We start from the raw sequence: 144179 nt of genomic DNA, 5'->3' as shown, positions 1-144179 counted from the left end.
CCTTTTTGGTATCTCTGAACTTGATCCTGTACTGTTCAGTGGTTAAGCCATAACCATCCAGGAGTGCATTCTTAAGAACTTGGAAATTGTTAGCATCATTTTCTTTTACAGTAAGGAGCCTATCCCTACCTTTTCCAGTAAATGATAGCCATAGGATAGCAGCCCACTGCCTTTGAGGGACATCCTGTACAGCACAGGCCCTCTCAAGTGCAGCAAACCACTTGTTAATGTCATCCCCCTCCTTGTAAGGGGGAACTATCTTATGCAGATTCCTGGAATCATGCTCTTTTGCAGGATGACTATGGGGAATACTGCTGCTGCCACCATGGGTATCTAAACCCATTTTCTGTCTTTCCCTCTCTATTTCTAAAGACTGTCTATCCAAATCCAGCTGTTGCTTCTTGAGCTTCAGTCTGGTTTGCTCCACTCTCAATCTATTGAGCTCCCTTTCCAACAATCTGTCATCAGGGTGGGTGGGAGGGACATTTCTAGATACAGAGGTATGATGGGAATGAACAGAAGGAGACCTGTCCCTTACAGAGGGCACCCTAACAGCTTGGCTACCAGTATAATGTGAGAGCACATCATCAGTATGATGTGATTCAACCTCTGTACCAACTATGCTAGACTGTCTAGTAATGGGCAGGCTGAGAAGTTTCTTTCCTGAACCTTTTCCTGGGGGAGTCCCTGGATCAGATTGAGAACCATTAGCTACTTTTTCTACAGATTGGGCACTTATGGCCTTATCCTGTACTCTAAGCATATTAATTAACAGTTCTAAAGAAGGATTCTTCCCTACACTCAAACCTCTCTCTATGCAGAGACTCCTTGCTCCTTTCCAGCTAAGGTGATCATATGCAAGTTTGGACAGTTCAACTTTTTGGCCTGTGCCAGACATTTTTTAGAGAGAGTTAAAGTGATAGACAAAGAGAAAAAAGTTTTCAGAACTTTTTGGAAAGACAGAAAAAAAAACTTTTTAAACTTTTAAGAACTTTTTGAAAGTTTAGAAGTACTTTTCAGCACTTAGAAAAGAGTGAAAAGAGGAAATGCAAAACTTTTTGGCTATGTGTATATACACTGACCTTGTTTTGTATATTTTTCTCTTATGAAAAGTACAATGACAAGAGTGGTAAGTAGTCTCAAAGCACTTATCCCACCACTGCACAACCAATGTAGGAGGCTGGACTGGCTTGTAGTGAGTACCAAGGGGTACTTGCACCTTGCACCAGGCCCAGTTATCCCTTATTAGTGTATAGGGTGTCTAGCAGCTTAGGCTGATAGATAATGGTAGCTTAGCAAAGCAGCTCAGGCTGAACTAGGAGACGTGTGAAGCTACTACAGTACCACTTAGTGTCATATGCACAATATCATAAGAAAACACAATACACAGTTATACTAAAAATAAAGGTACTTTATTTTTATGACAATATGCCAAAGTATCTTAGAGTGTACCCTCAGTGAGAGGATAGGAAATATACACAAGATATATATACACAATAGCAAAAATATGCAGTATAGTCTTAGAAAACAGTGCAAACAATGTATAATTACAATAGGATGCAATGGGGAAACATAGGGATAGGGGCAACACAAACCATATACTCCAAAAGTGGAATGTGAACCACGAATGGACCCCAAACCTATGTGACCTTGTAGAGGGTCGCTGGGACTATTAGAAAATAGTGAGAGTTAGAAAAATAACCCTCCCCAAGACCCTGAAAAGTGAGTGCAAAGTGCACCAAAGTTCCCCTAAGGACAAAATAGTCGTGTTAGAGGGAGAATGCAAGGAAAACACAAATCAGCAATGCAACAACGATGGATTCCTGTCTGAAGGTACCTGTGGAACAAGGGGACCAAGTCCAAAAGTCACAAGCAGCTCGGAGATGGGCAGATGCCCAAGAAATGCCAGCGGTTGGTGCAACGAAGCTCTTACTAGGCTGAAGAACTATGAATACTGCAAGAACGACAAGGGCTAGAGACTTCCCCTTTGGAGGATGGATCCCCCACGCCTTGGAGAGCCGTGCAGAAGTGTTTTCCCGCCGGATGGACGCCAACAAGCCTTGCTACACGCAAATCGTGCGTTTGGCGTTTTTGGACGCTGCTGGGGCCCAGGAGGGACCAGGAGGTCGCAAATTGGACCTGCAGAGAGAGGGGACGTCGAGCAAGACAAGGAGCCCTCACTGAAGCAGGTAGCACCCGGAGAAGTGCCAGAAACAGGCACTACGAGGATGCGTGAAACGGTGCTCGCCGAAGTTGCACAAAGGAGTCCCACGTCGCCGGAGACCAACTTAGAAAGTCGTGCAATGCAGGTTAGAGTGCCGTGGACCCAGGCTTGGCTGTGCACGAAGGATTTCTGCCGGAAGTGCACAGGGGCCGGAGAAGCTTGCAAAGTCGCGGTTCCCAGCAATGCAGCCCAGCGAGGTGAGGCAAGGACTTACCTCCACCAAACTTGGGCTGAAGAGTCACTGGACTGTGGGGGTCACTTGGACGGTGTCGCTGGATTCGAGGGACCTCGCTCGTCGTGCTGAGAGGAGACCCAAGGGACCGGAGATGCAGCTTTTTGGTGCCTGCGGTTGCAGGGGGAAGATTCCGTCGACCCACGGGAGATTTCTTCGGAGCTTCTGGTGCAGAGAGGAGGCAGGCTACCCCCACAGCATGCACAAGCAGGAAAACAGTCGAGAAGGCGGCAGGATCAGCGTTACAGAGTTGCAGTAGTCGTCTTTGCTACTATGTTGCAGGTTTGCAGGCTTCCAGCGCGGTCAGCGGTCGATTCCTTATCAGAAGGTGAAGAGGGAGATGCAGAGGAACTCGGCTGAGCTCATGCATTCGTTATCTAAAGTTTCCCCAGAGACAGAGACCCTAAATAGCCAGAAAAGAGGGTTTGGCTACCTAGGAGAGAGGAAAGGCTACTAACACCTGAAGGAGCCTATCACAAGGAGTCTCTGACGTCACCTGGTGGCACTGGCCACTCAGAGCAGTCCAGTGTGCCAGCAGCACCTCTGTTTCCAAGATGGCAGAGGTCTGGAGCACACTGGAGGAGCTCTGGACACCTCCCAGGGGAGGTGCAGGTCAGGGGAGTGGTCACTCCCCTTTCCTTTGTCCAGTTTCGCGCCAGAGCAGGGGCTAAGGGGTCCCTGAACCGGTGTAGACTGGCTTATGCAGAATTGGGCACCTCTGTGCCCAACAAAGCATTTCCAGAGGCTGGGGGAGGCTACTCCTCCCCTGCCTTCACACCATTTTCCAAAGGGAGAGGGTGTTACACCCTCTCTCAGAGGAAGTTCTTTGTTCTGCCATCCTGGGCCAGGCCTGGCTGGACCCCAGGAGGGCAGATGCCTGTCTGAGGGGTTGGCAGCAGCAGCAGCTGCAGAGAAACCCCAGGAAGGGCAGTTTGGCAGTACCAGGGTCTGTGCTACAGACCACTGGGATCATGGAATTGTACCAACAATGCCAGGATGGCATAGAGGGGGCAATTCCATGATCATAGACATGTTACATGGCCATATTCGGAGTTACCATGGTGAAGCTACATATAGGTAGTGACCTATATGTAGTGCACGCGTGTAATGGTGTCCCCGCACTCACAAAGTTCAGTGAATTGGCTCTGAACAATGTGGGGGCACCTTGGCTAGTGCCAGGGTGCCCTCACACTAAGTAACTTTGCACCTAACCTTTACCAGGTAAAGGTTAGACATATAGGTGACTTATAAGTTACTTAAGTGCAGTGTAAAATGGCTGTGAAATAACGTGGACGTTATTTCACTCAGGCTGCAGTGGCAGGCCTGTGTAAGAATTGTCAGAGCTCCCTATGGGTGGCAAAAGAAATGCTGCAGCCCATAGGGATCTCCTGGAACCCCAATACCCTGGGTACCTCAGTACCATATACTAGGGGATTATAAGGGTGTTCCAGTAAGCCAATGTGAATTGGTAAAAATGGTCACTAGCCTGTCAGTGACAATTTGGAAAGAAATGAGAGAGCATAACCACTGAGGTTCTGATCAGCAGAGCCTCAGTGAGACAGTTAGTCACTACACAGGTAACACATACAGGCACACTTATGAGCACTGGGGCCCTGGGTTACCAGGGTCCCAGTGACACATACAACTAAAACAACATATATACAGTGAAAAATGGGGGTAACATGCCAGGCAAGATGGTACTTTCCTACAAATAGCACCATGGTTTCTTTTCTTTGTTTTGATTTGAAGAGGATTTGGGCCCACCACCCCCACCAGAGTGTTTTTGTGGGCCTGATGAAGACTCATTTTTAGATTTGTCCCCACCCTTGTCAGAAGACTTACCATCCTTCTTCTTGTTGCCATCTTTGTCACCCCCTGTATGAACTTTTCTGTTCACCCTTGTTCTGACCTATTTGTCTGCCTTCTTTCCCAATTCTTGGGGAGAGGTCAGATCAGAGTCCACCAAGTACTGGTGCAACAAATCAGACACACAATTATTAAGAATATGCTCTCTCAGGATCAAGTTATACAGGCTGTCATAATCAGTAACTTTACTGCCATGTAACCACCCCTCTAAGGCCTTCACTGAATGGTCAATGAAATCAACCCAGTCTTGTGAAGACTCCTTTTTGGTCTCTCTGAACTTTATCCTGTATTGTTCAGTGGTTAAGCCATAACCATCCAGGATTGCATTCTTAAGAACTGTAAAATTATTGGCATCACTTTCTTTCACAGTAAGAAGCCTATCCCTACCCTTTCCACTAAATGATAGCCATAGGATAGCAGCCCACTGCCTTTGAGGTACATCCTGTACAACACAGGCCCTCTCAAGTGCAGCAAACCACTTGTTAATTTCATCCCCCTCCTTATAAGGGGGAACTATCTTGTGCAGATTCCTAGAATCATGCTCTTTTGCAGGATGACTATTGGGAATACTGCTGCTGCCACCATGGGTTTCTAAACCCAGTTTCTGTCTCTCCTTCTCTACTTCTAAGGACTGTCTATCCAAATCCAGCTGTTGCTTCTTGAGCTTCAGTCTGGTTTGTTCCACTCTCAATCTATTGAGCTCCCTTTCTAACAATCTGTCATCAGGGTGGGTGGGAGGGACATGTCTTGAAACAGAAGTATGGTGAGAATGGACAGAAGGAGACCTGTCCCTTACAGAGGGCACCCTAACAGCTTGGTTAACAGAAACATCAGTTCTACTGTGGTGAGAATGAATGCTCTTGCTATGATGTGAGACAACACTATCTGTATGGTGTGACTCAACATCAGTAACAACTATGCTAGACTGTCTAGTAATGGGCAGGCTAGGAAGTTTCTTTCCTGAATCTTTTTCTAGGGGGGTCCCTGGATCAGATTGGGAACCATTAGCTGCTTTTTCAACAGATGGGGCCCTTGTGGCCTTATCTTGTTCTCTAAGCATGTTAAGCAATAATTCCAAGGAAGGATTCTTCCCTACACTCAAACCTCTTTCTACACAGAGACTCCTTGCTCCTTTCCAGCTAAGGTGGTCATATGCAAGTTTGAACAGATCAACATTTTGGCCTGTGCCAGACATTTTAGAAAGAGTTTAAGTGACAGAAAAAGTGAGAAAAAGTTTTTAGAGCTTTTTAGAAAGACAGAAAAAAAACTTTTACAACTTTTTAAGAACTTTTTGAAAGTTTAGAAGTACTTTTCAGCACTTTAGAAAAGAGTGAAAAGAGGAAATGCAAAACTTTATGGTTATGTGTACATACACTGAACTTGTTTTGTATATTTTTCTCTTATGAAAAGTACAATGACAAGAGTGGTAAGTAGTCTCAAAGCACTTATCCCACCACTGCACAACCAATGTAGGAGGCTGGACTGGCTTGTAGTGAGTACCTAGGGGTACTTGCACCTTGCACCAGGCCCAGTTATCCCTTATTAGTGTATAGGGTGTCTAGCAGCATAGGCTGATAGATAATGGTAGCTTAGCAGAGCAGCTTAGGCTGAACTAGGAGACGAGTGAAGCTCCTACAGTACCACTTAGTGTCATATGCACAATATCATAAGAAAACACAATACACAGTTATACTAAAAATTAAGGTACTTTATTTTTATGACAATATGCCAAAAGTATCTCAGTGAGTACCCTCAGTATGAGGATAGCAAATATACACAAGATATATGTACACAATACCAAAATATGCAGTAATAGTATTAGAAAACAGTGCAAACAATGTATAGTCACAATAGGATGCAATGGAGACACATAGGGATAGGGCAACACAAACCATATACTCCAAAAGTGGAATGCGAACCACGAATGGACCCCAAACCTATGTGACCTTGTAGAGGGTCGCTGGGACTATTAGAAAATAGTAAGGGTTAGAAAAATAGCCCACCCCAAGACCCTGAAAAGTGAGTGCAAAGTGCACTAAAGTTCCCCAAAGGACATAGAAGTCGTGATAGGGGAATTCTGCAGGAAAGACACAAACCAACAATGCAACAACGATGGATTTCCAGTCGAGGGTACCTGTGGAACAAGGGGACCAAGTCCAAAAGTCACAAGCAAGTCGGAGATGGGCAGATGCCCAGGAAATGCCAGCTGTGTGTGCAAAGATGCTGCTACTGGATAGTAGAAGCGTAGGTTTCTGCAAGAACGACAAGGGCTAGAGACTTCCCCTTTGGAGGACGGATCCCTCACGCCGTGGAGAGTCGTGCAGAAGTGTTTTCCCGCCGAAAGACCGCCAACAAGCCTTGCTAGCTGCAAATCGTGCGGTTGGTGTTTTTGGATGCTGCTGTGGCCCAGGAGGGACCAGGATGTCGCAAATTGCGTCAGGGGACGGAGGAGACGTCGAGCAAGACAAGGAGTCCTCTCAGCAGCAGGTAGCACCCGGAGAAGTGCCAGAAACAGGCACTACGAGGATGCGTGAAACGGTGCTCATCCGAAGTCGCACAAAGGAGTCCCACGTCGCCGGAGAACAACTTAGGAGGTCGTGCAATGCAGGTTAGAGTGCCGTGGACCCAGGCTGGACTGTGCACAAAGGATTTCCGCCGGAAGTGCACGGAGGCCAGAGTAGCTGCAAAAGTCACGGTTCCCAACAATGCAGTCTGGCGTGGGGAGGCAAGGACTTACCTCCACCAAACTTGGACTGAAGAGTCACTGGACTGTGGGAGTCACTTGGACAGAGTTGCTGGATTCAAGGGACCTCGTTCGTCGTGCTGAGAGGAGACCCAAGGTACCGGTGATGCAGTTCTTTGGTGCCTGCGGTTGCAGGGGGACGATTCCGTTGACCCACGGGAGATTTCTTCAGGGCTTCTAGTGCAGAGAGGAGGCAGACTACCCCCACAGCATGCACCACCAGGAAAACAGTCGAGAAGGCGGCAGGATCAGCGTTACAGAGTTGCAGTAGTCGTCTTTGCTACTATGTTGCAGTTTTGAAGGCTTCCAGCGCGGTCAGCAGTCGATTCCTTGGCAGAAGGTGAAGAGAAAGATGCAGAGGAACTCGGATGAGCTCTTGCATTCGTTATCTAAGGAATCCCGAGAGACAGAGACCCTAAATAGCCAGAAAAGAGGGTTTGGCTACCTAGGAGAGAGGATAGGCTAGCAACACCTGAAGGAGCCTATCAGGAGGAGTCCCTGACGTCACCTGATGGCACTGGCCACTCAGAGCAGTCCAGTGTGCCAGCAGCACCTCTGTTTCCCAGATGGCAGAGGTCTGGAGCACACTGGAGGAGCTCTGGGCACCTCCCAGGGGAGGTACAGGTCAGGGGAGTGGTCACTCCCCTTTCCTTTGTCCAGTTTCGCGCCAGAGCAGGGCTAAGGGGTCCCTGAAACGGTGTAGACTGGCTTATGCAGAAATGGGCACCAAATGTGCCCATGAAAGCATTTCCAGAGGCTGGGGGAGGCTACTCCTCCCCTGCCTTCACACCATTTTCCAAAGGGAGAGGGTGCAACACACTCTCTCAGAGGAAGTCCTTTGTTCTGCCATCCTGGGCCAGGCCTAGCTGGACCCCAGGAGGGCAGATGCCTGTCTGAGGGGTTGGCAGCAGCAGCAGCTGCAGTGAAACCCCGGGAAAGGCAGTTTGGCAGTACCAGGGTCTGTGCTACAGACCACTGGGATCATGGGATTGTGCCAACTATGCCAGGATGGTATAGAGGGGGCAATTCCATGATCATAGACATATTACATGGCCATATTCGGAGTTACCATTGTGAAGCTACATATAGGTAGTGACCTATATGTAGTGCACGCGTGTAATGGTGTCCCCGCACTCACAAAGTCCGGGGAATTGGCCCTGAACAATGTGGGGGCACCTTGGCTAGTGCCAAGGTGCCCTCACACTAAGTAACTTAGCACCCAACCTTTACCAGGTAAAGGTTAGACATATAGGTGACTTATAAGTTACTTTAAGTGCAGTGTAAAATGGCTGTGAAATAACGTGGACGTTATTTCACTCAGGCTGCAGTGGCAGGCCTGTGTAAGAATTGTCAGAGCTCCCTATGGGTGGCAAAAGAAATGCTGCAGTCCATAGGGATCTCCTGGAACCCCAATACCCTGGGTACCTCAGTACAATATACTAGGGAATTATAAGGGTGTTCCAGTAAGCCAATGTAAATTGGTAAAATTGGTCACTAGCCTGTTAGTGACAATTTGGAAACAAATGAGAGAGCATAACCACTGAGGTTCTGGTTAGCAGAGCCTCAGTGAGACAGTTAGGCATCACACAGGGAACACATACCTATAGGTCACAAACTTATGAGCACTGGGGTCCTGACTAGCAGGGTCCCAGTGACACATAACAAACATACTGAAAACATAGGGTTTTCACTATGAGCACTGGGCCCTGGCTAGCAGGATCCCAGTGAGACAGTGAAAACACCCTTACATACACTCACAAACAGGCCAAAAGTGGGGGTAACAAGGCTAGAAAGAGGCTACTTTCTCACATATAGGCAGCCTGACCATGTCAGGGACTGCATAAAGCAAGAGGTGCAGAAAATGTTAGAACTGGGAGTGGTTGAGCACTCTGAAAGTCCATGGGCCTCTCCTGTGGTACTTGTACCAAAACCTCATTCCAAGGATGGAAAGAAGGAAATGCGGTTTTGTGTAGATTATAGAGGTCTCAACCAGGTAACCAAAACTGATGCTCACCCTATACCCAGAGCAGATGAGCTCATAGATACACTGGCATCTGCCAAGTATCTAAGCACTTTTGATTTGACTGCAGGGTATTGGCAGATCAAATTATCAGAAGATTCTAAACCTAAAACTGCATTTTCAACCATTGGAGGCCATTACCAATTCACAGTAATGCCTTTTGGATTGAAAAATGCACCTGCCACTTTTCAGAGGTTGGTGAACACAGTCCTGCAAGGGCTGGAAGCTTTTAGTGCAGCATATTTGGACGATATAGCTGTCTTTAGCTCCAGTTGGGATGATCACCTGGTCCACCTATGGAAAGTTTTAGAGGCCCTGCAAAAGGCAGGCCTCACTATCAAGGCTTCAAAGTGCCAGATAGGGCAGGGGAAGGTGGTTTATCTGGGACACCTTGTTGGTGGGGAACAGATTGCACCACTACAGGGGAAAATCCAAACTATTATAGATTGGGTTCCCCCTACTACTCAGACTCAGGTGAGAGCCTTCCTAGGCCTCACTGGGTATTACAGGAGGTTCATTAAGAACTATGGCTCCATTGCAGCCCCTCTTAATGACCTCACATCCAAAAAGATGCCTAAAAAGGTATTGTGGACAGCTAGCTGTCTGAAAGCTTTTGAGGAGCTGAAGCAGGCCATGTGCTCTGCACCTGTCCTGAAAAGCCCTTGTTACTCTAAAAAATTCTATGTCCAAACTGATGCATCTGAATTAGGAGTAGGGGCAGTCCTATCACAACTTAATTCTGAGGGCCAGGATCAACCTGTTGCTTTTATTAGTAGGAGGTTGACCCCTAGAGAAAAGCTTTGGTCTGCCATTGAGAGGGAGGCCTTTGCTGTTGTCTGGGCACTGAAGAAGTTGAGGCCATACCTGTTTGGCACTCACTTCATTGTTCAGACAGACCACAAACCTCTACTTTGGCTAAAACAAATGAAAGGTGAAAATCCTAAATTATTGAGGTGGTCCATATCCCTACAGGGAATGGACTATACAGTGGAACATAGACCTGGGAGTAGCCACTCCAATGCAGATGGAATCTCCAGATATTTCCACTTAGACAATGAAGACTCATCAGGTCATGGCTAGTCTTATTGTCCTTCGTTTGGGGGGGGGGTTGTGTAGGAAAGTACCATCTTGCCTGGCATGTTACCCCCATTTTTCACTGTATATATGTTGTTTTAGTTGTATGTGTCACTGGGACCCTGCTAGTCAGGGCCCCAGTGCTCATAAGTGTGCCTGAATGTGTTACCTGTGTTATGACTAACTGTCTCACTGAGGCTCTGCTAATCAGAACCTCAGTGGTTATGCTCTCTCATTTCTTTCAAATTGTCACTAAAAGGCTAGTGACCAATTTTACCAATTTACATTGACTTACTGGAACACCCTTATAATTCCCTAGTATATGGTACTGAGGTACCCAGGGTATTGGGGTTCCAGGAGATCCCTATGGGCTGCAGCATTTCTTTTGCCACCCATAGGGAGCTCTGACAATTCTTACACAGGCCTGCCACTGCAGCCTGAGTGAAATAACATCCATGTTATTTCACAGCCATTTTACACTGCACTTAAGTAACTTATAAGTCACCTATATGTCTAACCTTTACCTAGTAAAGGTTGGGTGCGAAGTTACTTAGTGTGTGGGCACCCTGGCACTAGCCAAGGTGCCCCCACATTGTTCAGGGCCAATTCCCCGGACTTTGTGAGTGCGGGGACACCATTACACGCGTGCACTACATATGGGTCACTACCTGTATGTAGCTTCACAATGGTAACTCCGAATATGGCCATGTAATATGTCTATGATCATGGAATTGCCCCCTCTATACCATCCTGGCATAGTTGGCACAATCCCATGATCCCAGTGGTCTGTAGCACAGACCCTGGTACTGCCAAACTGCCTTTCCCGGGGTTTCACTGCAGCTGCTGCTGCTGCCAACCCCTCAGACAGGCATCTGCCCTCCTGGGGTCCAGCCAGTCCTGGCCCAGGATGGCAGAACAAAGGACTTCCTCTGAGAGAGGGTGTTACACCCTCTCCCTTTGGAAAATGGTGTGAAGGCAGGGGAGGAGTAGCCTCCCCCAGCCTCTGGAAATGCTTTCATGGGCACATTTGGTGCCCATTTCTGCATAAGCCAGTCTACACCGGTTCAGGGACCCCTTAGCCCTGCTCTGGCGCGAAACTGGACAAAGGAAAGGGGAGTGACCACTCCCCTGACCTGTACCTCCCCTGGGAGGTGCCCAGAGCTCCTCCAGTGTGCTCCAGACCTCTGCCATCTTGGAAACAGAGGTGCTGCTGGCACACTGGACTGCTCTGAGTGGCCAGTGCCATCAGGTGACGTCAGAGACTCCTCCTGATAGGCTCCTTCAGGTGTTGCTAGCCTATCCTCTCTCCTAGGTAGCCAAACCCTCTTTTCTGGCTATTTAGGGTCTCTGTCTCTTGGGATTCCTTAGATAACGCATGCAAGAGCTCATCCGAGTTCCTCTGCATCTCTCTCTTCACCTTCTGCCAAGGAATCGACTGCTGACCGCGCTGGAAGCCTGCAAAACTGCAACATAGTAGCAAAGACGACTACTGCAACTCTGTAACGCTGATCCTGCCGCCTTCTCAACTGTTTTCCTGGTGGTGCATGCTGTGGGGGTAGTCTGCCTCCTCTCTGCACTAGAAGCTCCGAAGAAATCTCCCGTGGGTCGACGGAATCGTCCCCCTGCAACCGCAGGCACCAAAGAACTGCATCACCGGTACCTTGGGTCTCCTCTCAGCACGACGAGCGAGGTCCCTTGAATCCAGCAACTCTGTCCAAGTGACTCCCACAGTCCAGTGACTCTTCAGTCCAAGTTTGGTGGAGGTAAGTCCTTGCCTCCCCACGCCAGACTGCATTGTTGGGAACCGCAACTTTTGCAGCTACTCCGGCCTCCGTGCACTTCCGGTGGAAATCCTTTGTGCACAGTCCAGTCTGGGTCCACGGCACTCTAACCTGCATTGCACGACCTCCTAAGTTGTTCTCCGGCGACGTGGGACTCCTTTGTGCGACTTCGGGTGAGCACCGTTTCACGCATCCTCGTAGTGCCTGTTTCTGGCACTTCTGTGGGTGCTGCCTGCTGCTGAGAGGGCTCCTTGTCTTGCTCGACGTCCCCTCTGTCCCCTGACGCAATTTGCGACATCCTGGTCCCTCCTGGGCCACAGCAGCATCCAAAAATACCAATTGCACGATTTGCAGCTAGCAAGGCTTGTTGGCGGTCTTTCAGCGGGAAAACACTTCTGCACGACTCTCCACAGTGTGAGGGATCCGTCCTCCAAAGGGGAAGTCTCTAGCCCTTGTCGTTCTTGCAGAAACCTACGCTTCTACTATCCAGTAGCAGCATCTTTGCACACACAGCTGGCATTTCCTGGGCATTTGCCCATCTCCGACTTGCTTGTGACTTTTGGACTTGGTCCCCTTGTTCCACAGGTACCCTCGACTGGAAATCCATCGTTGTTGCATTGTTGGTTTGTGTCTTTCCTGCAGAATTCCCCTATCACGACTTCTATGTCCTTTGGGGAACTTTAGTGCACTTTGCACTCACTTTTCAGGGTCTTGGGGTGGGCTATTTTTCTAACCCTTACTATTTTCTAATAGTCCCAGCGACCCTCTACAAGGTCACATAGGTTTGGGGTCCATTCGTGGTTCGCATTCTACTTTTGAAGTATATGGTTTGTGTTGCCCCTATCCCTATGTGTCTCCATTGCATCCTATTGTAACTATACATTGTTTGCACTGTTTTCTAATACTATTACTGCATATTTTGGTATTGTGTACATATATCTTGTGTATATTTGCTATCCTCATACTGAGGGTACTCACTGAGATACTTTTGGCATATTGTCATAAAAATAAAGTACCTTTATTTTTAGTATATCTGTGTATTGTGTTTTCTTATGATATTGTGCATATGACACTAAGTGGTACTGTAGGAGCTTCACTCGTCTCCTAGTTCAGCCTAAGCTGCTCTGCTAAGCTACCATTATCTATCAGCCTATGCTGCTAGACACCCTATACACTAATAAGGGATAACTGGGCCTGGTGCAAGGTGCAAGTACCCCTAGGTACTCACTACAAGCCAGTCCAGCCTCCTACAGTATCTCAGTGAGTACCCTCAGTATGAGGATGCCAAATATACACAAGATATATGTACACAATACCAAAAATATGCAGTAATAGCAAAAGGAAGTAATGCAAGCAATGTAAAGTCACAGTAGATTGCAATAGGAGCACATAGGTATGGGGGCAACACAAACCATATACTCCAAAAGTGGAATGCGAACCACGAATGGACCCCAAACCTATGTGAGCTTGTAGACGGTCGCTGGGACTGTAAGAAAACAGTGAGGGTTAGAAAAATAGCCCACCCCAAGACCCTGAAAAGTAGATGTAAAGTGCACCTATATTCCCCAGAGAGCACAGAAGTCGTGATAGGGGAATTCTGCAAGGAAGACCAACACCAGCAATGCAACCAAATTGGATTTCCGGATGAGAGTACCTGTGGAACAAGGGGACCAAGTCCAAGAGTTGCAACAAAGTCGAGATTGGGCAGATGCCCAAGAAATGCCAGCTGAGGGTGCAAAGAAGCTGCCACTGGATGGTAGAAGCTGTAGATTGTGCAAGAACGAAGAGGACCAGGAACTACCCCTTTGAAGGATGGATGCCCCACGTCGTGAAGAAGCTTGCAGAGGTGTTCCCACGCAGAAAGACTGCAAACAAGCCTTGCTAGCTGCAAGGGTCGCGGTTAGGGTTTTTGGATGCTGCTGTGGCCCAGGATGAACCAGGATGTCGCCACTTGGATGAGGAGACAGAGGGGGTGCCCAACAAGTCAGGGAGCCCTCACAGAAGCAGGCAGCACCAGCAGAAGTACCAGAACAGGCACTTAGAAGGGGAGTGAACCGGAGTCCACCCGAAGTCACAAAAGGGAGTCCCACGACGCCGGAGGACAACTCAGAAGGTTGTGCACTGCAGGTTAGAGTGTCGGGGACCCAGGCTTGGCTGTGCACGAAGGAAATCCTGGAAGAGTGCACAGGAGCCGGAGCAGCTGCAAATCACGCAGTACCCAGCAATGCAGTCTAGCGTGGGGAGGCAAGGACATACCTCCACCAAACTTGGACTGAAGAGTCACTGGACTGTGGGAGTCACTTGGACAGAGTTGCTGAGTTCCAGGGACCACGCTCGTCATGCTAAGAGGGGACCCAGAGGAGCGGTGATGCAGTCTTTTGTTGCCTGCAGTTGCAGGGGGAAGATTCCGTCGACCCACGGGAGATTTCTTCAGAGCTCCTGGTGCAAGAAGGAGGCAGGCTACCCCCAGAGCATGCACCACCAGGAAACAGGCAAGAAAGCCAGCAGGATGAAGAGATACAATGTTGCAGTAGTTGTCTTTGCTACTTTGTTGCGGTTTTGCAGGCGTCCTGAGCAGTCAGCGGTCGATCCTTTGGCAGAAGGTGAAGAGGGAGATGCAGAGGAACTCTGGTGAGCTCTTGCATTCAGTATCTGAAGAAGTCCCCAAAGCAGAGACCCTAAATAGCCAGAAAAGGAGGTTTGGCTACCTAGGAAGGAGGATAGGCTAGTAAGACAGGTAAGAGCCTATCAGAAGGAGTCTCTGATGTCACCTGCTGGCCCTGGCCACTCAGAGTAGTCCAGTGTGCCAGCACACCTCTGAATCCAAGATGGCAGAGGTCTGGGGCACGCTGGAGGAGCTCTGGGCACCTCCCCTGGGAGGTGCAGGTCAGGGGAGTGGTTACTCCCCTTTCCTTTGCCCAGTTTCGTGCCAGAGCAGGGCTGGGGGATCCCTGAACCGGTGTAGACTGGCTTATGCAGAGATGGGCACCATCTGTGCCCATCAAAGCATTTCCAGAGGCTGGGGGAGGCTACACCTTTTCTCTGAGGAAGTCCTTTCTTCTGCCTTCCTGGGCCAGGCCTGGCTGGACCCCAGGAGGGCAGAAACCTGTCTGAGGGGTTGGCAGCAGCTGCAGTGAAACCCCGGGAAAGGCAGTTTGGCAGTACCCGGGTTCTGTGCTAGAGACCCGGGGATCATGGAATTGTCCCCCCAATGCCAGAATGGCACTGGGGTGACAATTCCATGATCTTAGACATGTTACATGGCCATGTTCGGAGTTACCATTGTGACGCTATACATAGGTAGTGACCTAAGTATAGTGCACGCGTGAAATGGTGTCCACGCACTCTCAAAGTCCGGGGAATTTGCCCTGAACAATGTGGGGGCACCTTGGCTAGTGCCAGGGTGCCAACACACTAAGGGGGTCATTTTGACCTCGGCGGGCGGCGGTCGCCGCCCGCCTGGAGGGAACCGCCATATGGCCGCTCCGCGGTCGAAAGACCGCGGAGGCCATTCTGGCTTTCCCGCTGGGCTGGCGGGCGACCGCCAGAAGGCCGCCCGCCAGCCCAGCGGGAAACCCCTCCCCACGAGGAAGCCGGCTCCGAATGGAGCCGGCGGAGTGGGCATGTGCGACGGGTGCAGTTTGCACCCGTCGCGTATTTCAGTGTCTGCTAGGCAGACACTGAAATACACAGTGGCGCCCTCTTACGGGGGCCCCTGCCGTGCCCATGCCATTGGCATGGGCACGGCAGGGGCCCCCAGGGGCCCCGCGGCACCCCCTACCGCCATCCTGTTCCTGGCGGGCGAACCGCCAGGAACAGGATGGCGGTAGGGGGTGTCAGAATCCCCCATGGCGGCGCAGCAAGCTGCGCCGCCATGGGGGATTCCAAGGGCAGCGGTAAACCGGCGGGAGACCGCCGGTTTACCCTTTCTGGCCGCGGCAGAACCGCCGCGGTCAGAATGCCCTTTGGAGCACCGCCGGTCTGTCGGCGGTGCTCCCGTGGCCGGTGACCCTGGCGGTCACCGGCCGCCAGGGTCTGACTCAGGCCCTAAGTAACTTTGCACCCAACCTTCACCAGGTGAAGGTTAGACATATAGGTGACTTATAAGTTACTTAAGTGCAGTGGTAAATGGCTGTGAAATAACGTGGACGTTATTTCACTCAGGCTGCACTGGCAGGCCTGTGTAAGAATAGTCAGATCTCCCTATGGGTGGCAAAAGAAATGCTGCAGCCCATAGGGATCTCCTGGAACCCCCATATTTCACTGTATATATGTTGTTTTAGTGTATGTGTCACTGGGACCCTGCCCGCCAGGGTCCCAGTGCTCATAAGTGTGCCCTGTATGTGTTCCCTGTGTGATGACTAACTGTCTCACTGAGGCTCTGCTAATCAGAACCTCAGTGGTTATGCTCTCTCTGCTTTCCAAATTGTCACTAACAGGCTAGTGACCAATTTCACCAATTCGCATTGGCATACTGGAACACCCTTATAATTCCCTAGTATATGGTACTGAGGTACCCAGCGTATTGGGGTTCCAGGAGATCCCTATGGGCTGCAACATTTCTTTTGCCACCCATAGGGAGCTCTGACAATTCTTACACAGGCCTGCCACTGCAGCCTGAGTGAAATAACGTCCACGTTATTTCACAGCCATTTACCACTGCACTTAAGTAACTTATAAGTCACCTATATGTCTAACCTTTACCTAGTAAAGGGTGGGTGCTAAGTTACTTAGTGTGTGGACACCCTGACACTAGCCAAGGTGCCCCCACATTACTCAGGGCAAATTCCCCGGACTTTGTGAGTGCGGGGACACCATTACACGCGTGCACTATACATAGGTCACTACCTATGTACAGCGTCACAATGGTAACTCCGAACATGGCCATGTAACATGTCTAAGATCATGGATTTGTCACCCCAATGCAATTCTGGCATTGGGGAGCCAATTCCATGATCCCCCGAGTCTCTAGCACAGACCCGGGTACTGCCAAACTACCTTTCCCGGGGTTTCACTGCTGCTGCTGCTGCTGCTGCTGCCAACCCCTCAGACAGGTTTCTGCCCTCCTGGGGTCCAGCCAGGCTTGGCCCAGGAAGGCAGAACAAAGGACTTCCTCAGAGAGAGGGTGTTACACCCTCTCCCTTTGGAAAAAGGTGTCAGGGCTGGGTAGGAGTAGTCTCCCCCAGCCTCTGGAAATGCTTTGATGGGCACAGATGGTGCCCATCTCTGCATAAGCCAGTCTACACCGGTTCAGGGATCCCCCAGCCCTGCTCTGGTGTGAAACTGGACAAAGGAAAGGGGAGTGACCACTCCCCTGACCTGCACCTCCCAGGGGAGGTGCCCAGAGCTCCTCCAGTGTGCTCCAGACCTATGCCATCTTGGAAACAGAGGTGCTGCTGGCACACTGGACTGCTCTGAGTGGCCAGTGCCAGCAGGTGATGTCAGAGACTCCTTCTGATAGGCTCTTACCTGTGTTGCTAGCCTATCCTCCTTCCTAGGTTGCCAAACCTCCTTTTCTGAATATTTAGGGTCTCTCATTTGGGGAATTATTTAGATAACGAATGCAAGAGCTCATCAGAGTTCCTCTGCATCTCTCTCTTCACCTTCTGCCAAAGAATCGACCACTGACTGCTCAGAACGCCAGAAAAACCGCAACAAAGTAGCAAAGATGACTACTGCAACCTTGCTTCGCTGATCCTGCCGCCTTCTCGACTGTTTTCCTGGTGGTGCATTCTCTGGGGGTAGCCTGCCTCCTTCTTGCACCAGGAGTTCTGAAGAAATCTCCCGTGGGTAGACGGAATCTTCCCCCTGCAATCGTAGGCAACAAATAACTGCATCACCGCTCCTTTGGGTCCCCTCTCAGCACGACGAGCGTGGTCCCTGGAACTCAGCAACTCTGTGCAAGTGACTCCCACAGTCTAGTGACTCTTCAGTCCAAGTTTGGTGGAGGTAAGTCCTTGCCTCCCCACGCTAGACTGCATTTCTGGGTACCGTGTGATTTGCAGCTGCTCCGGCTCCTGTGCACTCTTCTAGGATTTCCTTTGTGCACAGACAAGCCTGGGTCCCCGACACTCTAACCTGCAGTGCACAACCTTCTGATTTGTCCTCTGGCGTCGTGGGACCTCCTTTTGTGACTTCGGGTGAGCTCCGGTTCACTCTTCTTCGTAGTGCCTGTTCCGGCACTTCTGCAGGTGCTGCTTGCTTCTGAGTGGGCTCCTTGTCTTGCTGGATGCCCCCTCTGTCTCCTCGCGCAATTGGCGACATCCTGGTCCCTCCTGGGCCACAGCAGCATCCAAAAACCCTAACCGCAACCCTTGCAGCTAGCAAGGCTTATTTGTGGTCTTTCTGCGTGGGAACACCTCTGCAAGCTTCTTCACGATGTGGGACATCCATCCTCCAAAGGGGAAGTTCCTAGTCCTCTTCGTTCTTGCAGAATCCACAGCTTCTACTATCCGGTGGCAGCTTCTTTGCAACCTCAGCTGGCATTTCTTGGGCATCTGACCACTCCCGACTTGAGTGTGACTCTTGGACTTGGTCCCCTTGTTCCACAGGTACTCTCGTCTGGAAATCCATTGTTGTTGCATTGCTGGTGTTGGTCTTCCTTGCAGAATTCCCCTATCACGACTTCTGTGCTCTCTGGGGAACTTAGGTGCACTTTACACCTACTTTTCAGGGTCTTGGGGTGGGCTATTTTTCTAACCCTCACTGTTTTCTTACAGTCCCAGCGACCCTCTACAAGCTCACATAGGTTTGGGGTCCATTCGTGGTTCGCATTCCACTTCTAGAGTATATGGTTTGTGTCGCCCCTATACCTATGTGCTCTCATTGCAATCTATTGTGACTGTACATTGCTTGCATTGCTTTCTATTGCTATTACTGCATATTTTTGGTATTGTGTACATATATCTTGTGTATATTTGCTATCCTCATACTGAGGGTACTCACTGAGATACTTTTGGCATATTGTCATAAAAATAAAGTACCTTTATTTTTAGTATATCTGTGTATTGTGTTTTCTTATGATACTGTGCATATGACACTAGTGGTATAGTGGGAGCTTTGCATGTCTCCTAGTTCAGCCTAAGTTGCTCTGCTAAGCTACTTTTTCTATCAGCCTAAGCTGCTAGACACCTCTTCTACACTAATAAGGGATAACAGGACCTGGTGCAGAGTGTAAGTACCACTTGGTACCACTACAAACCAGGCCAGCCTCCTACACTAGGGGAGGGGGGCACATCCCTATTCCTATTGGGGGAATCCTCCAAAACGAAGATGGAGTATTTCTTAAGGCAGGGGTCACCTCAGCTCAGGACACCTTAGGGGCTGTCCTGACTGGTGGGTGACTCCTTGTTTTTCTCATTATCTCCTCGGGACTTGCCGCCAAAAGTGGGGGCTGTGTTCAGGGGGATGGGCATCTCCACTAGCTGGAGTGCCCTGGGGCATTGTAACACGAATCCTGAGCCTTTGAGGCTCACTGCTAGGTGTTACAGTTCCTGCAGGGGGGAGGTGTGAAGCACCTCCACCCAGTGCAGGCTTTGTTTCTGGCCTCAGAGAGCACAAAGGCTCTCACCCCATGGGGTCAGAAACTCGTCTCAGTGGCAGACTGGCACAGACCAGTCAGTCCTGCACTGAAGGATTGAGTAAAATACAGGGGGCATCTCTAAGATTCCCTCTGTGTGCATTTTTTTATAAATCCAGCAATGGTATCAGTGTGGGTTTATTATTCTGAGAAGTTTGATACCACACTTTCCAGTATTCAGTGTAGCCATTATGGAGCTGTGGAGTTTGTTTTGACAAACTCCCAGACCATATACTTAATATGGCCACACTGTACTTACAATGTCTAAGAATAGGCTTAGACACTGTAGGGGCATATTGCTCATGCAGCTATGCCCTCACCTGTGGTGTAGTGCACCCTGCCTTAGGGCTGTAAGGCCTGCTAGAGGGGTTGACTTACCTATGCCAGAGGCTGTATTTTGTGTGCATGGCATCCTGAGGGGGATGCCATGTCGACTTTGCCTTTTTCTCCCCACCAACACACACAATCTGCAATGGCAGTGTGCATGTGTTAGGTGAGGGGTCCCTTAGGGTGGCACAACACATGCTGCAGCCCTTAGGGACCTTCCCTGGTCACAGGGTCCTTGGTACCACTGGTACCTTTTACAAGGGACTTATCTGTGTGCCAGGGGTGTGCCAATTGTGGAAACAATGGTACATTTTTAGCAAATGAACACTGGTGTTGGGGCCTGGTTAGCAGGGTCCCAGCACACTTGTCAGTCAAGTCAGCATCAATATCAGGCAAAAAGTAGGGGGGTATCTGCAACAGGGAGCCACTTTCCTACAGTAGGCATTCCCACATTAAAATCCATGCAGAACTGATGCAGTGAAATTTACAACTTTTCACTGCATCACTCCGCAACTTGACTGCATCAAAATCCTTACGCATACTCGGACCATGCGTAAGGATTGAGGCAGGACTTTTAACACAGGACTCTCGTCTGTGTTCCTACACATTGCTGGAATTGCGTCGAGAATGTCATCCAGGGGGCGCATATATAGATTAAATAAAGTGGGGCTCAAAGAGGAGCCCTGAGGCACCCCCTCCTGAAACAGGAGGACCTGGGATTGAAAGGGTTTTGTCAGCACCTGAAAGGATCGGTCCTGCAGGAAGGAGGCTAACCACTGCAAAGCCTTGTTCCTGACGCCACACTTCCACAGTTGTTCAAGCAGAAGGTTGTGTGACGCGGTGTTGAAGGCAGCACTGAGATCTAACATCAGCACCACCGCTGTATTGCCTCTATCTGTAATTTGACAAAGACGGGGACTCTGTACTGTAGGGGTGCGAAAACCCAACTGAGTCTTGTAGAGAAGCGCTTTTATCTCTTTGAAAAAAGACAATTACTGATTTACCCATTTTCCAGCCACCTGAAAGGCGAATGGGAGCAGCTAAATTGTTCATAGTAGAGTAGCATACACTGGAGTAACGCATAATGGAGTGGTGTAGACTGGAGTGGCATACACTGCAGACACATGACTTGAGCCCTCAGCGAGTATACTGGTGTTAATCTATATATATCTTGTGAGATCAGCCATTCAAAGTGTTTGCTGAATAAAACATATCACCTTCTTTTGGGAATACTGCAATTGAGAATGTCTTTTTTTTTTTAAATACCTATCTACAATAAACTGATTTATTTCCATTCCCTACGCTATATCCAGGAATGTTCTCCAGGTGTTTTCTCTTATAATGATCACGATTGATACTACAACAAAATAATTCCTGACAATAAATTGATAAGCCTTTCTTCTCAGTCTACTTTCTCTATGGCTAGTACATGTATTTCACATTTGGAGTACTGAGAGGGCTTTCTCATTCATTGTTCGGTGTTTTGCCTGGAGGTGCAAGGCCTTTTCTTCAGGTCCCATGAAGAGAGTAGTAAGTGGGCAGTCCCCCCAGCGTCCTGAATGTGGCGGGTAGAAGTGGGCAGTAGAGGTGATTGACATGGTCATTTGTCCATATTACTGCTGGGTCCTTAGTGGTTTGGCTAACAGTGGTTAGTAAAGGATCCTTTTTAGCCCTTGACTCTTTAATATTGGTGGCTGAGGACGAGCAGCCAAGTCTGACTGTAGAAATGGAGTAAAGAAAGACGAGCAGTGTGTCCTTCTCACTTAGCCTCCATCTCTCGTGTCTCTTTACAGCGTCACGCTGGAGTCAAGATCAACGGGTACTTGCTTCCCCACTGCTTCTGCCAAGCTGGTTCCTTTGGCTGCGCTTTGGCTACGTTATAGATAGTAACAGTGGGAATAACTCTTTCATCAAATCTAGTGCGTGACAAATTATTAATAATAATAAAATATTTTATTGTTTGATTCATTAACATTCTTTGAATAAAGACCAATTCCAGATCAGAAGCAATAGTGGATCATAAAATAGAAATGACTATTCCTTAATTACAAACCTGTAGATCATCAGCTAATTGGACACATTAACAATAAAAAGACCAACCGTGTCAATACAGAAATAAAAGCAGCTAATCACGGTGCTAGGACTGCTAAGAAACATAAAGTCACATACATTGTTGACGTTCCCGTAAGGTCAAAAGGACAAACTCAGCAGCTCTTCTACAAAGCATATTTTTTGGTTCCTCAACACATAACTACAAGACACATTACATTGTGTATAATATTTTCAAGGAAAACAAGTTTGAGTATTGGCTTTGATTCCAGCACCAGGTCTTGACAACTGCACAATACTTGAGCTAGAGGTTAACTTTTCTCATTACAGAGCCCACAGTTATTTATATACTTTCTGTCCATTATTCTATTTCCATACAACTCTCGAGACAGTAGTTAGCACAAAAGGAATCTTCTTGGTATGTAACCTCCGGGGTCTCATTAATTACCTTTACGAGGCAGGTGTAATGTAACCGCCACTCGGATATTCAGCTAACCTCGCATTATGAGCAGGCCTCGCTCAGCCTGAATGAGTTCATAATTACCACGCGCTGCACCTGTACTTTGAGTGGAATATGAGGGTTGGGGAGAGTGTTGACATCCCCTAAAACACACCTGACAGTGGGTGAAAAAAAACCTTACATCCACATGTTGGAAACCTGCACTGACTGCAGCTCCAGCCAGAAAAGGTGCTTTCAATTGTTCAGATCTGCTTGTTAGTCCACATTCTAAAGTTTGCATTGTTTAACCGACTGGAACAGGTAGAAAATGTTCCTCCATGCACTGGAAAACACAATGTCATTTCTAGTAGTAAGAAGTGCTCTGGTTGCAAAAGAGAGGAACACAATCATCAGATTTAGTTTACCACGGCATATTTTTTTACGTTTTATAGATTGCCACATCTGAGTTTTATATAATTTGAGGAAAGCGTAACTAGGGGGAATATTATGTCGTTGAGATACGAAGCGATCATGTTACGGATGAGGACAACTGCATCACTGGGGACACATAAGAGTTAGTATGTATGAAAGATGAAGTTTGCAGAAAACACTTGAATGTAAAAGAAAATCAAGAACCAAAACGACCACAGAGAGTTTTGGTTAAATTGTCTGTCAAATCATTCAGCTTGTTAAACTCTTCTAGTTGATCTTACTCACAAGACCTATCAAAACGTACATTAACCTTCTTATGTCTTTGTCCCTTCACCTACAGAGAGAATGTGCAACTTTTTTGAGAGTCTGTTGGACAAATCAGAAGAATAGAGGCCGAAACAGGGAGCAAGGATACTTCACTGCTTTGCACCACAAATAGAATAATATGTTTGGTCAGTCGATTACTAAGCCCTACTCGTACCCGTATCCAGGTGCCAATATGGTGATCTGTACGAAGAATTAACAATGGACGAGTATTATCTCAGCTATGTAGTTTCTGTCAAAGCTCAACTCAAGCACCTTTTTTAATACAGCAGTACAGTCTTTGGAGCATGTATAAAGTTTGTCATCCTTAACGAGGTTTTTGTACTTACATTGCAGCATTGCAAAAGTCAATATATAGTCAGTGGTGGGGTAAGTTACTGCGAAAAGGGGGGAAATCCCAGTGACTTCAACCATTCTTTAGACTCATTCAATTTTAGAAAATATTTCAGCATCACTACCAAGTCGGGTCACAAGGCCATAGTTTTTCATCTCTTTTTGATCTTCCTTTTTAAATATCGATGTATCAAAGAGTCACACCAAGCATCTAGAATACGTTCTGAAGAGAAAGTATTTTTAAGGAACATAATTAAAATGTTGTCTAAAACCTTGGGGCAAGCTTGAAACCGATCTACCGGACGGCTAGTAAGGGCAGGAGCAGTTCTAACTTCAGCAGTATCTATGTGCGCATGTGCAAGAGTTTCTACATCCAGCGCATGTACACCAGTTCCGTGAAGGGAAATTAACATCTAAACAATGCAAATTGAAAACTCTGGTCAAATAGTTTACCCAGGTATTTGGTAGTACATTAAAGGTTTTTATAGCATCCAGCCATTTCCATTCATTCCATATGGTGCCTAATGACTTACAAGATGGGCAGATTGGCACTGAATTTGAAAATGTAGATTGGCATTTGAAAAGTTCAGCAGGCTCACAGCACCTATTGTTCTAGGTGCTTATCTGAGACCTCATGCTTTTAACCACAGTATAGTTTTGGTTTTCATGTAAATAGCACTTCAACATACTAACACATAATTCACTCACACCGCACCGTTATACATGAGCACCTTCACTTTAAATTGTGGAATTTGTGGAATTTAACTTTCTAATAAATGTGATATATTATTCACAAACTTCACTGGTACAGAAAATTCTTTATGGTACAACCACTGCACTACATACAATTGACATGTATGTAACAGTTGATGTAGGCAGCATGTTTTACGTTGTGTTGTATGAAGCCTAAGCCTTGATTCTGATAGGCCACAGAGGAATCTTGTTCCCTGTTTTTGTCCAAAGAGGAATTATCATGAAATAGATTTAGATTCAGGTTACCAGTATTATTTTGTGACACCACCTACATAACAATAAATTAAGCTCAATCATGACGCTGTTGAAGAGTTTCCTACTTTGAATGGACACAGAAGATAAATAAATTATTTAAATTAGTAAATGGTTATTTCTATGTTGCATTCAAAGGCAGCCTAAGTAGGAACTGAAAGTATCACATTTGATGCACTTTTTCTCTCTACAGTTGAAGTTGTTACACTCGTTCTCAGGAGAGCTGCAATGCTTCCCCTCGCTCTGCCATATGGACTTGACAAAGCTTTTCTATTAAGATATACAAATGCAGAAAGCTTTATCAGCCACACACCGTGTATCCTGGATGCAATTTCACGACTCTGAACCAACTTAACATCTTTCACATCAAATCTGTTCTTCAAACAGGCGCTATTTAGAGAGGGCCCAAGTTCTTTATAAAGAATGACAACGCATCCTCAAGGGGGAAAGGGCCGGACCCTCTGCTCAGTATAACCTGCCAACGCAGTGCGCATCCTGTTCCAGTTTTTAAGATTAGACTCATCTAATAAACCTATAAACTTTGAATTTTCATTTATGGTGCGAGTTGCTTTTTAACCTGTTGTACAGCACATTTTTAAGGCATCTATTTGCTCATCAGTAATGGAGCTAGTGCTGTTAGCATCTCTCACTGGAGAGAATGTTTCCATTTCATTCTCACGTCTGAAACGTGAAGAATGATCAGAGTTGAGTTAAAGGGTAGGGAAATCAGTGCTGGCCAGAAAACCAATATCGATCCACCATTGCAGAAAGGTCTGCATTTCTTGGACAATGACGGAAACTTAATTCCTCCATTTACTGGAGAAATGTTTCTTTTATCAGAGAAATAACTAAATTCAAATGCTTCAGTAGCCTTAAATTTAACTTCACACATCCAGGTTAGCATTTTTAAATGGCAAATCATATATTTTCATAGTTCAAAATATCTGGCCGACCCACTGATAAGAACCATGGGATGATATGAGTTACTAGGCTAAAAACACATCATAATGCAGTTTGAAATCAGGGTGTTTGATCTGATAAATCAATCTAAGCCAAATCCCATGGTCTTAAACAAGCCTAAAGAATTCCTATGTGAATAAAAAGTTGTATCAATATTGAACGGTATATCAGTGACAGCATCAGGGCAGCTTATTTAGCTGATTTTCTAACAATCAAAGTGACATGATCAGTAAATGTACATAGGTTGATGTTTTGTTTTGCCCACCACGTCACCTCAGACTAGACCCACGGATATGCAAATCAGGCTTGGTCCTACTCCAAGAGGACCACATCCACCCCAAACGTTTTTTGTATTCCTCAGTTCAACGCTGAAAGTGTGACAGGTATGTCCAGATGTGGAGCCTGTGCTCACTTTGCCCACTGGAATCAAACTTTACCTCACTGATGAGACCTAAGAAGGTTAAAACTTATTTTCCGTCCACTGAAGTTGTAATTAGCCCCATAGTCTGTTTTGTGGGTTTATCTTTATCAGCAGAGATTGCAATGTCCTGTTACTGTACCATGTTTGTTTCCTGTACTTTGGAAGCAGCAGGGTTCTTGTATCTGTTTTGTAAGCTGATCCCGCTATGTTTACAGAGTTTCTTAGGTTCATCTGTACTGCCTCCTGTATATTATTATTCAACCATGGCCACCTGCTGTTCCACAAATAGGTGGGAGACAGTCAAGCACCCCATACAGCAGAAGATGTCTTTATTTCATGTTGCAATCTTTCCATCCATCAAGTCAATCATTCTCTGCGTGAGCAGCTGCCCTAGGATGGCATTATTAATCTCATGGCTTTGGGAATAAAATCTCTGTGTACCTCTTGTGTTTAGTCCTGATAAGCACTGTCTTTCTGTGAGTTTTTACTATTTTCCATGACAGTTTTGTGCTTTGCCCTTGTATACTTTTCCTATAGTCCAGATACTTGAATGTGTTTATAATCTGTTTTCCTGCTTCTGTTCCTTCTTTTATCTCCACTTATTGCTGGACTGTCTATCACGCAATCCATTTTGCAAAAAGCTTTGCAGGTGCAATGAAAGAAGCAGGTAGGCCTGAAGTATTTAGGCCTCTGTTTATCACACTACATCTTCTCTTTATTCTGATATGATGATGTTACCAGAGTATTTGCAATGGTCCTAGGAGGGTGGGTAGGTTGGTGTTCCCAGAGACCCAGGCTACTCCGAATATTCAAGTGTATGGGTCATTCATTGGCATTCAGTGATCTTACGTTTGACGTCCCTAATAATATTGCTGATCTGTGATAATTCTGTGGTTACAAAACTGAAGGACAGATCAGGAATCCCAAGCTGTCCCGCCTATAGTTATAGTGTTTTAAGCTGCACTCCGGCCTTACTTTCATTCATCAGTAGACTTCCTTCCACCTTTTCCTCTGGTTGCTTTCTGTGTAGGCACTGGATCTTTGTCTTTCCAAAAGTATTTGTGCACACCCACAATACCCTTTTAATATTGTCCATTTTCATGCATAGGTAAAGATGAGTCTTTTTTTGGCTTTTGACATATGCTGGCCATTCACAGTTTTCAAGTCATCAAACAGCATAAGTGATATTATGAGTTAATTATAACCATATCCAAGGCCACACACAGGGCTGTTTAATGGGTTAAATGTTTATTAAATGACAATTGAGAGATATTCACAGATAATCTCAGAGGTCAATGTTCAGACATGCCCTCAGTTTTTGAATGCTGCCACAAACCCTGTAATGTAGTTGTGCGTCCTCAGCTTATTTGATGAGGGAGATGTCTTGTTTTGCAAGATGTACCCATGATGGTTTAATTTAAAAGTTGAAGAATATGGAGCTTTTGGAAATGGGTAAACACTGGTGATTATTTCTTCTGCTACAATGGAGTTTAGAAGATTGGTTTTCATTCTGCAAAGGAGGGAAATAACCTCAATTCCACACCATGCTTGTACAATGTTCTACAATCTATGAAGCAGAACACTACAAACGTTTCATTTTCATATCTGTAGTCCGCAGATGTTATCACAACGGCTTGGTGCCCAGCTGGCACTCTGGAATGGTGCTAGCCGGCGCTATACTTTTTTACGCAAACCTGTGCTTACGCAGGTTTGCATCAAAAAGTATAAATCAGGGCCTGAGTCTTGCAGCCACAGTGAAACACAGGGTAAAACATGACCACTAAGCACACTAAGCGAGCAACTGGGAGTGCAGGGAGGAAAGGGCACTGAGTGATGAGTGGTGGGGAGGCAGTGAAAGCTGCTTGTCTTCTTTCTTGCATGAGGTTAAAACTGATGCTGGCACTTGTGTAGTACTAAGGGTATATGGGAACATGCATTATACTAGCCAACATCATATTTGATAATAGTCTCATTCTTTCTTTCAAGCTGTGAAGATCCCAGAAGGAGGCTCCGGCAGGGGTTGACAATATTGCAGATTTAACCCCTGCATACAGGGAAATCCAAACAAGAATTTTTACAACCCTCAATGTATATTGATGTATTTTGAAACATCTATTTGGCATATCTAGAGCATAACTTTAACTCTCTCATGTTGAGTCAGATTCATTTTAAAGCTGATGTTTATCTGCCATTCAGAAAAAAGGTGATGTTTCCCTTGCATGAGTTCTCTCATGTACAGTGATACTGGATTTATGAATGAAACATTTCTGATATTCCAAGCACGGATAAAGGCTTTAGCTCCAGTGTGGGTTCTCTCATGTGCAGTGAGATGCCTTTTGTAACTAAAACTTATCTGGCATTCAGGACATGGGTAAACTTTTTCTCCATTGTGGGTTCACTTCTGTTGAGTAAGATTACTGCTGCATCTGGAGCTTTTCGGACATTCGGAGCATGAATAAGGTTTTTGTCAAGTGTGTATTTTGTGATGTTTAATAAGACTATTTTTGTACCTGAAGGACTTGTGACATTCAGAGCACTGATAAGGTGTTTGCCCAGTGTGGGCTCTCTCGTGTCTTTTGAGATTGCCTTTCTGATTGAAGCTCTTCTAGCATTCAGGGCACTGATAAGGGTTTTCCCCAGTGTGAGTTCTTTCATGTGAATTGAGATTGTATTTAATACTGAATGTTTTCTGGCATTCAGAGCACTGATAAGGTTTTTGCCCAGTGTGAGCTTTCTCGTGTCTTTTGAGATTGCCTTTCTGATTGAAGCTCTTCTGGCATTCAGAGCACTGATAAGGTTTCTCCCCAGTGTGGGTTCTTTCATGTGAATTGAGATTGCACTTATTACTGAATGTTTTAGGGCATTCAGAGCACTGATAAGGTTTTTCCCCAGTGTGGATTTGCTTATGTTGAACAAGACCAATTTTCTGTCTGAAGATTTTCTGACATTCAGAGCACTGATAAGGTTTATCCCCAGTGTGGGTTCTCTCATGTAAAGTGAGATTGGATTTATGGCGGAATGTTTTTTGGCATTCAGAGCACTGATAAGGGGTTTCCCCAGTGTGGGTTCTCTCATGAAGTTTGAGAAAAACTTTCTGTCTGAAGATTTTCTGACATTCCGAGCTCTCATAAGGTTTTTCCCCAGTGTGGGTTCTCTCACGTGCAGTGAGATTACTTTTGCAACGGAAGCTTTTCTGGCTCTCAGAACAATTATAAGGTTTTTCCCCAGTGTGTGTTCTCTCATGCACAGTGAGATGACTTTTGCAACGGAAGCTTTTCCGGCACTCAGAGCAGTAATATGGCTTTTGTCCTGAGTGGGCTCTCTCATGTGCAGTGAGATAACTTTTGTAAGTGAACCTTTTCTGGCATTCGGGACATGAATAAGGTTTTTCTTCGGTGTGGGTTCGCTCATGTTGAGTAAGATGACTGTTGCATCTGAAGCTTTTCTTACATTTCGAGCATGAATAAGTTTTTTGCCCAGTGTGCATTTTGTGATGTTGAATAAAAGTGTTTTTAAGCCGGAAGTGTTTTTGGCATTCAGAGCACTGATAAGGTTTCTCTCCAGTGTGGGTTCTTGTATGTAAACTGAGATTGAATTTATCGCAGAATGTTTTCTGGCATTCAGAGCACTGATAAGGTTTCTCTCCAGTGTGGGTTCTTGTATGTAAATTAAGATTGAATTTATGGCAGAATTTTTTCTGGCATTCAGAGCACTGATAAGGTTTTTGCCCAGTGTGGCTTCTCTCGTGTAATTTGAGATTGCCTTTCTGACTGAAGCTTTTCTGGCATGCCGAGCACTGATAAGGTTTATGTCCAGTGTGTGTTCTTTCATGATGAGTGAGCTTGGTTTTATGAGTGAAGCTTTTATGGCATTCAGAGCACTGATGAGGTTTTTCACCTGTGTGGGTTCTTTCATGCTGAATGAGACCAACCTTCTGACTGAAGATTTTCTGACATTCAGTGCACTGATAAGGTTTTTCCCCAGTGTGGGTTCTCTCATGCAAAGCGAAACTGGATTTTTGACAGAATGTTTTCTGGCATTCGGAGCACTGATAAGGTTCCTGCCCAGGGTATGTTCTCTCATGTTGAATGAGATTGCTTTTCTGACTGAAGCTTTTTTGGCATTCAGAACACTTATAAGGTTTTTTCCCAGTATGGGCCCTGTGATGTTTAATGAGAGTAGTTTTGCAACTGAAGCTTTTCTGGCATACATAACATTGATAAGGTTTTTGCTGAGTGTGGGTTCGCTTGTGTAGAGAAAAATTGGATTCATGACTGAAGCTTTTCTGACATTCAGGGCACTGATACGGTTTTGCCCCAGTGTGTGTTCTTTCATGCTGAGTAAGATTACACTTATAACTGACACTTTTCTGACCTTCAGAGCACTGATACAGCTTTGGTCCAGTATGTGTTATTTCATGTTGAATGGAATTGACTTTCAGATTCAAGCATTTCTGGCACTCTAAGCTCTTATAAGGTGGTTTCCCAGTGTGTGTTTTCTGATGTTGAGTGAGATATGACTGATAAGTAACCTTTTCTTCACACTGAGTGCACTTATGAAATTTCATTCTGGATTTAATTGGGGTTTATCCTGGATACTTCCCATGGTATAACCGAACTGAATTCCACAGTCAGGACATGTTTACATAATGTTCATCACTACCCTCAAAACACTTGTATTGAACCATGATCACTTTTGTTTGGAGTTCATTAGGTGTCACATCTGTAGGATGCCTTTCTAAGTAATCCCGTAAACCTTCTCTGACCATTCCCTTGCACCTATGATATTTGGTTTTGTGGCGAAGCTTTTACTTACAAGGGGTTTATGCAGCACTGATACGTTCTTTGCCGGGGTGAGTGATTACAAGTTAGATACAATTTTACATGCCTGGATTGTCAGGAAGTAGTCCCTGTTAAGATATTATTATGTACCATTAGTAGCAGAACACAGGTTAATTTTTTCATTTACACACTGCCCACACCAGGGATGTCACTGAATCTGAAGGTTCTGACCAGTTACAAATAACCAGGATTATCTCCAGGGATGGAGATGGTGGTAAGAATAGTTAGTCACTGGATATGATGTTCCAATGTTTTTGCTTTCCTAAGATTAAAGAAAGATCTTTAACTATTACTTTCTTTTGTATCATGCGTGTTCTATGATCCTGATTCAGATAAGACATATGAGTAAAATCTGTTCTCTCATGTTGAAGTAGATAGTCTTTCTGACAAAGATTTCACAGTTTAGGCACTGCTATAGTTTTTTCTCAGCATTACTTCTCTATCGCATTCCTCATTTGCCACAAGACTGAATTTATAATAGAGGTTTGGTAATTCTCTAATGCCAGATTTTCTTCTGTTTTCGGTGCTGCTTTTCTGCAATTTGCATTGCTGTGTAAATCATAAGTTGTATAGAGTAACATGAAATATTCTTTCAATTAGTATGTATTTTGGGCTCCAATATGCATATGTATATTTTTTACACTTTAAAGGCTGTTCTAGCTCGAATTCTCACACTACCATTTATGTCTTCTGTATTTTAGATGTCTGATTATGTATAATAAAATTTGTGGAATGCGACAAATCATTTGCGGTTTCGGTAGTTTCCTTTAATGTTAGTTCCTCACCAATCCTGAGGTCTAGGCAGAAGTTAATTTTTGGAGCTCTGGGCATCTTCTACAAAAAAGTGTTTATTTCCATTCATATTTTTAAATAACTGGTCTGCTTTTTTGCCAAGGTTGCATTCACCTGTAGGATTAAAAATAGAGATGTTACTAAGTGTAAACCGGTACAATAAAAGAACCACTTTAATGTTAAATGGTAGCACATTATCAGAAGGCAGCCAATTCAAGTACAATTTGTATTTGTATTTTTTTTATAGTTTAGCTGTTTTACTGCGACCAGTTGATGTCCACCACAATCTAAAGGAAATTTGGCAGGAATGCTAGCAGGAAAAGGATTTTCTTTCAAAAAGCAAAGTCTGAACATGAGACAAAAGCTTCCATCACGTCCTGAGTTCATTTTTTTTGTTTGCTGTAGCACCTTGATACATTCCTTATGGCTTCCTGGAGTCGCAGGATTTGGTTTCTCACACCCTGGCACTAAAGATACAGTTAACCTTCCAATCCAAACCAGACAGCCAAGAACTCCATATTGTTCTGCCTGGATAAAGTTGTGGTTAAACATACAGTCCATGAGCTGCCTGTGAAGGCCACCAGTACAAGCAAACTTTGAATAAAGTTGGTGCTGAAGTCATGCCACTTTTGTCTGATATCAGTGGTGTGAAATACTCCTCTTACCCTTTAACCAGAGGACTTGTTGAAAAATGTTAGAACAAACAATAAACAAGATTCAGCCAGAAAGCTTGTTGAACACTTAAAATAAACATTAAGTAAGGTTTTGCCTCATGACAAGAGCTTGTTGAACATTTGTAAAGTGAACAATAAGCATGAAGTGGCAAACAGACCTTGCGGCTACTGCTGGATTGAGTGGAACTATTCTTTTATGAAAGACAAGAAGGATTGAGGCACGCAGGCACTAATCTTCTGGAAGCACACAAGAGGAATGTTATACTATCAGGAATGAATTTGCATGAGCTTAATTATCACCATTTGTTGACACATTTGTAAAACAGAAGAACATTGTAGGTGTTGTTGGTATCCAGCTGGTGAGGAGAGATAACAATGTTTACACATACTGGTGACCACAGATGGCCAATGTGAAAATAGACCTGAGGCTGCTACAAATCCAAAATAAGTTATAAATACTGATAAAAACAAAACGTGACTGGAAAGAAAAACTACACAAATTAGTTTAAAAGTTAACCACAGGTCTCTAAAATTGGCTCATAGAAACGTAAATCTTTGTACAAATAGAGCATTTTAAACACAGCAACTTACAAAAAACAAATTATAGAACCCAATATGTTCCACTTTATCAGGTCACATACCATCAAAAGAGCAGCTACACATTATACAATCTAAAACCACAATATTGTTAAAATCTGCTGTATTCGGGAAACGTTGACTAGTGTTTAAATGGAAGATGCATTGACTAATATAGTGCATTACAGTAAGGGTTACTACTCAACTACTCATGGTATCTTTTATCACCAGAGACTCTATAGCTAACATCACAGGGTTCTCCCAGTTCCTGTAACGAGAAAGCAGAGAGGGACCAGTTTATCACCAGGGATCGGCTGCTCCCACAACAGCAGGTGTGCTTTGTCCTGAGCTCTTCTGCGCCTGGTGGCCGCTGTCTACGGTACAAGCTACATACTGCATACTGGAAATATGAAAAATACTGTATATATAGAGATATACCGAAGTGGAGTCACATATTTGTTATTTACAGTAGAGTTGTATGTTCTATTTCTCTTAAACACATTTTAAACACACTCTCTCTCTCTCTTTCTATATATAAGGTTAAAGTGACATCATAAGTAGGTAAGGCAATAATAGTTAACTTTACGTTAAAAACAACCCTATAAATTAACTGCAATAACAAAGGTTAAAGTGATGTTGTTCTAATTAGGTAATGTCAGTCGTAACAATGTGTTTTAAATCCAAAAACACACTGACATTCACCAGTAATATTTGACTGAGCCAACTATAAGTTGAGCCCCTTCCATGCACATCACATATTACTTCACTCATGTCATGTTTAATCACACCACTGATGACATCACTGATTAAAGCTCAAGTGGCATCATTGATGACATCACTGATGACATCATTCAATGAATGTGACAGTTTAGTATATGCCTAACATATCAAAGGTATTCAGCAAGGTACATCTAGACCTAATTTTCCATAGCCTCTTTTTCGTTAATGTGGGTGTAAGCTTTTGCCACAAGCTTGGCCTCCCAATGGGTTGTGGGTGTATGAAGGGAGTGAGCTCGCCACGAGTGGTTGTGCAAACACGGTGCGCAGCAGAGACTTGCTGACTAAATTCAACAAGTTTATTTCCAGGTCTCACCCCATGAAACGTACAAGCAAATATATAGGTCTGTTCTATGGACACATACAACACAGTGCAAGCAAATATATACATCTGTACTACAGACACATATAATACAATACAATACAATGAAGAGCATAAAACAGTAAAATGCATGATTCCAGAACAAAAAAGCATTAAAATTTCACATTTAGGTGCTTGGTCTCCTGGTTTTACACAAAATGTCAAGAAAACAGTTATAGAAGATTTTAAAAAAATCTCATTCAGTGCAAAAAGTCACTGAGAAAAAATTGCTTCACGTATTCTAAAGATGAAGTGCATGATTACAAACAGCAATGGACTGGACTAATGGGCTCAAATACTGAGCTTCCATAATTCAAATCGGCTTAGTGTCGTATCGTACTCAAATAGCAAAAAACACTCCATTGTTCAGTGATCATAGCAGTAATCCCTGCTTCTTCCAAACCGCATATAAGCAGCGACTAAATGCAAAGACTACTAGGGGGCTGGTATCCATCTTAAAAATCAGAAGAGCTATTCTATATTGTCTTACACCTAGCACTTGGCATAGAGGCCCTATCCATGCCCATCTTGTCTATAATATGACTGGAATGTGTTCAACATCCTGTCAAATCTGTTCAAAGTGAACAATGAGCAGAATTTCTATTGTCGGACTTCCAGTTTTTGGTAAATGTATTAGCTAACAAAATGAAGAACCAAAATTTACTATACAGTGCTTCGGCTTGGCTGGGTGCAATTACCACCAGGTAGAGCTCTAGGGAAGGGATGTATTTATTAGCCAGAAACTCCTCCGTAAGTCCTCCAATTTTAGAATCACTGTGATAGGACTGGATCTTGAAGCCTTTTCTACCAAAGCATTAGTGCCTGGGTAATGGATGTGGGATCACTCCAACAACTAGCCATCCCTATATTACCCAAAAGCGTTGTATTGGACCCAAGGAATTGGGTGCATTTTCCCAGTGTTCATAATTTCAGTTAGGTCACATCTGAAATGTAACAACTCAGGAGTGGACCACAATGTAACGCAATGGAGGAGAGGTCTAAGGGAGGCCAGGTATCCTATCAAAGAACAAGGGAACCTGAGGAGTATTCTATGGCAGACTAAATAGGGATATAACAAATCAGTTTTCCCTGTGAGACAACCCATAAATATTCCCTGCTCCCCAAATTTCAGACCCTACAAAGCTGCACTTTGTGTCATTGCACAGTACACCTTAATGGCGAGGGAGACAGATTCAGGAGTTATACCTTTATATCTTTTAAAGATGGCAAATGCTCTTTGTTGGAGGATCATTTCGCTTATCTATAGTTGTGATCTCCAAAAACATGAGTTGTCTAGTCTACCAGGTAATCTAAATTGTTGACAGAATGTAAAGTCCAGCCTTTCATCGAAAACCTCCTCTAAAGGACCCGTGCAGGATAGCACCATGACCTTGGTTTTTGATGTATTCAGTTCAAGGCCTCGAGCTACATGGAAGTCAACAAAGTTGGTAAGCGGATTCTGTAGCCAATTTGGGGTGCAGGAGACAATCAGGGTATCATCTGCGAGTAAAAGGGAGGGCACAGAGTTGCCTCCTATCTTTGATGCATCGTGCGTGCAGTTGCTTAGAGATTTAGTAAAATTGTGTATGTAGAGAGAGAATTAGGGGTGAGGCAGGATCACAGCTTTGACGCACCCCACACTCAACAGGTATGAGGGTCAGAAGTTTGCCCCCACCTTACTTGGGAAAAGTCTCCTTTGTGAAGTTTCATAAAAATACTTAGTATTCCCATTGAGGCAAGGGTAGACCATGGGGAATACCAGGTGACCAAATCGAAAGCCGCTCTTAAATTCACAAATCCCACATACAGGTAGGTGATGTTGGATAATCCCAGGTACTTTCAGCACAAGATGAGACTTAAACAAAGAATCTGGTCCATCATGCTCACCTTAAGGCGGAAGCCTGCCTGTAGAGACAAGAGGATGTGAGATTCTGCTGTAGAGAAGTCTACATCGTTTTGGAATTCATCCATAGCCACATTATTAGAACCAGTTGGATTGGTGTATAATGCTGCGTAGTATTCTTTGAATTCTTCATTCATCATACCTTGTGTATGCACTAATTTGCAAGACCTATTTCAGACAGATTGGGAGAGGGGGTACACTCTTTGGTTTTATTAACCAGACAAGCAATTTCCGTGCCCTATCACAAGTAGAATGCGTTCTAGTCAAGCAGGATGTCATGTCTATGCGTTGTAATCATCCTAGTAATTCAGCATGTTTATTTGTAGTGCCCTTTAGTTGCCACCTTTGTCCTGCAGTTATCACCATTTCTCTCTCTAATTCTTGCAAGGAGTCTTCCTCTCATTTGAATTCAAAGTCAATAGTTTAACAAACAGCTATCTTAGTTTTTATACATATGATTCTAACCAGAACTCCAAACACCTCCTTCTCCAGGAGGGGAGTGCAGGCAGTATTCCCATTTTTATTAAAGAAATGAGTGATTGTGTCTCTTAAATGTTTCTGTAAATGTTGAGTCAGTCAGGAGGGATATAGCTTATAGGTATAATTGAGTGTGGATTCTTCCCTCCTGTATGTGTAATTCGAGAGGGTCATGGACTGATAACATCCTGCCTCTGTAGGACACATTGTATACATACAGGAGTAACATAGTGGGATAAACAAAATGGTCCATGCATCCATGGAGATCATGGGGGGCAGGTTAAGAGGCAGGGAGTGAGTGGCAGTGCAGTAAGGGAGTGAGTCAGAGGCAGTGCAAACAGTGAGTCAGTGGCAGTGCAGGGAATGAGTGGCAGCGCAGGGAGTGAGGAGCAGTGCAGGAAGGGAGTGAGAGACAGTGCAGGAAGGGAGAGAGAGGCAGTGCAGGAAGGGAGCGAGAGGCAGTGCAAACAGTGAGTGAGTGGACGTGCAGGAAGGGAGTGAGTGGCAGTGCAGGGAGTGAGTGGCAGGGCAGGGAGTGAGAGGCAGTGCAGTGAGTGGAGGTGCAAGGAGTGAGTGGCAGGGCAGGGAGTGAGTGGCAGTGCAGGGAGTGAGTGGCAGGGCAGGGAGTGAGTGAGAGGCAGTGCAGTGAGTGGAGGTGTCAGGTGTCATGATAAAGGTAATCTATTGTCGTAATGCCTTTAGAAGCCCAAGAAGGGACTAACGTTAATGATTTTGGAGTATGGATATTTTCTTAGTGTACCAGATGTAGGTGCAAAAAGATTTGTAAAACTTAGGCCCGTATTTATACTTTTTGACGCTAAACTGCGCTAACGCAGTTTAGCGTCAAACATTTTTGCGCCGGCTAACGCCATTCTGAAGCGCCATGCGGGCGCCGTATTTATTGAATGCCGTTAGCCGGCGCAAGCAGACCGGCGCTGCCTGGTGTGCGTGGAAAAAAACCATGTACACCAGGCAGCGCCGGCGTTGGGAAAAATGGCGCTAGGGCGTCTTAAAAATGGTGCAAGTCAGGTTGACGCAAAAAATCGCCTCCACCCGATTTGCGCCATTTTTAACGACGCCCAGACGCCATTTACATGACTCCTGTCTTAGTAAAGACAGGAGTCATGCCCCCTTGCCCAATGGCCATGCCCAGGGGACTTATGTCCCCTGGGCATGGTCATTGGGCATTGTGGCATGTAGGGGGGCACAAATCAGGCCCCCCTATGCCAAAAAAATATATAAAAAAAAAAAAAATTATACTTACCTGAACTTACCTGAATGTCCCTGGGGTGGGTCCCTCCAGCCTTGGGTGTCCTCCTGGGGTGGGCAAGGGTGGCAGGGGGGGTCCCTGGGGGCATGGGAGGGCAGCTGTGGGCTCATTTTGAGCCCACAGGTCCCTTAACGCCTGCCCTGACCCAGGCGTTAAAAAGAGGCGCAAATGCGGGGTTTTTTGACCCGACCACTCCCGGGCGTGATTTTTGCCCGGGAGTATAAATACGACGCATTTGCGTCGCAGTCATTTTTTTGGACGGGAACGCCTACCTTGCATCTCATTAACGCAAGGAAGGCGTTCACGCAAAAAAATGACGCTCTTTAATCATACTTTGGCGCTAGACGCGTCTACCGCCAAAGTATAAATATGGCGTTAGTTTTGCGCCGAATTTGCGTCGAAAAAAACGACGCATATTTGGCGCAAACGGAGTATAAATATGCCCCTTAGTGTCGAGGATCGAATGCAACGACAGGATGGCAGAGACAGTATCTTTAATGATTTTCTGGGAAAACTTGCTTGGGATGTGAGACATCGTTGAGGACGGGGGTGGAAAAGGGTGGCAGATTGTGGCTTCATCAGGTAGCCAGATAGGTGTACATTCAGTATTGGTGTCAAACCAGCGTGCACCTTGGGTGACTAGAAAGGCTGTCTGTTACGTGTACCAGTTAGGGAAATAGCATCCACCTAAATCCCTTGATGCCCTTAGCTTTTTCAAACTAATTCTAGGTTTTTTGTTTTCCCAGAGAAAGGAAACGATCGCTTTGTCGACGCTTTGGAAAAAGTCTGTGGCTATTCGAATTGGGATCACACTACAGAGGAAGTTGATTAATGGAGAGACCATCCTTTTAATGGTCTCCAGCCTGCCCCACCAAGATATGTGTTTCGGGGACCATATTGCTAGTAGTTCTTTAATTTTGGCTTGGGTTTTATATTAATTGGATGTGACTGATTCTTCGAGATTATTGGAAAACCAAATACCAAGGGAGGATTTCTATTGGAAATGTAAGGGCCAATTACCGACGGATGAGAGTGGATATTAAGAGGAAGGGTCTCTGTTTTGTCTTTGTTCAGGGAGTATCCAGAGTATTGAGTAAATTGATTTACAATAGAGAGGATTTCCAGTATAGCCGATTCCGGGGATTCAGCGCCACTTCCGTTACATCTGCCTCCAAGTCTTTACTGGGCGCTTGGATCATAAATAACCATAAGTAGCGATGGTGGCTCAGCGCTGCCAGGGCGGGATAGTTAGATGCGTTATGCAGTGAGTAGACACAGTAGAGGATGTCAGACCTTCGTTATGTGAGCATACACCTCGAGGCCAAATCAACGGAACTGGGCCACGCTCTGTCCTTTTTATATGTTCTAGGCGTTCATTGTAAATAGGTCTTAGATACACAAATCCTGCAGGTCGTTCATTACATGTTCGATGTTTTTTAAACTTACAGTCCGATCCTTGACTTGCTGGGGGGAGGTTGGGAGCACCTTCCTCATGTATCCAGATGCTCTGGGCAGGTCAGGAGTGTGGGGCAGGCTGTGTGCTTGAAGCCCTCCCGTCTCGTTTCTATCCAAGGCTTGCGAGCGCAATTTCTCATCAGTGGGGTCCAGGGACTCCCATTTCAGCTCAATTCTGGGGAGGTTCGGTGGGTTGAGTGATGCGGTTGTGCTAAGCCCTCCCTAATCTGCTGTTTGCGTGCGCGGTCTCCGTGTCCGAGGGATACACGGTAGCTAAGGTCCCAAACATATACTGTGCTTCTGTCTTTTTCTTATGGCTCAGAATGAACGCATTGGGCACCGGGACCGGAGAATGCGCGCTGGGCTCCGGGTAGGTCGGGCGCACCGAGCGGGTCGGGCCAAGTGATCAGAGCAGTTTCGGTGCATGCGCCCCCATCTTGAGCTCCAAGGAGGCACGCTGCAGGCACATTAGGCCAACATATCAGCATTGTGGTGAGTCTTCATGGCGATCATTCAATGTAGGGCAGTCGCGGAATGCCTTAAAATGTTTTTGGGGTTCATAGAGATGTTTGGGGCCAAGTTTGCAGTCATGTTGTGCAGCAGGCTCGGAGCAGCTCACAGGAAAGCCGCTATATTGCGCGTATGCTGACCACGCCCCCCCCCAATAGCTATCAATTATATTAAAGACACAGAGGTGAGTATTATGTATTACTTTCCTTGGTTTGTCTATACAGCAGCCAAGTTAAATGTAGTAACAAAAAGACTGCCATTCCAGAACCCACTGGAATTCCTCACTGCAGCAGTCTGAACTGGGTGCACTGTCATGTCTCAGTACCTGTGCACTTCTTCTGTTGGTTCCTCACAAGCACCTACCTGTGCACCTCCTCTGTCGGTACAGCCAGGCGAGCTTCTAAAAATGAAGCTTGTGATACCTGTACTTCCAGCCGTGGCCGTTGACTATCAGACTGTTACCTGATGTCTTCTCTGTGCAAGCATTGAGTTGATCCCCGCGTTTTGACTAACAGTGAGCCTGCAGAGTGAATGTGCAGACTTAGGGGTGTGAGGGGCAGGTGATGGAAAGGAAATCAGGTGAACATGGATATAAGAAATGCCCAAAGGCAGAAATGCTGCATCCACCTGTTAACAACGGACACTTCCTCCCGCTCTGCCAAAGGCTTTTCTGGCCACAGAGAAGCTTCCTCTGCACTAAACGGACAGTACTAAGGGCCAAATTTAGGTTTTAGAGGAGGGGTTAATCCGTCACAATGGCGACGGATATCCAGTCCGCTGAAATCGAAATCCCATTATTTCCTACGGGATTTAGATTTCGGCAGACAGGATACCCATCACCATTGTGATGGAGTAACCCATCTGCCAATATCTAAGACAGGCCCATAGTCAAATACCCTTAAAAGGAAGAAAAAGCAACAGTTGTTTAATATGAACACATCTGTTGGCTACAGGACATGTCAGGTCAATTACTGATTGTGATGGCTTCAATCTATTAAGAGCTAAATGGCTGATAATGCTGTTGTTTGTGCCCCTTGTCTATGTGCATGATGTAAAGGTACGTATTCCAGTGAACCCATCCTTCTGGAAGGAGCTGCAGCTTAAAGCAAAATAAAATCCAAAATGTATCTGCTTTAGGAAGAACTAAAGAATCTCTCTGTGTGAAGTGTCCAGGCCAGAGCGAGGCCGTGGAAGCTGCACTAGTTTCAGGGAGATGGACCAATATTATGGCGATAGAAAATCCACCTCAACGCACAACTTCCAGGGGGGCTGTAGAAAGTGGCAAAGATAGCTTTACATATAACAAAGTCAAGAAAGGAGTTCGCACTTTAGCTGATCCAATGTGAACAGAAAAGGAGTGTGAATGGAGTTACTTATATTATACACTTCCTGGAGAGTTTCCTTTGTAATATGCTTCCTGGAGAGGTTCCTTTGTAATATGCTTCCTGGAGAGTTTCCTTTGTTATATACTTCCTGAAGAGGTTCCTTTGTTATATACTTCCAGAAGAATTACCTTTATCATATACTTCCTGAAGAATTAACTTGGTTATATACTTCCTTAAGAGTTTCCTTTGTTATATACTTTCTGTAGAGTTTGCTTTGTTATATACTTCCTGAAGAGCCCTTTATTATGTACTTCCTGAAGAGTTTCCTTTCTTATATACTTCCTAGGAGTTTGCTTTATTACGTACTTCTTGAAAAATTACCTTTCTTCTACACTTCTTCAACCTAAAGTAGCAGCATCCTGTCCCCATCCATCTCTCTTTCTGCAAACTGTTCTTGTTTAGATTAAATCTTGTCCATGTGCACCTTCCTAAAGCTGTACCTGTAGCATGTGGGTGCTCCCTGAGCGCCCCTCCTTTGCCAAGTTATTCTGTGAACACTGGTAAACGTCCGCTTCTTCTGAAGTGAAGAAGATGCAATGTTCTCAACAGAACTTTTAGCTAAATATTTGTATATGATTAAATGCCCCTTGAGAGTTTCAACAATGATGAAATAATGACTTTTACAACCAGATAAATATTTTGTATTCATGTTCCTTTACGTTTCCATTTAGCGATTTTCAATCTTTTTACATCCAACAGGAAACAAGCTTTGAATGCGCAAAATGATTATGAATAATGAAGATAATATTGTAAATCTGGAAAAACGGTCAGAAATGATGAGATCCAGTATTCAGGAAAACATCAGTGCAGTCGGCGACTGAGAAACCTGCACATAAACAGATCCTGGAAGAAGCAGACAAGAGCAGTTCAGTGAATGTAAGAGCCTGAGCTGTGCACCTCCACGCCACAAGACGAAGAAATGACCTCTAGAAAATGAAGGCAACAAAACTGACAAACCTTCCAATGGAGTGAAGCCAGACAACTGAAGGGCAAGGGAAAGAAGAGTTCTGCCGTCTAAAATACAGAGCACGGTCCCAATTTGCACTGACCAGAAGGGGGTGAATCTTTACCCGCAAGCGTCCAAAACCATTATCCAATCTAAAGACAAAATCACTCAAAAAGAAGCCTTGCACATATTATGAGCGTGGCCATGTCGGCCCATCAGGAAACACAGTCATGGAATGTAGTTAAATATATACCAGATCCTGAGACACTAACCAAGAAAGACAAATCATACGCCTGCAGCAAGAGCTTTTGTTTGTCGTCAGAACTAAAGCACCCTCGGCGAACACACACATGTGAAAGAAAATACAATGAATGCGTTAATATCGTCAGTCATTCAGCACTCTTAAAAGGTCATCAACGAACATGCATGGGAGGAAAACCATACCATTGCAATGAATGTGAAAGAAGTTTTAGTGATTCTTCAAATCACATGGCTCATCAGCGAACACACACAGGGGAAAAGCCATTCAAGTGCAGTGAATGTGTGAGGAGCTTTAGTCGATTACTAGTCCTACAAAGATATCAGCGAACACACGCAGGGGAAAAAACATTTAGATGAAGTGAATGTCTGAAGAGCTTTAGTCGATTAACACTCCTAAGAGAGCATCAGCGAATACATACAGGGGAAAAGCCAGTCCAGTGCAGTGAATGTCTGAAGAGCTTTAGTCGATTAACAGTCCTAAGAGAGCATCAGCGGATACATACAGGGGAAAAGCCATTCCAGTGCAGTGAATGTCTGAAGAGCTTTAGTCGATTATCGAACTTACAGAGCCATCAGCGAACGCACACGGGATAAACCATTCAAGTGCAGTGAATGTGTGAATAGCTTTAGCCTGTTATCAATTCTACAAGTACATCAGCGAACGCACACAGGGGAAAAACCATACCATTGCAGCGAATGTGGAAGTAGTTTTAGCGAATTTTCAACATTAAGGAGGCATCAGCGATCAAACACAGGTGAAAAACCATACCATTGCAGCAAATGTGGAAGTAGTTTTAGTGAATCTTCAACATTAATGGGACATCATCGAATACACACAGGGGAAAGGCCATTCAATTGCACTGAATGTGTGAAGAGTTTTATTCGATTATCAGCTCTCCAAAGACATCAGCGAACCCACACAGGGGAAAAACCGTACCATTGCAGTGAATGTGGAAGTAGCTTTAGTTACTCTTCGACATTAAGGAATCATCAGCGAACACACACAGGGGAAAAACCATACCATTGCAGCGAATGTGGAAGAAGTTTTAGTGAATCTTCGACATTAAGGGTTCATCAGCAGATACACACAGGAGAAAAGCCATTCAAGTGTAATGACTGTGGAAAGAGCTTACGTACTTTATTACACTTAAAAAGGCATCAACGAACACACACTGGGGAGAAACCATTCAATTGCACTGTGTGTGTGAAGAGCTTTAGTCACTCAGCACTCCTAAAAAAGGCATCAACATACACACTTGGGGAAATCCATTCAGATGCAGTGAATGTGTGAAGAGTTTAAGGGGGTCATTCTGACCTCGGCGGTAAAAGGCGCTTACCGCCGGTCAGAAGACCGCCATAACACCGCCGCGGTCGCGGTAAACCGCCACGGTCATTCTGACCCGCTACTTGAAAACCTCCAAAAACCCGACATCCACAAAAGTCCGCCACACCAAAGGTCAGCGAAAAAATGGCGGTGACCAAACCTCCACCGTCACGCCAACACAAAAACGCCCATGCCATTCCGACCCACGAATCCACGCAGCGGTCTTTCAACCGCGGTATTCCATTGGCGGTACACACCGCCACGCTCAAAATACACACACCCTTACAAAACACAACCACATTGGACAATTTGAAATACACACACCTGATACACATACAAACAACACTCCCACACACCCAATACAATATAAAACATGAAGAAATAAATTTTGACTCTGCATTATGTGCAATGTTATGCGTCAAAAAATATGACGCACAATGTGTATGCGTGAAAATATGACGCATAACGGGAAAATAAAAACGGCGGCCATTTTATGCAGGAAGTGATGTAATAGGATATTCTGTTTACAAAATCTGTACTGTGAGTTAACTTTCACTTTCACTTTGCAGTCTCTGATTTATCTAGACTGTGTGGTTGTGTGAAAAGTGTAGTCCTGTGTTTAACTGCTTTTGTGTCCTGTGTACCTTGTATTTTGTCTTTTTGTGATCATAGTCTTGTTGTCTAATATTGTCTTAGTCTGTTTAGTGTACTTTTGTCCAATCCTGTTTTTGTTTGTATTGTCTGTGGGAGTCTGTTCTGGGTAGTTTAACTTTGGGGTTAGTTGGGCTATTTTTCTTAAGTTTTCTTTTTCCTTTACTACTCTACCTTTCCCCATTTCCCACTTTTACTTGTCTATCTCATTTTTCTCCTTTAAAGTAGTAAATATGTCAGGTAGGCCTCGGCTTGCCAGGATGGGTTAGGAGGAATTGGGGGGATTCATTTGGCTCGTTTGCCATTTCCTCCCACTCATGCTGGAGGCTGGGGGCCGTGTGATACAGGGGTATCACAAGGAGGCACGGAAAGTCCGGTTGGGGAAGGTGCGCCATCACGTGGTCCGGGTGTACAGGAGCATGAGGAATGAGCATCAACTGAAGCACCGCTGGGCTGATCTCATATCCAGGGAGCAGGACCTGCTGGACCACCTGGGAATCAGGATTGGTGGCCATGTTGATGAGTACAAATCAATTACATGTGAATAAATGAAATCTGTGTGGGGACATGTGATGATTGTTACCCAATCTGCTAGATAAGTAGCTGACTGTGTATAATGCTAGGGAAACCTAATGTGTATTTGTTGCACAATGTGTAGGAAGACCAATGCTAGCAGTCAGATGGCTCATGTTGTCAACACATACCGGATGCCTGTAGCTGTATGTAATGTAGTGTTGCCTTTGTGTCAGACAAGTGACACATTAATGCCTCTATTTGAACCCTACAGGTCATATTGGCCAGTGAGAAAGTCATGTAGAAACAACATACCTACATATGTTGACGCCATAGCTAGACAGAAAATTGTAAACCCATGATGATGCTATAAATGTGTGGTGCCTTGACGTCACATGAAGTCCGCTATGTTGTCCACACATATGTCACATGTGTGTCTGGTTGCTGTGTGTTGAAAATGTCCACCTAGCCTGTTTGATTGTGAGGGGTCATGCAGTCCTCAAGTAACCAGCTTTTGGATGTCTCTCTGGGATGCACATGATGAGATGTATGCAAGCCATTATTGTTGGGGCATACTAATGGAGGGGTATCTTTGACAACACCGGACTGTCCTGGCCACTGCATGTGTGTAGTAGGGTGTGTAACTGTAGCAGGAGACTCATCCATTGTTAATGTTGAATAAAAATTCATCCATGTAGTATGAGCATGTGGGAAAGTGTATCATTACCATGTCATATTCACACAGTGTCATAGTAACTGCAATTATTTGTCAGAGCACCGAGTCTGAGTATATTCTTCCTTTCATGCTTTACAGGTGGACCAGCACCGTACACCGTGGGAGAGGTGGCACATTTTGAGGACCCCGATACCTACAGTGAGTGTGGCCTGAGTGCTATATTTATTGTTTGCTAGTGATGCATGATGGACTACTGTGTGTTCAACAGAATTCATGATTTGATGCACTGGCCGTTCATTGTCGTTGTTGCTTTAGTGGGATTTCAAATATCACTTCTGTTTCTGTAGACCAATACTTAGCCATCTCTCAGATTTAGGGGCTGTAGGTCATTCCAGTTGGGCCGCTATGGGGAATGGGATGAGTCATGTGGAATACACTGGTTAATGTAAGAGTTGCTCTGGGACTTGGCTTGAACTGAGTCTGCATATCAGACTGACATTCTCCCAGATAGCTTTGGCAAATGGCTTGTATGAAATGTGCAGCTTCCTAGTTGAGGATGCACTGTGTACACTGTAGGTTGGATCTTCCGGGGGCATGTACTTCCACTAGTTGAACTAGAAGTGTGTGTGACTAGAGTGCAATGGCCTAGGTGTTCAGTCGACTCATGATCATGGGTGTTCTTGCTCCTCTGTGTGTGTTGTAAAATATGCCTCACTGATAGTATGTGATGTTGGCCTCAGTCAGAGCATTTTGACATGTGTGGACCTTGGATATGACAATGTTTGGCTGACTCCAACGTGTTGCTAGCCCTTCATTGGTGTTGTGTGGGAAGGCACATACTTGTTGACCTTTCTATACACTCCTGGGTGTGCATTGAACATGGGATTGTTGGTTGTTCTTCCCACCCCACCCTCAAAGACTGCCATGTGATTGGGAATAGGGTACCTAGGACTGTAGCAACTAGTATGTTACACGTACTTGTGACCTTTTGCAACTTTGTTTAGAACCTAGGGCCAGATGTAGCAAACAGTTTTCAAGTTGCAAACGGCATAAATTGCCCTTTGTGAGTCGCAAACGTCTGTTTGCTATGCAGAAATGTATTTTGTGATTCGGAGCCGGCTCGCAAAATGCATTTCCGACTCGCAAATAGGAAGGGGTGTTCCCTTCCTATTTGCGACTCGCAGTGGTATGCAATTCCATTTGCGACCGAGTACGTGGTCGCAAAGGGAGTCGCAGTTACCATCCACTTGAAGTGGATGGTAACCCACTCGCAAACTGGAAGGGGTCCCCATAGGAACCCTTCCCCTTTGTGAGTGGACTCAAAAACTTTTTTTCCGAGCAGGCAGTGCTCCAAGGGACCACTACCTGCCATGAAAAAATCCGAAATTAAAGTTTTTTTTTTTTTTCTAAGTGCAGCTCGTTTTCCTTTAAGGTAAACGGGCTACACTTGGGAAAAATAAACCTGCTTTATTTAAAAGCAGTTACGGACATGGAGGTCTGCTGTTCCCAGCAGGCCTCCATCCCCGTGAGTGCCCATAGTCGCTAAGGGGGCGCAAATTGGGACCCACCTCATTGATGTTAATGAGGTGGGTCTTAGCGACCCCATAGCGACTCGCAGACGGTGTCGGAGACACCGTTCTGCATAGCAAATTGCGAGTCGCAATTTTCCGTCTTCCTACATCTGGCCCCTAGTGTACACATTCGGTTATGGCCCATGGGTTCAATATTAGCAAACAACAAATTTCAAATGGCATTGAGTGAGGGTTGTGATAGTTAGCACATAGAGGGACATATGTAGTGAAGTCAGTATGCGGAAGAGGTGCAGCCATAATGTCAGATGCATTAGGCATTATTTAGATGAGTAGTTTAGGGTGATGTCATCCATCATGTAGAGACATGGATATGCTAGGTGTGAGATGCCCTTATGTATGCATGCTTCACATGTACTTCCTCTGAGCCTTTAAGTGAACTATGTTGTGACAATTGCTGCAACAAATACATTACAAGTAATGTACAAATAACCCATTGTGCTATTCCACCCAATGCAATTCCAAAGGTAAATATTTGCCATTTCTCTTCACAGCTGCAAACATGAGTGACGCAGATAGACACCAATTTGAGAGGCGTGCCATGCGATACAGGCACATCCTGCAGGTGCAGTCGGGGTACCGGAGGATGGCCCGAAAATATAAATCCGATCGGGCCTCCGGGGCATGGTGGGCCTCACCACAGGGTGGGCCTACATTGCCCACAACAGCCACCAACACCACATCCACCAGGTCTCCCCAAGTGACCCCAGCAACGTCGGGAACAGTAGACCCTGGCTCATCCTCAAGACCTGGACCCAGCCATGTTCTACAACCAGGACAGTCCAGTGGGCATTCAACTGCTGGCACAAGCTTCACCTCGGCCGGCACACAAACAGCATCAGCCCCTCCTGTGGACCCAGCCGCATTCCTGGCATTGAGCCGTAAATTGGACAAGGTGTTCAATAAGGTGGACAAGCTGAGCCAGGATGTGGCGTATATAAAAAAAAGGGTTCGCTCCATCAGGCGGACCCTACGGAGGGCCAACCTCTAGGACATTTGCCCTGTTGAACTTTTACCCCTCCCCTCTCTCCTCTTTTCTATTTTGTACTGATAGTTGGGTTTTGGGGATTAGTATTAGGTTAGTATAGGTAATTAGCTTAGTTAGTGTTAGGGAAGAGGGTGGGGGGTCCTTATTCTTTCTATCTTTATTTTTTGTGTCTGGTCAATGTTGGGATTCATGTTTGTTTAACCTGTTAGGTGCGGGCGTCGGCCACTGGCCGACGCCCACACACCCTCCCTGGTGCGGGTCACGACCAGTGGCCGACACCAGGAAGGGTATCAATAAATCCTCGGGTGCGTCGCACCCGAGGATTTATTTTTTTTTTTAAACCCCCCCCGGGAGACACGGAAGCTTCCGTGTCTCCCCCCGCCCCCCCCACCCGCCCCTTTGTGACGTCAGCGCGCCTCGTGGCGCGCTGACGTTGCAAAGGTGTTTTCCCCATCAAGGCAGGAAGCAGCCTTGCGGCCGCTTCCTGCTTTGATGGGGAAAACGGCCTTTCTCACGTTCGGGAAGGCCTCGTAAGAAAGGGGAGTGTCTCCCCTTTCTTACGAGGCCTTCCTGAAAGTGTTTCCTGGCCCCCGATCGCAGCACAGCTGCGATCGGGGGCCAGGAAACACTTTCAGGAAGGCCTCGTAAGAAAGGGGAGACACTCCCCTTTCTTACGAGGCCTTCCTGAAAGTGTTTCCTGGCCCCCCGGTCGCAGCTGTGCTGCGATCGGGGGCCAGGAAACACTTTCAGGTTTCCTGGCCCCCCGATCGCAGCACAGCTGCGATCGGGGGCCAGAAACAGTTTGAGAAGGCCTCGTAAGAAAGGGGGAGAGTCTCCCCTTTCTTACGAGGCCTTCTCAAAGTGTTTCCTGCCCCCCGATCGCAGCACAGCTGCGATCGGGGGCCAGGAAACACCACTAGACGCCAGGGATTTCACTTTGGGGGGGCGGCCCCCTCGGAAAACGGGCCGCCCCCCCCCCGGGGGCATAATTAATAAATAAAAAAAAGGTAGGTGCCCCCTGGGGGGGGGCGCGATTGCGCCCCCCCCCCCCCCCCCCAGGGGATTGTTGTTTTTTTTAAAAAAAAATAATAATAAAAAATAAAAAAATGACAGGGGGTCGCCCGTGGGCAGGGTGACCCCCTGTGGGGGCAATTTTTTTTTTAGATGTTGTAGGGTTTCCCTGGGGGCCATTTTGGCCCCCAAGGAAACCATACAACAACTAAAAAAAATAGATCTATATATAGATCTATATTTATATATCTATGTAGATAGATATATCTATGTACATGGATATATCTATAGATATATCTATGTACATAGATATATATATATATATAGAGGTAGATCTATATATACCAAAGAGATTTATAAAGTGTGCTACTCACCTGTGAGGGTCTCAAGGCGCTTGGGGGGGGGGCGGGGGGAGGGAAAGGGGCTGGGAGGTTCACTGTTCGAAAAGCCAGGTTTTGAGGCCCTTCCTGAAAAGAAGTAGGTTTTGGGTCTTGCGAAGGTGGGTTGTGAGGGCGTTCCAGGTTTTGGGTGCAAGGTAGGAGAAGGATCTGCCCCCGGTGGTGGTGTGTTTGATGCGGGGGACAGAGGCGAGAGAGAGGTCAGCTGAGCGGACGTTTCGTGTGGGGGTGTGGAAGGTGACTCTCGTTGAGGTAGGCAGGGCCTGTGTTGTGGAGTGATTTGTGTGCGAGGATGAGGATCTTGAAGGTGATCCTTTTGTCAATGGGGAGCCAGTGGAGGGATTTGAGGTGTGGAGAGATGTGTTCGTGTCGGCGGAGGTCGAGGATGAGTCGTGCTGCTGAGTTCTAGATGCGTGTAGTTTGCGCTTGAGTTTTAGAGTGGTGCCGGCGTAGAGGGCGTTTCCGTAATCAAGCCTGCTGCTGATGTGTGCGTGAGTGACAGTTTTTCTGGTCTCTGTGGGGATCCATTTGAATGTTTTTCAGTATACGGAGTGTGTTGAAGCATGAGGAGGTGAGAGCGTTGATTTGTTGGGTCATCGAGAGGGAGGAGTCTAGGATGATGCTGAGGTTGCGTGCGTGGTTGGCGGGGGTGGGTGCAGGGCCTAGCGTGGTGGGCCACCATGAGGGGTCCCAGGTGTTTTTGTGTGGGCCAAAGAGGATTATTTCAGTTTTGCTTGAGTTGAGTTTCAGGTGATTGGCTGTCATATATATATCACTTTTGTCAATATGTGTGTGGTTTCCCTGGGGGGAAAAGGGTCCGACTTGTCTAGTGGCAGTTTTAGTGCCATAAAGAAGCGCAGAAGGTTTATATGCCTACTGCAAAGAGCAAATCTGTATTTTATGTAAATAGCTGAGTACATTAGCAAAGTCTATGGAGAGATGAAGGGCACTTTTGCTGGGTGGTAATGAGGGAATCCGAGGAGGAGGGAGTGGGAGCACCAATAATGATTGTTGGACTGGGCGCAGGAGGTGCTAAAGACTGTGACGAATGGTATGTGACAAGGTGTTTTTTGAGTGTCTTGAAAGTACGTGCTGATTGAGGGAAGAAGCGCAGGTAAGGTGGCCTCTACTGTTGCACGTATCTCACACACCATCGATTTTGTGACTGTCTACGTAGGCTAGTGTTTTAGAGCAACAGTTTAGCCAATAGCAGAGATGGCATCTTGATGGATGACTGCTGCCTACACTCGGGTTATAGAGGACCGCTCTGACATAGGATCAGAGACTGAGACATCAGATACTGAGACAGCATCTGAGGGATAGGACAATGGCGCAGACTCTGGGAGTGATTTTTCAGTCAGAGGAGTCCCATTCGATAACTCCTCTTCCAGTACATTATGAGGGAGGTGATGAGGACAGTCCTGCTGTCCCTTCGCAAGCTGTTTGTGCAACTGGGTAATAGTGGGTTAGGTCAACCCAGAGAGCAGGTGAATGCGGCGGCAAGCAGAGAGAGAGTGCTCTCTTGGGAGCTCCCCAATTTAGTTCAGCCCCAAATTCCACCACCCAAATCATATTGTGGAGACATCAAAATTATCCATGGCAAAACAAACTGGTTTTGTAAGGCAGGCACCTGTGTTTTTGGTCCTGGATTCGGCGGCCATATAGAGAAACACACTAAACCCAAACATTTCTGGAAACTAGACATTCGGGGGAGTCCACAGAGGTGTGACTTGTGTGGCTTCCCCAAAGTTTTCTTACCCAGAATACCCTGCAAAGCTGAAATGTTGAAAAAAAACTCAATTTTTCTCGCATTTCTGTCACACAAACTACAGGAATATGCTGGGATCCACAATATTCCTACCACCCAGTGACTCCTCACCTGTCCTGATAAAAACACTACCCCACTTGAGTGCCTACACCTAGTGTCTGTGTCAGGAATGGATCACCCCAGGGTCAACAGCTGCCTCACGTAAGGACCAACATTGACCGTTGTGTGATCTATTCCTGTCGCAGGCACCAGGCCTAACCACACAAGTGAGGTATCATTTTTATCGGGAGGTTTGGGGGAACGCTGGGTGGAAGGAAATTTGTGGCTCCTCTCAGATTCCAGAACTTTCTGTCACCGAAATGTGAGGAAAACTTGTTTTTTTAGCCACTTTTTGAGGTTTGCAAAGGATTCTGGGTAACAGAACCTGGTCCGAGCCCCGCAAGTCACCCCTCCTTGGATTCCCCTAGGTCTCTAGTTTTCAGAAATGCACAGGTTTGGTAGGTTTCCCTAGGTGCCGGCTGAGCTAGAGGCCAAAATCTACAGGTAGGCACTTTGCAAAAAACAGCTCTGTTTTCTGTGATGTGTCCACGTTGTGTTTTGGGGCATTTCCTGTCGCGGGCGCTAGGCCTACCCACACAAGTGAGGTATCATTTTTATCGGGAGACTTGGGGGGACGCTGGGTGGAAGGAAATTTGAGGCTCCTCTCAGATTCCAGAACTTTCTGTCACCGAAATGTGAGGAAAACTTGTTTTTTTAGCCACTTTTTGAGGTTTGCAAAGGATTCTGGGTAACAGAACCTGGTCAGAGCCCCGCGAGTCACCCCATCTTGGCTTCCCCTAGGTCTCTAGTTTTCAAAAATGTACAGGTTTGGTAGGTTTCCCTATGTGCCGGCTGAGCTAGAGGCCATAATCCACAGGTAGGCACTTTGCAAAAAAACAGCTCTGTATTTTGTGAAAAAATGGGATGTGTCCACGTTGTGTTTTGGGGCATTTCCTGTCGCGGGCGCTAGGCCTACCCACACAAGTGAGGTATCATTTTTTTCGGGAGACTTGGGGGAACATAGAATAGCAAAACAAGTGTTATTGCCCCTTATCTTTCTCTACATTTTTTCCTTCCAAATATAAGAGAGTGTGTAAAAAAGACGTCTATTTGAGAAATGCCCTGCAATTCACATGCTAGTATGGGCACCTCGGAATTCAAAGATGTGCAAATAACCACTGCTCCTCAAAACCTTATCTTGATCCCATTTTGGAAATGCAAAGGTTTTCTTGATACCTCTTTTTCACTCCTCATATTTCAGCAAATGAATTGCTGTATACCCAGTATAGAATGAAAACCAACTGCAGGGTGCAGCTCATTTATTGGCTCTGGGTACCTAGGGTTCTTGATGAACCTATAAGCCCTTTATATCCCCGCAACCAGAAGAGTCCAGCAGACAAAACGGTATATTGCTTTCAGAAATCTGACATCGCAGGAAAAAGTTACAGAGTAAAACATAAAGAAAAATGGCTGTTGTTTTCAGCTCAATTTCAATATTTTTTTATTTCAGCTGTTATTTTCTGTAGGAAAACCTTGTAGGATCTACACAAATGACCCCTTGCTGAATTCAGAATTTTGTCTAGTTTTCAGAAATGTTTAGCTTTCCGGGATCCAGCATTGGTTTCACACCCATTCCTGTCACTAACTGGAAGGAGGTTGAAAGCACCAAAAATAGTAAAAATGGGGTATGTCCCAGTAAAATGCCAAATTTGTGTTGGAAAATGTGGTTTTCTGATTCAAGTCTGCCCGTTCCTGAAAGGTGGGGAGATAGTGATTTCAGCACCAGAAACCCTTTGTTGATGGCATTTTCAGGGAAAAAACCACAAGCCTTCTTCGGCGGCCCTTTTTTCCCATTTGTTTGGAAAAAACTAAATTTTCACTGTATTTTGGCTATTTTCTTGGTCTCCTCCAGGGTAAACCACAAACTCTGGGTACCATTAGAATCCCTAGGATGTTGGAAAAAAAGGACGCAAATTTGGCGTGGTTAGCTTATGTGGACAAAAAGTTATGAAGCCCTAAGCGCGAACTACCCCAAATAGCCAAAAAAGGGCTCAGCACTGGGGGGGAAAAGGCCCAGCAGCTAAGGGGTTAAAAAAAAAAAAAACATTATGATTGTTTAGGATAGTATAGTATGTGTGTAGGTTAGTAAGTGTTGTCCTGCATGTGTCCTGTCTCATAATGGTGGGTGGGGGGTTGATGTTTAGATCGTTTCGTTACATGTGTAGATTAAGTTTAGCTTAGGTTAGTTAGGGACAGTTGTGGGTTAGTAGTAGTCAGGTTAGATTAGTGTAGGTATTACTTTTCCCTTAGTTGCCTCTTGTGTTAATAAATAGTAATAAATATATAGTTAACCCTTTACATGATGCGTATATGCTACTTTATCATGGCCTTGACATCAGTGTAGGTGAATGTTTTTGTATGACATTAGTGTCCTATGCTCGCCATCCCCAGGAAATGGAGGTTTAACATGCCAGCTACCCGTGTGATAACTTGGTAAGTATCCACCATTTGGGAGACCCACCCTTGGTAGTTTGCATTGATCACCAAGGTTTTGTGTTGGTGAGTATGTATTCTACTTCACAAAGTGTGCTTCCAGACTTGTTATTGTGGGTAATTTCATAGGTCGGACTGCAGTGTGAAGTTCAGGGAGATCTTTGTAGATGAGGAGTTGTTAACACTCTTGTCTTGTTGCCTTCATTGCTGACCTACATCATGTGTGTACTAATTCTGCATGACTTTCCTTCATGGAAGTATACTCACAAAGGGTGATTGATGCAGTGTTATTTTTTTATGTTTGCTTACATTTTGCAGCATAATTTCATGTTTTAGTATTGCATGGTGCCTACATTTCTCAGCCACCATTAGTTGACTTGAATTGCTATAGATGGTGCATCATTCTGTCCAACACAGCATGATTGTGTGTGGTTAGTCCCTTCATCAGTTATTCTCCTCAGTATGGTAAGGCTATGATGCAATCCTGGCCACTGCACAGATGTTTCAGACTATATGATGTCAGGACAGTTGTATTGACAATCTACATGGTTGCCACACAGGCACTTTGGAGTTATGTACTGCACAGTTGAAGTGTGAAATAACACAGAGACATAATAGGTGTGCAAGTGCTATTTATTGATAGGTGCTGTAGTGCAAAATGTCCATTGTCCATGTTTGCTGGGTCCGTTCTGGTGCATTCTTACATGGTGATCCTACAGAAGGGGTGTGGATGATGCTCCTGACATGCTGGGGTGATGTCACAGACAGTGCAGAGGGACAGGAATTGGCAAATAGTAGGAGGGAGACATTCACTGGCAATGCTGACAAGTCATACAGTGGATTGCAGAACAGTCATTGAGTGTAGTTGTTGTGAGACTGGCATTTGACAAAACGTAGGACCTTGGTCAAAGTAGGCCATGGTGCAGGGATTAGTGCTTCCGGGTACTCTTCCGTGAGAATGTGATCTGTTCCATGTCTTCTTCTTCTGATGTGTGTGTTGCCTGGTTTGTCATTGTTGTTGGTTGTGAAGGGGCAACACACACCTCAGTGTTAGAAGACATGGAGGCAGACATCCCGGGGGCTGCTCCCTGTGGAGTTATTAAGGGCAGTACTGCAGCAAGGAGGGCCTGCTGGTTTTTGAGAATGGCAGCCACATCACGATGGTAGGCAGCCAGGTCGGCCCTGAGGGGTTCAATGTTGCATTCGTGCACACGTTGACTGGATTGCAGTTGTAGGTGTTGTGTCAACTGGATGACAGCTGTGCTGATTTCCTTCTGTGTTTTGGCAAGTTCCTGCAAGAAAGATGTTAGGGCTTGCATAGCAGCTGCCTGATCTGCAAATTACGTCATGCACGAACGCACCCCCTCAAGGCTGGCTGCCATGTTTTGCATCCCCACCCGCACCTCCTTGGCCAGCTCCCGCTGTACCCCAACTACAGTTCTTTCAAAGCTGGTGCCAGTGTCGTCAGAGTCCTCAGCTGTGTTGGAGCTGGCAGGTCTTAGAATTGTGGTGGTGGGTGTTTCTACTGTGATGGCTGCTTCTTCTGTGCTCCTCCTTGTGACTGAAGGTGGGGTCTGGAGGGTTTCAAGGACCTTTTGGATGGTCTCCTGTGGAATGTTTATGGGCTCGTCATCCATGTCATCAGGGAAATCAGGGACAGGCATATCGGCAGGAGATCCATGTTCCTCTGCAATGAAACAGGGTACAATTAGTGTGTCTGTGTTATGACAATTTTGCAATAAGATGCAAGCCTTTGGATGCCTTAACTTTGTGCTCTGTTTTTGTCTTGGTATCTGCTGTCCTTCATATGGGCATTGTTATAGGCCTATGGCCCACCTGTGTGTCACATGTATGATATAGAGTTATCAGACTTGTCTGCCTAATTGCCTCCAGGTGTTGCTTTGTACAAATTTGGGAATAGCCATCTTTTTGTCCTACTAGTCCCTCCGTGTATATCTATTCTTATGGAGAGACATTTTGTTGCGTGGGCTCTCATTATCCTACATGAGATTACTGGCTTTCTAGGCAGCAGGATAGCTAATGGTGTGGGGGACTGAGTCTGACCCACTTGTAAATAACTCTGTTACCCTGATTCTTTCTTTTTGCTCTGGCTAACTAGCAGTGCCTCATGTCTCCCACGGCAAAGAAATGTTTAGACATCCGAGCGCATGACATCTTTGGAACTTCTCAGGGAAGTTGTGGTCACTCAGATCCAAAACAATTCTCTCTTTTCCAGTATGATCTCATACACAAATGACAAAGACAGTATTTGTTTTATATGATGATTTCATTGAACAACTGACTTGTAGATAATTAGGTGTGAGCCACAATAACCCAAACAATACAACATGGTAGAATTGAAATAGTCAGCAGGAGAGTAAAACATTTGAACAAAGCTATCATGGTGTCTAACTGTTTCTACTATCCCTCTGCTTGTTCTATTTAGAGCACAGCATGTTAAGCTTCGAGCTTGCCTGTCTGAATCACTGGGGAGACATCATCCCTCATATCAGAGCAATGGCCTGTGATCTGGTTCAGCATCTGCAGCAAGGCAGGCAGCGTCTAGTTGTGGTTCTCTGTTCGGAAACTCCCTCTTGCGTGTCTTGGGACAAGGAAGTGATTTTATAAGTAACATGTCATCGTGATGACAAAGTGTCCCTACGCAGGAATGCCAAATCTTCACTCCTACCACGTCTATCGGCAATGTACCAGACTGTATCCTTGACTGGGGCACAGAGTGAATATGTTCTGGCGAACTCCAGTGCTGAAGTAGGCAACACAGTGTGATTTGACTAATAAACAACACCGTAGGACTGGCTATTTGCAAAATTAATTGATACGAAGCCTAATAAAAAGCATTTAGTGCAAAGTGCTCAGAGGCTCTTACATGTAAGCAAATGAGTAAAAGTACATTCAGGGCAAGGTGCACAAAGGCCTAAAGCCTGAAGCTAATGCGCAAAGTATACGTTTCACTTACAACACTACACTTTGACTGGCTGTGGGTGTTGTGAATGCCCTGGCAGCACACTTGCCTCTCAGGACCTGCCCCAAACACTTTTTATTCACATTGACCTAAATGTACATGTGACGTGGCATATCCTATGCATGGCAATGTTAGGATGTGGTATGGATGTAAACATTGTTGATGTTTCCAGATGATGTTGGGTAATGTGTGTTTAATTGGATTGCCCTGTTTATCGTATCAATGTCCTATTTGGTTCTCAGACTGTGCAGGTGTGTTTCAGTGACCAGTTGCATGTGTCCCCTCCTCAATGTTGTTGTCTGAGCAGTATGACATTAGTGATGTAGCCTTGTTAGCCAGGCACGTGAGGGACCCTGACGTATGCAGCATGTGTGTGTCCTTAGTGCTGTGTGGCTCCTATTGCTGTTTACTTTGGCTGATGTATGTGTCAAGTATGGGCATTGGCATTTGAGTGTACTGGTGCCTTTGTCTTATTTCTAGAAATAGTTGCAGATGTCATCCTCACCCCCTAATTTAGGTATGTATGTTCCATGGGGAGGTTCCTGCCATTTGCTACTATAGCTGCACAGAGATCAGAGGTGTTAGTGTCAACTGTTGTTGCAGTTACATTGCAGTTGTTGTTTTGGCTACTGGATTACTGATAGGGACCTAGTTGATGTAGGATACATTTTGACTGACGAGTGCCTGGATGTGAGTTTGCGTTAGTGGCCTTCCCACCTGTCGCGGCTTTCCCTTAGCTCCATTGTTGTAATTACAGTATGGCCCCATGGGACTGTTGTTGGTGCTGTATTTTGTCGTGCCCCAGCTTCAGTCTGTGCTGGCCATGCCCCCCTGCCGTGCCCCTTTACCCATGCCACTTCATATATGTGCTGACTTACATGCATTGTGTAGTAGGTATTCCCCCCCCCCCCCGGTTGCATGTATCATTATTGCATTTTAATTCCCCATGCGACTTACCCTTCATGTGCGTTGTGTGGTGATAGTCTGCGCTGTCCTGTCCTTTAATCCCTGTGACGATCTCCTCAGGGATGACGGCTGCGACCATCTCCTCCATGTGGTCCAGGGCCTCCTGGTGTGCTGGACTCCCCCCTCCAGTCTGCAGTGCTGCCTTCCTGTTCCTGGCCATTTGTTCTTTTGTCCTACGTTTGCAGTCATGCCAGCGTTTCTTACACTCGGTGACTGTTCTGCGTTCTTCAGCCACACTGTTGATCTTGTCCACAATTTTTTGCCATATGGCCTCTCTCCTACTGATTGGCAATTTAGAGGTGATGAACAATTGGTGCTGGTGTTCCGTCATCTCTTTAACCAGGATTTCCTGCTCCTCTGCACTGAAGCGACACTTTCTTTTTTTTCTGAAAATGTCCTGGTTCCGGTATGGTTCCTCCTGGCTGGTTCCTGGTCTGCTGTCATCTTCCTGGGGTCTGTTGTGGCAACTGGGATCCATTTTGGCTCTCCTCTGCTGAAAGGGCAGTGTTTGCGGGTAAATTTGACGCTATTGCGTAAAAAAAAACAACGCTTTCCAGGTTGCGCTGTCGTAAATCGACCCACAGTGATGTGCGTCACGTAAACGTTGGTTTTCTTTACGACTTGACGCCGCTGTGTGCTTCACGAAATAATGACTCTCACCTGTTGGTTGCGCCGCCGTGCGTCAAAGTATAAATTTGACGCCCGCACGGCGCATCGAAATGGCGTTAGCCGGCGTTAAAATTTTTGGCACAAAGCTGCGCCAGCGCAGCTTTGCGTCAACAAGTATATATATGGCCCTTATTTTTCTACTTCAGGGTGAGGAACTTGCCTAGAGGATCTGGTGATCAGAGTTGTTTGGTCCCTGAAAGGACAGGGTCGGTTGGAACTGCAGGCAATGTAGCTGGTACTGAAGGCCTTCGTCTCCTCCATCCGTGGGCAGTCTGTCCAGATCCTGGCAGACAACTCTGCAGCAATATGCTATGTCAATAAGCTAGGAGGAATAGAGTCTCATTTCTTTTGCCTGGAAACATTGAGACTGGTCTTGGGCAAACCACCAAGGGATTTGGATCACCACCGGCCACCTAGCGGAGTGTCCCTGAATGTCAGAGCTAACAGTCTCATCTTGTGTTACCTTGTCGACCATAAGTGACATCTGCTTTGGACATTAGTCCAGGTCATCTTCCCCTGGTGGGGTACTCCTAAGATGACTTGTTCGCTTTTTCAGAAAATGCTCAATGCCAGCAGTTCTGTGTCCTCCTGTATTCTTTCATGGGAGCCTGGGGGGACACGTTTCAATTCAGGTGGAGCTTTCAACTGCACTACACATTTACTTTGATTTCTTGGGTTCTGTGGAAGTTACACCAAGACCGGTCCCAAGTCTTTCTCACCGCCCCAGATTGGCCAAGGGGAGTGTGGTATGAAGACCTTCAGCAGTTCTCCATATGTCCACTTCTGAAGCTGCCATGCAGACTACACCTTCTATCGCAGTCGGCGGGAATGGTGCCACATCCCAATTTCCAAGGCCTTCTCCTTCATGCCTGGAGATTGAGCTGGACATCTGAACATCTGGACATCTGAACTCAATGTACCTGGCACCAGAGGTGGTAGACATCATCTTGTCAGCATGTTGACCCTCCACCAAGTCCATCAGAACAAAAGGTTAATTATTAATAGTGACAATCTTTCTGGGGTATGCTCTACCTGCAGATTCCTCATTGACCCGTCTACCTCCACATTTGATGGACGTGTTAAAGGGAGAATTATTAAGATCCCAAATTAATTTTTTGGTACTGGATGACTCTGTCGATGTTACTCAGTCTACTGGCCTCGAAGCTGGGGAAATAAACGGATGAAAACGGCTGTCCTTGTGCACTAAATGGTTTTGATGACATCATCGGACTCCACTTCCGGACCTGATGCGAACCAACGCCCCCTACCGGTGATTTGAGAGGTTAGAAGTTTCCAGATCCAGACTGGCACCTCTACAGGTGAGGAATCTGCAGGCAGATAAGAGTATCCACCAGAAAGATCTCAGGGCTATCTGCATGGCATGGTGGAAGTTCACTGAGAATTGTCTTCTCCAGCGGGGCTGAGACCACTGGGGATGTTTGATTAATTAATTTAAATAGCTTGTTGATTGATGATAAATCTGTCCCTAGCCTTCAGTGTGGATGTGCAGAATAAGTAGCCGCTCTGACATCCAGTTGTGTGACTTTAAGGCAACAGATAAAAGGAAAACAGAATTGCATTTTGCAAGCTGCTTTTGTCAATTTATTGTTGTCCTTAAAATGAAAATAACATTTTTTTAAAAAAAAGCTAATGTGAGAAGCTGTAAATATGTAATGTCTTTCCTCCTAATACACATGACCTAAGTGTTCTGTAATAATTTGCAGAAAGTATGAAACATACTGAAACTAGAGCAGAATTGACAAAGGTTGAGAGTTTTAGGTCATAAATTGACGTCATTAGTATAACAATTCATGTAATCCATAGGTTGGAGGAAGCTGCTGGTATATATTTCTGCAAGTTTCATTTAACCATTGGTGTTTTAAAGTATGGGTTCCATTTAAGTTAGTCTATCTTTGGATATTTCATCAAACGTATAATAATTTGTGGAAATCAGATGTGTGGTATATTTTTTGTGCAGCATTTCCTTGTTTGCCTTCTACTGTTTATGAATTGATTAGCTAATGTTAATTTGCATTTTTGTATTTTGTGTATTTTTCTGTACTATGGATGTAACAATGTCATGGAATATACATTAATGTACATTCATTCTAAAATAAATCTTGATTGGCTCATTCACTCACATTCTGTCAACTCTTATTTATGAAGACAACACTGAAATGTATGCCTAAGAGCAGGTGTCTAGAGGCCCATGGAGGTCTGTGAAGCCACTCAGGGGATCCGTAACTGCTCAGAAAAGCAAATAATGTTAAGAGATTAATAAATTGTACGTAAGAAGAGACACACAATGTACAACTTATTTTTTTAATGTTCCGTAAATGTGATAAATTTGAAATTGGAGGCTGAAAATGAACTTGCTATCCTCAGATTGCGAGACTTGTGAGAGCAGTGCAAGTGCATCAGACAGAATATAGTATGGACGATGAGTGGCCTCAGATGGATCTGTGGGAGCAGTGCAGGCGCATCAAACAGAATATAGTATGGACGATGAGTGGCCTCAGATTGATCTGTGGGAGCAGTGCAAGTGCATCAGACAGAATATAGTATGGACGATGAGTGGCCTCAGATGGATCTGTGGGAGCAGTGCAGGTGCATCAAACAGAATATAGTATGGACGATGAGTGGCCTCAGATGGATCTGTGGGAGCAGTGCAGGTGCATCAAACAGAATATAGTACGGACGATGAGTGGCCTCAGATTGATCTGTGGGAGCAGTGCAAGTGCATCAAACAGAATATAGTATGGACGATGAGTGGCCTCAGATTGATTTGTGGGAGCAGTGCAAGCGCATCAAACAGAATATAGTATGGACGATGAGTGGCCTCAGATGGATCTGTGGGAGCAGTGCAAGCGCATCAAACAGAATATAGTATGGACGATGAGTGGCCTCAGATGGATCTGTGGGAGCAGTGCAAGTGCATCAAACAGAATATAGTATGGACGATGAGTGGCCTCAGATGGATCTGTGGGAGCAGTGCAAGTGCATCAAACAGAATATAGTATGGACGATGAGTGGCCTCAGATGGATCTGTGGGAGCAGTGCAAGCGCATCAAACAGAATATAGTATGCACGATGAGTGGGCCCAATTGAATTACAAAAGCTCATACCTTCCTATTAAAATGTTGCTTGTTTATGTTTGTTTGTGAATTTAATAAAAATGTAATCATTTTTGTATTTGTTTGAAGAATGTTTGTTTCTGTGTTTTTTGTGCATTGTTTTGTGGTTCAAATGATCAAAAATGCTTAGGCCAGGGTCGCCGGCTTCCACTAATGACTCTGTGTGTGTCTCCAGATTCCAGTAATGACGCAGGGTCCATCGAAGTCAGAAGGTTAAGGACCACTTGTCTAGGGTCAAAAGCCTGAGTTAACAATGTTGGTCAGTCACAGCTTAAAGTGGAGGGCACTGACTCATAGCCAGAGGATTTGTCTTGAACCTGATGATCGCCTCTTACTCATCCTCATTGATTGCAGTAGGTGAACTGGATCAGGTCTCCTCCTCCCTTGTTTAGACGGACCACTAGCTGGGTGAGTTCATCTCTCATTTCAAAATCAACATGCAGCACTTATCGGAGAACACTCTCCACAAACCTAGCCTACACTGCACCTTCTCCGGCAGCACTTGTAGGAGACTTGTGGGTGAACACCAGATTCTATGTCATACCCAACCTATTCCATTCTTTTACAGCTCTAGTAAAAGACTCATAGGTGAACATCTCAAGCAAATACAACAAAACTGGGACTGCCGACTTAGCGGATCACAGCCCCTAAGTGACTGTTCCTAGATATCGACCAGGGCTAGTTTGTCCCATGTGTGGGTGGAAACTTCACAGGTTTGTGTCCAGAAAACCTGATTGTTCACAGAGGCAAGGGCACCTTGTTCTGGAAGGGCATGGCTGCTGACTACATTTGACTCAGAGTTACCTGTCAAATTATTGATAGTTTAGAGATCACTAGTATACCGTATGCTGTCAGACTCTTCAAGGTGGAAGAGAAACCTTCTTTAGGCAGCTGCAGCTAGATCTGACCCTGGGAACAAACCAAACTTCAAGCAACTTGGTTTCCACTGGTTCTCCTGGTAGATCATTAGAAGATCCTCCATTAGGTGAATCTGTTCTCATACCACAATAGAACAGAAAAATCTGGTTCACTTACTGGAGTAGTCAAGGCTTATTTCAGGAGGTAATAGGAGTTGAGCTCAACAAAAGTTATTGCAAGGATAACTAGATGAATCCATGTTACTGGGAGAGAACCTTTCTGAGTTTTGGTTTAACCTATCAGCGCATTCTGTGAGTTTTAGTCTTGGTTCATTTTAATTCAGCTAATTGGACCAATACACCTGATAATGTTATGTAAAGCAAAGTCAAGGCATGAAAAGTGGTGTGGTGATGCCATTTTAGTGATGCTTGCGGGCACGTTACTTTAGCGACTAGTCCTGCTGCCTCTACCCTGTAGGCTAGTAATGCTTCATTTATTTCATTTTTTTTCTTTTAGAAAGTGGCCACATTTGTGGTGCTGTTTTATTTGTTTTTATCTTCTTGTTCTTAGCTTAGGAACATATTCATATTTTTTAGCACAAAGTTTTCTCGTTCTGTACTTTTTCCAAGAGTGAGATGAGATAGGAGTGTCAGCACAAGTGGTACACTGCGTCTCTAACATTTCACAGAAGCACACGTGGTTTTACACCGGACACTTTCTCAGAACATTAGTTGTTTTATTATAAAACATTGCTCTGTCCCTTACACGTTAGAGGGAGGTTCCAGCCAGACGACTGCCACTGTATGCTGATTTACTTACTACAGCCATTTGCTGAGACTACCGGTTCCCTGGTCTGTATGGGGAAGGTGTCTCTATAGGCAACAGGGTTCTTCCTATTTCAGGTACGGGGATGATGTCTTCCCGGAGGGGCGGGGTCCTGAAGAGTGGATTAGAGCTTAGCCTTACATTAGTAGCACAGGCAGGAATCACACACTTGCAACGTGACAGTATGGTGGGACTTTTCTTGTGTTTCATGTTCCTTGTCACCATTTTATTCTTAGTATGTGTTATCATCCTCGCTATTGCAGTTCATGCCTTTTTATCCAGGACACAGCTGATCCAATAAATCTTTATTGAACCATTTCCTGCCTTTGTTTGTCTGTGCATGTGTGAGCTGAATGTAACTGAGAGAAAAGGATGAGATCTGATCCACCACGATTTCCCTGAGAAGTCACAGTGTCATGCGTCCGGCTGCCACAAATCACCCCTTGCTCACGGGCATAGGTGAGGCTCTGTTAGCTAACCGGAAACAGATTGGGCCGACAGCTGTCACATGGTGTGGGATCGAACTCAGGTCTCCACTATTCAGGTGAAGCTGGCGCCTCAAATCCACCAGCCTGGTTGGTATAATGAGAACCAAGGCGACAGTGGTGTCCATGTGGACATGAAGCCACCTGATCACCTTACGTATGATAGGGTAATTTCACACAGCATACTTCATGTCCTGCTAGAGCTGTTACTTTTAAAAAGAATAAATATTTATAGGGAGGGCAGGTAGAACTGGAAATACCATATAAATAATGTCCTAGCAAACTGTGTAGTCAAAGGTTTATAGATCCTAGAATATGAATCTCTATACAATAAACCATCTGATGGATGGAAAGCAAACACTGTAGCGTTGGTCAAAAGTCCCTTGCACAATATTCACTTGATAACGTACATTTAATTGTAGCATACTAGCACACATGGAATGCTTTCTTATGCAGGAGGCCTGTCTACAGAGTCACCTGATACGTGCTATAAGTGACAGTATTAAGTTGCTACTGAAGCAGTACTTGATTCTGGTAGGTTATAGGGATCCCCCAGGGTGGTTCTCCATTAGACTTAGACATAAGTGACTACTGCCCAAAGACTAGGTCTTGGCACTACCAGTGATTGGTGGCAGCTGACTATAGTAGTGTGTGATAAGCCTATAAACATGACCCCCTGATGCAGACTGGCCTCTGGCTCTTCCTTGTAAATCTGTGCAGTATTTCATGACTAGGATTTGGGTTCCTCGGTGTGTAAGTAGCCCTAAAAGTGTAGGGTGCTTCATAGGGTTACTATTAGTGTTGGGGTGGGAATGTCTGGTGCACGGTGTTCATTTGTGTTCCCTTGTCCTGAGTGCCTAACTGTGAACATCTGGAATCCCAGTCAGGGTTTTATCATGTACAGTGGTGATGGCAGCGTACAGAGTTTTGTGAATCAGCAGTCGCTGGGATAGCGCAGTGGTGTGGGAAGAATTTAAATATTCAGTTGTGTTACATATTGGCTTCCTTTACATTTTCTCTGACTCCCCTCCCCTGGCCAGCCTCAAGACAACCACACAGAACTGAAACAGACGTATTGTTCATGTGTCATTGAGTAGCACTGCAGCCCCGCTAACATCAACATGTCATCCTAGCGTTCCACTAACAGTAGTTTTAATAAAACATAGCCAATGCTCCATAATCCACAGCAAATATTTGTCGTCGGGACTCTCTGGCTGTCTGCTCTGAAGAGTCTCCTCAGCCCAGTGGGTTCCTCCCTGCGCAGAAGGCTGTCTCTGGCTGTTTAACAGATATCAAGCGCCACTGCACAGCGTTAGGTGTATTTGTAAAGCACACTGTCACCCACGAGGGGATCCTGGCCAGGGTGTGTGTCTTTGGGGGGTAGTTTTTCCAGTTCATAATAACACTAAGTTTTGCTACGAGCAATGCCAAGTCTATACATTTCACAGGGCTGTATCGTACTTATCATTTTAAGAACATGGACAAAGGCCTGGTATATGGAATTATGGATGTCACAACCACTAACTTGGGATAACACATTAACTAATAATTAGTTAATTAATTAATTAAAAATAGGATGGTAGTGAGCTACAGGGCCACATAATGTGAGCAAAATTGGCATTATCCTTAAAACAACTAGAGGAGGGCCCAGGCTAAATTATGTTGGGTGTTAAGTAGCCCATGTTCAATACATTAAGTCGAATGCATTTAGGGGTTGATATTTTGGATGGTTAGATGAGTATCTTCTTCCATTCCATGTCATTCAAGGGTCAAGCAAAGCTTAGATCAGGACCCATCCAAGTGTCATATGAAGGCGCTATATAGCTATCTAATCGATACACATCCAAATGTCATATGATTGCAAGAGTCCCCTGCTGCCCTCCTGGAATGCGATTCTGGTAGCTTGCCTGCGTCTGGATAGACAAGCGAGAATCAGGAACACAGAGGTGTTATCCCCGTCCCGCTGATTCCCCACTGCATCTGGTCAGATACTGTCACTGCTGTGGCTAACATTCCTGCTGCCCCTGTGGAGCTGCTCCCGGCGGTTCAAACCTGATTTACCTGTGTGCTGTCTGAATGGTGCGGCTGAATGGCACACCTGACCTCGGCGAGTGAGGAATGTGATAGTGAAGGTTGCACATGCGTGCTTGGGAAGGTGCAATCAATTGTTGCTGGGTGATTGCTGAGTTCTGCGCTTGAAGCAACATCACACTACCTCCCCAAGAAGCACGTGACTGCTGGCCTACCCTACTGCTGGGAGTCAAGAGCTGAAGGTGTTCTACTTGATCCAATTTGCAGAGCCATAGGAGGATGTACCCAGGGGCATCAGAGGCAAACAACCCCAGGCCTCATAGCCGAGGCCCAGTAGCCCGTTTGTTCTGAGCCCACTCTTGTGAATGGGCTCTGACGATCTGTGAAGCGTTAGCTGCATTCCTCCTCACCTGTGCTGCTCCTTATATTACCCTTTCCCTCTAGTATTGTTTATGAAGCCAGTTTCACTCGGCCAACACAAACCGGGCTGTGGAGTATTTAAAGACCTTGAATACCAACTCCCTCCATGCAACTTTGGAACCACATACAAGAGTGCTTGTAGTCTCTTACACCCTTCTCGTCAAATAGTATTGACTTGTCACATTGGTGTCCCTCTGTCGCTCACATTAAAAAAAACATTTTAATTAGAACATGAGCCCTCACCCACCCTCAGCTGGCATGCTTAGTTATAGTGTTCCTTCTCATCCCATAACACCGTTATTATGGTGTGGGCTACAACTCTCCGAAGGGAGGAGCTCTGGAGAATGGACAACTTGTGTGTGCAATGCTATGGGTATATGACTTCACTGACCTCTGGCCGGCGTTTGCATCGCTCCCCCCAACCCCCTGTTGCTGCTGCTGCCCTTCGCTCTCTGAGCCTGCCTGGCTCTGTGTGTTCGATGCCCTCATCCACCCACAGGCTCCCACCGCCCCTCATCCCGGTGGCCTAGTAGTGGCCTTTTGTCTCTCTCTCTGCTGCCTGCTGCCTTTCTGTGCCTTTTTGCCTTTCTTTCTGTTTTGTTCACTCTTTTTTCTTTGTTTTTCCTTCTTACCTCTGATCCCAGAGTTTCCCCTGCCACCCCACCCCCTCCCAGCACCATGTTTTCCCGCCCTCCCGCCTCCCAGCTGAATGATCCGTCCCAACTCCTTCCCCTTCTTAATGGCATCTGCTGTGTGGGCACGCAATATGCTGTGTGGGAGTTGTAATACGCTACATTCCACCGAGGTCTCCATCGAGCCCCACACGAGCCGTATTGGTGCACTTTCTAGACTCCCTGACATAGTGAAAGGTATCAGCAGGTTCCTGGAAAAAGAGCACATGTGTGACTGGGCACCCGATATTCTTGGACAATGATCACACTGGAGGGGAGTCCTGGGCCCTCTTAGAAGCAAGGGCTCTAAGTAAGCTACCTTGTGGCCGTCTAGGCTATGAATGTGGCTGGACAGTAACGGAAGGACTTACTATTGTGATCCCTCCGGAGATGTCAGGGATGAAAACAGACAACAGAGATGACAACTGCATGTGAAAGCCGAGTAGTGGACAGTCCAGTGGGTTGATAGCCGTGGGCAGGTTGTTCCTTCCTTTAAATTTCCCTGTTTGATCCAACCCTAGAAATCGGCTCATGTGGCCCACGTTGCGGGTGGAGTTTCTTGGCTATCACACATCCCTTGCATGAGTATGGTTTGTCAAATATAACAGGAGAGCGGACTTGGTGAATGGACACCAAGCCCTGATCTATGGGTGTCTCATAAACACTGTGATCATTCCAGGTTTAGTCTGTTTTTCTTTCTGGTCTCAGCTTCCCCTTATCTTTACTGAAGTGTGAAGTTCTTAGGAAATCAGGGAAATGCTGATCTCATTACCGCGCCTGCAGCACAGGCTGACATGTTTTATTATATTCTGATGAGTCTCTTGGTCACCTGCTTTGATGCTGCCAGTGCATTATGGCCTCTTCCTGTGTAAGTCGCAATGTCTTTTATTGTTAGTAAACATGGGGACAAGGCAGACCCTTTTTGTGTGATATTACTTTAGCCTTTTACATGCTTTTCTGTTTCCGAGCCCTGTTTTACTTTGAAAACATGAGCTCAAATCAGTGGTCAAATCCTATACAAACTCCAATACTTACCTATGAATTGGTTTTCATGCTAGCATCTCCAATACTTATCTATGAATTGGTTTTCATGCTAGCATCTCCAATACTTACCTATGAATTGGTTTTCATGCTAGCATCTCCAATACTTACCTATGAATTGGTTTTCATGCTAGCATCTCCTATACTTACCTATGAGTTGGTTTTCATGCTAGCATCTCCAATACTTACCTATGGATTGGTTTTCATGCTAGCATCTCCAATACTTACCTATGAGTTGGTTTTCATGCTAGCATCTCCAATACATACCTATGGATTGGTTTTCATGCTAGCATCTCCAATACATACCTATGAATTGGTTTTCATGCTAGCATCTCCAATACTTACCTATGAGTTGGTTTTCATGCTAGCATCTCCAATACTTACCTATGAATTGGTTTTCATGCTAGCATCTCCAATACTTACCTACGAGTTGGTTTTCATGCTATCATCTCCAATACTTACCTACGAGTTGGTTTTCATGCTATCATCTCCAATACTTATCTATGAATTGGTTTTCATGCTAGCATCTCCAATACTTCCCTATGAATTAGTTTTCATGCTAGCATTCTCACCAGAGGTCACAGCAGATCCAGCTACTGCCAGTCGAAAGTTGATTCCTGACTCCGGATGTGTGCTGAAGGTAGGTCTGACTGATGCAGATATCCTCACTCCTTCGGCAGAGCTCTGATAAGGAACAGTTACACTGACTGATCAAAGGTATGATGTGCAGTCCATCTCAAGAAACTTGTGAGTCAAGTTCTGATGTTTAACGCCTCAGTTACATTTTAGCATTGTGGTTCTAAATAGCTCTGGAGTCTGGGCTGGACTGGCCTTGGCGGCATCGAGTGATTTCCCGGGGGGCTGGAAGGGTGGGGGCCGGTTTTGTTACCGGAGGCCGGTTTTGCAGTACCCCACCTCCCCCCACACCCCAGGGGGTAGTGTGACAAAGTTGCCAGGGCTGCTTTGGGTTCCCAGTCTGGCCCTGTTTAGAGCAGCAGCTGTTTAAAGTGCTAGACATATTCAATTTGTTTTTGCTGACAGTGACTTGCCTACTTGCTCTTATGTTCACACTCTGTGTGGGTTCGGTTCATATTAAATGCACTAGACTGCGGAGTTTAAAATAAACATTTGAATCTATATGTCCCTGTTTCTTAATTTTAAATGTGATATTCATAAAAGATTGTTTGATTTCCACTGCATCCCTGAAACTTGATAGTGACATGAAAACACTGCCTGTGCAAGCCTGCACAGCAGGTCTGTCAGGGCTCTGGTGCAACTGGCTTTCTAATCCAGTCCTGAAATTCTTGCATCAAAGGGTTAGAAATCCAACCCTTGCAGCTCTGGAGACCACCCTCAGAATTAATCTCAGGTGATCGAAGAATAGTGCGTCTGATCGTGGCCACTGTACCCTATTCAAGAGAACCAGGCTACCGGGCAATCTCAGGAAGAAAATCTGCAACATATCCCTCCTACCGGAGACCCACATGCGAAAGAACAAACATCCTTCATACTGTAGCGGCCAAAAACAGAAGAGACAGGTTTTTACCAGCCCATGTCTGCACTAAATCCAGACATCAAGATTGTAACCAAAATGATATCAGAGACATTGGATGGATGGATGAAGGTTTGTATCACTCTGGCCAGGCAGGTCTCGTTGGAGGTGGAGTACGGTAGGATAGCATCAGACGACTCTTCACAGTTCCCCTAAGATTGAGGAAGGGGTAGGGCGGCACCAAGAAGATGTGTGCGTTCATGAGGCTCGACTTGGAGAAAGCATCCAACCACGCAGTGTCCCTTCATACAGGCCGTGCTCATACAGATGAATTCCATCCAGAGTTAACCAGACGTGTGAGCAACACGCATCCCCTCCACGCTTATGGGCAATGGAGTTCTCTCAGGCTGAATGGCGCTGAGCTGAGGAGGGAGGTAAGGATGCCCTCACTCTCCTTTCAGTATTTGTTGTTCAAATCTTTTTTATTTTGATCATTACAACATTTCAAACTGATGCAGTACATTGGGTGCACATTATGAGTTTGTAAATATTCGTTAACAAGGGTTCTTGGGGGAAGGGAGAAGGACCTGGGCTTCTGAGGTGTCTGGTAAAGATAAGTGGTAATACTTTTTTGGCATTTCTTGGCTACATATAGCAGTTTGTGTTCTCTCATTTCCTTAATGTTGTACATAGGTAGTAGTTCTGTTTCGGATGGTTTGCGTATATTGTGCTTATTCTGTGTTGACAGCCTTGTGTGTTGATTAGAAGGTGCGTTACTGTAGGATGCTGGCCTGGTTTGTAGTGGGTAGCTATGGTACTTACACCTTATACCAGGTCCAGTTATCCCTTATTAGTGAAATGTAGTCAGTGTCTAGAAGCCAGGCTCTCTAGGGCTAGCTGTAGCTGAGCAGCCAAGGCTTATCTAGGAGACATGCAAAGCTCATCCAATACCACTGTAGTCACACAGTACTCACACACATGAAAGAAAATACTCAGTGTTACAAAAATAAAGGTACTTTATTTTAGTGGCACAAATGCCAAAAATACCATAGAGGCTATACTCCCTTAGGAGGTAAGTAATACACAAATGATATACACTATCATGCAGAAATAGCTATAAAAACAGTTAGAAATAGTGCAAATAGTGAAAATCACAATAGTTAGAAATGGGCCGAGGGGGAACACAAACCATTAACTAAGAAAGTGGGATGCTAAAGTAATTTTCCCACCTAGGCAAGTGTAGTTCGTACAGGGGCGCTGGGAGTATTAGAAAACACCAAAGGTAAGTAATAGAACCCACCCAAGAGCCCGGGAAAGCAGGAGTAAATCACAGTAATGTTCCTAGGACACACAAGAACACGAGAAAGAAGATTATGCAAGAACCAGCAGAAAGTGCAAGACACCAACAATGGATTCTTGGACCTGAAGAATTGTGGAAGAAGGGGACCAAGTCCAAGAAGCACAGAAGAGTCCAGGGAGAACAGGAGCCCCTGCTAACCTCAACAAAGGTGCAAAAGAAGAACCACCAGTGAAGAACATCAGTCAGTACTGCACCCAAGAAGATGGATGCGGGTTCCTGGTTGGTGCAGATAATGTCCCACGCTGGATGGATAATTGCAGTCTGGTTCAGGGAAGGGCTCTGACATCACCTGCTGGCACTGACCACTCAGGTGCCCTTCAAAGCATTTCCAGAGGCTTGGGAAGGCTACCCCCAAGCCTGGAACACCTATTTCCAAAGGTAGAGGGTGTAACACCCCTCTCCCAAAGGAAATGCTTTGTTCTGCCTTTCTGAGCTTGAGCTGCTTAAGCAACAGGAGGGCAGAAACCTGTCTGAGAGGTGACAGCAGCTGGGGCTGCCTGTAAAACCTCAGAAGGCAGTAATGGCAATACTGGAGGTCATCTAAAGAGCCCCCAGAGTGCAGGGAATCATACAACCAATGCTTGCAAAAGCATTGGGGTATGATTCCAACATGTTTGATACTAAACATGCCTATGTTCAGAGTTACCATTATGTAGCTGGACATAAGTAGTGACCTATTTCCAGGTCACGGGTAAAATGGTGTCCCCGCACTCACAAAGTTGGGGAAATGGTCCTGGAGGTCGTAGGGGCACCTCTGCTAGTGCAGGGGTGCCATCACACATAGGTATTCTGCACTGTGCCCTCAGAGCTGGAGGGCCTGCTATACGGGTGACTTATAAGTGGCATGGCACAGTGTAAATGGCAGTGAAAGGGTGCATGCACCTTTTCATGCAGGCTGCAATGGCAGTCCTGCAGGAGCCTTTGCATGGGCTCCCTATGGGTGACAAAAGAAATGCTGCAGCCCATAGGGATCCCCCGGAACCTCAATGCCCTGGGTACCTAGGTACCATATTATAGGGACTTATAAGGGGGCACCAGTATGCCAATTTTAGGTGAACTACTGGGTTACCAGTATGCAATGACAAAATTTAGAGACGAGAGAGCATAATCACTGGGGTCCTGGTTAGCAGAATCCCAGTGAACACAGTCAAGCACACTGACATCAGGGAGAAAATGGGGGTAACCATGGCAAACAGAAGGTACTTTTCTACAGTTACTGTCCGGTTACTGTGATGGTGCCTGGGTGTGAGTGTGATACCTAACTCACTAATCCGCCCTGATTTTGATTGATGTTGTGTGGCACGGTATGTTGCACCGCTATGCATGACATGATTTTCCAAGTTGGACTATGAGGGTTTGTATAATTAGTGTGTGTGCCACTCATAGTAGAATGTGTTCCTGTGGTGTGTTGCATGGTTGTCAGGTGTTCTTGGTTTTAATGGCATGCATTGTAATTCGGAGGGGGTGGATGTCGTTTTTGGCTTCGGTCCGAACCAGGTAAGTGTCCCAGTGCCTCGCCCCATTATTGTCACGCCCCTGTTGCAGTACCTGAGCCTCGGCTCCAGCCCATTGCAATACGTTTCTTAGCCATTTTTTGATATCTGTAGTGGCTGGTGCTTTCCATTGCATTGCTATTAGACATTTAAAGAAGAAGAAAGCCAGGTCTATGAAACTACGTAATTGTTTATCACCCTTCTTTTTGGTGTGAATGCCTAATAGGCAGGATTCCGGAGTAGGTTGCAGTTGGTGACCTTTGAGTTCCTCAGTTAGTGTAACTATTTCGTGCCAGGCCCTTCGTATGGACGGGTATGTCCATACCATTTACCCGTATGTCCTAAGTGTGCCTTCCCTGAAATCCTCTGTGGTATGGTATATTTGAATGCCTAGATATTTGAAGGTAACATGACACCATGATAATCGGTACTCAGGGAGATCAGGCCGCAGTTGCTCTTGAACGGGGGCCATTGGAAACAAATATGACTTCGCCAAGTTCACCTTTGTGCCAGATACACATGCCATGACAGGTTGGGGTACCCAGAGTCACCTGCAAATGTCGAGGGACAGCTGTTAGACACACACTAGCCCTTAGGGACAACACCAGACCCAGACAACTATTTACAGGGTATAGGGTCCTTGTCCTTACCTATTAGCCACACGTGGTGCCTCTGGAGTTGCCCCATCATATTCCTAAGAATGTAAGCGTCATGCACTGAGCCAGGAAACTTGGCATTCACATGGGAGATGTACTGGTCAGCCAAACACACCATCTCCACATTCATTGAATGATAGCACTTCCGGTTTCTGTACACGTGTTCACTCCTGCGGGGGGTACCAAGGCCACATGTGTCCCATAAATGGCACCTATGATGTTGGGGTTATGTCCCAGGGCACAGAAGTCACCTTTCACTGTAGGCAAATCCTCCACCCGAAATCCTCCACCTGAGGGAAAACGATGTAGCTGCGCATGTGTTAAAGCGGGGCAGAAAACACTCTGGACAACACGTTTGAGAACGTAGGCTGGGACATCCCTGATGCTATGGCCACTGTAGTCTGAAAAGACCCACTTGCCAGGAAATGGAGTACTGACAGGACCTGCACTAGAGGGGGGATTCCTGTGGGATGGCAGATAGCTGAAATCAGGCCTGGCTCCAACTGGGCACACAGTTCATGGACTGTTGCACGATCAAGTCTGTAGGTGACTATTACATGTCTCTATTCCATTGTCGACAGGTCCACCAGCGGTCTGTACACCGGAGGATGCCGCCATCTCCTCACCTGCCCCAGCGGACGTGCCCGATGGACGAGAACAGCGAGCACAGAGTCAGCTAGCACTGAGGTAGTAAAAAAATAATTTATTTCACACATTTTTCAATCCACTATGTGCCTGTCTCTGTGTGTATGCAGGGCCTAGATATTTGTGATGCTTTAAAAAATAATGCCATGTGGCCCCCTGAAATGGCAGCTGCCTGACCTGTAATGTGGGGCAAGGGGATATGAGGTAACTGCGCTGGCGTTGTACACCGTCGCGGTAGGCAGTCGAAGACCGCAGAGCAATCCTGCATTGGTTAACATTGGGCCCTATGGGTCCCAGGAGCCAATGACTATGTACGCCGGTGGTGACGGTACGCACCGCCGCGGACATGACCGCCATTTTCACTCTGTTCACTCACTTGATACCTGACCTTCGACAGGAGAGGACCTACACTGCAAGTGCTGCTGTGACCTCAGTCTGGAAGCGACGATGGCTCATGTGTCTGGGGAAAGGGCCCCTGCCTTCACTTCAGAGGAGTTGGACAAGTTAGTGGATGGGGTCCTCCCCCAGTACACGCTACTCTATGGTCCTCCAGACAAACAGGTGAGTACACTGTGAGCATGCTGTATGGGCAATGCCTGTTTGGAGTAGTGTGGATGGAAGATACGGGGGGACTGGGGCCCGCATGAGCGGACGGTGAGTGTATGTGCGTCAGGACAAGGGTGGGAATGTGGGCCAATGACTGTGACGGTCTGGACGGTTAAAGTTTTTCCTTTTCCACTGTACTATTCCTCTAGGTCAGTGCCCACCATAAGAAGGATATTGGGTGTGCCATCGCCAAGGACGTCCGGACCCTGGGGGTCCACCACAGACGGAGCACGCACTGCCGGAAAAGATGGGAGGACATTCGCCGCTGGAGCAAGAAGACGGCGGAGGCCCAGCTGGGGATGGCCTCCCAACATGGGAGGGGTGCCCGTCGCACCATGACCCCCCTGATGTTCCGGATTCTGGCGGTGGCGTATCCGGAGTTGGATGGGCGCTTGAGGGCATCACAGCAGCCACAAGGGGGTGAGTACACTCTCATTCAGCTGACTCTGCGCACATTAGGAGGTGTCTGGTTGGGGGAGGTGGGCAGTGGGGTCCCCTAGGCCAGGGCGAGCTTTGTAGGCAAGGACCCTTTGTGAGGCAGGCTATGTGGCACCCCAACCCCACCAGTGGTAAGAGCCATCTACACCTAGTCAGGTTCCTGTGACCTCCATGTGTGCAGCAATCGGGCATAGGCCTAGTACCCCATATGTCCCTGTGATTAATTAGGGAACTCTAAGTGCACGGTGTAGTGCAGAGGGCTGCTGTGTCTGTAGTGTCTGCCAACGGTAGCGGTATTGCATGCACTGAACATGTCTTTCTTCTCTCCCCCCCCCTTTTTGTGGTCTCCCTGTTCTTGTGTGCATTAGCATCATCAGGGGGAGGAGCAGTGCCACCGGAACAGAAGGGAGCTGCATCCCACATGGCCCTGGAGGGCGAGACAAAGGAGTGAGGTCACCAGTGGGGCGGAGGGTGAGGGGAGCTCCACGGCGGGGACAGGAGCAGAGACCAGTGACACCGATTCCTCCTCTGATGGGAGCTCCCTTGCGGTGGGGGGCCCCTCTGTGCCCTCCGCATCAACAGGTACAGCCGCCACCCCCCCTACCAGCACCACCCTCCCAGCAGCCCCTCAGCGTGTGTCCCATGGCTGCTCACCCAGGAGGGTGGGCATGGCCCCTCTGTACCCACCGCATCAACAGGTACAGCTGCCACCCCACCCTACCAGCACTGCCCTCCCAGCAGCCCCTCAGCGTGTGTCCCATGGCTGCTCACCCAGGAGGGTGGGTATCTCCTTTGCCCCAGGCACCTCAGGCCCTGCCCCAGTCAGCCCTGCTGCCCTCAGTGAGGAGGCCACTGACCTCTTGAGATCCCTCACTGTTGGGCAGTCTACCATTCTGAATGCCATCCAGGGTGTAGAGAGGCAGTTGCAGCAAACAGATGCATACCTGGAGGGCATTCATTCTGTCCAGGCAGCCCAACAGAGAGCATTTCAGGCTCTGGCCTCAGCACTGATGGCAGCCATTGTCCCTGTGTCCAGCCTCTTCCCTCCAACTTCCTCCACCCAGACCCAATCCCCTGTACCTCAGCCTATCCCAAGCACACCATCAGACCAGCATGCACACACCTCAACACACAAGGGTGGCTCAAGCAAACATAAGCACCACACATCCCACAGGCACTCACACAAGCATCATACCCATGCACACATACCAACATCCACTGCCTCCACTGTGTCCCCCTCCTCCACGTCTCCCTCCTCCCTCCCAGTCTCGTCTCCACTCATACCTGCTTGCATTACATCTTCAGCCACTACCTCCATCACCAGCACGCCCATCACCACACACCGCTCACGTGCACTCACCACCCCTACTACCATTCACACATCCCGTGTCCTCTCCCAGTGTGTCTGTGAGCCCTCCTCCCAAAGTACACAAACGCAGTCAAACACCCACCCAACAGCCATCCACCTCACAACAGCTTACAGCCCATGCACCTTCACCCAAAGTTACCAAACGAACACCTCCACTCCCATACCCCCTCCATCTACCCATCCCTGCACTGGAGAGACTTGAGAGACTGTGGCTTTGCACTCCCCAGGATAAAGCAGTGGGCAACCCACCCACTGTAAAGACTTGAGAGACTGTGGCTTTGCACTCCCCAGGATAAAGCAGTGGGCAACCCACCCACTGGAGAGACTTGAGTGACTGTGGCTTTGCACTCCCCAGGATAAAGCAGTGGGCAAACCACCCACTGGAGAGACTTGAGAGACTGTGGCTTTGCACTCCCCAGATAAAGCAGTGGGCAACCTACCCACGGTAAAGACTTGAGAGACTGTGGCTTTGCACTCCCCAGGATACATCAATGGGCATGGAGCGCCCTCGTGGAGCTGGCGTTGTGCACTCATCCGGCTGAGGTGCCCCCCTTCCCTTCCCCCTGAGGTGCCTGTTTCATTTCGATCTGATGCCCCAGCAGTGTTCTCTCCTTTTCGAGTCTGGTATCTAGTGTGGGCCTCGCCCATGCATTTTGGGCCCAGTGGTCCACAGACTATGAATGGTGCACTACCCGGACTTGATTGGTTGGTGTACATAATTGTTTATACTGTATATAAAGTTTTGACTAATGGATTTTTATTGATTACAATCGTTCAACTCATTTCCTTTTGTCCTTGCGTTCTTCCAGTGGGTGGGGGGTGTAAATGTAAGGTTGCAGCATATATTGATGTGTATTTTGTTGTGGGTGAGAGTGGGGGTGGGGGTGTTGTGTGTTACGTGTGTGTGTGTCACTCTCTTTTCCCTCCCCCCTCCTCTGTGTTGTAGGTGCAGTACTCACCGTGGTCGTCGTAGTCGTCTTTCGTGCTCCTGGTAGAGGAGCCGGAATACTATCGCAGGGAGTATTTAGAGTTCAGGCTCCATGGCGTCCTGGTTCCTCGTGGGTTGTGTAGAGGTGAGTGTTTTCCCTTCCAAGTCCTGTTTCTGCTGTGTTTTTATTCGCGTTGAATCCGCCCCGGAAAAGGTGGCAGATTGGCCTGTCATAATAGTGTGGGTGGTACATTGTCTTCCGCCTGTCTGTTGGCGGTGACCGCCGGTGTGTTTGTTTGTACTGCCGTGGCAGTTGGAGTGTTAAAGTGGCTGTATATGTTCGCGGTTTCCGCCATGGTCGTGATTCCATTTTTTTTTACAGCCGGCCTGTTGGCGGTCTTACTGCTGCTTTAACACCGACCGCCAGGGTTGTAATAAGGGCCATAGTGTTGTGCCGTCGTAGCTGCGAGTCCGCATCTTTGTGTCGTGCTCGTAATTCACGGAGTGTTCAGGGTCTGCGGTGCCTCACGCCACCCCGCATTCTAGTGCATGCAGGTCTGTCTCTAATGTGGTCAATTTACATGTTAAGATGTGCCAGACTCCCCCAGTGGCTGAGAGGAGGTGTCTTTGTACCACCACCTTGTGTGCGTCCCATTCCACTGCTCGTGATGAAGCTGTTCCCTTATGCTCAAAGTATCTTACGATACGGTCACCTATCTCTTGGCAGAATGGCAGATCTGTAAGTATGGCAGGCTACATTCACCACACTGGTATACTTGTGCGCGGCCTGCCCATTGTAATTCGACCCTTAACAGACAATGTGCCTAAATATTCTGCCTGCAGGATGTCTTGCGCCAAGCGTGTTGGACCTAAAAGTAAGTCTATGATAGTATGCTGTCCATGTACTGGGGATTAAAAGGAGTATTCCCGCTGTGTCCCTTTTCCTTCCTGGCTCCCCATGTCTCCATCAAGAACTTTGTGTGAACTAGCAACTCCCCATCAACATCCCTCTGGGTTGGTGGCCAACGGGCCTGCAGCCATCACCCCCCATGCAGATAACAGAAAAATAAACTGTTGTGGGGTGGTTTTTCATCCATTCGGAAAGACATGATGGGGACGCGGGTATCTGGATGGTGTTTGCTGCTTTTCTCCGGCCCGCTCCCATAATTAGCCAAGTCCTCAAGCTCCGCGTCCCCTTCCAGGTGTGGGTGCTATGTGCGTCCATCGAACGCTTGTGGCCATCACCTTGATGTTGTTAGAGGTCTACAAGCATGGCTTTATGCCACTGACGCGAGCCAGTGTCTTCCGGTATGAGTGTTTTTGGGTTCCTTAAGTCAATAAGGACGGTTGATTGTTGCAGCAAAGTTATTCATTAGTGCTTGTGGCGTACCTGAATCTAGACTCCACGTCTACGGAGTGGATTCTACATTTAAATCTCAGGCAGTGCCAGTTATAGTAGTGTGGTTACAAATCGTCTGCTGTGAGTGGGGTGATACCTGGTCCCTGTTTCGAACTGGTCGTCGTGACATTTGAATGACACTCTGAGGAATCAGTATTGGATGTGCGGCCCTCCTGTAGAGTTGTGAAGCAATTGGACATGAGCTGTGTGGCTTCCAGTAGTGCTTGGGCTTGACTTTCCGCCGCTTGAGCTTTTGGCAGTCGCACCCGGGCACCCGGTTTCCTTTTGTGTCGGGGTATTATCCATCCCTCGGATTGAGATCCCTCGTGTGTCGATTGTGCCAAGCCTTTAGCGTACAGCCATGTCCAGACATCTTCTGGGGTTGGGAAGATGTGATTTTTTTCTCCGACTGTCACTCAGCCTCATTGGAAAGAGCAGTGCATATTTGATGCAATGTTCGTGTAGGAGTTGTTTGACCTTTGAGAATGAGCTTCTCCTGCGCAGTACCTCGAGCGTGTAATCTGGATAGGTTGTGATGGTGCATTTTCGAATCTCCATGGGCCCTCCGTTAGAAAACTCTGCAGGATGAGGTCTTGATCACGGAAGTTGAGGAGGCAGGATATCAGTGGCCTGGGTGGGGCACCGGGTGGTGGTGGTCTGCAGGCGATCCTGTGTGCTCGTTCGATGGAGAAGAAAGCCGGCATCCTGTTCTCCAGTACTGTGGTCGTCAACCACTGCTCCAGGAAGAGTTCGGCATTGGCTTCCTTCACACATTCCGGGAACCCCAGGAATCGGATGTTGTTCCTCCGTGATCACCCTTCTGCGTCTTTGGCCCTGTGCTGCAGGGAAGCCACTTCCATCTATAATTGCGTTACCATGCTGCAGAGTTTCTGTACTGTAGGCTGCAAGGTCACCAGAGATGACTCAGTATCATCTACTCTATCAACCAATTTGCGTTGGTCCACTCGAAGTAAGTTAACTTCATGTGACACGGATTCAATCTTTGATTCTAAGGCAGTTTTAGTGTCTAGTACTGCTTGCAGGAGTTTCTCAAATTGTGCGGAATGAGTTTGAAGCGTGATATTCATCTATTGGAGTATGGCGCCATCGCATGGTCCCTCCTAATGGTAGGAGAACTTCGCCATTTTGGGCTTCACCATATTTCGCTCTGGCAATTCTGTGCCCACAGTTCCAGGTTCTCCGTTGGCAGCCCTCTCAATATTGTGGTGTTTGGGTACAATATGCCAGGGATTTCTTAAACATTCAGTAGCTGACTCTAGGGCCCGACCCCTCTACGCTGCTCTCTTTGTTTCCAGCACCACCAGCAGTAGGCCTCACCGTTCTGCCTGTCTTCTGGTCTCTAGTTTAATGTCCGTAGGGTGGGCCATATACTGTGGGTGTTTTTTTCAGTGAAGTTGATGCTCTCAATTGGGGTCCCTGGGACCTATATTTTTGGTGTGGGGCCCTGTCGGCCAGTTCGTCCACTCTGAATAGTAGCCCTGCGCAGCAGGGCAGTCATATTGTGCCTTTCTGGGGTAATGGTCGTTTCAGGCGGTTCCTTTTCCTCCTGCGGTCAATGCTACTCGGAGTTTCGAATGTGGGGTGCGCCCATCTCTCAGTTCGGGAGCCCCGTCGCCAACGTCAGCCTGATTAGGATGTCTGAGCTCCCCCGACTCAACAGTTTGCCTCGTGTTGCACCACTGCAGCACTCGGTGGCACGTCGTTTGTCTCCGCATCGCTGTCTGCACTGTTACTTGTTGTAATCTCTGAGGTTCACAGTGGCTTCATCATCAGTGCCCGCGTCAGCAGCACCTTGCGTTCAATGGTCACGTTTTGGTTCCCGTGTTCTACTTTCTGCAGCGACTGTCGGAAGGTGGCTGTACAGCGTACTCTGGCAGGGGCCTCGCCTAGGCGCTTTCACTCCGCTTCGTGCAGTGGCCTCCAGGGGACCCAGTCAGCTTTAATTCAGGATGGCTGGGTGCCCAGGCAGGGTAGATTTGGTCGAATATTAATCAGGCCTGGATCAGAGCTCCATCTTTAGGCGTCTGCTCCGGTCACCATCTAGGCCACACCTCCCCCCACTCTCCTTTCAGCATTGCCTTAGCAATATAGCCTTTCCCTGTTACAATTAGATCGTGTTTTTCATATTGGACTGGGACCCGTAAACGTACTCATCCTCAAAGTCTTTGGTAAAGTCTCAGGATATAAAATAAACACAAAACATAGGGCCTCACTTACAAGGAAATGTCGGAGCCGGTGCAGTGCCAAATTTGGCAGCGCCGCACTCCAACATTTCCAACAATACAGGGATATGCCATATTTACAGCAATATGGTGCACCACTGTGTTTCCCCCTGTGCCAGCACTAAGGGCCAGATGTAGCAAACTCCAAATTGCGAGTTGCAATTTGCGAGTCCCAGCGACTCGCAAATTGCAACTCGCAATTTGAAAAGCATAAAGGTGTCTCAGACACCTTCTGCGACTCGCTATGGGTCAATTTGCGACCCCATAGCGAGTCAGGGCACTCACGGGATGGTGGCCTGCTGGAGACAGCAGACCACCATGTCCGTGACTGCTTTTAAATAAAGCAGTCTTTTTTTTTCAAAGTGTAGCCCGTTTTCCTTAAAGGAAAACGAGCTGCACTTTGAAAAAAAAACGAAACATTTTGTTTCGGACTTTTTCAGGGCAGGTAGTGGTCCCTTGGACCACTGCCTGCTCTGAAAAAAAAATTTTCTGTCCAGTCACAAAGGGGAAGGGGTCGCAAATGGAATTGCATCGCATTGCGAGTCGTAAATAGGAAGGGAACACCCCTTCCTATTTGCGAGTCGGAAATGCATTTTGCGAGTCGGATCCAACTTGCAAAATGCATTTCTTCATAGCAAAGAGGCATTTGCGACTCGCAAATGGCGATTTTCGCAGTTTGCGACTCGCAATCTCTTTGCTACATCTGGCCCTAAATTAGCTGCCTTGCACCAACAGAGCCACTCTAGCGCCATGGTGCAAGGATGGTTGCGTTGCAGGGGATATTGTTTCTGTGCAGGAAGGAACACCTTTCTGCACAAAAAACTATCTTTAATGGTGATTTTCTCCTTCTATGTGTGCTGCAGAATGCAGCACACATAGAAAGAGGAAAAAACGAGGAGAAATAAAAATATTTCTGCGTGTCGCACCATGCTAATGCCACTCCTGGGGTGGCATTACTTTGTGGCGCTGCCTCAGGTTCACGATTTCTAGTAAATCTGCGCCTGCGTCAAAAGCAATGGGTGTGGTGGAGTAACACCGACAGCAGCAACAACTGCACGCTCCTCTGTCGCAGAAAGCTGCGTCGGAGGTGCCCATATCTGCAAGGTGGTGTTAAGTCACGAAAAGTGGCTTAGCCCAGCCTTGTAAATATTGAAAATGGCACAGCGCCACCGCAGCATCACTGACAGTGACGCTCTGGTGGCGCGAGGGGCTTGTAAATAAGCCCCATAGTGGCTTCACCTAACCCCCTTATGACCAATGTCTTCCCCAAACAAACGCAAAATATATTACATGGCCGTATGGTGCACTGATGATTTTTGGGCAATTAGCAAAAGCAGAACTTTCTTCTAAAGCAGAATCCCGGTTGCACCTCATGGCTGCGACGGACAATAAATTAATTATATATATGAAGCGACCGTCCCCTGGTCGTACATTTATACAGTTGAGGCGGAACTCTAAAACCAGAAGGGGTTTGTTCACAGGGGCATCTCCAGGACACAAAAGATTCTTATCGCCTATGGAGGCCCCCCCGGGTTCTATAAGGTCTTCTGTCATCTTTAGCTTTTGCATGGAGCTGGCTGGTGCTTTACTCACAGATAACAGCATGAGGATTCATTAATATGCCAATGATACACAACTCTACTTCAAAGTCTACTTTGCTTCAGAAACCCAACACTTCAACCACTGATTGTACTCCATCCAAAGCTGCATGTCCAGGATCAACACGAGCAACAACCAAAACAAAACAAGCCAGGTTCTGTTGGAGGCTGGCCTGGCTTATAGTGGGTACAAATGGTACTTACACCTTGTGCCAGGTCCAGTTATTCCTTATTAGTAGATTAGAGGTGTTCTAGCAGATTAGGCTGATAGAGGTAGCTGTAGAAGAGCAGCTTAGGCTTAACTAGGAGACATGCAAAGCTCCTACTATACCACTTATATCATTTAGCACTATGTCATAAGAACCACAATACTCAGAGTTACTAAAAAGGTACTTTATTTTAGGGACAATGGGCCAAAAATATTTCAGAGGATATACTCGCTTAGGAGGTAAGTCAAATACACAAAATATACACACAAACCAAAATCAGGCAAGTAATACTGTCAGAAAGTAGTGCAAACACTGTAGAATACAATAGGATGCAATAGGCCTAGGGGCAACACAAACCATATACTAAGAAAGTGGAATGCAAACCACAAATGGACCCCTAGTCTGGTGTAGTGTGTAGAGGGTCGCTGGGAGTGTAAGAAAACTCTAAGGAGGTCCAAGATACCCCACCCCAAGACCCTGTAAAGAAGGAGTAAAGTACTACTATTTCCCCAGAAACACACTAAAGTTGTGATAGAGGATTTTGCAAAGACCACAACAGACTGCAAAGGACTGAAGATGGATTCCTGGACCTGAGGACCTGCAAAGGAAGGGGACCAAGTCCAAGAGTGGCGTAAGTGTCCGGGGGTCAGGAGCCCTCTAAACCCCGGATCAAGGTGCAAAATCGCTGCCTCCGGATGGAAGAAGCTGAAGATTCTGCAACAACGAAAGGTGCTAGGAACTTCTCCTTCGTGCAGATGATGTCCCAAGGAGTGCTGGAGGATGCAGGGTTGTTTCCTTGGCAAAATACCGCAAACAAGCCCTGCTAGCTGCAAGAGTCATGGTTGAAGAAAAAGGAAGGGTGCTGCCCAGGCCCAGGAAGGACCAAGATGTCGCCACTTGGGAGTGGAGGTAGAGGGGGCCCTCAGCAACGTAGTGAGCCCACGCACATGAAGGTAGCACCCACAGAAGTCCTTGAACACGGGTTCAAGAAGTCTGAACACAGCGGTTGTCTCAACACTGCAAAAGAGGGTCCCACGACATCAGAGATCAACTCAGGGAGCTGAGCATCGAAGGACAGAGTGCTGGGGACCTAGGCTTGGCTGTGCTTGCAGGTTTTCATGGAAATGTGCACAGAAGCCCTTCTGACTGCAGTTCACGTGGTGCACAGGATTACTGTCTGGAGAGGGGAGGCAAGGTCTTACCTCCTCCAAATTTGGAAAGTTGGCCCCCTGGACAGTCTGAGTCACTTGGGTCCACCACCTGTGTTCCAGGGGCCACGCTTGTCTGGATGAGAGGGGTCCCAGAGTACCGGTGATGCTGACGTTTGGTGCCTGCTGAAGCAGGGGGAAGATTCCGTCAACCCACGGGAGATTTCTTCATGGCTTCCAGTGCAGGATGAAGGCAGGCAGCCCCAAAAAGCATGCACCACCAGTCGAGAAAGCCGGCAGGATTAGGCGCTACAATGTGGCTGGTAGTCTTCTTGCTACTTTGTTGCAGTTTTGCAGGCGTCCTGGGGCAGTCAGTGGTCGATCCTTAGCAGAATTCGAAGAGAGAGGTGCAGAGGAACTTTGGTGAATTCTTGCAAGTCGTTATCTGAGGAAAAGCCCACTGGGGAGACCCTAAATAGCCCTCAGAGGAGGATTGGCCACCTAGTCAGGTAAGCACCTATCAGGAGGGGTCTCTGACATCACCAGCTGGCACTGGCCACTCAGAGGCCTCCAGGGTGCCCTCACACCTCTGGATTCAAGATGGCAGAGGTCTGGGACACACTGGAGGAGCTCTGGGTACCACCCCTGGGAAGGTGATGAACAGGGGAGTGGTCACTCCCCTTTCCTTTGTCCAGTTTCACGCCAGAGCAGGGACTGGGGGTTCTCTAAACAGGTGCAGACTGGCTTATGCAAGTAGGGCACCATCTATGCCCTTCAAAGCATTTCCAGAGGCTGGGAGAGGCTACCCCTCCCCAGCCTTTAACACCTATTTCCAAAGGGAGAGGGTGTAACACCCTCTCTCAGAGGAAATTCTTTGTTCTGCCTTCCTGGGACTGGGCTGCCCAGACCCCAGGAAGGCAGAACCCTGTCTGTGGGGTGGCAGCAGCAGTAGCTGCAGAGAAAACCCTAGAGAGCTGGTTTGGCAGTACCTGGGGACAATAGTGGAGCCCAGGGGATGCATAGAATTGGCATGCCAATACCAGATTTGGCATGGGGGGACAATTACATGATCTTAGACATGTTACATGGTCATATTCGGTGTTACCATTGTGAAGCTACACATAGGTATTGACCTATATGTAGTGCACACGTGTAATGGTGTCGAAATGGCCCTGAACTATGTGGGGGCACCTTTTCTAGTGCAAGGGTGTGTAGGAAAGTACCATCTTGCCTGGCATGTTACCCCCATTTTTCACTGTATATATGTTGTTTTAGTTGTATGTGTCACTGGGACCCTGTTCTCCAGGGCCCCAGTGCTCATAAGTGTGCCTGAATGTGTTACCTGTGTAGTGACTAACTGTCTCACTGAGGCTCTGCTAATCAGAACCTCAGTGGTTATGCTCTCTCATTTCTTTCAAATTGTCACTGACAGGCTAGTGACCAATTTTACCAATTTACATTGGCTTACTGGAACACCCTTATAATTCCCTAGTATATGGTACTGAGGTACCCAGGGTACTGGGGTTCCAGGAGATCCCTATGGGCTGCAGCATTTCTTTTGCCACCCATAGGGAGCTCTGACAAATCTTACACAGGCCTGCCACTGCAGCCTGAGTGAAATAACGTCCACGTTATTTCACAGCCATTTTTCACTGCACTTAAGTAACTTATAAGTCACCTATATGTCTAACCTTTACCTAGTAAAGGTTGGGTGCTAAGTTACTTAGTGTGTGGGCACCCTGGCACTAGCCAAGGTGCCCCCACATTGTTCAGGGCCAATTCCCCGGACTTTGTGAGTGCGGGGACACCATTACACGTGTGCACTACATATAGGTCACTACCTATATGTGGCTTCACAAAGGTAACTCCGAATATGGCCATGTAATATGTCTATGATCATGGAATTGCCCCCTCTATACCATCCTGGCATAGTTGGCACAATCCCATGATCCCAGTGGTCTGTAGCACAGACCCTGGTACTGCCAAACTGCCTTTCCCGGGGTTTCACTGCAGCTGCTGCTGCTGCCAACCCCTCAGACAGGCATCTGCCCTCCTGGGGTCCAGCCAGGCCTGGCCCAGGATGGCAGAACAAAGGACTTCCTCTGAGAGAGGGTATTACACCCTCTCCCTTTGGAAAATGGGGTGAAGGCAGGGGAGGAGTAGCCTCCCCCAGCCTCTGGAAATGCTTTCTTGGGCACAGATGTGCCCAATTCTGCATAAGCCAGTCTACACCGGTTCAGGGGACCCCTTAGCCCTGCTCTGGCGCGAAACTGGACAAAGGAAAGGGGAGTGACCACTCCCCTGACCTGTACCTCCCCTGGGAGGTGCCCAGAGCTCCTCCAGTGTGCTCCAGACCTCTGCCATCTTGGAAACAGAGGTGCTGCTGGCACACTGGACTGCTCTGAGTGGCCAGTGCCACCAGGTGACGTCAGAGACTCCTTGTGATAGGCTCCTTCAGGTGTTGCTAGCCTGTCCTCTCTCCTAGGTAGCCAAACCCTCTTTTCTGGCTATTTAGAGTCTCTTGGGATTCCTTAGATAACGAATGCAAGAGCTCATCCGAGTTCCTCTGCATCTCTCTCTTCACCTTTTGCCAAGGAATCGACTGCTGGCCGCGCTGGAAGCCTGCAAAACTGCAACATAGTAGCTAGGACGACTACTGCAACTCTGTAACGCTGATCCTGCCGCCTTCTCGACTGTTTTCCTGGTGGTGCATGCTGTCGGGGTAGTCTGCCTCCTCTCTGCACTAGAAGCTCCGAAGAAATCTCCTGTGGGTCGACGGAATCTTCCCCCTGCAACCGCAGGCACCAAAAAGCTGCATTACCGGTCCCTTGGGTCTCCTCTCAGCACGACGAGCGAGGTCCCTCGAATCCAGCAACTCTGTCCAAGTGACTCCCACAGTCCAGTGACTCTTCAGTCCAAGTTTGGTGGAGGTAAGTCCTTGCCTCACCTCGCTAGACTGCATTGCTGGGAACCGCGACTTTTGCAGCTACTCCGGCCCCTGTGCACTTCCGGCGGAAATCCTTTGTGCACAGCCAAGCCTGGGTCCACGGCACTCTAACCTGCATTGCACGACTTTCTAAGTTGGTCTCCGGCGACGTGGGACTCCTTTGTGTAACTTCGGGTGAGCACCGTTTCACGCATCCTCGTAGTGCCTGTTTCTGGCACTTCTCCGGGTGCTACCTGCTGCTAAGAGGGCTCCTTGTCTCACTACAAGCCAGTCCAGCCTCCTACAGGGTGCCCTCACACTTAGTAACTGTAGGAGGCTGGACTGGCTTGTAGTGCGTACCAAGGGGTACTTACACCTTGCACCAGGCCCAGGTATCCCTTATTAGTGTAGAGGGGTGTCTAGCAGCTTAGGCTGATAGAAAAGGTAGCTTAGCAGAGCAGCTTAGGCTGAACTAGGAGACAAGTGAAGCTCCTACAGTACCACTAGTGTCATATGCACAATATCATAAGAAAAAACAATACACAGATATACTAAAAATAAAGGTACTTAATTTTTATAACAATATGCCAAAGTATCTCAGTGAGTACCCTCAGTATGAGGATAGCAAATATACACAAGATATATGTACACAATACCAAAATATGCAGTAATAGCAATAGAAAACAGTGCAAACAATGTATAGTCACAATAGAATGCAATGGGGACACATAGGGATAGGGGCAACACAAACCATATACTCTAGAAGTGGAATGCGAACCACGAATGGACCCCAAACCTATGTGACCTTGTAGAGGGTCGCTGGGACTGTAAGAAAACAGTGAGGGTTAGAAAAATAGACCACCCCAAGACCCTGAAAAGTGGGTGCAAAGTGCACCTAAGTTCCCCAAAGAGCACAGAAGTCGTGATAGGGGAATTTCTACAGGAAAGACCAACACCAGCAATGCAACAACGATGGATTTCCAGACGAGAGTACCTGTGGAACAAGGGGACCAAGTCCAAAAGTCACGATCAAGTCGGGAGTGGGCAGATGCCCAGGAAATGGCAGTTGTGGGTGCAAAGAAGCTGCCACCGGATGGTAGAAGCTGTGGATTCTGCAAGAACGACAAGGGCTAGAAACTTCCCCTTTGTAGGATGGATGTCCCACGTCATGAAGAGTCGTGCAGAAGTGTTTCCGTGCAAAAAGACCGCAAACAAGCCTTGCTAGCTGCAAGGGTCGCGGTTAGGGTTTTTGGATGCTGCTGTGGCCCAGGAGGGACCAGGATGTCGCCAATTGCGTGAGGAGACAGAGGGGGCGTCCAGCAAGACAAAGAGCCCACTCAGAAGCAAGCAGCACCCGCAGAAGTGCCGGAACAGGCACTACGAAGTGGAGTGAACCGGAGCTCACCCAAAGTCACAAATGAGAGTCCCACGACGCCGGAGGACAACTCAGGAGGTCGTGCACTGCAGGTTAGAGTGCCGGGGACCCAGGCTTGGCTGTGCAGAAAGGAAATCCTGGAAGAGTGCACAGGAGCCGGAGTAGCTGCAAAACACGCGGTTCCCAGCAATGCAGTCTAGCGTGGGGAGGCAAGGACTTACCTCCACCAAACTTGGACTGAAGAGTCACTGGACTGTGGGAGTCACTTGGACAGAGTTGCTGAGTTCAAGGGACCTCGCTCGTCGTGCTGAGAGGAGACCCAGAGGACCGGTGATGCAGTTCTTTGGTGCCTGCGGTTGCAGGGGGAAGATTCCGTCGACCCACGGGAGATTTCTTCGGAGCTTCTAGTGCAGATAGGAGGCAGACTACCCCCACAGCATGCACCACCAGGAAAACAGTCAAGAAGGCGGCAGGATCAGCGTTACAAGGTCGCAGTAGTCGTCTTTGCTACTTTGTTGCAGTTTTGCAGGCTTCCTTGGCAGAAGGTGAAGAGAGAGATGCAGAGGAACTCTGATGAGCTCTTGCATTCGTTATCTAAGGAATTCCCCAAAGCAGAGACCCTAAATAGCCAGAAAAGGAGGTTTGGCTACTTAGGAGAGAGGATAGGCTAGCAACACCTGAAGGAGCCTATCAGAAGGAGTCTCTGACGTCACCTGCTGGCACTGGCCACTCAGAGCAGTCCAGTGTGCCAGCAGCACCTCTGTTTCCAAGATGGCAGAGGTCTGGAGCACACTGGAGGAGCTCTGGGCACCTCCCAGGGGAGGTGCAGGTCAGGGGAGTGGTCACTCCCCTTTCCTTTGTCCAGTTTCGCGCCAGAGCAGGGCTGAGGGATCCCTGAACCGGTGCAGACTGGCTTATGCAGAGATGGGCACCATCTGTGCCCATCAAAGCATTTCCAGAGGCTAGGGGATGCTACTCCTCCCCAGCCCTGACACCTTTTTCCAAAGGGAGAGGGTGTAACACCCTTTCTCTGAGGAAGTCCTTTGTTCTGCCTTCCTGGGCCAAGCCTTGCTGGACCCCAAGAGGGCAGAAACCTGTCTGAGGGGTTGGCAGCAGCAGCAGCTGCAGTGAAACCCCGGAAAAGGCAGTTTGGCAGTACCCAGGTCTAAGCTAGAGACTCGGGGATCATGGAATTGTCTCCCCAATGCCAGAATGGCATTGGGGTGACAATTCCATGATCCTAGACATGTTACATGGCCATGTTCGGAGTTACCATTGTGACGCTATACATATGTCGTGACATATGTATAGTGCACGCGTGTAATGGTGCCCCCGCACTCACAAAGTCCGGGGAATTTGCCCTGAACAATGTGGGAGCACCTTGGCTAGTGCCAGGGTGCCCACACACTAAGTAACTTAGCACCCAACCTTTACCAGGTAAAGGTTAGACATATAGGTGACTTATAAGTTACCTAAGTGCAGTGGTAAATGGCTGTGAAATAACGTGGACGTTATTTCACTCAGGCTGCAGTGGCAGGCCTGTATAAGAATTGTCAGATCTCCCTATGGGTGGCACAAGAAATGCTGCAGCCCATAGGGATCTTCTGGAACCCCAATACCCTGGTTACCTCAGTACCATATACTAGAGAATTATAAGGGTGTTCCAGTATGCCAATGTAAATTGGTGAAATTGGTCACTAGCCTGTTAGTGACAATTTGGAAAGAAATGAGAGAGCATAACCACTGAGGTTCTGGTTAGCAGAGCCTCAGTGAGACAGTTAGGCATCACACAGGGAACACATACATATAGGTCACAAACTTATGAGCACTGGGGTCCTGACTAGCAGGGTCCCAGTGACACATAACAAACATACTGAAAACATAGGGTTTTCACTATGAGCACTGGGCCCTGGCTGGCAGGGTCCCAGTGAGACAGTGAAAACACCCTGACATACACTCACAAACAGGCCAAAAGTGGGGGTAACAAGGCTAGAAAGAGGCTACTTTCTCAAAGTAACTTTGCACCTAACCTTCAGCAAGTGAAGGTTTGACATATAGGTGACTTATAAGTTGCTTAAGTGCAGTGAAAATGGCTGTGAAATAATGTGTGCGTTATTTCACTCAGGCTGCAGTGGCAGTCCTGTGTAAAGGTTTGTCCGAGCTCCCTATGGGTGGCAAAAGAAATGCTACAGCCCATAGGGATCTCCTGGAACCCCAATACCCTGGGTACCTACGTACCATATACTAGGGAATTATAAGGGTGTTCTAGTGTGCCAATTGAAATTGGTAAAAGTGATCACTAGCCTATAGTGACAAATTTAAAGGCAGAGAGAGCATAAGCACTGAGGTTCTGATTAGCAGAGCCTCGGTGACACAGTTAGTCACTACACAGGTATACGCATTCATGCCACAAGCTATGAGCACCTGGGTCCTGGCTGGCAGGGTCCCTATGAGACAGGCAAAAGCAAACTGACACACATGTAGAAATGGGGGTAACATGCCAGACAAGATGGTACTTTCCTACAGGTTCATTGACCTAAACCTTGATGGCTTCAAACTCCAGCATTCAATAAAAGCTAAGATGCTCGGATTCAATCTGGACATCATTTTTACGTTCAAAGGATACACTGACTGCAAAATAAAGATGATCTCTTCTAAAGAAAGTGAAACAGCTTCTTCCAAAAAGCAACTTCAGATGCATATTCAGAACTGCTGTTCAAGCACTCATACTCTCGCATATAGATGTGGGTTAACCCTACTCCATGGCCTTCCAGACCCCACAATGGCACACCTTGTGGGCTTCCTACATGCCGCAGTACGTATCATCCAGGGCTTGAAGAAATATGATCACATCACCCCCATCCCGATGGACCTGCTGTACAGTCGATAGGGGATAGTGTGCAGAAGACATTGTGACACAAAAGGGTTCATTAGCTCTGGCAGTGTTGATGAGTGAAAACGCATGCAGAAAACCCATATACCATGCTGAGATAGCAAAAGATCAATAAGATATGGCGCATCCCTGTCCTTGTCCCCTATGCTGGTGCACAAATTGCTGCTTAGCGCCAATGCATGATGCAAGGGTGCCTGCATTGCAGGGATGATTGCTTATGTGCAGGAAATGACACCTTCCTGCACATAAACAATAATTAATGAGGGTTTCTTCCTTCGATGTGTGCTGTAGAATACATTCCCAGACTTGTAAATTGGGTAATGCGTCAGATTCCTTGGGATTCCATAGGTGTTGTGTGGGAACACCCCAAGCATCACCCATGCAACGCCCCTTTCACGCAGTGATATGCATGAATGGGGCCCATATTTACAAGGCCATGGAAAGCCAATCTTTGCGTGGCCTTGAAAATGTGGGAGGCACACTGGGCCACTGGAACGTCAAAAAAATGTAGCTCTGGTGGCGCAGTGTTCCGCTAGGGCCTAGTAAATGAGGTCCACGGTATTTAAATATTTAGTGCCTCTACCGCCTGCCAGCCAAAGACACACTGCTTTAATCCAAGCTATGTTTTGATTAGTGTTCTTCATGAATTCAGCAGCGATTTTAATGATTGAGAATGAGGGTTACATGTAAGTAACGTTTTGTATGCATCATAGGACATACTTCATTTATGGCATCAGGAGACAGTTCTGAAAGTGTCACCCATAGTCATGAAATGTCTTTCATAATTACACTGAAATTATGAAAATGTCACGCACAGCAATCTGAAACCTTGGCAGCTATGCTTACTTAAACCTCGATCAGCTGCCCTCAAACACGGAATCCACTTGCCTTCACTTTGTCTAAGGAGATGTTCTCGGTCTCCACCTCATACAGCATTAGAAATCACATCAATTCCATGAAAGCGGAATGGACCGTCCTTCTCTCTCATGCAATCATGATGTGACCGGGGATAGGGTGGATCTCATGTCCCGCTATCCTGAACCTCAACACTCTGGTGGTGCTTCCCACATAAATCTTGTCACAGTCACAAATTATCACATAAATCAGATATTTTGTCTACAATTTATAAGTAGTGATTTTGTGGTTAAAATGTGGTTTATACTTGAAAGAAGTGATTTTATTCACACCAAAACTGCACACAGAATATGTCACACATAAGTAAAAACCCAGAAGTTGCTTTGGTAATCAAGTGGGACAATATAACTGGGGCTGACTGTGTCCTTCATAGTACAGCACCGCCTATAGGTCACCATGGGTTTATTAGTTAAAATGGTCTGTAGTGTGGGACCTCCAAAAAGAAGCCAACAGTGTCTGTTGAGTATCTACCATATCTGGTGGCTAGAATTATTATAGGTGGTAATAAAGGCCATCTGACTTCCACCTGGTCACCTCAGTATTGAATCTGGTGGCTGGAAGTATTATAGATGGTAATAAGGGCCACCTGACTTCCCACCTGGTCACCCGAGTACTGAATCTGGTGGCTGGAAGTATTATAGGTGGTAATAAAGGTGGTCTGACGTCCACCTGGTCACCCGAGTACTGAATCTGGTGGCTAGAAGTATTATAGGTGGTAATAAAAGCCACCTGACTTCCCACCTGGTCACCCGAGTACTGAATCTGGTGGCTGGAAGTATTATAGGTGGTAATAAAGGTGGGCTGACGTCCACCTGGTCACCCGAGTACTGAATCTGGTGCCTGGAAGTATTATAGGTGGTAATAAAGGCCAGCTGACTTCCACCTGGTCACCCGAGTACTGAATCTGGTGGCTGGAAGTATTATAGGTGGTAATAAAGGGCAGCTGACTTCCACCTGGTCGCCCGATTATTGAATGTGGTGGCTGGAAGTATTATAGGGGGAAATAAAAGCCACCTGACTTCCACCTGGTCACCCGAGTACTGAATCTGGTGGCTGGAAGTATTATAGGTGGTAATAAAGGCCACCTGACTTGCCACCTGGTTGCCTGATTATTGAATCTGGTGACTGGAAGTATTATAGGTGGTAATAAAGGCCAGCTGATGCCACACCTGGTCGCCCGATTACTGAATCTTGTGGCTGGAAGTATTATAGGTGGTAATAAAGGCCAGCTGATGCCACACCTGGTCGCCCGATTACTGAATCTGGTGGCTGGAAGTATTATAGGTGGTAACAAGGGCCACCTGGCTGCCCAATTATTGTGGGTCACCAACTGAACATTTACTACATGTTCCTCAAGCCATTTCTAATCAATTTATCTCCTATATCAGGGGCACAATAAACGTCCTGAGTAAATTTGAGGATGTCGTCTGGGATAAGGGTCACAAGAGCTGTGTGACACTTGATGTAGGGCGTCTCTATAGGTGCATCAGGAAAGAGTACGATCTATGAGCCTTGGACCAATCTTTATCAACAAGACCTGCCGATTTCTGTGAACAAACACAGTCTCTTCTGTATAATAATTTCAACTACAACATCACTTTGTTTATAATTTTTCGGACACACAAATTCCTTAGTGCAGTAAAATGCAGTGCAGTGTACACAGATTCCTCTTAGTGAAGTAAGATGCAGTGCCCAGATTCCTCTTAGTGAAGTAAGATGCAAATGTGCAGCAATTCCTGAGTGCAGTAAGATGCAGTCCAGGGTGCACAAGTTCCTTAGTGCAGTAAGATGCAGTGCACAGATTCCTCACAGTGCAGTAAGATGCAGGGTGCACAGATTCCTCGGTGCAGTAAGGTGCAGTGCAGTGTGCACAAATTCCTCCTAGTGTAGTAAGATGCAGTGCACAGATTCCTCACGGTGCACTAAGATGCATTGCACAGATTCCTCTTAGTGCAGTAAGATGCAGTGCAGTGTGCACAGATTCCTCAGTTCAATAAGAAGCAGTGCAGGGTGCACAGATTCCTCAGTGCAGTAAGATGCAGTGCAGGGTGTACAGATTCCTCAGTGTAGTAAGATGCAGTGCAGTGGTGAGGACTCCTCATTGTGCAGTAAGATGGAGTGTACTGTGCATTAATTCCTCATAGTGCAGTAAGGTACAGTGCAGTGTACACAGATCCCTCACAGTGAAGAAAGATGCAGTGCAGTGTGCACACATTCCTCAGTGCAGCTAAGATGCAGTGCAGGGTGCACAGATTCCCCAGTGCAGTAAGATACAGTGCAGTGGCACAAATTCCTCACAGTACAGTAAGACGCAGTGTAGCGTGCACAGATTACGTATATTGCGGTAAGATGCAGTGCAGTGCACACAAATCCCTCACAGTGCAGTGTGCACAGATTCCTAACAGTGTAGTAAGATGCAGTGCAGGGAGCATAGATTCCTCACAGTGCAGTAAGATGCAGTGCACACAGATCCCTCACAGTGCAGTAAGATGCAGTGTAGCTCCACAGATTCCTCACAGTGCACTAAGATGCATTGCACACACATCCCTCACAGTGCAGTAAAATGCAGTGCAGAGAACATAGGTTCCTCACAATGTAGCAAGATGCAGCACTGCATGCACAGACCACTCATAGTGCAGTAAGATGCAGTGCAGTAAACATAGATTCCTCACAGTGCAGTAAGATGCAGCACTGCATGTACAGATTCCTCATAGTGCAGTAACAAAGCTGCACAGTAGTACAGATTCCTCATAGGACAGTAGAATGCAGTGCAGTGTTCACAGATTCCATGTACTGCAGTATGAAACACTGCACAGATTCCTCAGAGTGGAGTAAACTGCAGTATGATGCACTGCACGGATTCCTCTTAGTGCAGTAGAATGTAGTAAAGTGCAGTGTGCACAGATTCCTCACAGAGCAGTAAGATGCAGTGCAGCGTGCACAGACTCCTCACAGTGCAGTAAGATGCAGTGCAATGTGCACAGATTCCTCACAGTGCAGTAAGATGCAGCATAGCTGGCACAGATCTCTCACAGTGTAGTAAGATGCAGTGAAGCATGTACAGAACCCTCACAGTGCAGTAAGATGCAGTGCACAGATTCCTCACAGTGCACTAAGACGCAGTGCAGTGCACAGATTCCTCAGCCCACAGAACTGGGTTGCACTTCAGGTAAGCAGGCGCTCAGGTCAGAAGGACATGTCTTGTGATTTACTTTCAGTGGGTGGCAGCAGCAATTCCTAGTGGCCCGGGTCCCCACTCTGGCAGTGGGTACCAAATATGATAAACAGATCATGCTTGCAGCCACCACAGTGTACTGACACGCAGAGACCTGACTGAAGCCATTATGAGTCTTACCTGCAGTGCACAGCACTCACCGTGTTGCTGTCCACGCAGCTCCTTCTGTCAAAGCTAAATAAAGAGGCACAGGCAAAGTCAAATTTCAAACTCAATGTTATTATTCATGAATTCATGGGGCCATGTGTTTAGAAACTAAGGCCCTCCTTATGACATTGGCGGTCAGCCACGCTGGCGGTGAAGACCGACAAATTCTGACCATGTCAGTGATCCCTCCCATAGACAGCCAATGTACCACCCGAACCGCCAGTGTGGTCCAGTCACTGACCACGGCGGTAGCCATCTTCAGGCAGGCAGAAGAAAACGTTCTGCCCACCATATTATGACATAGCAGTTCACCAGGATTTCCGGGGCAGAACCACTGTCACCAAAAGCCTGGCGGAAACACATAATTTAAAAGGAGACACTCACCTCCAGTGACACATAGGAGTCCGCGGCCGCATTGGAACCCGAACTGGAAGTCCTGCTGATGCTGTACCACGCAATGGCAGTCCAGGAGCACCAACAAAGACAATGACGGTGAGTACAGCCGCCTAGCACACAAGGGAGGGGAGAGTGAAACACACACGCACAAAACGCACCAAACACACATACCACACACCGAGAACAATCTGCAGAGTAAATCAACAGCAACATAACCCAGGAGCAAAGAAAGCCAGGACATGTACCTCTGGTCCAACCACTGTAATGATGTTGGCAAACAAGCCCAATTTAAAATAATTAAATATATACATATGTACAGCAAGGGTCATTGGCCAGTCCACAGTGAACAAATGGCCACAGGGTAAAGTCCAAGGCCCAACTTGACTCCTGACAGCCCAATTGCTCCACTGGGAAGGGGCATCATCATGATGGAGGCAGGCACCTCAGGGGGTGGAAGTGTGTGGGGGTGGTTTCTTCTTGGGAGGGGGTCCTTGGGCTTGGGTTTGGGAGGGGGCAGGTCTTTACCCTTCTGTCAGGGGTGTGGAGGAGTGGCCTTAGAGCAGGGGGCCAGAGTGTCACTTAGTGGCAGGACCAGTTTTAGAGGGAGGAACAGCATTCGACTGGGAGCTGGAGGTACTGGGCTGGGAGGGAGTGATTTTTCTCTTACGGGCAGCATGGGGGATGGAGGAGGGAGGAGAGGGAAGAGGTCAACCGGGAAAGGAAAATCTTAGGACCACGGGGCGGGTTGTGAGAGGAGGAGTGGAAGTGGAGGTAGAGTGAGTGGTTGTATGAGGAGTAGGTGTGCTGGACTTTGGTGCAGGTGCATGGACAGAGTGCGTGTGTGAGGTGGATGTCTGTTTGTTGTCTGATTGGGAGCATTTATGTTTAATTGGGGGGCAGACAGGGTGGGAGAGGACAAACAGGACGTGTGTATGTATTTGCGTTGGTGTCTGCAAGTGAGGTGGGTGTGCTGCATGAGGTTGTGTTGGTGGTGGTGACTGCACATGTGGTGTGTGGGATGCATGTCTGCGAGTTTGGTGTTGTGGTGACTGTGGGCAAGACTGTACAGATGGTAGGAGCTTGGACTGATGATGCACTGCATGCAGGTGTGAGTGATGATGTGACTGTGAGGGAGGAGGAGGTGGACGAGACAGTGGAGACAGTGGTTGTTGTAATATGTGCATCTGTGTATTGGCTGTGTGTGTGCTTGTGGAGTGAAGTATGGTGCCTGCGTTTGTCTGTGTGAGTCCTGTCTGTTGTTTTGAGTGAATGCTTCTCAAATTGTGTGTGTGTGATGGGTTGGGAGAAAGGGCTGTGGGACTGGGAACAGGTAGTTTGAGGAGGGATGGAAGAACCAGGGACACTGGCTGCCATCAGAGAGGAGGCCAGAGCCTGAAACGATTGCAGTAAGGCTGCCAAGCCACAGTGAATGCTCTCCAGGGAGGCACTGCATTGCTGCATCTGGGATGCCAGCCCCTGGATGGCATTCACTATGGTTGGCTGTCGTACAGAGATGGATCTCCCTCCTCACTGAGGGCACCAGGGATGACAGGGACAGGGCCTGAGGTGCCGGGGGCGAAGGAGATGCCCACCTTCCAGGGTGAGTGGGCATGGGCAACTGGGTGGGGGCTACTGGGAGGTTGGTGCTGGTACGGGGTGGCAGAAGATCTTGTAGCTGGGGTGGTCCCAGAGGGGTCCACCACCACCAGGGAGCTTCCATCGGAGGAGGAATCTGAGTCTGTAGTCGTCGCTCCTGTCTCCCCCTTGGTTCTCCCCTCGCCCTCCAACCCACTGGTCCCCTCAGCGCCTGTGCTCTCCACCTCCTAGGTCCCATTGGCTGCAGCTCCCCCACTCGCCGGTGCCCCTGCTCATTCGCCTAATGCACAGAAGGACAGGATGAGAAAAGGAGAGAGGGTGGGGGAGAAAGAAAGGGAGCACAGGGTCAATTACAGCAACAACAGCACATATGGCATAAACATCACATTCACTCACTGGGACTTAACAAGGTTGCAGTATGGACAACACTGACAAACTATTACCTAGGTAAAACAGCAATAAAGAACCCAAACACTACCAACTGCACACCTACTGGAACTCACTAAGCTATGTCTGCCATGAAATGCAAGCTGCTCATCAATACCAGATATACATTCTACACTACATAGCTTAGTAGGACCACACATGAAAAGCTAAACTGGCATATAGTGGCACCCACTGACTAGAACCTTGCACCCAAACCCCATGCCTGCCCAAATAAATAAAAACCACCCCCTTGTGGCTGCTGTGCTTCCCTCAAGCTCCCATCCAACTCAGGATTGACCACCGCCAGTATGCAGGCCATTGGGGTGGGGTCAGACTGCGACGGGCACCCCTCCCTCGTTGGGAGGCCTTCCCATCTGGTCCTCCGCGGTCTTGTGGGCCCAGAGTCTCAGGTCCTCCCACCGTTTCCTGCAATGGGAGCTCTGCCGGCTAAGGATCCCCAGGGTCCGCACGTCCTTGGTGATGGCATGCCACAACCCTTTCTTCTGATGGGCGCTGACTTGCAGAGGAGACACAGACAGAAGGTGTTGAGACGAGGCCACTCACCTGAAAAGTAGGATGTCTGCAGGAGCAATGGTATGCCCCCGATCTCCTGGATCACCTCTCAGCACTTCCTGGTGGACACAGAAACCCCGGAAGGTGCCCAAAAGTAAAGGGGGAGTGAAAGAGACAAAACACTGCCACATCTTGCCGGTCCAGCCAGGCAACCTGTAACTTCGGGGGGCAGGTCGTTGTTGACAAAGTGATAGTAGAGTTAGTGCACTCAGCTTCCTTGAAACTGAATCTCTCTTTCTGATATGGGCATGGGAGCGGTAGAAGAACACCGGGATGCTCCAATACTTTTCTTGGATAATAACTGTTGGCACAATTACTAACACTGCATTACCAAAAACCCAAACTGAGTACCATAACAATAAGTACTGCGACACTAGGGCTGGCTTCACAGAGATTCACTGTTGCACACTACAATTAGAACTGTGGTTGCACTTGTCATGCACAAGAGAGATAAACAAGGGCATTTTTGAAATCACGTATAACTTTCCTGCATGCAGAGGGTTAAACTAAAAGGAACATAAACAATCCAAGAAATACAAATGTCCACTCTGAGTTTAAACAGTTAGGGTGGCACTGTTTGGTTTGGTTTCACTGTGTGTGTGAAAAACCCTTCAAAAGCACATTTCCTCAAAACTGAAACACAGGCATGAATGACACAATTTAAATCCAAGAGTTATGCTATTAGAGAAAGAAAAGTCATGTAAATGCTCTTTTAAAATTGCAGTCACTTTTTGTAGTACTTGAGCTCAAGCAGATTTAGGCAAGTAACTGCAATAATAATGTAGAATGTTCAGAAATGTAATTGTCTCTTCACAATAAGCACTCTGCCAAACTACGAGGTCTGAAATACACCAGCTGTTCTAAGAAAGCACAGCGCTCAAAGAACAAACTCCCTGGAGAATACTAGTCACTTAGCTGCAGTCTTTTCCGGAGTGCTGGAGTAATGCCTGGTGTCAGCTGGCATAGGAACGAAGAAAAGACTTGCCTCGAAAGTCCTGAATACAAGGTTGACAGCAGGGGCTGGACTGCCAAATCAGATGCTGAGATCAGGAAGCAAAACAAAGCCAAGCAGGGAGGCATGCTTCACTCTGCTATTTATAGCCAATCAGGAAAGTAGTTGAGTTTCCACATGTGGGTGAGTCACCACACCCAATTAGAAGCACATGTCTGCACCACACCCAATTAGAAGCACATGTCTACACCTGCTCACATTAGCAAACAAGAATTGGTAAAACAAGCATTGATAAAACCAATTGTGTAACACAGCACTTTATGTTTACTTAGAAACATTAAGGTTTAACCAAGAACAGAGATATGATTTAACCCTAATCCCTGGGGATTCTGACAGATAACGCACAAGGCACCTTGGGGATTCCTGACAGAAGAATACCATGAACTCAACAATCCATTCTGTTACACAGATGGTTTACATCCAGCATATGGCCCACATGAAGCACACTCATGACCCTTACCTCTGCATACACATTTCATGTAGCCAGCACACACATACCTCTTCATGCAGCCATGTTGCATCCAACGTACCCATTATGCACTCACCTATTGGTCTGGAGGCCCATACAACTGCCCATACAGGGGTACAACCCCATCCACAAGCTTCTCCAACTCCTTGGATGTGAAGGCTGGGGCTCTTTCCCGTGTAAAACCGGCCATCGCAGGTTCCGGACACAGGTCACATCAGCACATGCAGTGGAGATGTTCAACTCTACAAAGTCAGGAATCAAGTAAAGTGATACAGAGAAAATGGCGGTCACGTCCGCTGTGGTGAACACCGTCACTGCCGGCGTTAATCATCATTGGTTCCTGTATTCCATAGAGCTCCATGTTAGCCAATGACGAGTTGCACAGCGGTGCAGACTGGCGTCCTCCATGATGCCAATCGCCGCCAGAGTGAGGTCACTTCCACCTGTCCCTGCATACAGGACATGCGGTTGCCATTTCCTGATAGTAGTACTCATGTTCCACACAATATTGTGCGTCATTGGTATTGATAGTACACATCTTGACAATTCCAGTCCTCTACATATATACATGTACTGTGTACTGTGATACTGTGTGTTGATACTTCCTATAGTCACACAATTTTTTTTTGCCTCACTTAGGTACCAACCACTGCGGAGGAGGAGGAGGCAAGCTCCTGTGTAAGGACCCCTAGTGGACTTGGCTTCACTGGAGGAGCAGCATATCATACTCACCTACCATGTAGGCAGGGCCACAATTACTGAGCAGTGTGCACAATTACAGCCTGATCTAATTCCTGCTATCCGTAGCACTACAGCAAGTCCCCCTGTAGTGCAGGTACTCTCAGTGCTCCACTTCTGGCAAGTAGTTCATATTCCAGGTAACAGTGGGCTTGGCTGTAGGAATGTCACAGCCAATGTCTTCTGTAGTGCTTGGAAAGGTTTTGGCTGCCTTGCTCAAATATATGGACAGCTACATCTCATTCACCCAGTGTGAAGATTTGTCCACTGTGAAAGCAGGATTCTACACCATGGGACACTTACCACATGTGATTGGGGAAACTGATGGGAACCATATTGCCTTGGTCCCTCCCAGGGCATGTGAGTAGGTCTACAGGAATAGGAAGAGTTTCCACTCAATTGATGTCCAGATGGTGTGCCTTGCTGATCAATACATCTCCCACGTCACTGCCAAGTTTCCTGAATCTGTGCATGATGCATATGTATTGAGGAATAGCAGAGTCCCACAGGTGATGGCACAACTACAGAGGCACAGAATGTTGCTCATAAGTGAGACTGAATCTTCACACAATGTATGTCAGTGTATGCCAAATGGAGTTGTACTCTAGGCAATTTTACATTGGTAATGTGTGTCCCTCACTACTTCCAGGTGACTCAGGCTACCTAAACCTGTCCTGGCTGTTGACCCCTGCTAAGAATCAGAGAACAGGGCCTGAGAATCGGTACAATGAGGGACATGGCCGTACCAGGAGGGTTGTAGAACGCACATTTGGTTTACTTAAAGCCAGGTTCAGGGGCCTCCATTTAAATGGTGGGTCCCTATGCTATGCCCCTAAGAAGGTCTGCCAGATTGTGGTGGTCTGCTGCATGCTGCACAATTTTGCCCTCAGACGCCATGTGCCCTGCCTGCAGGAGGAGGGGTTACAATGCACCTGTGGCAGCAGTTGACACTGAAGACAGTGAGGAGGAGGATATTAACAACAGGACCCATCTCATATAGCAGTACTTCCAATGACACTCAAGTAAGACTGTAGATCTGATCATATCTCTTATTAAGCTAAGTGCTGTGTGCCAGCTGTGTTGTGCCAATCACTGCCTATACATTTCTACTGATGTCACTTATGCATTCCCTTTTTGCAGATGTTGGTGTGGTCATAACTGTGTGCTGATGTGATGACTACATACTGCTTTAACACTTTTGTTGGATGGAATCACACATTACAAGACATTTGCACAGGATGATACAGTTAATTTCATTGCACATTTATGTCTGATAAAGCACTATTACACAAGTTTTGTTCAAGGGTGTTTATTTAAGTTACTATAATAATGGGATAGTGCTATGGAGTGGGGTGATGGTTGAAGAAAACTTCAATGTGGTGGCTCACTTTGTGTGTAGCTCAGGTCCAGTGTCCATAGGCCGAAGATAAGCAATGGCAGTCCAAAGTGAACAAGATGACTCAGTGGGACACATGGGGAACACTCTTAAGGGGCTCCTTTTCTGGCGGTGGTCTTGGTCTTGGCAACAGTCTCTGGTGTCTGTCAGGGTCGCAGGGAACTTTTGCTGGTGGTTCTTCTGCTGCAAAGGGAGGGGTGCTGTTGTACTGTGAGTCTTGTGGTAGGTCCTCTTGGCCACTAGCTGCAGCAGATGTTGATGGCTGGTGAGTGGGCTGGCTAGTGGAAGTGGGCTGGTGTTATCTGTTCTCCCGCATGGTGTTGGCCATGTCACCCAGCACCCCTACAATGGAGGCCATGTTGGCATTTAGGCCCTGCAACTGCTGCCTGACCTCCTGGTGGTGTACCCCCTGCAGGCGCTGGTACTCCTGCATGATGCTGATCAACTGGCCCATCCTGTCCTGTGATTTCTGGTATACCTGAGGACATGTGAGCGTGACCTCCCACTGCCCGTGTCTGTGTCCCCTGAACAGTGTGCCCACTCTCACTTACACCAGGACCTTCATTGTCTTGTCTGTGTGGTCTCGGCTTGGGTCCCGGTGCCGGTGGGCATACTATTGAGCGACATGTCCTGGGGACAGGGGTTTGGGGACGTTTGCTGGCTGCTGTGGTGTTGGAGTCAGAGTGGGGGGGGGCTCTGGTGGACTGGCTGTGGGATGTGAAAGCCGACTGACCTGTGGTCGCAGATGGGCCAGGGATTTCATCCAGCTCGGGACATCCAGAGTTGCTGTCATCACTGAGGGCATCTTCTGGAGGAGGACTGGGTTGAAGTGGCAGCTGCTCGCCGCTGACATTGGCTGGGGCACCTGTGGGGATGTAAGTGATTTGTTAGGTTAATTGTCTGTCACATTTTCCGCATTTCTACTTTCCCTATGGGTTTGCTGTTGCCCTCATACCTTTGGTCCTGTATGATTATGGATTGTGGGATTGGTTGTTCTACAGGCTGTCCATGCAGTGCTGGGAGGGGTGTGCTTGCAGTGGGTAGTGCATGCAGGGGTACAAATTTAAGTTTGGTCACTGGGGTGGTGCACTGTGTGGGATGGAGTGGGGTGTAGAGAGTCGGTGACAGGGAGACATGCCATGCAGCTATTGGTGGAGGTAGGTATTAATGTGACTTACCAGTGTCCAGCCCTCCAGTGACTCCAGTGAGGCCCTCAGGATTGCCAAGACTTGCTCCTCCCATGGTGTGAACTGTGGGGGAGGAGGTGGGAGTCCACCGCCAGTCCTCATGATGGCGAGCTGGTGCCTTGATGTAATGGAACGCACCTTCCCCCGTAGACTGTTCCACCTCTTTCAAATGTCATCCCTTGTGTGTTGATGTTGTCTCACGGAGTTCACCCTGTCCACAAGCTTCCTCCATAGCTCCATCTTCCTGGCAATATAGATCTGCTGGACCTCTAACTTGACAATTTCCTCCACCATCACCCGCAACTCCTCATCTGTGAAACAGGGGTGCTTTTGTGGGGACATGCCTATTGTCTGTTGTGTGTGTTATGCAGTGGGTGTTCATTGTTGTGGTAGGGTGTGAGGTGTGTGATGCGTGATTGATGTATAGGTAGATGTGTGTGTGAGCGGTTCTCTAAGTGATTGACCTGGCAAGGTGTAGCAGTCTTTTCGTGTTTACAAAGGATTGTGGGGTTTATGGTGCTGTTGGTGGGTGTGTGTATATGTGTCAGGTGTGGGTTTTTTGATCTGACCAATGTTGGCCTGAAGTGGTGTTGGGTGCCCAATTCCACTGTGGCGGTGTGCACTGCTGTTAAATGTCCACTGTGGTGATTTGTGGGTCATAATTTGGAGGGTGGTGATTTGATGGCGTGGCGGTGAGGGTGGTGGGTCTGAGAGTTTTTCGCCTTCGTTGGGTCTGTCGGACTTGTGGTTGTGGCTGGTTTCTGTCAGTTTTCTGTTTGTGTGTCATAATCTGGCGAGTGGATTACCGCCTCCACGGCAGTCTTTGCTAAAGACCGCCACTGTGATAATGACCACCAAAGTGTCCAATTTGGAGAAGTTCCATCAGATCTTTTATACATAAAAACCACAAAGACGTGAAAATATATTGTCCGATCAGAATAACATAAACTTGATTTCTTCAAGTACATGGTGTGATGTTGATTAGAAGTTGCATGGTTTTACACATATATTAGGTATCTAACCAATTCATGATAGCAGCGTGATACAAGATGACCACAAGCATGACCTTCACATTACTCAAATGGTTGGGACATTCCAAGGCATCAACCCCTACCCTGTCCTATGTGGACATCCAGATAGCTCTTTGTTGCTGGGCAAATGAAGCAATTCATGTCGCATGAGGTGTCTGTTTCAAGCAAGCCTTAGATGTCAGGGTACATTAGTTTAATAAAGGTCATCCAGCCCTTTGCATATGGATCATCATTGAGTATCACAGAATGAGGACAAGCCTGAGGAAATACAAAATGGATTTGTTACCCAGTTTCTACACTTTGACGGTTGCGGTCACTTCTAGCTTCTCCATCGCAGTGCACAGGTGGTACCAAGAACCTAAACATGTGTGACTAATGCATTTTTGTGTGGTAATGCGGAACACCACACTCAAATGTGTTAGTCTAACCTCTGATGCGTGTTCCTTGGAAGGGCAGCAGCTTCACTTCACATCAGCATCTTCCAAACACCGGTGCAGAGGGTTGACTTGTATCTGGTGTTTACAGAAAGGTGGCAACTAGAGATGACAGCCTGTATTTCATTAGATACATGCTTGAAGTAAATTGGGCAGCTTTTTTCTAATTCCCCCTTTTCTGTAGGTTATTCTTTATATTTGATAGGGCTGTGTATGAAGCTAGATTCCAGGCGTGACACCAGAGACTGTCTGTTTGCTGCTTTGTTGACCTTTAGGATTGCCGCCTTTCGCATAGACAAATACTGGCCGTCTGGTAAAGTTTTCACACTCTGCAAAGGGCCGGACATGGTTCTTCAGTAGACTTTGTATGAAATCATCTGTGTTCATTTTAACATGGCCTCTGTCTTTATTTACTTTATTTAGCAGACAGGTGTGATATAGAAAGCATATTTACATTACTTTTGAAAGTATGCACTGATAAGGTGAAAAATACCAGCTTGAAGTGACTTTTCAAATTTTTATTACGACCGGGGCATTACAATTCTGGCCATGCCGGTATAAAACTGTCAAGGAGGCAATGCCACTGATCACCTCCCTCCAAACAATGGTTGAATTACAAAGCAAAAAAGCAATAGGCTGTAGTCAATAAATTCACAAGACAGAGCAATCAGGTATCATGAAAAGTAGTGAGCGATGCTGGGTCTGAAGGACTAAAGGGTTATGTCACCACTCGAAAATGTTAGACTCCTTCAAATAGGCTCCTATTAGGGTTGCCACCTTTTCCAGAGAAAAATACTGACAATTTGTTCATGTTTTAAGATTCTACAAAGGCCTAAACTGGATACTTAAACTAGACTTTTCATGAAATTGTCTGTATTTACCTTTAACATGGCTTTACTGCTTTGTTTACTTTAACTGTCAGTCATGGATTATTAAGGCAGCTATATTAAGTGCGGCTGAAAAGAGGAAAAGTACTGGTTTTAGATGATTTTGTTCTGCTTTTTTCTGGCCGGGAAATTAACATACTGGTCATGCCTGTAAAGAACTGGCCAGGTGGTAACCCTAACTCCTATATCATAAGACACTCCTCGTCCAATCAATCAATTAATCAGTATTTGTAGAGCACAGCACTGTCACCCCTGGGGGTATCTGGGCACTGGGGAGCAATGTCTCTGTCGAACAGCTAGGTCTTGAGTCTCTTCCTGAAGTCCGCCAGTGAGGGTGATTTTCGGAAGGGGAGGGTTAGGTAATTCCATGCTTTGGAGACGATGTAGGACAAGGAGCGGTCACCATTGTGGTTGCGCTGGATTCTGGGTATGTACCTGAAGGCCAGTGAGGAGCGCAGGTGTCTGGCGGGCTGATAGAGGATTATACGGTGGTTGATGTAGGCTGGTCCTAGATCACTTAGAGCTTTGTAGACAAGCATGAAGAGCTTGAAATGGCATCTCTTCTGGGAGCCACTGGAGGTTTGTGAGGTGGGGGGTGATGTGGGTGCATCTGGGGAGGTCTTGGAAGTGTCTGGCTGCCACGTTCTCTATGGTCTAGAGCATCCTGAGAAGCTAGGAAGAGATGCCGGAATAGAGATTCTGCAGAACATAGGGAGGGTGTAGGTCGGGAGACGACTGTGTTGTTTGTAATTCATGGGGAGTTTGCTGTCAAGGATGATGCTGAGGTTGCACGTGTGGTCTGTAGCTGTGGAAGTGGGTCCGAGTTCAGCTGGCCACCAGCTATTGACCCATATGGATGTGTTTCTCTGAGGATCAGCAATTTCGTTTTGTCGCAGCTGAGTTTGAAGCAGTTTGTTTTCATCCAGTCGGCTATGTTAGCCAAGTTTGTCCTGGTGGTGGAGGGGTCTTCTGTGAGCGAGAAGATGAGCTGGGATACGTCTGCATAGGAGATGATGTTGAGTCCGTGGAATCTGATGATGTCATCCAGGGTGATCATGTAGGTGTTGAACAAAGTGGGGCTGAGGGATGATCCTCGGGGTACGCTGCATATGATGATCTTGGGTGTGGAGGTGAAGGGCGGCAGCCTGACACTATGGGTATGTCCTGTCAGGAAGGAGGTGATCCATTTGAAGGCGTCTTCCTGTATGCTAATGCTATGGAGTCTGCTGATGAGGGTGTGATGGGAGACAGTGTTGAAAGCAGCTGATAGGTCAAAAAGGATAAGGGGAGAGTCTTCCCCGTGATCAAGTTGCTTTCTTCCAGGTAGCTGGTGAGCTTTTCAACAATGGCCCTGTCGAGAACTTTGGCAGGGTAGGGAAGCAGAGGAATGGGTTGGTAATTTTTGTAGTTGTCTGGGGTTAGTGGAGGGTTTGCTTTCCAAGAGCTTCCATTTGTCCGTACAAACACCTAAGGTGATGAAGGTGTGGAGGAAGCTCGTGGGTTCCATGCTGATGTGGTTGATTCAGACTTGGAACAGGTGGTGGGGGCATGAGTTGGTGAATGTCCTGGAATGGATGGATGACATGCTGGCCGAGGTAGATTACAGCGCCCACGAAAAACACAAAAAATGGCCTCAGCTAAAGGAACCTTCACACCCTGAACAACAGAGACTGCAGTCCCACACTTTGCCTCCACCATCTACCAAATGGCAGAGCTTATGAAGTTAAATCACCTACCCTCACAGCAAAAGAAGCCACTCTAAATTCAAAAGGGAGCCCTATCTTCTCCTCCAGAGCTTAATGAATTTCCAAGAAAAAACACAACCCAATTTTGTACACTTGACCATGTCCAGGACTTACAAAATGAGACCCAAAGGTCTCCAATTGTTCTGCTTTCCAGCTCTTATCTCATAACCAAGCTTACAGAACCTCTCTGGAATGCACTTCTGAGTTTGAAGAAGACATTTATTGTTATTATTACTTCACTGCAAGGTTCCTGAGAGACGGAATTGGTAGATTGGAAACACACGTTCAAAAGTAGTCACAGCAATGAAAGCAAAATATATCAAAGTACTTCTCAGTTGCAATGTACACAGCAAATACATGTGATTATATTATACCATAACTTCAAGCAAAGCATAAAAGTCAAAATTCATCACCGTAGGGCAAGGCTGTAGGGCCTATATTCAGCTTCAACTTTCTGGGGTCTGCAAATTGATGACTCCGGTCAACTGCGAGAAAGAGATTTTCTACCCAAACGGGAGACAGGCAACTGACGTCTCCGTTCCTGTCTGAAGTCAAGCAGATTCAATCTACCCCTGCTGTAGTCCAGAGTCATCCTTAAAAGCAAACTCAGTGTGAGAACCGAAGAAACTTGGAGAGTGGCCAATTCTCCCGAGCTCACTCGTTCTCAGACTGGATTGCGAGGTAAACACAAAATCTACGTGCTCTTATCAGCTAAGGTCTGGTGTGAAAAACACTGCTTGGTCTACCATGTGGAAAAACACAGCTTGGAAAAAACACAGCTCATCTGCAATGTCTCAACTGCAATGTCTAACCCCACGTTAAAGCCAATAGGCGGCTAACCTAAATATCAAATGTTTTGTCTAATGCCATGTCAAAGCCAATAGGCAGCTAAACTGAATACAGAATGTAATGGCTAATGCCATGTCAAAGCCAATAGTCAACTAAACTGAATACAGAATGTAATGGCTAATGCCATGTTAAAGCCAATAGGCAGCAAAACTGAACAAAACATATAATGTGCTACTGGTGAACATTGAGCAACTAATATGCGCAGTGGTGAAACACAAAGTCATTGGTCAAACACCATTAATAGCATCACACCAATTCTCTGGTTTACTCATACACACAATGAATGTCTCATACAGGTAACACGTGAATGCACACACATAACATGCACAGGATGTTAGCACCAGGATCTGGGTTAGTGCATAGAAGCAGAACTCTACATGAGTGGGCAGTAAGCCCTACATTCATGTGACACAGTTCACAACTACTGATTTACAAAACTCTGAGAAACCATCGCTCTACATGATAAAACCATGACAGGGATTCTAGGCCACTGTCCAACAAATGAGCGCATGCTTTGGTTGCCCCTCCAGGTCCAGGCCAAGGGACAAGCCTAAGCCTTTACACACACACTCCAGATCAGTGTGACACTGGGGAAAAAAGAAAAACCATGACGCCAGATGGTCGAGGGTAGGCACTCAGGGCAGGATAACACAAATTGACACCATGCACCGGACATTCCCACCCCAACACTAATGGTAACTGTGAGAAAGTAGCCTCTTTCTAGCCTTGTTACCCCCACTTTTGGCCTGTTTGTGAGTGTATGTCAGGGTGTTTTCACTGTCTCACTGGTATCCTGCTTGCCAGGGCCCAGTGCTCATAGTGAAAACCCTATGTTTTCAGTATGTTTGTTATGTGTCACTGGGACCCTGCTAGTCAGGACCCCAGTGCTCATAAGTTTGTGACCTATATGTATGTGTTCCCTGTGTGATGCCTAACTGTCTCACTGAGGCTCTGCTAACCAGAACCTCAGTGGTTATGCTCTCTCTTTACAAATTGTCACTAACAGGCTAGTGACCAATTTCACCAATTCACACTGGCATAATGGAACACCCTTATAATTCCCTAGTATATGGTACTGAGGTACCCAGGGTATTGGGGTTCCAGGAGATCCCTATGGGCTGCAGCATTTCTTGTGCCACCCATGGGGAGCTCTGACAATTCTTACACAGGCCTGCCACTCCAGCCTTAGTGAAATAACGTCCACGTTATTTCACAGCCATTTACCACTGCACTTAAGTAACTTATAAGTCACCTATATGTCTAACCTTTACCTGGTAAAGGTTGGGTGCTAAGTTACTTAGTGTGTGGGCACCCTGGCACTAGCCAAGGTGCCCCCACATTGTTCAGGGCAAATTCCCCGGACTTTGTGAGTGCGGGGACACCATTACACGCGTGCACTATACATAGGTCACTACCTATGTATAGCGTCACAATGGTAACTCCAAACATGGCCATGTAACATGTCTAAGATCATGGAATTGTCACCCCAATGCTATTCTGGCATTAGGGAGACAATTCCATGATCCCGAGTCTCTAGCACAGACCCGGGTACTGCCAAACTACCTTTCCTGGGGTTTCACTGCAGCTGCTGCTGCTGCCAACCCCTCAGACAGGTTTCTGCCCTCCTGGGGTCCAGCCAGGCTTGGCCCAGGAAGGCATAACAAAGGACTTCCTCAGAGAGAGGGTGTTACACCCTCTCCCTTTGGAAAAAGGTGTCAGGGCTGGGGAGGAGTAGCCTCCCCCAGCCTCTGGAAATGCTTTGATGGGCACAGATGGTGCCCATCTCTGCATAAGTCAGTCTACACTGGTTCAGGGATCCCCCAGCCCTGCTCTGGCGCGAAACTGGACAAAGGAAAGGGGAGTGACCACTCCCCTGGGAGGTGCCCAGAGCTCCTCCAGTGTGCTCCAGACCTCTGCCATCTTGGAAACAGAGGTGCTGCTGGCACACTGGACTGCTCTGAGTGGCCAGTGCCAGCAGGTGACGTCAGAGACTCCTTCTGATAGGCTCTTACCTGTGTTGCTAGCCTATCCTCCTTCCTAGGTAGCCAAACCTCCTTTTCTGGCTATTTAGGGTCTCTTCTTTGAGGAATTCTTTAGATAACGAATGCAAGAGCTCATCAGAGTTCCTCTGCATCTCTCTCTTCACCTTCTGCCAAAGAATCGACCGCTGACTGCTCTGGACGCCTGCAAAAACCACAACAAAGTAGCAAAGACGACTACTGCAACCTTGTATCGCTGATCCAGCCGCCTTCTTGTCTGCTTTCCTGGTGGTGCATGCTGTGGGGGTAGTCTGCCTCCTCTCTGCACTAGAAGCTCCGAAGAAATCTCCCGTGGGACGACGGAATCCTCCCCCTGCAACCTTAGGCACCAAAAGACTGCATCACCAGTCCTCTGGGTCCCCTATCAGCACGACGAGCGTGGTCCCTGGAACTCAGCAACTCTGTCCAAGTGACTCCCACAGTCCAGTGACTCTTCAGTCCAAGTTTGGTGGAGGTAAGTCCTTGCCTCCCCACGCTAGACTGCATTGCTGGGTACAGTGTGATTTGCAGCTGCTCCGGCTCCTGTGCACTCTTCCAGGATTTCCTTTGTGCACAGCCAAGCCTGGGTCCCGACACTCTAACCTGCAGTGCACGACCTCCTGAGTTGTCCTCCGGCGTCGTGGGACCTTCTTTTGTGACTTCGGGTGAGCTCTGGTTCACTCTTCTTCGTAGTGCCTGTTCCGGCACTTCTGCGGGTGCTGCTTGCTTCTGAGTGGGCTCTTTGTCTTGCTGGACGCCCCCTCTGTCTCCTCACGCAATTGGCGACATTCTGGTCCCTCCTGGGCCACAGCAGCATCCAAAAACCCTAACTGCGACCCTTGCAGCTAGCAAGGCTTGTTTGCGGCCTTTCTGCACAGAAACACCTCTGCAAGTTTCTTCACGATGTGGGACATCCATCCTCCAAAGGGGAAGTTCCTAGTCCTCTTCGCTCTTGCAGAATCCACAGCTTCTACCATCCGGTGGCAGCTTCTTTGCACCCACAGCTGGCATTTCCTGGGCATCTGCCCACTCCCGACTTGAGTGTGACTCTTGGACTTGGTCCCCTTGTTCCACAGGTACTCTCGTCTGGAAATCCATTGTTGTTGCATTGCTGGTGTTGGTCTTCCCTGCAGAATTCCCCTATCACGACTTCTGTGCTCTCTGGGGAACTTAGGTGCACTTTACACCTACTTTTCAGGGTCTTGGGGTGGGCTATTTTTCTAACCATCACTGTTTTCTTACAGTCCCAGCGACCCTCTACAAGCTCACATAGGTTTGGGGTCCATTCGTGGTTCGCATTCCACTTCTAGAGTATATGGTTTGTGTTGCCCCTATACCTATGTGCTCTCATTGCAATCTATTGTGACTGTACATTGCTTGCATTGCTTTCTATTACTATCACTGCATATTTTTGGTATTGTGTACATATATCTTGTGTATATTTGCTATCCTCATACTGAGGGTATTCACTGAGATACTTTTGGCATATTGTCATAAAAATAAAGTACCTTTATTTTTAGTATATCTGTGTATTGTGTTTTCTTATGATATTGTGCATATGACACCAGTGGTATAGTAGGAGCTTTACACGTCTCCTAGTTCAGCCTAAGCTGCTCTGCTAAGCTACCCTTTTCTATCAGCCTAAGCTGCTAGACACCCCTCTACACTAATAAGGGATAACTGGACCTGGTGCAGAGTGTAAGTACCCCTTGGTACCACTACAAACCAGGCCAGCCTCCTACAGTAACCATATGAAGCACCCTACAAATTTAGGGTTACTTACAGACAGAGGGCTCCTAATCCAAGCCAGGAGTCAATCTCCCCACTGGAGGTCAGGTATAAAGACTTATCACACATTACAATAATCAGTTGACCAACCACTGGTAGTGTCAAGACCTAGTTTTAGGGCAGTCTTCACCAGTGTCTAAAGGATTACCACTGCGTGACCAAACAAGCCCTGGTCGATCTCTAGGACCAGTCACTGAGGGCCAGTGATCGGGTCGGACAGCAGTCCCAGTTTTATTTTATTTGCCTGACATGTTCACCTACAAGTCTTCTACAGGTGCAGCAGGAGGTAGAGAATAGGTTGGGTTTGACATAAAGAGTGCCTGGTGTTCACCCACTAGTCTCCTACAGGTGCTGCCAGAGAGGGTGTAGAATAGTTTTGGTTTGAATAATATTGCCTGGTGTTCACCAACCAGTCTCCTATAGGTGCAGCCAGAGAGGGTGTTGAATAGTTTTGGTTTCAAAGAGTGCCTGGTGTTCACCCACCAGCCGTCTACAGGTGCTGCTGGACAGAGTGAAGAATAGGTTCACCCACGAGTCTCCAAGTGCTGCCGGAGAAGGTGTGGAGTAGGCTGGGTTTGTGAGAGAGTGTCTGGTGTTCACCCACCAGTCTCCTATAGGTGCTGCTTTAGAGGGTGTTGAATAGTTTTGGTTTGAAAGAAAGTGTCTGGTGTTCACCCTACAGCCGTCAACAGGTGCTGCTGGACAGAGTGAAGAATAGGTCGGGTTTGACAGAAAGAGATGCTCATAAATGGGCGCTGTTAGCATTTAAATGATCACACTCCTGTTTGCAGTACTTGAGTAGGGGGAGTCACGGAGAAGTTGGTGTTGCCTCAACCCTCCTCCTCAATGCTTACAAGATTGTCTTGCTTTTACTTTTAACATCATGAAGCCTTGATTTTGAAATGCATGATGAACTCACCGAGCTAGTGGTCCATCTGAACAAGGGAGGAGGGGACATGATTCAGCTTTTCTAATCCATCTGAGGCCACTCATCGTCCATACTATATTCTGTTTGATGCGCTTGCACTGCTCCCACAGATCCATCTGAGGCCACTCATCGTCCATACTATATTCTGTTTGATGCACTTGCACTGCTCCCACAAATCAATCTGAGGCCACTCATCGTCCATACTATATTCTGTTTGATGCGCTTGCACTGCTCCCACAGATCCATCTGAGGCCACTCATCGTCCATACTATATTCTGTTTGATGCGCTTGCACTGCTCCCATACATCAATCTGAGGCCACTCATCGTCCATACTATATTCTGTTTGATGCACTTGCACTGCTCCCACAGATCCATCTGAGGCCACTCATCGTCCATACTATATTCTGTTTGATGCGCTTGCACTGCTCCCACAGATCCATCTGAGGCCACTCATCGTCCATACTATATTCTGTTTGATGCGCTTGCACTGCTCCCACAGATCCATCTGAGGCCACTCATCGTCCATACTATATTCTGTTTGATGCGCTTGCACTGCTCCCACAGATCAATCTGAGGCCACTCATCGTCCGTACTATATTCTGTTTGATGCGCTTGCACTGCTCCCACAGATCAATCTGAGGCCACTCATCGTCCGTACTATATTCTGTTTGATGCGCTTGCACTGCTCCCACAGATCAATCTGAGGCCACTCATCGTCCATACTATATTCTGTTTGTTGCGCTTGCACTGCTCCCACAGATCAATCTGAGGCCACTCATCGTCCATAATATATTCTGTTTGATGCGCTTGCACTGCTCCCACAGATCAATCTGAGGCCACTCATCGTCCGTACTATATTCTGTTTGATGCGCTTGCACTGCTCCCACACATCCATCTGAGGCCACTCATCGTCCGTACTATATTCTGTTTGATGCGCTTGCACTGCTCCCACAGATCCATCTGAGGCCACTCATCGTCCATACTATATTCTGTTTGATGCGCTTGCACTGCTCCCACAGATCAATCTGAGGCCACTCATCGTCCATACTATATTCTGTTTGATGCGCTTGCACTGCTCCCACAAATCAATCTGAGGCCACTCATCGTCCATACTATATTCTGTTTGATGCGCTTGCACTGCACCCACAGATCAATCTGGGGCCACTCATCGTCCATACTATATTCTGTTTGATGCGCTTGCACTGCTCCCACAGATCAATCTGAGGCCACTCATCGTCCATACTATATTCTGTTTGATGCGCTTGCACTGCTCCCACAAATCAATCTGAGGCCACTCATCGTCCATACTATATTCTGTTTGATGCGCTTGCACTGCTCCCACAAATCAATCTGAGGATAGCAACTTAATTTTCTGCCACCAATCTCACATTCATTCACATTTACAGAACGTTTACAGAATTTTCAGTGGTACATTTTGAGCCTTTTCTTACATACACTTTATTAATCTCTAAATAATACTTGATTTTCTAAGCAGTCACAGGGCCCCCTGAGTAGGCTTCACAGACAACAACGGTTCCCTGGACCACAGGTTAAGAATCACTGCCCTAGACACACATTTCAGTATTCTCTCTTCTTAAATAACAAAATCACTGAAGAGTTGACAGAATGTGAGTGAATGAATACATCAAGAATTATTTTAGAATTAATGTGCATTAGTGTACATTGCATGAAGGTGTTACATCTATAGTACAGAAGAATACATCAATGACAAAAATGCATTTAACATTAGTTAATCTATTCATAAACGGTAGTAGGGAAACAAGGAACTGCTGCACCAAAAGTATAATTTACATCTAATGTCTAAAAACTAACTTAAAGCAATCAATAGTTTAAAATATCAATGGTTGAATGGCACTTGCAGAAATATGTTCCAGCAGCTTCCTCCTTCCTATGGATGACGTGAATTGTTAGGCTAATGACATCAATTTATGACTTAAACTCACACACTCTCTAGTTTCAATATGTTTCATACTTTTGGGAAAGTATTACAGAACACTTGGGTCATGTGATATTAGGAGGAAAGTTATTACATATTTACAGTTTCTCACATTAGCTTTTTTTTTTTAACAGCGTTATTTTCATTTTAAGGGCAACAATACATTGACAAAAGCAGCTTACAAAATGCAATTCTGTTTTATTGTTATTTGTCTCCTTGGAGTCACACAACTGGATGTGTGATTGACTGTGTGCAGCTCTTTGTTCTGCACTGAAAGCTAGAGACAGATTTCTTATCAATCTACAAAGCATTTAAATTATTCAAACATCCTCACTGCCCTCTGCCCAGGTGCAGAAGACAAATCTCTTTAGTGACAGGTGCTGAGACACTTGACTCTCATTGGGTCACAAAGCCTTCAATACGAAACATGCCAGGATGTACAGAACTGGCAACATAGATGTGCTGTGTTCATTCGGGTATTTAACAGCAAGTAACAGTTTCATTTTCAAGTTCTGAAAGTGACCTCATCCCAAACTACCACTACTAGGATCAAGTGATGGTGGTCCGCAGCAGGGACTCAGCACTTTACTAGTAATTCAATGAAATGCATTCGTTTTTATCCATCTTAGGCTACTGAAGATGTTTCCATTTCTTTCTTCTCACATTAATATTTTATCAGAGAACTAATTCATCTACACGAGGCTGGACTATGAGAATACTCTATTTGGCGTCTCGAGCAACACAGAAGCACATTTAAGATGAGTCAGAAAGCTGCGGTCTATCTGGTGGTCCGAGAAAGTCACAACTGCATCACAAATGTTCATTCTTTACTCACGAGGCAGCACACACTCTTTAAGTCCTTGCATTCACCATCAGAGCTATATAAACTGAGAGTTCCTTTTTGCTTTTAAACATAAATCTGAATATCATTTGTGTTTCTTTTCTTCTCAATCCAGATTTCTTTTCCCGTGCCAAGGTTCTAGAAATGTATAGAATTTAGTCAATAGTTCTGGATGCTAGCTTCTAAGAGCTGGAATTCTTTCCTGTTGAAGATTCAATCTTTACTTAACGGTCAAGCCTTCAGAAACCTATTAGGATCTAAACGTTTCAACATCTTTTTCTCCTATCAACAGTTTTGCCATCATACACTGATTCTATCCTTGCACCAGTCAGAATTTGGTTGAATGATTCTCTGCAAATAACAAACTCATAAAATATATTTACGGGAGTGGCTAAGATGGCCACCGTGTAGGAGCCTTTCTCCTGCGCTCCGCCATCGGCCTGGAGAAACACCAGCTTGTGCGCCCTGTTGTACAACCAGTAGGCACGGGCAGTGTCCCCTGGTGCTGTGCGGGCCCCTGATACTGGCCGCAGAACCGGTGCGTGGTCTGGCAGATGGCGAAAGCAGGGCTGTGGCACGTCACGAATGGCGCGGAGGCCTCTTGGGTCCCTGCCGGGGTGAGGAGGCCCGGTTTGCGGGGGATGTTGTGTGGGGGCACCCCCCAGTGCACAGCCCATCAGCCTGGTGAGTGTCTCCTGGGGCCGGGGGACCTTGTGTGGTGCTGCGGGCCAGGGGCACTGACCGGTTGCCTGCGGAAGTGGGCTGAGGAGGACCGCGTGTGACGCGGAAACTGCTGGGGGCTTTTGAGGCCCAACCGGATGCCGAGGAGTGGTCAGACAGCCCCCTGATCACCGGTCGGGCGAAGGAGAGGCGCCGGAGCCGCGCTGGCTTAAAGGAAGGACAAGACAGGCCTAGCGGAGCGGAGGCCCATGGACGCTTGAGTGGCTGCAGAGAAGGTAGAAGGTGATGTAATCAAACGACAGAGAGCGGGAGCACCGAGGCCGTTGGGGACATGAAATAAGAGCGGCTGCGTTGCGCGGCCGGAGAAGCGAGCCAGTCTTCCACGTGAGGATCTGGGACGGGGCGGATCAGACCAGCGACTCCGAGACTGCCTGGGACCCTGGGCTACGGGTAGGCGAGGGGGGGGGGGTGAGCGGACACCCCCAACCCAGAGACCTACGTGACTGCTGCTGTGTTTGGCCACCAACGGCGAGTCAGGTGAATGACGTAGGACATTCTGGGGCACCTTGACCCCAGCACAAGAACTGCGACAGAGGCCAAATTTGGGGAAAACTTGGAACTAGGATAGGGGCGCTCTGCACGGCCCGGAGACTGGACTGAGGGTTGACACCGGACCTGACGACTCAGGTATCAGCGACGGTACAGAGACACTCAACGAGCAGACGAACGCAGCTGGTGGACTATATTTCCAATAAGGTCAGAGATCGCTCACGGGACGGCTGCAATGATGTCCCAGGGACATAACAAGAAGGAGGGTTCCCTCAAGGACCTCTTCAACAAAATTCCAGCCAAGAAGGCACAGCCATTCGAGCCCCCGTTGACGGAACGTGGAGAGTCGGTAGACCAAGGAACATAGGGAGACGGAGAAGCACCCCTGACTAGTTGCTTCATGGAGCAGCTATTTGGGTCCCTACGTGGAGACTTGAAACAAGAAATAGTGGTGGAGGACTAAGAACTTAAACGAGAAGTTGTGGATCTGGGGCAGTGAGTAGACACATTAAAACAAGCCAGTGATGCGCAAGAGGAAGAACTGGACTGCTACAAGAGAGAGCCTCTTACCCTACAGGACAAGAATCAAGAACTGCAATACCAGATCGAGGATTTGGAGAATAGGTCACGACGCTCCAATATTTTAATAAAGGGTGTACCATCGCAAGCGGTGACGGGAGTGCTAGAGGACTTTGTGGTGCGCCTTTTCCAACATATGGCACCGGCCCTAAAGAATCAGACTGTGATGCTTGACAGAACACACAGGGTTGGCCATCCGATCTGCTCACAAGGTCAAGCTCAGGACACACTGACCTGCCTGCATCACTACAAAGGGAGACCATAATGTCAGTGGTATGAGACCAAACATTAATTGACTTTGAGGGTTTTTGAGTTTATTCCAGGACTTATCGACGCTGACGCTACAGCATTGTAGGGTGTTCCGACCTGTAACGGACTTCCTAAGAGAAAGTGGTATTAGATATAAGTGGGGCCATCCTTTCCGCCTCCACTTCGTCTGACAAAATGAAACCCACAGCATCCGCACGTTGGAGGAGGCACAGGCCATGGATGGAATGCCATCCCCCTCAGAGACATGGCACAGTCGCCAAAGGAACGAGAGCAGCAACCGCGAATTGATGGGGGGGCGCTCAAAAACTGAGGCCAGACGAACCAAACATCATAAGCCCACAACGGCAGAGAGTCAAAAAGAGAGGGTGACATTACTTAAAAGCCTACGCAGCCATGAAAGCGTCTCGGAAGTGGATTCGGACCAATGAAGATCCACATACAATCTTGACAAAGAACTGCGGCCCGATGGGCAGTTAGAGAAGCAGAGCACAATCTGGTGAAGGCAAAGGGACACTTGACTGAGACCGCCATGTGGCGGAGCTCCAATCCCCTCAACAGTGGTGGTCGCCTGATGACGGAATGAGGACCGGGCTCACCCCCAGATTGATCTACGTTTGTTCTCCGGCGGGGAAAACTTTTCAGTTTATACCTTGTTGTTTGTTCTCTCTTTCCCTATTCCCCATCCCTCATTCCCGAGTTTGCAGGGCCACTCCTTACACCCTTGCCAGTCACGGGTACACATACCTGAGTACTTTTCCTATTGGGTAAAGGGTTCAATCAACACTGTATCAGTAAGCCTCACCTTCCCCATGACCACTGCCCTTAGTCTAAATGTTCAGGGTCTTAATGCAGCTGTGAAACGTCAAGTACTGCTGATACAGCTCAGAGACGCAAGGGCTGATCTTTGCCTGCTACTGGAAACTCATCTAGTTCGCTCAGACTGGAAAAGGCTGAGACCACGCTGGTTTGACAGACAATTTCACTCCTCAGGCCCCAGGAGGCGGGCAGGGGTAGCAATCCTTTTGGCCACCAACTTCCTGGGACGGGCACTTGGTGTACAAGCCTAGATTCCTGGGAGTCTTCTCTCCCTTCACATAGACCTTCAAGGCTGATGGTAGCTACCATTTACGTTCTGAACAAACAGCAGGCACGATTCTTAAGAGATGTCCTGGGGAGGGTTCTGGCTACCCTGGACGAGGACATTGTGGTGGAGAGAGACTTTCACCTAGTGCAAGACACCCAGCTTGACAGATCAGTTCAGAGATATGGCCATACGGTTGCCTTCCCAAAGAATTTCCGGGAGTGGGTGGGGGCGGCACTACTCATAGATATCTGGCGCAAGCAGCACCCGACGGAGAGAGCATACTCTTTCTTCTCTGCTGCGCACCAGACCTACGCATACATTGACCTTTTCCTCACCTCACCACGCGTTACCAACCGGGTAACCAAGACTAAGATCGGGATGGCATCCCTGTTGGATCACGCCTTGCTCAAGTTGTCGCTCAGCCTTTCACCGCACGTCCCAGATGCAAAACGTTGGCACTCCTAACATACAAGGACACACTAGCAGAAATTGAGGACACGATAAAGCATTACCTAGACACAAATGACACCCCTGAGGTCAGTGTTGCCACTTTATGGAAAACTCTTAAAGCAGTTATTAGGGGACATGGCATAGCGATAGTGGTGAGACTAAATAAGGCCAGATGGGAAAAAGGCCATGAGCTAGAGGATGACATAAGGAGTCTGTAAGTCACCCATGGCCGGACTGGGTCTTTGGTAGTGAGGAGACAACTTAGCACTCTCTGTAAGCAGCTACAAACCTTAGACGGGGATAAGGCAGAATACGCCCTATTACACACTAAGCAGAAATACTAAGCAGGGGGTAATAAAGCGGGCCACCTACTGGCTCACCGACTCCGTGTGCAGGCAGCAGGACGACGTGTGGTGGAGCTCCAATTGCCTGATGGCAGGTGGACCTGCCAAGAGGAGCAAATTTTACACCAGTTTGAGCAGTTCTACTCTGACTTGTACACAGCAGAAGAACTTGATGAGAAGGGAGTGGAAGGCTATCTGAACTCTGTCGCCCTGACCCGAATCCCCCCAGCTGCTAGTGAACTAATGGACGGGGATATCACTACAGCGGAGGTCCTTGTGGCCATACACCGTTTACAACCAGGTAAAGCGCCTGGTGCAGACAGCTTTGAATCAGAATTCTATAAGTCCTTTGATGCCCAGCTAGCCCCAGTGCTGGCTCAATTATACAATATTTTAAGCATGGCTTCCCCACTCCCCCCACTATGCAACTAGGCGTGGTGACCGTTATCCCTAAGCCGGGGAAGGACCCGCGCCTGTGCTCCTCACACTGACCCATCACATTACTGCATGTGGATGCCAAGATCTTTACGGGAGTCCTAGCCCACAGGCTGAACCCATACCTGCTGGGCCTAATCGACCCGGACCAAACTGGGTTCAGCCCTGAGCACTCCTGTAGCGATAATACTAAAAGATTATGCTATTTACTGGACAAGGTACATCACGCCCAAATCCTAGCCCTTCTTCTTTGTATTGACGCAGAAAAGGCCTTTGACCGGCTCCACTGGTATTACCTCCATGAGGTTCTGAGGCATTTCGGGCTTGGTTCCAGATTCTGCGACTGGATACGCTGCAATTATAATAAACCTAGAGGTATGGTATCTGTGAATGGCAGATTGTCCCAGCAGTTTTCTATTTTAAGGGGCACACTGCAGGGCTGCCCCCTCTCACCTCTACTTTTTGCAATATACATGGAGACCTTTGCTGAACGTATACGCAATCATCCAGATATAACTGGGCTACCGATGGGTGGTAGAACGCATAAACTGGCTCTCTACACAGATGATGTGCTGCTCCATCTCTCTCAACCTCAAATCTCCTTGGCAGGGGTCATGACAGAACTGATAACATTTGGTAAAGTCTCAGGCTTTACAACCAATCTCACCAAATCATCAATACTGAACTTAACTATCCCAGAGGCAGAGAGGTGCACTCTAGAGGTGAGGCTGCCCTTCTCATGGGCCGCACAAGAAATCATGTATCTGGGCCTGAAAATAAATCCCATGCCCGAAGCGACGGCAGCATGCAACTACACAAGTATATTGGATACTGCTCGCACTGAACTGACGAAAGGGAGGGCCTACAGCCTCTTGTGGCTGGGTCGTACAGCTGCTATTAAGATGACTCTTCTGCCTAAAATACTTTACCTCATGCAGAAACTGCCACTGCAGCCACCTCCCCACCTGCTAGACAAGTTGCAGGCACTTAAATGGGAGTATATTTGGAGTGGCAAGAGGGCTAGAATGTCGAAGGGCCAGGAATGCCTATCGCAGGCAGAGGGAGGCCTGGGTGTCAGGCATCTGCTTAGCTACTATTACGCAGCTCAGCTGCACTATATGGTCAAATGGGCCCGCCTGCAGACGTAAAAATACTGGTGTTTTATTGACCAGGCAGTAGCGGGAATGCACATATGGAAGGTGCCATGGCTACATAGAAGACACTGTCCGCCCGGAGTGTATGTTTCCCCAGTCCTGCGGGTTACGATGGCAGCATTGGGTCAGGGTATAGATGGCAAAGGGACTGTCCATGCCGATCTCCCCCCAGACACCGCTTATTGGCAACCCCAATTTCGCCACCACAATTGGGGAGCCTGCTTATCTAACGTGGCAGGACTCACAGTGCAAGAGAATCATGGACCTCTTTAATGAGAAAGATGTCATGGACTTTAGCTGACTATAGGCAGAGTATGGTTTCCCTGACAACGCATACTGGCAATACCTGGCTGTCCACCACTGGGTAACCTCCCCCGCAATACGTCCGCATGCGAGCAGACCCCTAACTTGCTTCAAACAGTGGCTCCTAACTAGGGAAACGGACAAGCGATTCCTGTCCGATATTTACGCCTTTTTGGTTACGCCGACCACGCTTCTCACCACACCAGCCAAACGCAGATGGGAGTTCGAATGCGAGTGCACCTTTACAGATCGAGAGTGGCGGGATATTTTACACAGGGCACGAGTGACAGCCCGCGCCACAACCACCAAAGAAATGGTCCTGAAAATAGCCCACTACGTGTATTACACACCCGCTTGGATGGCTAAATGGGGGGTGCATAGCAATGGTAAGTGTTGGTGTGGATGCAGACAGCAGGGCACACTCACTCACTTGTTGTGGCACTGTCCAAAAGTTACCCCCTTTTGGGGCCCAATTCTCCAAGCAATAGATGATATTTATAACACCAACATACCTCTGTTTCCTAGTTATAGCCTGCCGGGCCTCCCCAACCACCAAACATACCCGCTCCGCTCCTCTAGGGGCCGGGCTATTACTCTGGCCTTGGGAGCTGCTAAGCAGCTACTGCTGGCGCGCTGGGGCTCGGAGTCTATCCCCACTCAAACTGACTGGTTACACAAATTGTGGACACTTATGGGCATGGAAAAACTGACGGGAGCAGCGACCAGTACACTACCCTGCTTCGATAAAACATGGGGCCCGGCTCTTATACATATGGCAGCAGGGCTTAGGGAACTGACCGGCAACTCATACCTCCGCATCCTGCGGCTGACAAGGACAGTAAATTCTCATGGCTGAACCAATATACTTACCCCTGACAAACAATTCCGGCCGATAATCCGAGCTCTGGGTGGGCCCAATGACTGACAACAGCAAACCACTGAAATAAGGTATCCCCCGCCTCTACACCCCTTTACCTTCTCATCTTTCCTTCTTTTTGTTTCCCCCCCACCGGCCAATGGTTGTAGGTGGGAGATATTGTAATGTTCTTTAAAATAAATGAAAGAGATCTTAAACCATAAAATATATTTACATACAATTAAAAAATCTAATAAATCATTTAAATAGTCCATGGTGAGCCATCCAGTCTCCCAAGGATGGAGCTGTTGAACACCACTGCGGAAGTACCACTATGGTGGGTGCATTAACAAATGCATGTGATGATGGAAAATGAGCATCACTTCTCCTGCATTATCTTGGGAGGTAAATGCTGAGCACTGCAAACATTAACCCAGAGAGTTACTGTTCACATTTTCCTACTTTCGATTCTTGTGCTTTTGGACACTGTTCTCTTGCAACTGTCACTGAACCATCTTGCATAAAGCACCAAACACCACATTCAGCTATGAATATTCTCCAGTGTGTGCTTGTTTAATCGGTTTGAGTGTGTTGGGTTTATACGTTTTAGCACTAATTCCAGAAGTTAGCTGAAATACACGTGTTAGTCCAAGCATTGGTCATAGTGTTGCTTTTACAGGCAGCATGATCAGGTGTGCTTGGATGTTTTTCTTTAGAACTTTACTTCATCAAAGAAAAAACACACTTTTCCTTTTAGTCCACACTCTGTTGATGTCTTAATGTGTTGATTGCAACTTCTTTTCTTTTTCTTATAAGTAGAGAAATGAAATGAGCAACCACTGACAACAGACACTTTTATGATTCTACAACTATCTGCATGTTTTTTGTTTACTTACTAGCCAAGGCTTCTATCATCTACTTATCATCACTTGGAATTTGAATATCCCGCATTATTGTAATGTTATCATCTTCTGAAATTCACTGATAGCTATGTACACTTGGTAATCAACTAAAGCTCTTCTCTTATTCACTGCACTTGAATAGTTTTTACTCTTTGTGTGTTCGCTGATGTGTTTGTAGTTGCAATAACTGGCTACACCTCTTCACACATTCACTGCAGTTGTATGTCTTTTTCCCCGGTGTATGTTCACTGATGGCTTCGGATGTTTGATAACCAACGACAGCTCTTCACACATTCATTAAACTTGAATGGCTTTTCCCCTGTGTGTATTCGCTGTTTCCTTAATGTTGAAGATTCACTAAAATTACTTCCATACTCGCTGCAATGATTTCGTTTTTCACCTGTGTGTGATCACGGATGTTTTTGAAGATCTGATAAATGACTGAATCTCTTCTCATATTCATTGCAATATAATGGTTTCCCCCCCATGTGTGTTCACTGATGCCTTTGGAGGTGTGATAACAGACTAAAGCTCTTTCCACTCTCACTGCAATGGTATAGTTTTACCCCGGTGTGTGTTCGATGATGTTGTTGTAGGGCTGATAAGCAACTACAGCTCTTCACACGTTCACTGCAATGGTATGGTTTCTCCCGTGTGTGTTCGCTGATGTATTCGTAGGTGTGATAATTGCCGGAAGCTCTTCACACATTTAATGCAATTGTATGGTTTTTCCCCAGTGTGCGTTCGCTGATGTCTTTGCAGGCATGATAATTGACTAAAACGTTTTGCACATTCACTGCATCCGAAGGGCTTTTCCCCTGTGTGTATTTGCTGATGTTTCCTTAATGTTGAAGATGCACTAAAACTACTTTTTCTACATTGGCTGCATTGATAAGTTTTTTTGCCTGTGTATGTTCGTTGATTTTTTTGGAGATCTGATAACTGACTGAATCTCTTCACACATTCATTGCAATGGTATGGTTTCTCTCCTGTGTGTGTTCGCTGATGGCTTTGGAGGTGTGATAAATGACTAAAGCTCTTCATACATTCACTTCAGTTGTATGGTTTTTCCTGAGTGTGTGTTCGCTGATGCTGTTTTCAGTTTGATAAAAAACTAAAGCTCTTTTCACATTCATTGCACTTGAATAGCTTTGCTCCTGTGTGTATTCGCTGATGATTCCTTAATGTCGAAGAGCTACTAAAGTTACTCCCACATTCATTGCAATGATAGGGTTTTTCCCCGGTGTGTATACACTGATGGCTTTGGAGAGCTGATAATCGACTAAAGCTCTTCACACATTCAGTGCACTTGAATGGCTGTTCTCCTGTGTGTATTCGCTGATGATTCCTTAATGTTGAAGAGCCACTAAAGTTACTTCCACAGTCACTGCAATGGTATGGTTTTTCCCTGGTGTGTGTACGATGATGGGTTTGGAGATCTGATAACAGCCTAAAGCTCTTCAGACATTTATTGCACCTGAAAGGCTTTTCTCCTGTGTGTATTCGCTGATGTTTCCTTAATGTTGAAGATTCACTAAAACGACTTTCACATTCGCTGCAATGGTATGGTTTTTCGCCTGTGTGTGATCAGTGATGCTGTTGTAGGGCTGATAAGTAGCTAAAGCTCTTCACACATTCACTGCAATGGTATGGTTTTTCCCCTGTGTGTGTTCGCTGATGTATTCGTAGGTGTGATAACTGACTGAAACTCTTCACACATTCACTGCAATGGTATGGTTTTTCCCCTGTGTGTGTTCGCTGATGTATTCGTAGGTGTGATAACTGACTGAAGCTCTTCACACATTCACTGCAATGGTATGGTTTTTCCCCAGTGTGCGTTCGCTGATGTCTTTGCAGGCATGATAATCGACTAAAACTTTTTGCACATTCACTACATCTGAATGGCTTTTCTCCTGTGTGTGTTTGCTGATGGTGCTTTAATTGCGATGACAAACTAAAGCTCTCACTGCATGTGTATGATTCTTCTTTCTTGGTTAGAGTCTCTGGGTCGGGTCTATATTTGTCTACAGCACATGACTGTGTTTTCTGATGGGTCAACATGGTTGGTAAAGCACTTGTATTAATCTCACTTTCCTGTATTTGTTCGTATTAAGGACTTTTGATTTCCAATTTAAAAGTAAAGTACAATGGTCACTAAATACTTGCCAGACTCATAATATGAGCAAGGCTTCCTTACGAGAGATTATGTATTTAGATTGGATAACAGTTTTCAAGGCTTGTGGGTAAAGATTAATCCTCTTCCTTTTGGTTGATGTACATTGGGACAGTCCGTTGTATCGTAGACAGTAGAACTCTTCTTTTCTTTATCCTTCAGTTGTTGTCTCCACTCAGTTGTGCTTTTCTCTGGTTCTTGTGGTGTAGCCAGGAAGAGTTTACCTAGAGAATTGAATTATGGTCTGTTATCATTTTAGGAACCGGAGCACCGTGGTAAACACATCATACAGATCCCATGAATCAAAACTGGTGTTGGTCGCCTGTTTATTTAGGAGGTGGTTTGTCAGTGCTGTTGCCTTAATTTTCTTGAAATCATTTCACAGTCTTGTGGTGTGAAGGTGCACAGCTTACACTCTTGTGTTCACTGAATTGTCCTTTAGAGCTTCTTCCAGCGTCTGTCAGTTTATGCTCAGGGTTCTCAGTCTCTGACTGTACTGATGTTTTCCTGAATATTGGAGGTGATTGTTTCTGACCATTTTTGTTGACTTACAGAATCACTGTTGTTATTCATAAGCATTTCATGCATTCAAGGCTTGTTTTCTGTTGGATGTAAAGAGATTTAAAATTACGAAATGCAAATGTAACAGAATGTGAAAAACAATATTTAACTGGCTATAAACACCATCTCTTATTTACCATATTTGAAACTTAGCAATGTTTTTTTCACCACCCACAGATATTTAACTAAATGTTCTGTTGAACATGTCACATCTTATCCACTTCAGAAAAGGAGGTGATTTATTAGTGATCACGTAGTAACTTAGCATGGAAAGGGCGAGCACGGGCCACCCACATGCTACAGGTACAGCTTATGGTAGATGCAGATGGACCAGATTTCATGTAAACAAAAACAGATTGTGGAAAAAGAGGATTCAGGATGTACTGCTGTTTCTTTAGTTTCAGGAAGTGTACAACAAAGTTAACTTCTCTGGAAGTATATAACGAAGTTTACTGCATTCATATAATTCAATGCTTTCCTGATCCCATTGGATCATCTCAAGTGCCACCTCCTCTCTTCACCTTGTCTTTACAGACCATCTGAGATATGAAAACTACTCTGGAAACAAATTGGAAACCTTAGTTAATTATATATGGGTCCGACAAGCAGATCAGGCCACCTTTAGGGACAGAATAGATGCGAGCAAATTGCTGACAGAGATTCTGTCCCACATCAACGCCCTCCAGATGGAGGTATCACAAGTACAAACCATGGTGGAGGACACTGAGGGCCAATCTTGACAGAACCATATGCAAGTGGTGGGCCTCCCAGGAGGTCCAAATATGGAACTTTTACTCAAGGAATGTCTGCTTCATATTGTCCTTGGCAGTAAATGTATCAAGTCTGGACACTGGATCGGGTCCACTGAGACCCAGGCCGGACCCGACACAGGGGTTCCATCCCCGCTGGAGGTGGCTTGTCTCTTTAACTACTGGGAATGCAATCACATACTGCAAGTTGCCAGGTCCAAGGATCCCTGATGAATCTCCAAGGCCTCAATGAACATGTATCCAGACTACACTACAGAAGTAAAAAGAGTCAGAGGTTCATTCTTGATGGTCACACAGAACCTCCAGCAACTCGGCCTGAAATATTCTCTTACACACACAGCCACATTGCCTATGGTGGACTCTCAAGCCACCCTATTTTTCACAACACTGGTAAATGCCTGGGGCTGGCTGGAGATGAAGGGGGTGTCTGCAATGTCCCACGACATTCAATGGAATACAGACTGGAAACCTTCCACACCACAAAGGCATCAGCCCAGGACCCCCAGGAGCAGGCCCTCCAGCGAGTAGGAAGAGCAAGAACGTGCCATGGTTGTGGCAGAGGTTGTATCCTGCCACAGTAAAACAGCGACCTTCCCTAGGTTCCCTTCCATCACCCCAGACCGGGAGGTGATCTCTGATTTGGATCTCACTCTAGCAGAATTGAGCACAAGCCTGGAATTAATGTCCATGACATCTGACCAAGTGATATGACACCACAAAATGTGTTCTATTTTGGAGTGGAGGTGCTTCTCAGAGTGCAGACTGAAAAGGAGAAGAAAAAATGGGCACCACCATTAGGGTACGGTTTGTGCATTTCTCTCCTTGACAAACGAAGAGACTGTAATCCCCCGGTCTCATATGGAACATGTTCCTCATGGCCACATATGAGACACAACCAGGGACCTGGGAGTTGGGGTAAATGTTTTATGTTTTTGTTTGTGGACAAGCAGCATTACTCTATACACCCAGGTCGGGGACTGGCTGTGGTCACAGGTTCTAGAATTCAGAGCCTGGAAGAGAGCAGGTGGATAGCCTAGGCACCAACATGCGGACAAGTCACACATATATGCCTACATATAACATACTGACCTAGACTATACCGGGAATGGCCAAGCCCAGATGCCGTCACCTAATTTATTCTTACTTTTGACGCAGACTAACATTGCGTTTCTTCAGAAAACACATCTTACTGCAAAGATGGTGGGTGGCAACCTCTTATTTGGAGTATCAATCAACTCAGTTTTATAGAGTATGTCTACTCACTTGTGAGGGTATCCAGGCACTGGGTTCTTGCTTGGATCAGTTGAAGAACCAGGTCTTCAGTCCTTTTCTGAATTCAGTGAGAGAGGATGATGTTCGGGGGTGCAGGGGGAGGTCGTTCCAGGACTTGCCAGAGAAGTGGGAGAAGGAGCATCCTACACTGCTGCTTCGGCGGATGCGGGAAATGTGAGCGATGGAAATGGAGCGCAGGTGTCTAGAGAGCTGATGAAAGTTCAGGCAGTGGTTGATGTATGCTGGTCTAGGGCCTGTGCCTGGGTGGATCCCTTGCCTACCTCAGGGCTACTCGAGCAAGGGGCAACTATCCTGTGGAAAAGCCCGCTGGTTTGCAGAGACCACCAAATGGTGGTCCTGTTATGAATTCCACTGTGGCAGCTAACGCCTTGATCCCTGCCCGAAATGGGATCTACATGTCCTGCAATATGAAATCAATAGTGCCTGCTGTCATTCAGTGCGAGAGCCTTGAATCCCTGCTTGTGTTGAGGTTTACACTTACTACAACATGCAAATAATATTGCCTGCTAAGATTCAATGCGGGAACTAATATTGTCTGTGGTTGCCGCCTTGGACCACTGCCTGTACTGGGGTTGCATGCAATGCAATATGCAATCAATATTCCACGCTGCAATTCTGTAATTCAGTGCACGTCAGCACTATAAAATCCAGAAGCACTGAGCGTGCTCACTATTCCAGGTACTGATCAGAGGAACACCTTGTTTCCTGGGCTCCCGCACTAAACTGGATCTCTCAGTTTTGTTGACAGACTTTGTTGGCCAAGGTTTGTTCACCTGAGCACTTTGGTGATGAGATTGCTCACGCTGCAAGTGATCCGGCCCTCACTTGGGACAGAGTGGATGCTCCCTGGTAGGAGCCAAGTCGGCTGAATTCCTTAGCGTTTCAAGCCTCGTCACAGTTTTGGTTCTAACTCAGAGGAAGAGACTAAGGCCCTCATTATGACATTGGCGGTAAGTCCCACTTACCGCCATGCTGACTGCCGCCAACATACTGCGACCGCAGCGGTATACCGATACCCATATTATGACACACACATAGCAATCCGTCACTATACGGACACAAACACAAGTCCGTCAGCCCAAAGGTCAGTGATAAAATGGCGGTACCAAAACCCACACCGTTACGTGAACAGAACTATGCCCACAGCATTATGACCCACAAATCACCGCAGCGGACATTCAACCGCGGTAAACCATTGGCAGTACATACTGCCGCTTTGCAAATACACACACACACATACAAAACAGCACCACATTGGACAATTCAAAATACACACACCTGACACACATGCACACACCACACTCACACACCCACACCACTACAAAACACACACACACAATACCCACATCCCTTTACGACAAACACAATTTGTAACTAGAGAGAGATACAGCAAGAGCACCCACACAACCAGAGCCACAGAACACCATCACCCATCACCCATACACCATCCACGCACCTCACAGCACACACCCCAACACATCACCCCACACACCCTCAAACACACCACACACATTACACCCATGGCAAAACAAAGACATCCCAGGTTCTCAGAGGAGGAGCTAAGGGTCATGGTGGAGGAAATCATCCGGGTAGAGCCACAAGTATTCGGATCACAGGTGCAGCAGACATCCATTGCAAGGAAGATGGAGCTATGGCGGAGAATCGGGGACAGGGTCAATGCTGTGGGACAGCACCCCAGAACAAGGGATGACATCAGGAAGAGGTAGAACGACCTATGGGGGAAGGTGCGTTCCGTGGTTGCAAGACACCAGATAGCTGTACAGAGGACTGGCGGTGGACCCCCACCTCCTCCCCCACAACTAACAACATGGAAGGAGCAAGTCTTAGTAATACTGCATCCTGAGGGCCTGGCAGGAGTAGCTGGAGGACTGGACTCTGGTAAGTCAAATCTCTATTACTATCAGCCCCATACCTGCATGCCATCACATACCCCCACCCCCATCACCCCACCACCTCACATACACCACACCATCACAACCCACTCATCCCAGTACCCAGCACTGCATGTACCACCAATGCATGGACATCACTCACAGCCCTGCATAGACACCCATCACAACAGCATGCACACTAGAGAGAGCACCTGGCTCACTAAATCACTACTCACACAAGGTAAAGCTGACAGGGTACCCACAACCATACAGGGCAACACACCCATGCACAGGATGTCACATGCAGACACATTAACACTGCATTTACATCCCCACAGGTCCCACACCCAACATCACCGGAGAGGAGGTGCCAGCAATAACCAGTATCCCCCCGACAAAGAGTTCCACAGTGATGACAGCAGCTCTGCTCGCCTCGATCTGGATGACCAACCTGGCCCATCAGGGACCTCCGGACAGTCGGTTACCCAGGCACAGTCCCATACCAATACAGAGCCTCCCCACTCAGGAAACACCAGCACAGCACCCACCCAGCAGGTCCATCCCTCTGTCCCCAGGACACGTCAATCAGCAGTGTGTCCACCACTAAAGGGACCCCAGGCCACCCCACAAACATAGGACGATCAGGGACCTGGAGTCAGTGGCAGTGGGCACACAGTTCAGAGGACAGAGGCACAGGACAACAGGGAAGCTGGGAGGACTGCTGTGCGACAGGGGGAGGAAAGGCCCAGGGAATCGACTCTCCACGAGGCACTCACCAACATCCTGGGAGCATACCACCGTTCCCAGGAGACAGTGGGCCAGATACTGGCCAAGTTGCAGGAGACCCAGCGACTGCAAAATGGACAGTGCCTGGGGATCAGGGAGGACCTGAGGGACATCCACACTACCCTGGTCACCATTGTAGGGGTGCTGGCAGACATGGCCAACACCATGAGAGAGGCAGTGGCACACCAACGGGCCCCTGACACTAGCCACACCGATGAACAGCCCTCCACCTCCGCTGACACTAGTGGACAGGAGGCCCCACCACAGGAACAACAGGCCACTAGCACCCTTCTCCCTGCAGAAGGAGAACCACCCTGAAAACGGTCCCTGCGATCCAGGCAGAAGCCAGAGAACATTGCCAAGACCCCCGCCAGGAAATAAGACTCTCCTGAATGCCACCCTTGTGTCCCACTCTGTCACCTTGTCCACCTTGAACTGCCATTGCTCCCCTTACTATGCCCCCGTGGACAATGCACCTGTGATACAAAGAGACTGGACTCTATCCTGGACTCTCCTCCACCATCACCCAAGCCCACTGCACATCCCCATTAAATTTTCAGCAATTAAATAAACACCCTTTGAAAAAATACAAGTATGTAGTATGTCAAATGATTTAAGTATGTATTCCTTTAACAATCTGTAGACATTGCAAGTAGACTGTACAGTGATGTATACAAAGGTATGACCTGTATTGTGCTGCAGTCAATATACCAGGAGCGAGAGTAGGGCACAAATATCTGTGAATAGACATGTCGAAAGGTACAGTAAGTGGCCATAGTAGTGGGAACAGCAGCCTGGCAGTGAAAATGTACAACACAAAACTGCAATGGGAGGCGAAGTTACAGTGTCTTACCTGTGTGTCACTGGACGTACTGTTGAATGATAGATGTTCTGTTGTCCTCATCCTCTGCCTCCTCTTCGTCACTGTCCACAGGCTCCAACGCTGCCACACACCCATCTCCAGCCTCATGCTCCTGCAGAAAAGGCACCTGGCGTCTCAAGGCAAGGTTGTGCAACATGCAACATGCCACGATGATCTGGCACACCTTCTTGGGTGAGTAGCACTGGGAACTACCAGTCAGATGGAGGCACCAAAACCTGGCCTTCAGGAGGCCAAAGGTTTGCTCTATAATTTGCCTTGTTCACCCCTGTGCCTCATTGTAACGTTCCTCTGCCCTTGTCCTGGGATTCTTCACAGGGGTCAGTAGCCATGAGAGGTTGGGGTAACTAGAGTCACCTGTAAATATCGAGGGATACCTTTTAGCCAGACACTCACCATTTGGGGCAACCCCAAACCCATATATCAACATACACTGGGTGGGGACCATGGGCTCACCCATTAGCCACACCCTGTGCCTCTGGGGTTGAGCCATCACATATGGGATGCTGCTATTCCTCAGGATATAAGCATCATGCACTGACCCAGGATACTTTGCATTCACAGAGGGAGATGTACTAGTACGCCAGGCACACTATCTGCACATTCATGGATTGAAAGCCCTTTCGATTTCTGAACACCTGTTCATTTCTCCTGGGGAGGACAAAGGCAATATGTGGACCATCAACTGCCCCAACAATGTTGGGGATATGTCCCATTGCATAGAAGTCAGCTTTCACTGTGGCCAAATCCTCCACCTGGGGGAATACGATGTAGCTGCGCATGTGTTTCATCAGGGCAGACAACACTCTGTTCAGCACTATTGAGAGCATTGGCTTGGACATTCCTGCTGCCATGACCGCTGTCACTTGGAAGGAGCCACTCGCCAAGAAATGGAGCACAGATAGGAATTGCACAAGAGGGGGGGATCCCAGTGGGTTGACGGACAGCTGAGATCAGGTCTGGCTCCAATTGGGCACACAGCTCTTGGATTGTGGCCCTATCAAGTCTGTAGGTGAGGATAATGTGCCTGTCGTTCATTGTTGCCAAGTCCACCAGGGGCCTGTACAAGGGGGATGTCTCCATCTCCTATTCATCCTCAGCGGTTGTACTCTAGGGGGCAAAACGATGAGCATCTGGTCAGTTTTCAACATTTCCTCAATGTACAATGCATTGCATGTTGTGACAGAAACAGTATGTTTATTTTTAGTCCCAAAATGTGCTTATGTCGGCTGTGACACAGTTAGGTGCCATGGCCTGCCCCCCCTGAAATGGCAGACACCCGTTATGTGTGAAGCGACAGGTGGAAATGAGGTAATGCAGCTGACGTTGCGGTTGAATACCGCAGTGCAACTCCTCATTGGTTATCATTGGGCCCTATGGGTTACAGTAGCCAATGGTGATGTACGCCAGCAGTGACAGTATGCACCGCAGCGGACGTGACTGCCATTTTCTATTTGTTCCCTCACTTGCTACCTGACCTTCAACAGGAGAGGACCTACACTGCAAGTGCTGTTGTGACCTGTGTTTGGAAGCGACCATGGCTCAAGTCACTGCGGAGCTGGAGAGCCTGATGGATGGGGGGTCCTACCCCAGTACCGATTGCTTTATGGGCCTCCAGACCAACAGATGAGTACACTGTGTGCATGATGCATGGGGCATGAATGCATGGTGTGCTGTGTGTGAAGGCCTCGTGTAAGAGGGGAGTGGTGGAGGGGTCCTGGGCAGCGTGCTGCATGTATGGTGGGCAATGTATGTGTGTAAGGGGATGGGAGGGATATGGTGGGCCATGGGTGTAACAGGCCGGACAATATGACTGATCCCTTTTTCTATTTTCATTTTTCTGCAGGTCAGCGCCCATCAGAAAAGGCTATATGGCGTGCGATCACCAAGGACGTGCGGGCCCTGGGGGTCTACGGCAGGCGGAGCACCCACTGTCGAAAACGGTGGGAGGACCTGAGACGCTGGGCAAGGAACACAGCGGAGGCCCAGCTGGGGATGGCCTCCTAACGAGGAAGGGGTGCCCGTCGAACCCTGACCCCCCTGATGTTCCACATACTGGCAGTGGCCTATCCGGAGCTGGATGGGCGCTTGAGGGCATCACAGCAGCCACAAGGGAGTGAGTATAGTTTCCAAAATCTGCAAATTGCGCGTGGTGGGGTGGTCTCTGGGTGGGGGATGTGGGCCTGTGGGTGCCCCTAGGCCAGGCCGGACATTGTAGGGTAGGTTCCATGATGGGAAGAGGCTAATGCACTCCACCCCTAAACATGCTAGTGGGCATCTACTACTGGGCAGGGATCTGTGGCTCTCAGGTATTACTGTCCATGGCCTGGTGACTAGCATTGTGAGAGGTAGTGCACTGCGTAGTGCGTAGGGCTGTCCCCTGTGTGTTGTGTACGCCAACAGTGGTGTTGTTGCTGGCATTGACCAAGTGTATCCTCTGTCTTTCCCCCCCCCTTTTTGTTTTGTCACCCTGTCCTTATGTGCAATAGCATCATCTGGTGGAGGAGCAGAGGCACCGGCGACGGAGGGAGCTGCATTCCACATGGCCCTGGAGGCCAAATCCACAGACCGTGAGGGCACCAGTGGGATGGAGGGCGAGGGGAGCACCACTGCGGAGGCAGGAGGGGACAGTTTGGACAGTGATACCTCCTCCGATGGAATCTCCCTGCTTGTGACGGACACCTCTGTGGCCGCCCCAACTACAGGTACAGCCGCCACCCCCCGTACCAGCACCACCCTCCCAGCAGCCCTTCAGCGAGTTTCCTGTGCCCGCTCACCCAGGAGGGTGGGCATCTCCTTCGCCCCAGGCACCTCAGGCCATGCCCAAGTTAACCCTGCTGCCCTGAGTGAGGAGGCTATTGACCTCCTACGACCCATCTCTGTTGGGCAGTCAACCATAGTGAATGCCATCCAGGGTCTGGCAGGGCATTTGCAACATACAAATGCATTCCTGGAGGGCATTCACTCTGGCGTGGCGGCCCAACAGAGATCTTTCCAGGCTCTGGCCTCCTCCCTGATGGCAGCCATTGTCCCTGTCTCTAGCCTCCCCCCTCCAACTTCCTGTATGCAGTCCCATTCCCCTGAACCCCAACCTATCCCAAGCACACAATCAGGACCAGCAAGCACCCAAGACAACACACAGGAGTGGCTCAGGCAAACACAAGCACCACACATCATCACACAGGAACTCACACAAACACCATCCAGAAGCAGACATACCAACATCCACTGCCTACACTGTGTCCCCTCCTCCTCCTCCCTCCCAGTAGCGACTCCACTCACACCTGCATGCACTACATCCTCATCCACTACCACCATCACCAGCACACCTATCAGAACACACACCTCACTGGGAGTCACCAACCCCACATCCATGCACACGTCCCCTGTGTCCTCTCCCACTGTGTCTGTGCCCCCTCCTCCCAAAGTACACAAACACAAGCACTCAGACACCCAATAGCCATCCACCTCACAACAGCATCCAGCCCATGCACCTTCACCCAAACACAGCAGACAGACACCTCCTACAACCACTCCCTCTTCCTCCACCCCAAACGTTCACCCTCTTCCCTCCCCAGTGTCCCTAAGAAGCTTTTCTTCTCCACCCTTGACCTCTTCCCTACCCTCCACCCCGTCCTTCACTTCGGGCCAGGGTGGGCAGAACCCAAGCCAGCACCTCAGCCACCCAGTCCACGGCCACTGTAGTTTCGGCAGCTACTGCAGGTGTGAGAGGCTCCAAGGAGACACCCATCAGCACTGGCAGTGTGCCTGCACCAGCTGCCAAGGACAAGAAGGGACCACCAGCTGCCAAGGGCAAGAAGGGACCACCAGCTGCCAAGGGCAAGGAGGCACCACCAGCTGCCAAGGGCAAGAAGGCACCACCAGCTGCCAAGGGCAAGGATGCACCACCAGCTGCCAAGGGCAAGGAGGCACCACCAGCTGCCAAGGGCAAGGGTAAAGGGCCTGCCCCGCAGGCAGGAGGGACAGGAGGCCTGGTGCTGTGACAGGATCTAAGCCCCCACCACCAACCATGGCGCTTCAGCCATCCAAGGCTACAGGGGAAGAGCTGGAGCCTCCCCCCACCACTGGCAGCACCGCCACCAGCACCACTGGCAGCAGCAGCAGCCCCAGTGGGCTGACGCCTGAGGCTGCAGCGGAAGAGCTTGTGCCTCCAACCTCCACTGGCAGCACCGGCACCACTGGCAGCAGCCCCAGTGGGCAGCTGTCTGAGGCTGCAGAGGAAGGGCTTGTGCCTCCCCCACCACTGGCAGCACCGCAACCAGCACCACTGGCAGCAGCCCCAGTGGGCAGCCGTCCGAGGTTGCAGGGGAAGGGCTTGAGCCTCCCCTCTCCACTGGCAGCACCGCCACCAGCACCACTGGCAGTAGCTCCAGTGGGCAGCCATCCGAGGCTGCAGGGGAAGGGCTGACAGCACTGACACCAGCACCGGCCCTGCCACCACTGCGCAGCTGTTGCCGCCGGCTGATTGACTGTAGTCCTGCCTCCATGGAGTGTCATGCATCCTGCCCACAACAAATCATGTGGGTCTGACACCCAGGTGAGGGACTGTGACCTTGCACTCCCCATGTGCTGCATCACAGAGCACAAGGCCCCCTCCAGAACCAGTGGAAGAAGGCATCCACTCACCCCCTCCTTGCCAGGATGAGGCACACTGGGTACAAGGCCCCCTCCAGAAACAGTGGACGAAGGCATCCACTCACCCCCTCCTTGCCAGGATGAAGCACACTGGGCACAAGGCCGCATCAAGAACCAGTGGATGAAGGCATCCACTCACTGCATCCTTGCCAGGATGAAGCACACTGGGCACAAGGCCCCCTCCAGAACCAGTGGAAGAAACATCCACTCATCCCCTCCTTGCCAGGATGATGCACACTGGGCACAAGGCCCCCTCCAGAACCAGTGGAAGAAGGCATCCACTAACCGCAACCTTGCCAGGATGAGGCACACATGGCACAAGGCCCTTTTTCCTCCCCCCTCCCCTGTGTGCTAGGCGGCAGTACTCACCGTGGTCGTCGTTGCCGGCGTTGGTATTCCTGGTGTAGGAGGAGGTAGACCAGCATGGGGAACACCTGCAGTTCGAGCTCCATGGCGTTGTGGTTCTTCCTTGAGTCTCCAGAGGTGAGCCCTTTGCCTTCTGTGTACTATTTCCACTGTGCTTTTGATTTTGTTGGTTCCGCCCCCGAAAAGGTGTCGGACAGGCCAGTTGTAATAGTGTGGGCGGTACATTGTCTTCCGCCTGGCTGTTGCCGGTTTCCGCCACGGTGCTTGTTGCTACTGCCGGGGTGGTCGGTGTGTTAAAGTGGCTGTCTGTGTTGGCGGTTTCTGCCGTCGTCCAAATTTCATTGTTTTACTGCCGGCCTGTTGGCGGTATTACAGCCGCTTTATCACCGCCACCAGGGTTGTAATGAGGGCCTAAATGTGACCTAATTTCTTGCGCTACAAGTAAAGATCATTATTGATAGACACACATTCGAGAGAAAGCAGTTCCATAAAGACAACCAGTTTGACTGAAGAGTAAATAACCTGATTCATGAATATTAGTTCATATAACTACCTCTGTCAGGTAGGTGACTTAACCTGGGGCATTGTGGTTCTAAAAATTCTGGACCCATGTAATTTACTTTGCCACAGCAGTACGATTTTAGTATCAAAAGACCGATAATGACTAGTACACTAAGCATGAGCATTTTCGCTCAATTCCAGCAGCGTTTTCACCTCGAAATCGCCATTTTCGTCCTGCACTCGTGGCTCCCATTTTATACACGACAGCCATTTTAAAAGTTGCCCTCACATAGGCTTATAATACAGTCGGATTTGATTCCAAGGACACGTACACCTTGATTGACTTTTCTCTGACCTGGGCAAGCTGGAACCATTGCCTCAGGCCAAACCTGTTTGGTCAGTCTCTCTCCCAGTGGCCGAATCAGATAGCATCAAGGCACACCATGCCATAAAACCCTTATTATCGCTCACACACCCTGCCTAATCTTGCTCACACCTGCACCTGCTCTTTTCTTCTTCTTACTTTACGAGGGGGAGGTGCCCGTTTTTATTGGGGGTCCACACTTATCTGATGTGAAATTCTAGGCCTTGCCGGGTAATTTATTATGGGTTGGATGACATGAAATATGAGGTTTCATCATGACACTGTTTTTTCCTTTGTAGTGAAAACATGTGAATGACCAACCAAAATGTCAAGAATGTTTGCCTGAAGCTTAAAAAACTGTATATAAGGAAACCTGATTTTGCATTGACACACAGTCTCCTGAGAACATACAAGTCGTGCTGTTGTACTTCTAGGACGCCTGTCAATTGGTTGCAGCCAATAAATTCGATCTTTGACTTCACCTAGAAGACTCTGAGTTTCTGTAGTCTGAATCAGGAAAGTACCCGAGGTCTTTGGGTGTACCCTGGCACCGCTGGGTTACCGGATCAGTACCGGTTCTGAAAAACCCAGTACCTCAGTTGGCGCCCAACGTGGGGCGATACCAGCGGTACCGGTCCAAGCCTGAGGTCCGTGGGGAGCTTCGTGTGAAAATTCTGGAGGAAGGCCGCCACTTCATCGACCCCTGCATGTCGACGTGGTCCGAAAGTCTTTGTTGCAAGGTTCCCCGCTTCCCGACGGCTATGAAGGACTGCTGCCCTGGCTATCGCCCTGATTTGGACCCTTGATTTTTGGTAGAGCGAAACGATAAGACGAGTCTTCTGGTGACGTCATTGATATTTTCAGTTAAGTATAAGTGGAGCGTCTCCCAGTCCTTAGTTGGACACTTGGTTTGGTCCTTAGTTGGACACTTGGTTTGGTCCTTAGTTGGACACTTGGTTTGGTCCTTAGTTGGACATTTGGTTTGGTATCCCTTTGGGATCACTTTGATTTGGAACTTGCAAGTACCAAAGCCGAAGGACTCGTGTATTCACGAGACCATCGTAAACGATAATCCTTTGAAGTTTGAAGCTAGACTAGTGAGCGAAGATGCCTGGTCTTAGCAGACTTGGAAATTTGTTTTGTCTTGGTTGTAAAAGGGACTCCCGGTTGGAGGACTCATGTCCGGTTCCTCCGATTGGAACTCCAACCTATGAACTATATGTGAAGCACGGAGTGGGCCCCATCACGTTTATTAAAGTATGGGTCCGCTATTCTTGGAAATAATTGAGAAAAGTTTTCTTTTTTTTTCTTGTAAATATGACTTACAACTAGGATCTGCAAACGGTTCTGTAAGTAAATTGCGACGGCGCTATTTATGAAAAATGGCTAAAGCGCGCTGTATTATGTGTACTGAGTGTTTTCTGTTTATATTTGAAATGAGCTCAATGTGTGTTTGTGGGTCTTCTTGATGTTTACAGTTTGTTAAGTAAAATGTTGGTTAATTAATATTAAGTAGAAACTTAGAAAAAATCCAGAAATGAACCATGTGATGTGCTAACATAGCTATATGTTGCTCTTTAATTTATAGAATGAGCAATTGTGCACATATACAAAACTGCCGTTAAATGCTTAATAAATTAGAAAACACATTCAATAGATATAAATAGGGCCCCCCCCAAAAAAAAACGAAATTATCTATTTTCAATTCAGCCAGCACTTTCCCAGTTAAACATGGGTGGAATTTTGCATAACCTTCCTTTTAAATGAAAGTGGCGCAAAAATGTGACGCATTTCAAGTTAGGCTTATGCGCTTAGGCTTGTGAGTTAATGTATCCCAAATAATAGGCAAGGGATGCAGCCTGCTTTTATATGTGGAATTATCACAAAAAAAGAATAATTGGGTTTTTATTTTTTTTTAAAGAAAATTATTAATTATGGAAAAATTATTTAAAAAAATAAGTGCCTTTCAAAATCGTTTTTTAATATTTATAAAGCTTAATACCTATACTATGACCTCCTAACATTAAAATTTAATTTAAGTTATGTTGCACCACTAAAATGACATTTGTATGTGCAATTTTCCCTTGGCGCAGGAGCAAACAAGCTCATTTCTATAAAGTATAAGTTAATATTTTCAATGGCTGACTCATGGATTGTGTAATAGACATTCTGGTAATGCATATTATGCAAGAAAATTGTAGGATATTGATTTTTTAATGCCTAAAATATCAAAGTCGATTTTGGGCAAAAGCACTGTTTAAACTGCATTTTCTTTCATTCAGAGTACTTTTTAAAAAGTGTCTCAGGCTTCAGTAAATGCATACATTTAGGTTTGATATATATTTGCAGGTTGTGCCTTCTTATGATTCAATGAGTCAATGTGCCAGTACAAAGGCTTGTTTTAATATCAAGGTTGAAGGTTCTAACTTCAGCTGGGCCTACTGAGACGTTCATTCATTTGAGGTTGATGAAATATGTACCATTGCATGGGATTGCAACAAGCATTTATTCTAACAACTGGTATTTGTGTTATTAAGGTTTGTGAATTATTCACAGTAAATGTAGTTTAATAATCTGGAAATAGAGTTAGGTTTTTTTAGCGCCTAAAAAGGAAAAACATTTTTTTTTAAATAGAGTGAATTATTGCAGGTTAGAAGGAAAATAGAAAGGCCTACTGTCTTTGACAGATTCAGAGTGGCAGAAGCTAGGAGAGCTACAGAGGCTGGCTCAAGTCATGCTGCTGAGATGCTATCTTTAGTTTTCCCATAAACAATGGAGGAGGCTGTCGTGTTGACACTTGTGACCTTTTAAATTAGGGCCTTGTCTCTGTAAAATGCAGAATGACCCTGGGCCTCTAAAAGTGGGATTTCTGGTTTCTCCAGAAGAACATCAATACAATTAAAGAACTTAATTCCAAAGGGAAAATATAAAAAAAAGGGGTTTCTTCGAAAGTCCCAACATCATGTTAAATGCTCTGCAGAACTGATACATTTGTGTCTCCGCTCTAAAAAAATAAAATGATGCCTGCTAGTTGCTTTTATTTGACAGAAAACGAAGTGTTGCATTAAGTCTTAGACAGAAAATAAGATGCAGCCCTTTTCTCAAATTTTGAAGGCTACATGCCTTAATGAGAACGATTTGCTAATTAAGACTTATTTTTCACAGTGGAAATTGTAGGTGCCAAATTAATATGGAGTGTCAGTGTAACAATTTTTACTTTTAGAAAGGTAAAACTAAGGTGGCTTGATGTTGCGAAGTAACTGACAAGAGGGTAACAGTTAAGTAATGGAAATTTATTTTCATGTATTTGGTCCTATCATGAATTGTTCTTGCTGGTCCTGTATGTTAGAAGAGAAACAGTAAAGTTATATTTGACAGCAGATTTCCATTGCCTGGTGATCTACTGTCAAAAGGAGGGTAAGGATTTTAAACCTGACAAATTAAACAGGCCCAAATATTGGGTTTTGGGCTGCAGGTTTACAGTGCATAAAGTACATGACATGGTGTTGTGTGTCACCGCTTATTCACACATGCTATTGTTTTGTCTATGCTTTTTGTGCTTGATACACAGCAAGTATATCTGATGGCTTGACGTTTTGTGCGTTTTTATTATTTTTTATTTGTTTTTTGCATTTTTGTTGCTGCTTTTGATACTATTACAAGCTCCCCTGTGTTGTGAGGGGATGGTCATGACGATGCCCATCGCTACGCAACAGTTGGTTGAACTTGTTCTGGTTACTAAATTCCACAGATAATGATATTTCATGCTGTGAACATAAAAGACAACACTTCAACAGTGAATGTCTATTTGGCTATAATGGTATTGAAGGAAAATAAAAAGAGATATACAGGATCAAAGTGTGTCACCTGCAGTTAGTCACGTTACTGCCCCTTCCCTTAAAGGAACAGGCAGCCCTACATTTATGTATCCTTGATTGGACCTAAGGATGAAATTATAGATCTGTGACTCAAGGTGGCCTAATTTCTATATTACATTAGTTAACGATGTTGTGTTTCCTAAGTAGCATATGGCTTTCGTTCCTTAAAAGAAAACCAGGTTTTCATTTTTTCCTGAAGAAGGAACTGAAACATTAGCTAGGAGTACCGTATATGTTGTAGTCGCCAACGGTAGAGTTAAAATTTGTGTAACTTTGGCCTTTGTGTATCACCCGTACTCTCGGTGTTGTGTCACATGCCTGACTATCACCCAAATACATTTTTTTGTTCTTCCTATAGATTTTTTCTTTTGTTACTTCCCCTGACCAATGTCGCATCATGCTTAGTTATTGAGATTTTAGCTATGTCCTAGTCCCATTTCTCTTTTTCGAATTCCTTTCACCAGTCAGCCCTTTTATTATTATTGATGTATTGTTCAGGTTCACATTTCCAGACTGCAGTGATGTACCAGGGACCCCCATGTTATGTATAATTCCCTTTGGTATGACCAGACTGGTATTCAAGAATTTGCCTTAGGCCTGCTTCAATGTTTTCCAGCCTGACTGTCAGGGTAGCGATAGACTGGTTAACTGACTCAATATTATAGTAAGACAAGTTTTCCATCTCAATAGGAGATATCTTATGTTTACCTTTTTGAACATGACGAATTTTCAATGTCTATTTTAATTTGGTTTTCGGTTCCCTTCTGTTCCTGCTACTTTAATTTTTGGTGGGATCAGATGTGTCCTAATCATGCAAATATCAGGACCCTCTAGCTCTTGCACATTTGACTATTAGCCTGTGTATTGCATAGTGCACCTGATGCACAGTTTTTAAAGGAAGGTTTCTACATGTCCCTGATAATCGGTATCATGTGATTTCTCTATTGAGATGTTCTAAGGTAAGGAGGAACACCTAGACTTAATCATTGAGGCAAATATGTGTTTACCCCATTAGACAATGCCACTGTGTGAGGAAATCCATTCAGATAGAATTCTCATGTAGCTATAGATGGCAGAGAATAATGGAGAGAACCCAATTAAAGATGCTAGAGACCCTGTTTTGCCCTTCTGCCTTTGTCTTTGTATTTTATGCCCATGGTGTATGGCTACTCCTTTGAAGATTGCAGACCACCTGCTTGCAGTCCCCTTGTTAAAAACCATGAACTGTTTTTTTTTTACTAAATTGAAGGAAACTAACAACTGTGGCACATTTCCTACGTCACTAGATTCTGCGGGTATCAAGTCATAATAACCTGCAGGACATTGATTTAAGCCTAATTCCCATCAGTGACAGCTACAGATGAAAGACGGACGTCTTGGCCCTACAGTCTCAGCACCCAGAAAGTAGCAAAGCTGGACAGCGATCGCCAGCGCATGGTATCGTACTTGCTCCATCAGACGGCGTTGGACATCACAAAACCAAAGTTTCAGTGTAAAAGAGCTAAAGAGAAGGATTCCTGTTGTTGATGGCAGAGCTGTTTTGAGGTTTCATTTCTCTACCTGTCATGTGCTGGTAACCTCTGACAGTGTGCAATCCCTTGAGCCCCTTGGCCTGAGTTTTGGCCACACACCCCCTTTTCTTTGCTCCAACGGAAGAAGGGCAGTGCACCGGAGATTTCAAGTTTGGAAAAAGGCACTATATTGTGGTGCCCATGAAAGAGCAGTTTGAGCGTCCTCTGACACTAAATAATGAGTGTTGGAGTCTGAAAGTGCTGCTGAGCTTGAGCTATTTCCCAATTAATGGTGCTTGCCTCTGCACGAGATGATTTGTGCCCTTGATCAATGAAGAGCACATTGTTTGTAGTGTCTGCCACAGAGGAGAGACACTGGTGCATTGCTTTAAGACATTGAGACTTTCGAGTGAGCTGTGGGTGTTTGCCAGGAGGGCACTCCAACTAAGCAGTATTTTCTCACGAAGAGGCCTGAATTGAGAGGCCCATGCGAAAGAAAACAACAAAAGAAAATTTGATGGACAATAGAAGCCTGCCAGAGAGGCTTTTTGAACGGACTCTGGGCATAGTTGGTTTCACAAGAGGTTTCCGTGTGATTGTATAGACTAGGTGTTAGGAGACTGATTGTTTTGCTGGCATTGTTTTAAAGTACTATTCTGTTTAGTAAAAGCAGAATAAAGTCCATTTTCTGTGGAAAGAGTACCCCCTTTTCACCTTAGAGCATTGATGAGAGTCACCACTGTTCCACCTGAACATACAAAAATTACTGAAATGCAGAGGAGCCCTAAAAATGTTACTAGATAATTTTAGGATTTGCTTTTTGGTTAGGGTTGTGAAAAATTATTATTTCATAGTGGTCACTACTTTCTCCTGTTGTCTATATGTTCTTAATAACGTGTTTTCTAGTGTCTTTTAAACATGACGTTGTCATTTATGGGTAGGATTGTTTTTCTCTACTCAATTGACTTCTGCACCCACTTCCCAACCTATGTCTTTTCCTACTATTGTTTCTTTGCACTCTTTTCACCTTTTTCCTGAACATGAGCAGGTTAGAAGATCAGAATTCGTAAGCAATTCTTTTGTACAGCTTCTGCATCAACACTAGTTAGTAGTGAACATCACTAATTGTTGGGTGTGTGATCTTATGCCACCTACTGCAGATAGAGGTATTCCTTATTTTGTCCTGCCATATGTGGCCTTTTTGTGCTACTTCATGTTCGAGGAGACCTGTCCAGAGAGAGTTACCAAGTACTAGAATTTTGCTCCAGCAACATCTCCATGGCCTTATAAACATAGACCTGGACTCAGATTAGCATGAGAATAGGTTTATTGCCTATGTAAGGGCAAAAGGAGGGTTTGTGGTTCTAAAAATTCTGGACCCATGTAATTTACTTTGCCACAGCAGTACGATTTTAGTATCAAAAGACCGATAATGACTAGTACACTAAGCATGAGCATTTTCGCTCAATTCCAGCAGCGTTTTCACCTCGAAATCGCCATTTTCGTCCTGCACTCGTGGCTCCCATTTTATACACGACAGCCATTTTAAAAGTTGCCCTCACATAGGCTTATAATACAGTCGGATTTGATTCCAAGGACACGTACACCTTGATTGACTTTTCTCTGACCTGGGCAAGCTGGAACCATTGCCTCAGGCCAAACCTGTTTGGTCAGTCCCTCTCCCAGTGGCCGAATCAGATAGCATCAAGGCACACCATGCCATAAAACCCTTATTATCGCTCACACACCCTGCCTAATCTTGCTCACACCTGCACCTGCTCTTTTCTTCTTCTTACTTTACGAGGGGGAGGTGCCCGTTTTTATTGGGGGTCCACACTTATCTGATGTGAAATTCTAGGCCTTGCCGGGTAATTTATTATGGGTTGGATGACATGAAATATGAGGTTTCATCATGACACTGTTTTTTCCTTTGTAGTGAAAACATGTGAATGACCAACCAAAACGTCAAGAATGTTTGCCTGAAGCTTAAAAAACTGTATATAAGGAAACCTGATTTTGCATTG

The 144179-nt window shown here is 47.0% G+C and overlaps 1 pseudogene; it reads right to left on the bottom strand.

Annotated features, from left to right (window-relative positions):
- Nucleotides 1-27934: 27934 nt before the first annotated feature.
- LOC138276144 (zinc finger protein 850-like) lies at nt 27935-124910 on the bottom strand (annotated as a pseudogene).
- Nucleotides 124911-144179: the final 19269 nt, after the last annotated feature.

This window comes from Pleurodeles waltl, unplaced genomic scaffold (genome assembly GCF_031143425.1).
Source record: "Pleurodeles waltl isolate 20211129_DDA unplaced genomic scaffold, aPleWal1.hap1.20221129 scaffold_37, whole genome shotgun sequence".
NCBI lineage: Eukaryota > Metazoa > Chordata > Amphibia > Caudata > Salamandridae > Pleurodeles > Pleurodeles waltl.
This window is presented reverse-complemented; position numbering and strand designations above follow the sequence as displayed.